The 124,992-nt window shown below is 35.5% G+C and overlaps 6 protein-coding genes and 1 non-coding gene across 7 annotated transcripts in view, besides 2 other annotated features; 5 read left to right on the forward strand and 2 right to left on the reverse strand.

The window, feature by feature from the left end:
* Smp_142900 (hypothetical protein) overlaps positions 1-15,455 on the reverse strand; it is a gene marked incomplete at both ends in the record, with an annotated part of 21,639 nt that extends 6,184 nt beyond the window's left edge. The window contains 6 exons of the mRNA XM_018799898.1: positions 374-784; positions 2,589-2,862; positions 6,452-6,594; positions 10,576-10,704; positions 12,292-12,498; positions 15,381-15,455. Of these exons, the coding sequence (XP_018653765.1) occupies positions 374-784; positions 2,589-2,862; positions 6,452-6,594; positions 10,576-10,704; positions 12,292-12,498; positions 15,381-15,455 (1,239 nt within the window). The remainder of the gene's footprint in view (positions 1-373; positions 785-2,588; positions 2,863-6,451; positions 6,595-10,575; positions 10,705-12,291; positions 12,499-15,380) is intronic.
* Positions 15,456-26,712: 11,257 nt separating this feature from the next.
* Smp_038210 (putative ww domain-binding protein 2 (WBP-2)) lies at positions 26,713-35,596 on the forward strand. Its single transcript, XM_018799899.1, has 7 exons — positions 26,713-26,734; positions 30,986-31,060; positions 31,109-31,202; positions 31,244-31,393; positions 32,696-32,945; positions 33,257-33,430; positions 35,118-35,596. Exons 2-7 carry the CDS (start codon positions 30,999-31,001, stop codon positions 35,342-35,344), a joined length of 957 nt encoding a protein of 318 aa, XP_018653766.1. The 5' UTR covers positions 26,713-26,734; positions 30,986-30,998; the 3' UTR covers positions 35,345-35,596.
* Positions 35,597-43,866: 8,270 nt separating this feature from the next.
* Smp_142910 (putative coatomer alpha subunit) lies at positions 43,867-56,765 on the forward strand (the record flags this gene model as incomplete). The annotated part of the gene is made up of 10 exons (XM_018799900.1): positions 43,867-43,912; positions 45,281-45,549; positions 47,043-47,276; positions 47,636-47,855; positions 49,653-50,022; positions 51,637-51,904; positions 53,889-54,056; positions 54,714-54,913; positions 55,740-55,902; positions 56,556-56,765. The coding sequence occupies 10 exons, from the start codon at positions 43,867-43,869 to the stop codon at positions 56,763-56,765; spliced, it is 2,148 nt and encodes a 715-aa protein (XP_018653767.1).
* Positions 56,766-56,798: 33 nt separating this feature from the next.
* On the forward strand, positions 56,799-69,321 carry Smp_142920 (putative coatomer alpha subunit; the record flags this gene model as incomplete). Its single annotated transcript, XM_018799901.1, has 10 exons — positions 56,799-56,893; positions 57,935-58,005; positions 59,135-59,420; positions 59,484-59,551; positions 62,361-62,653; positions 64,840-64,961; positions 65,942-66,224; positions 67,126-67,421; positions 68,066-68,147; positions 69,265-69,321. The coding sequence occupies 10 exons, from the start codon at positions 56,799-56,801 to the stop codon at positions 69,319-69,321; spliced, it is 1,653 nt and encodes a 550-aa protein (XP_018653768.1).
* A 3,430-nt stretch (positions 69,322-72,751) lies between these two features.
* Positions 72,752-97,638, reverse strand: Smp_038240 (putative alanyl-tRNA synthetase; the record flags this gene model as incomplete). The annotated part of the gene is made up of 14 exons (XM_018799902.1): positions 97,447-97,638; positions 97,080-97,414; positions 94,575-94,766; positions 93,542-93,686; positions 90,554-90,847; positions 86,801-87,007; positions 86,009-86,195; positions 83,174-83,346; positions 82,514-82,765; positions 80,449-80,702; positions 79,203-79,311; positions 77,111-77,374; positions 75,091-75,297; positions 72,752-72,931 (listed from the first exon to the last, which is right to left on the reverse strand). The coding sequence occupies exons 1-14, from the start codon at positions 97,588-97,590 to the stop codon at positions 72,752-72,754; spliced, it is 2,943 nt and encodes a 980-aa protein (XP_018653769.1). The 5' UTR covers positions 97,591-97,638.
* Positions 96,671-96,697: a sequence feature (Short protein (Smp_185570, CCD81173.1) was converted to a misc_feature.).
* Positions 96,703-96,735: a sequence feature (Short protein (Smp_185570, CCD81173.1) was converted to a misc_feature.).
* Positions 97,639-108,842: 11,204 nt separating the features above from the next.
* The window catches only part of Smp_142930 (mitochondrial carrier protein-related), a gene marked incomplete at both ends in the record, with an annotated part of 21,465 nt that continues 5,315 nt past the window's right edge, over positions 108,843-124,992 (forward strand). Inside the window, 4 exons of the mRNA XM_018799903.1 lie at positions 108,843-109,243; positions 111,981-112,103; positions 118,619-118,770; positions 119,404-119,556. Of these exons, the coding sequence (XP_018653770.1) occupies positions 108,843-109,243; positions 111,981-112,103; positions 118,619-118,770; positions 119,404-119,556 (829 nt within the window). The remainder of the gene's footprint in view (positions 109,244-111,980; positions 112,104-118,618; positions 118,771-119,403; positions 119,557-124,992) is intronic.
* On the forward strand, positions 123,436-123,502 carry Smp_tRNA_00981_Gln_TTG.1.1. Its single transcript has one exon. It is a non-coding gene (tRNA).

Raw genomic sequence — 124,992 nt, forward strand, 5'->3', positions numbered from 1 at the left:
AAGCGTGAGTCAATTGAAGCTAGACCACCATGGAGAACCTAGAAGCACTGGTCGGCCGTTTCGCCCTATTGTGGGACTCCTCAGCGAGAGACCGGTAGGTCCTCGATTCGAATCTCACGAGGCGAGGTCGTGGATGTTCACTTCCACTGAGCAATCCTACAATAGGACGAAACGGCCATTCAGTGCTTCCAGGTTTTTCCTGATGGTCTAGCTTCAATTGACTCACGCTTTCAACTATGATAATATTGAAAACTTCTCATTTGATAGTATATATTATTAAATTATAAAATGACACTCAAAATATAACTTCATCATGAACAAATAATATACAGTACATCAATAAACAAAAAGAAAAGAGCATTGAACTACTTACTTTTCCTATAAAATTATTATCAATATATACACTTGCTTGACCTTCTAATAATGCATATTCTGATAGATTATGCATTGTAGCACGTAGAAAAGCTTTTGGTGTTTGTTTCGGTATTGTAATATATTGTAATTTTGGTTTAAATTCTAATATACCAATAGTAACACGTTGTGGTTCACCATTACCTTTTATAGATTTTGGTGGTTTTGGTATTTCAAATGAAAGGGATGGAAAATAATTTTTTTTATTTTTTAATATTTTTGTTAAATTATTTAGAGTAGAAAATTTTCCCACTTTTATTGAATTATAATTTGAATCATTATCTTGTTTAAGTATAATACTGTCTAATGATGTAGAAGGGCAATGAATTAGTATACAATCTGTATCATTGGTTAAATGATTTTCATTTTTATTCTGGAAAAGAAAAGTTTACAAAATATTATCAAAAAGTTATGATGTCATTACATTCAGAAAGAATTCATCGTATCATAGGTTAGACATGACTTTGTGATATAGCTATGTTTTAAGAGATTATAAGATCACCTAAATCGGTGAATGAAACGAAGATTCAGCGACATTTCCCTCAATGACCAAACAAGCTAACTATTTGGATGAGTCTCAACCTTCCTAACTAGAGGGAGAAGTTTAAGTTCATAAGAGGGAAATGTATTCCACAAGGAGCCAGAAGTATGAATAACAACAAGCACACAACTTAAGCGGATATATACAGGATAGAATGTCTTTAGGAAACGTCGCAAAATAACATATTAGAAGAGACGACGAACCAATGACATGTAAGGTCCTCCTAAGTGGGAAATACGATGTGAATGTGAAAATGGGGGATTTTGGCATGAAAACAAGAAATACAAATTTCCAAAATAAAATTGATGTTCACTCTGAGACTCGAACCCAGTACCTTTCGCTTCAAACGCAATCCCGTTATCCACTCAGACACTGAGTCCTGATAGCCACTTGCTTGTGTAATGGGGTGAAGTTTAAATTCACTTAGTATTGTTTGTTTGAATCTTCCCATTGGTGTTTATGACTGCAATTTATCCTATGAGTTCTGAAGATCTAACATCCGCAGCAAATATATCTTCATTTTTATTTGAATACTTCGTATTTTACTATTCACAAACTTCAGTGTTAAGTCTAGGAAAACTTTCAACAATTAATAAACTTATATGGTTCAGATCATGAGTCAATTGAAGCTAGACCACCATGGGTTCAAATATCGCGAGGTGGGATCGTGGATGCGCACTGCCACTGAGGAAGCCTACAACAGGACAAAACACCCGTCCAGTGCTTCCAGGTTTTCCATGGTGTACTAGCTTCAATCGACTCATGAATTCAATCATAAAATTGCTAAGATCTCCACAAAACTCCCTTCTAATTATTAAACTTACAAGAAAGAGTTGTTGATCTTTTTCAATTTAAAATTAATTTTATTCATGGATAATTAATGTCGGATAACAAGTTTAAAAAATTATAAAGAATAAGACAAACATATCTGTTATGTCGATTGATTGCGTGCCCTCTTTAATATATGAACGTGCTGATTCCCGCCAATTAGAGAGAGGCGAATTCGTTGATCGCCCAATGATACACAAAAGCCGTATGAGCAGTCTTGGGTAGTTATCAGTCCTGCTTTCTATCTAGCCCAGTCAGTCAAGTTCAGAACATCAATAACTGCCTCTGCGATATGAATCATTATTCTCAAACATACTGGGTTTATACACTAATCAAACTGATCATATTGTACCGTAAAATAGAAAATGACATTTGTATAAGATTTGGCCAAATGTGGCTGTGAATAGGGAGAACAGTAATTAATGAACTAGGGATAACTCAAGAATAAAGCTTACAATAAGAGGAACACGAATACCAATAGTTTAGTTACTTAACAATTATACAATAGGAAATATACGTATCATATTGGTCCATAAACAGTCTTCAAAGTTACCATTCATAAATCTCCACGGGATATAACAATATCAACTTAAGTTGAAAATCTTCTGCCTGAAATCAAATCCAATATTTGCAGATATTTGACAAACACAAATCAGAATACATTGTCTTCTGCTCTTTACTTTTTTTTCACAGGGAAGCTTAAACTCTATACGATGCTTGTAATCTATCTAATCTAAATTTTACTTTTCGAGAGTTTGGTGGAAAAATCTTTACTTTCATATATCAAACAACTAACAATTTTACTTACTGTATAATAACGTTGACTTGATAATGATCTTTGATGATTTGCTCCATTTAATTGACTATGTTCTAGTCTACTTCTTGAATCATTTATTGTTTGATCAATTTGATTGTATGTTTCATTTTTGTATTCATTGTAATGATATTGTCCAGTAACTATTTCTTTTAAAGGAAATAATGATGATGATACTGTTTGATGATCATTTGAATCATCTAAGTGAAATGAACGTGCTTTTGAATTTCTTACAAATTTATCAATATGTTGACGTCTACGAACAACACTAAATTGCATAGGAAAATATAAAATATGAATGGATTGGTTTACATTCACAATGATTATTAAAACACTATGTTCAATCAAATAATTTTATTGTAAGAGTCGAAGATTGTAGATTGGAAGTCAAAAGGAATCAAACAATTGATTTATCCTAGTTGGGTACTTCCTAGGAAAGTAAACCTATAGCTATCTACAAATATCAAACACAATAACGCTTCATATGTTGTGGAGGAGGGCACAGAAACATAGAACCACCTAACTAGAATTCTGTTATGTATATTTTTAATTTCATCCAGCTATCAATATAGCCTGATGATTATTAAATAGCATCGGTGATGACAATCGTACTACCATAAAGAGGGATCTTATCAGTCACTACTTTTAGACGGAATTTAAGTAGTTCACTTTAGATTATTTTGCTAATTAGTATACAAGTATTGTTTAGTTCAATAGTTGCTGAGGATTAATTGTTTTTGAAGAAAATTTTGATCATGACAAAGTATTATTCAGTGAAAAAAAATTCTCGAAGTCAATCCATCACAAAAACTTTACTTAACTTGAATTAACCTCCCAAAATCTCTCATCTTGAGTTGTTATTGTCTGAAGTATTTTGTTTTTAGTAGTAAATATATTAACAGTAAGATAACTCAATAGCTAGATGGATAACGCGATGGCGTTTGAAGGGAATCGTACCTAGTTTTTTTATCTGACAAATGACCTACTGAACCGGTTGTCTACAATATCACGTGTATAAAATAAATTTAACTGACCAGATTCAGATAACCTGAGAACACTAACATCGATCGGTTCAAAGGGATTAGAGTTGAGTTCTAACCTAGGATAATGCATTAGTCATATCCTTTCAGCTAATGCTTGTTATTGTTAAAAGGAAACTGTTTTCAAGTAGTCGTATAGGTCATTACTCAAAGTTGTACATTCATATGGATAACTGATAAGATATTTTGATTTTATCAAAGTATAGATTTTCTCAGCATACTTACACTGACATCAAAACTACATAAAACTAAATAGACGTTCACTAATTTGACGCGTAGTTTAGGGGATATCTTTATTGTTGAGTAAAATTAATTGGCCAAATTAATCACTTGCCCTAGCAAGTTGTTTACTGATATTCATTTCAGGGTTGGTGAAATTATTCAATCTAAGAAGACGTGGTCAGTCGAATTTAGGCTCACTGGGTCCTAAACAGATATTCCCAATGCCAATAGACAACTGTCATTAATTATTGTTCAATGAATGATTTTAGAAATGTGAACTGCTAACTGCCTACTGAATGATCCAAAAGTAATGTAACCACTTGGGAAAAAGAAGCTTCTGTTTTCGATTCGTAGCAAGATTGTCAATTCTAGTTGACAATAGTACGAAACAATTATTCAATGCTATGTAGTTTCTAATGACTGTCCAGATAAGGTCAGTCCATAATGTAAAATATTCATAATTCATCTGAATCAGCTGTTTTCAGATACTACTCTGATATAGCAATATTTGATATTTCTTAAAGTCAGTTCAAAGATTATAAGCAGAGATGCATGGTGGCTAGCAGTCAACGAAACGCGTATCAAACTAAATTCCGCTGCTAACCATCATTCATCTCTGTTTATAGTACTTGTAACTTAAACCAATATCGAGGCAATCCGTTCAAGATGTATATATGTCAATAAGAGACTGATCAATTGGAGTCTTAAACATCAATCAGAAGATTCAAACAAACAATAGAAAAATTAATGAATTCAAAGATGAATTCACTTAGTATTGTTTGTTTGGATCTTCCCATTGATGTTTAGGAGTGTAACTGGTCAGTCTCTTATTAGCCATATGTGCATACTGTGCGTATTGCCTCGATATTGCCTTAATTCACAAGCATTGTAAGCAAAGGTGGATAGTGGCTAGCAGTAGAATGCAGTTTGACGCGCGTGTCGTCCTATTTGGGACTCGTTAGCAGGATGTATCTGCATCTGAGAGTTGACGTTCACTCTGGGACTCGAATCCAACTGAGTGGATAACGCGATGGTGTTTGAAGCGAAAGGTACTGGGTTCGAGTCTCAGAGTGAACATCAACTCTGAAATACAGGTACATCCAGCTGACGAGCCTCAAATAGGACGAAACGCGCATTCCATATTCCACTGCCAGACACTATCCATCTTTGCTTAAATTCAAAGATGTTTTAAGATGGTTCATCAAAAACATTACATTCTAATAATTATTACCTAATTCTTTTAGTTTCATGATTCTATATCTTTTAAAGGATTTAAACTTGACATAATCATCCTTCAAAGTTAAAATATTATGACTGTAATTAGTTTATCTGATGATCTTATCGTCCGTCATACAACTATCAAAACTTAAGCTAAGCTTTTTCATTATTCGATATAAACTTGAACAGTTCATACGTAAAACACTTTGACAGTATCTTCTTCTTTAATCATTTAATTAGTTTACCTTTAACGAAAGCTGTCGAACTATCCTACTACCACTTTCTTGTTTCCTCTTATTATTTTTTATTTCTCCTTTATTACAAAGCCTAAACTAAAAAGTGATATAAGGTGTAATGTTGTTGTTACTGAAGAAGAAAAGATAATTGGAAATGATAATAATAATTGAAAAATCTGAGAAATATGACAAACAATAGAATCTTTTGACATTTGGAGGTCCTATTCTCCATCATATATATATACATATATATATTGATGAGTCTGCTTTTTGAACGCTGGATATAATCCTCCCAGCCGCTTCCTAAATTTTGGAAATACTCCTAAATATGATCACCCAAATGCCGTGGTGCCATCGTGGGTGAGAAAAGTCAGCCTTCCAACTCGAAATGCTCTAACATGTCCCCGCATATTCAACCACCGTCAGGAAAGTCCTACTCACTACCTTCTCGTGGCGGGGGTGTTGTTTAGGAAATTGAAAGGATGACGGATGATCCACCTAGAGGAGTTGGAAAACCCTGATTCTATGTCAATGGTGTACATGGGTTCCATGATTCTGAGGGAAAAACTGGTGTATGAACCTATTGTTGGTCATCGGCTACCATGAGACTGCATCTCCTAACGTTGCTCCACTGCCTTGTGGATTTAACCTTCAGGTCAAAGGCTTGGAATGTGGCTCTCTGTGAGAATCACCTGCTTCGGTTTGTGCAGCCGGACAGTATCATATCCCACACACAAATCGAATGATATATGTGGCGCATATCTATTCGGTGCCCCTTTTTACCAATATTTATGTGTCCAAATAAATAAATACCTAAATCTGAGCTCCCAATAGTAATGAAAACAATAGAATTAAATACTGTATATGAAGGTTAATTTATGCACATAAGATTATGTGTGGTCCTAATATTTATAAAGACTTCCGAAAATACACCAAATGCAATAAGAAAAAGAGTAATTACTCAATCTAATTGCAATGCATGACCCTTCATCGTTCTACCTGTTTTTGGGACATTTCTATTCAATGTTTTCAGCTTCTGGAGATGATATCGTGGAATTCTCGAGGACTCCCACTATACGTTAGTTTTAATGTTGACAACAACAAAAATCAAATAAACAAGTAATTATAATATTAAACTAACTTTTCATTGTTTTTAAATGATAGCTGTTCTAATTTTAATTCTGGTACATCATTGAAATTATCTTGTTCAGCGGTTGATAAAGTTAATTTACCAAATTCCCAATCTTCACCAGTATTTTGACGTATAGTTCCATAGTAAATAATCTAAAAATTGAACAATAAGAGTTTGTTTTCAATACACCGTAAAAGATGTAATAACGGTATAGTTTGATCAGATATTTTATTTGAGCCCAGAATCAATAAATGAAATACTGAAGAATTAGAAAAAAACTGATTGGTACTTCTTCAACATTTTAATCGATTTTAACCCTAAGTTACCTATAGTCTTCAATAATTATCTACTAAATATATTCATTTAAACAAAACTTAATAAGATATTTATGCTGTCTTAATGGTGAACCGTTAATTTTTCTAAATGTGAACTTAGTAAACCATTAGTTATGTAATGATTACAAGTTTTAAAAGAAAATATCTATTTCTACTTCTCATAAATCCGATAATTGAACAATGATAACATGATAAAATGAATCACATTTTCATTGATATCATGAATGGATCAATGTTAGACCACCGTTGAAAATTTAGAAGTGGACGACTGTTTCTCCATAGTATGAAACCCATGAGCAGTGAGCATACACGATCCCTTACCAAGGGGAATCGAACCCAAGACCTTTGATCTCGCGCGAACAGATTTAATCTTTATATTGTAATTCAATCTTGTCTGTTGTGAGGCAGTTACCTACTAAAGACAATGGTGGACGCTCGCGCAATATTGTGAATTGGTTGAAGTTTAACATGAACAACATTGGATGCCGGTCCAGTGGTCTAGAGTTTAAGCTGCTGTGTGCGAGATCAAAGGTCTTGGGTTCGATTAACTTTGGTACAGGATTGTGAGTGTGCACTGCTGAGGAACGGAACAGCCATCCAGTACTTCAAGGCTCTCATTGGTGGTCTAACACTAATTCATTCATGATATCGATTTAAACTCAATAACCTCCACAACCGTATACTGAATCAATTTTTACCAAAATTCGATTAGATTCCCAATGCTATCTTTTTAGAAATAATTACTGAACTTATCAATTTTTCTGGTGAATTAAATTCTCTGCTGTTATTTCTGCGGTAATATTGAATTTTCCACTTAGTTACACTTCATTTATTGTAAAAATATGAGATTGAATATTGAACAAGTTTATACTGATTTTCAAATCATTTAAATCCTTATGTTTATTGATCATAAAATATTAATATAATCTATTGTATATCATGGAAGCATCATTGATGAACAAGGAGGATCTGATGCAGATGTAGAGGCGAGGATTGGCAAAGCAAGGGAAGCATTTCTACAATTGAAGAACATATAGAACTCAAAACAACTCTCAACCAATATCAAAGTCAGAATCTTCAATACGAACGTCAAGTCAGTCCTAATGTACGGAGCTGAAACGTGGAGAACTAATACATCCATCGTCAAGAAGGTACAAGTATTTATAAACAGTTGTCTACGCTAAATACTCAACATGCATTGGCCGGATACTATCAGCAACAGCCCACTTTGGGAGAGGACAAACCGGCTTCCAGCTGAAGAGGAAATTACGAAAAGACTTTGGATGTAGATAGGACATACATTAAGGAAATCACCAAACTTCATCACGAGGTAATCCTTAACTTGGAATCCTGAAGGGAAGCGGAAAAGAGGAAGGCCAAAGAACACATTACGCCGGGAAATAGAAGCAGATATGAAAAGGATGAATAACAACATGAAAGAACTGGAAAGGATAGCACAGGACAGAGTTGGATGGAGAATGTTGGTGTGTGGCCCATGCTCCTCCATGAGGGGTAACAGGCGTAAGTAAGTATTGTTTGTCATATTTTCACTTCATTACATTTTGTGTTGTTTTTTTTATTTTTCAACGGGTTTCTACTAAAATATCATCTTTATTATTACAATTTTGAGATGGTGGAGTAGATTTGTAGCTCAGGCGGATGATTTTGATTGAGTTCTGTTCTCTGAGGAGGATGATTTGGTCATGGAGCTTTTATCCTACTTCTTCCAACTCAGAGAACAAAACTCCATCAAAATTATGATATTTATTTAAAATAAACTGATTAAGTGACTTTTAATAGGAGAAGCTGAAGATTCTTTTTTCACATTGTTTGCTCATTCTATTATGGATCTCTAGGGGAAAATTTCTTGTTGTTTCTTTTCTTTTTCTACTTGACTTATTGTCAAAGTAATTACTTAAGAAACTTTGTTTGTCTTTTGATGAACTAGAAGTGATTTTTTTTCGTGCTTTCTCTCTATCGAATTCTTGTTTTTTTTTTCTTCTTTCTATTAGTAACCTGGACATTACTAGTTGTCTGATGATTGTTTTTTTTTTATATAAGGTGGTATAAATTTTGAATATTTACAGACTAATAACATTTTGTCCCCTCCCCCCTCCCTACCGTTTCTTGTTCTTTGTATATTCTTATTCACTACCTCCATCAACAGTATAACTACGTTATTGATCATTCTTATCATCAACATCATTAATGTAATTTATTATTATCTTTGAGTGAGCCCCCCTTTTTTTAGTTCAGTAACTGTTCAAAATCTAATATTCCCAAGGGAGTGTAAAACATTTTGAATTTTTTTCGAAGCCAATTCAGTGTAAAAAAAAAGAAAAAATTGTCCACCTGAAGGCAAACAAACCAGAACTCGTCTTATAAATTGTAGTTTGTCTATTTTTTTGATAAAGCTCATTCTTTCTATCCTTATTCCACTTTAATTCTTTCATTCAAAATGATTAAATGACTCATACATCTATCTATATACAGAAAATATTCATTTAAAGGAATTTATCCAGTTTATTTGATTATTGAATGTGGTTTTTTTCACCTTAACACTTGAACACTTGAATATTCAATGTTTCAATAGTTTATAGTTTACCATAATTAAATTGATGAAAATGGTTGTTTAACCTTAAATTTAAAAAAAACGTTTGCTTAGTGAAATTACTCAATATTATGATAAATTATCAGAAAGGGTTTTATAGAGATTTCAGTATTTTCAATAGTTGAAAGCTTGAGTCAATTGAAGCTAGATCACCATGGAAAACCTGGAAGCACTAGACGGCCGTTTCGTCCCATTATGGGACTCCGCAGTGGCAGTGCGCGTCCACGACCTCGTCTAGGGAGATTCGAATACAGAACCTACCAGTCTCGCGCCAGAGCACTCAACCGATAGACCACTGAGCCGACCGGCATCCAACGGTGTTAATGTCTAACTTCAATTAATCCACGAAATTGAGCAACCATTCACCAATGTCTTCAGTGGGGTTCAACTACGTCTGTTGTGAGATATCAACTCACTGAAGACAATTGGTGAACACTGTTGGATGCCTATCGGCTCAGTGGTCTATCGGTTAAGTGCTCTGGCGCGAGACTGGTAGGTTCTGTGTTCGAATCTCCCTAGGCGAGGTCGTGGATACGCACTGCCACTGAGGAGTCCCATAATGGGACGAAACGGCCGTCTAGTGCTTCCAGGTTTTCCTTTGTGATCTAGCTTCAATTGACTCATGCTTTCAATTATTGAAAAATTATGATAAATATTGAATAAGTGACAGAAATCTATGCTAAATTGCTTCAAATAATTTATCACTAAAAGACCTTGTTTCAAATATATTTTTTTGGGTTGAAGATGATTCTAAGTATTAGTCATTGATGAGAATAAGTTCTATTGAAGTTTAACATTATGTCTTGTCAGTATAGCGTTGTGGAGATTATTATTATTTTGATTGAGATCATGAATCAATTCATGTTAGACCATCACTAGAAACCTGGAAGCACTGGACGGCTATTCAGAAGTCTTACTTACTTAAATTTCAATAAAATCGATAACATTCAAATTTCATAATTAAGGACAGTTGAATGATAGGTCTACCAAATATCACTACGTAAAGACTAAACGTTTAACAGTTCAATTCATGAGTCGATCTAAGCTACATCACCATTAAAAACCTAAAAGTAATGGACAGTCATTTCGTCCTAGTATAGCATAATCTAGAGAAATAAACAAACTTATTTGAAAAAATTTAAAAACATCACGGAAGTAAAAATTCACGAAAAATAAGAATAACTTACTTTTAATGTTGCTGTCGAACTTGAAAGTCTTATATCATAGCTAGGAGTCCATGAAACATGATCTACTGTATACGTTATTTCTAAATCTGGATTTAAAGATGAATGTGCTTCTAAAAGTACATGAAGTTCTCTGATAAATATTACAGAAAGAAAAGTTAATGAATTGAAGAAAATAGTATGAACATCACATCATAAATGAGATAAAAATATTCACATTCATGTAATAAATAAGATATAGAATTGTAAGCAAAGATGGATAGTGGCTGGCAGTGGGATCCAGTTGGACGCGCGTTTCGTCCTATTTGAGACTCGTCAGTTGGATGTATCTGCATCTCGGAATTGATGTTCACTCTGAGACTCGAATCCACCAACGTTCGCTTCAAACGCCATCGCGTTATCCACTCAGCTACTGAGTCCTGATAGCCACTTGCCTGTGCAATGGGGTGAAGTTTAAATTCACTTAGTATTGTTTGTTTGAATCTTCCCATTAATGTTTAGGACTGCAATGCTTGTGAAATAAGGCTATATCGAGGCAATACGTACAGTATGCGCATATGCCAATTAAAGATTGATCAGTTTCAGTCCTAAACATCAATGGGAAGATTCATACAAACAATACTAAGTGAAGATATAGAATTGTTTATAAAGCATTCAGTATGACAATATTATTATTAACGGCTTTATTCATTATTATATTTTTAGTACAATATAAAGTTCTTAGTACAAAGTAATTCAATAAGTTTCCTTTCCTGATCTTTTGACCGATCCTGACAATAAATATTGAGTGATCGTCAGTTAGGTGTTAGCAATTCACGAATCAACATTTCAATTATGTTCATTCATTTCAATGCATGTTGTCAACCAACACAATGTCTTTGATTGTGTTCATTTGTAAGTTGTACAATGAAAGGTCTTACACTTTTCATAAACGCACCTGAACAACTTATGCGATTAATAAGCATAATGATGTGTTAAAATAAACGAACGAACAAACACAGATAACTTGTTGAAATATTTATGTGGTAGGAACAGGTCGCCTAGATATTCAATCAAACCGCCACTGGAAATAGATCAAATATTTTTCAATATTAACTGACCAATGTTTATAATACCTTCACTTCTCTCTTTGAATAAATTTAACGAATAGCTACGTTAAAGTGAATGTTGTAAACTTGAATTAAAAGTTTGTTTTATCCTTTCCTAGTTTCATCAGTAATGTTTCAATTAACAGTCTTTCAATAAATAGATGTAATTTCATTAAACCAGTTTAAATAGCTGATTTATAGTATCACTTCACATACATTAGTAACCGTTGGATGAAAATTGGCAATATTAATCATATACATATACATATTATTATTAATCATATACATTAATCGAAATAACTTAAATTACAATATTCTATAGTTAAGATCATGAGTCAATTGAAGCTAGACCACCATGAAAAACCTGGAAGTACTGGACGGCCATTCCGTTCTATTGTAGGACTCATAGGTAGCAGTGCGCATGCATGATCCCATCTCGTGAGATTCGAACCCAGAACCTATCAGTCTCTCACGCAAGCGCTTAACCTCTAGAACCACTAAGCCGGCATCCAACGGTGACTCATGATCTCAACTTTATAAATATTACTAAAATCTCCACGAAACCCCCTTCTCATAAATTACAATAATCTTTTCTTCAACCTTTTTTTTATTTATTAACTTACTTAGAAACTAAATGATTTTGACATAATTCAATTTCATCAAGTTGTTCAATTAATTGATTCATTGTAATTTTACATTGTTCTAATTCTTCACTAACATTAATTGTATCTTCATCTAATTGTTGTGATTGTACTGTATAAAGTGTAAAAAAATTACGCATTGCTTCTACTTGATTAAGTTGTATTATTTCATTTTGAATTATCATATTAGAATTGGACTAGAATATAACAAAAGAAAAATAAATAAACAATAATTTTCAATGTTCAATGGTTGTTGAATAGTAACCATTATTGAAAAAAAAAAGATCTTACTAAATAATTTATTTGCTACTAATTATAGAAGCTTAAGTGGTTTTAAAGAAACTTTATAATTTAGATAAGGATTCAGTAGCTGAATGGATAACGTGATAGCGATTGAAGCAAAAGGTACTAGGTTCGAGTCTCAGAGTGATCATCAATTTCGAGATGCAGGTACATTCAACTGATGAGTCTCAAATAGGACGAAACGCGCGTCAAACTGCATTCCACTACTAGCCACTATCCATCTTTGCTTATAATGCTTGTGAATTAAGTGATTATCGAAGCAATACTCACAGTACGTACATATGCCAATAAAGGACTGATCAGTTGTAGTGCTAAACATCAATAGGAAGATTCAAACAAACAATACCAAGTGAATTTAAAAAAGAAATCGTTTAACCATGTAGTTGCATAGATGTAAGATTATTAATAATTCAGTACTTTCGGATGATTTACTACTTTCAAAGTAATATGTACAAATTAATATTGTTGTTTAATGATTATCGGTTGTCTTGAACAATTTACATTGAATACTGTACTCAGAAATCCTAGCTAGTACTTGTTCACATATTTGTAATGAGAAGCAGCATGACTAAACAGAGTGAATAGAATTATTATACCACAATAAAATATAATTTTCAATAAAATGAATAAATCTCAGTCCTAAAGGAGGTCAGTCACTGCCAGTATAGCTCAGTGAGAACGTCTCTGACTGTGAAGCTGGGTGATACGGGATCGAATCCGTCAAGGAACATCAGTTCCCTCAAGAATACAGGTAAATCTTGCTGACGAGTGCCAAATATCACGAAACCTGTGGTCAGAGTTTCCTGTTGACTACCTTCAACCACTACCTCATCTCAATATAGTGCATGCAATGTTGAGACACCTAGACTAGTCACCACATTGCAGTTAGGTCGATAGGATTTGATGTGTACTAAGAAGGACCTGACATACACAACATTGATCATCATCCAGTGATCAATCAATTGTAAATAAATAAAAAATATTGAAAATGCACATAGATTATTACCAATGATCCAAGTTTAAAATATTTTACAACAATGCTAACACTATAAGCAAAGATGGATAGTGGCTAGTAGTGGAATCCAGTTTGACGCGCGTTTCGTCCTATTTGGGACTCGTCAGCTGGATGTACCTGCATCTCAGGGTTGATATTCACTGACTGACCATTTGCAGTCCTAAGCATCAATGGGAAAATTCAAACAAACCATACTAAGTGAATTCAATGTTAACACTGTTTACTTTAATAAGGAAGGTGATAAATCTTTTCACCAAGCTTCTTTTTCGTCGAGTCGGTGAGTATATGAATGTAGGACAAAAGTTTAAATTGAATTATTTAAAGCCCATTTTACATTTGATCATTCAAATTAAAAAACACAAAGGTCTTTTAAATGAACTGATATAAGATATTAAATTATATAAAAAACTAATCAGTGATACATAATTATTTCGTTTGGTTGTTTAGGTCTTTTCAACTGTATGTTTTGAATTATTTCTTCTGGTTAGCGTTTCTTTTTAGCGAGTTTGTTTTTCTACTGGATGGGGTCACTAACCCCATGCTCAACCCTCCTCCTTTACCCAGGCTTGGGACCGGCAGTAACTCTAGAATAGCTACAGGCGGAGTTTTTTTCAACTGTATACCATTCACAATTTCATACAGAGTTGAATCTAGAAATCTTAATTATTTCACACCAATCACAGTCTATTTGAATTACTTAATTGAAATCTATCATGTAAATTTTCAACGTCAATCAATTCTTGTTCAGAGTACTTCGTGAGCTAGAATCTGTCTCTATTTGTGATATTATCATAGTGATACTTTAAGAAACTGTGATGTTTGTATGAACTAACGATTCTTTTGTGATTGTTGTATGCCTGATTTCAAATTGCAAATTCAACGCATTCGTTTATCCTCACCTACTTCTGTTCCATCTAAATTGAGCTTTTTCGGGGATCTCTAATTCGTACAACAATTCAAATTCTTCTAATCGTAACAAAAACCCATTTAGAATCTAGTCGTTGATTATAATTGGTAATATTCATTTAATCGACTGTTTTGTGGGAGATATGTATACTTGGAAGATATTTTCATCCAGAACTGCCTAGTGTACTTTAGTTTCCGATTGTTCTTCAATTGACATTAATCCATAATGATAACTGATGTTAAAGTATGTAAAATATTCACAAAACATTTGAGTTAACAATAGATAGTAAAATGAATGTGATTTCCTTTCATGTTTTGTTTTGATTAAGAACAGTTGTAAATTGATGTATTATTGCTTAAAGAACTTAACTTTCAGTCATCTGATAGAATTTTTGAACTTTATTCAGTCTACTTCACTCTTATTAGTAATACTGAGCAAATAAACTTTACCGTTCCATTAAGATAGCTAATTGTAAATATCAGGGACAGCAAATAGTGAACATTATTCTATATGAATGACTATAAGAGCATCGTTTATGAACAACTAGAAAAAATAAATCCCTTTAATAAATTAATCATACGGATAAAAATGTATGATAAGATGATAAAACAAAAGACTCTTCAATTCATTGAATCCAATAACAAGATAATGACTAGGTCTACTTTACTCATTGATGTATACATTGATCGACAATACATCAATACGACCTAGAATTTGTGCATATTACCATAATTAATAGTAACTAATACAAACTGTATCTTCTTGATTCTACTTTTTGACCATCTTCATTATAATATCATTCGTAATATTAGCTTACTTGCAAATTAAAAGACTATTATAATGTAACAGCTTACATTTTTCTCTTTGACATTACAATCTTTAATCATATTTTTCATACGTGTTAATGAACGTGTACGATGTGATTTCATGGTACTATTCGATTTGTTTTGATGAAGTTGACGAATTTTGTGCTGTTGTTGTTGTTGTTGTTGATGTTGGTGGCGTCTTGACATTAGAAAATCACTATTATTATTAGACAACTTCATTCCATTCATACTACTTATAGTAGTCATATTATTATAAGTAGTATAATCATTGAAATAGTTAAGATAATCTAATTTATTAACATGATCATTATCATAATCATCATGATTATTATCATGATCCTTTATTTCATTACTTACATTCCATAGTAAATTATTTGAAAAATTTTCTAGAACATTCTGTTGTTTAAATAATCTTTGATAACGATTAATTAAATAATGATAACGTCGTTTCTCTTTACGTAATTGTATTAATAAACAATTATAACGTTCAAATAATTTATTATCATCTTCATTTAATTGATTAATATGAAATCGTACATCTTGTATATAAGCTAACTGGGATCCTTCATCAAGTAGGGAAGATGTCAGAGGTGTCGCCGTTGTTGTTGTTGTTGTTGTTGATTCAATTAAACAAATATTATTTGAATGTTCAATTGGTTTATATTGATTTTTGTGATTGTTAATTTCAACACTTTAAAAAGATAAGAATGATAATAATTGAAAAATGGGTTATTTTTATTACATATTTGGTTAATGAATGATGAGTTATATACATAAAAACAGAATGGAAATATGATAGAAGAGAAGAATATGGATTACTTTTTTAATATAGTTGAGATCATGAGTCAATTGAAGCTAGTCCGATTGTGGGACTCCTCAATGGCAGTGCGCATCCATGATCCCGCCTCGCGAGCGAGATTCAAAACCAGGACATACCAGTCTCGCTCCAGAGCACTTAACCAATAGACCACTGAGCCGGCCGGCATCCAACGGTGTTAATGTCTAACCTCAACCAATCCACGAAATTGCGTGACCAACTTCCATTGTACTGAGGTAGATACCTGATATTGATTACTTTGTCAGAAATATAGCTTGTCTCTAAATTCTTTATCAGAAGGGGTTTTTGTGGAGATTTTAGTAATTTTATATAGTTGAAATCATGAATCAATTGAAGCTAGACCATCATGGAAAACCTGGGATCACTGGACGGCCGTTTCATCCTATTATGAGAGGCAGGATCGTGGATGCGCACTGCTGATTTCAACTATATAAATTCTTTGTCTATGTTTTGATAAACAATACGGTTATAGTATTTAGTTCAGTAATTTGTTTATAAATAATAATTTTGTTTACTTCTCTAGTTTACACTACGAAATCACCTTAGTCAAATAAGCATTGAAGATCAATAAGTATTGGACGGCTTTCTCATCTCACTAAGGGACTAATTGACAGTGTATATTCACCAATCTGTCGAAGGTCGAATCTAGGACTTTCAGATCACACGTTAACAGCATGACTTTTCGAACATTGAGCTATCATCCATTGATTTGCTTGTCTTAATATGATTGATTCGCAATATTATACAACCACCTTTTAGTCTCAATGTTTAGTAACTCAGATGTATCATTATTGTACTCTATTGTTCATGACTTCTCGCTAAAAATGGTGTATTCAATTAATTAGCCAACAGTTCTACATATTGAAATCTATCTACTCAGAATTTGTGAGCCACTTAAACTATCAAATCATTAGTTTAATCACCATTATCACTTTAGTATTTTGATAAAGTGTCCCATTTGAGACAGAAAGTTTCATTTAAATCTATTATCTTGGATTAACTATAATATCAATAAGTTATCTGGATTTACTTCACACAAAATATGAAACAGGAATTGTTATACTTTTAGGTCTCAGAACATGAAGATTAAAGAAACGAGATCGTTTGACTTTTGAATAACCCCTTTTACTTCAGAAAATGATTCATGTGAGCTAAAATAGTAAATCATTATAACTGTTGCTGGGATTAGAGACCTATATAGTTTAGAAAGGTAACTGATAAAATTGAACAAATAAAGGTTTCTCTTTCCTTTTGTTCGATCTCACAAAAATACAAACAATTTTATTTTATTAACAGTTAAATCTACCAGTGTTTAGTATTTCTTTTTCATTTCACACTAGCCATTCAGGATTGTAAACATAGGCTCAACTTGACATAATGGCGAATATGATCTACTAGGTAGTTAGTAAGCATCATAGCTACGTTTGTTGTCATATTTTTGACATGTTTACATGAGATGTTGTAAATGAATTTTTTAGCGTATGAAATAAATTCAAAATATAAATAAATCTAAAATAATTGTTACTGTTTGATTTATTTATACTAACCTATATTGTTTAAATCAGAACACTGAGCTGGCACGCGAGACTGATAGGTCCTGGGTTCGAATCTCGTGAGGCGGGATCGTGGATGTGCACTGCCACTGAGGAGTCTCATAATAGGACGAAACGGCCATCTAGTGCCTCTAGGTTTTCCATGGTGGTCTAGCTACAATTACTAAAATCTTCACAAAACCCCTTCTGAATCAGAATACACAATTTTTTTATTTTTCATTGTTTCAAGTTATAGTTTGTTAAATAACAATTTTCTTCTTGTTAATAAACAATATATATAAATATTAATAAATATATGAAAGACTCAAGTGATTAATTGAACCAAAGTGTAATTGAATTTTGTTATGAACTACCTTATTAGTTAATAATTGATGGCATCATTAAGCTGAAAATAGTACTATTTCTCTCTCTCCTCCCCTTTCATTCCCTTTCCCTTTTTATTTCAGCTTATTTCTCCCTTTCATCATACATCTTTCTCATATAGTACTTCACTTAAGTGTATCTTTCAAGTGGAATAATCACTTCTTACATTGATTTCTGAGTATAATTTTCATTTCTATGCAGAAAAAAACTGACTTATATATTCATGAGTAATAATAATAAATAAAACTAACTGTCAGTATTACATAGTGAAGAGGGAAAAAACGATTACGTAATACATAAATACACAAAATAATGAATAAATAATCTTAATTGAATCCTTTTTTATGTTTGATGAAAGAAAATTAAGTTGACAATTGGTGTAAGCAAACATTATTCTTTTTTCTACCCTTAATATAATTTTGTATTAAGTTAAAGTACATCAATCTCCTTTTCTTTTTCATAACAGAAATCATGAGTTAATTGAAGCTAGATCACCATGGAAAACCTGGAAGAACTGGACGGCCCTTTTGTTCTATTATGGGACTTCTCAGCAGTGCGCATCCACGATCCCGCCTCGGTTCGCGAGATTCGAACCTAGGACCAACCAGTCTCGCGCCAGAGCACTTAACCGATAGACCAATGAGTCGGCCGGCATCCAACGGTGTTAATGTATAACTTCAACCAATCCACGAAGTCTGAGCAACCGTTCACCAAATTGTCTTCAGTGAGTTGATACCTCTACAACCAGACGTGGTTGTCGTTTTTGAATGTATACTTCATCAGTTATAAATAATTTAACCAAGTTTTTTTAAGATTTGACTATTTCAATTTGCTAGTTGTAGTGATTTGTAACATAAAAAGAAATTATCAGTAAAGGGTTATGAAGATCTGTGAGATTGGATTGATACTATGAATGGATCAATGTTAGATTACCATTGAAAATCTTGAAGCTCAAAAAATCTCCCCAAAACCTCTTACTGATAATTATCATTTTCTCACTAGTATCAAAATAGATATTCTGGAGTTTTAGTGAGAAATCGTGACCAGTGGAGTTCAACTATATCAGTTGTGAGACAGTTACTCACTAAAGACAATGGAGAACAGTCACGTAATATCGTGGATTGGTTGAAGTTAAACAATAACACTGCTCGATGCCGTCTCAGTGGTCTAGAGTTTAAGCGATCGCGCGCGAAACATAAGTTCATGAGTTCGGATCCTACGTGCGATGTCGTGCATACGCACTACTGAGAAGTTCTGTTACTAGGACGAAAGAAAATTTATCGAGTTTATGTGTACTCGACCAGTTATCTTGATTTATATATATATCATGATTAATAGTTTATGAATGGTTCAACTGAATCAACAAAATTAAATTAAACTGATCAAGCGTTATGAATATGACGTTTAGATATGAAAACACATCCATCAGATTGAATAGATAATGATGAATGTATGAAGATTTTTTTATCAAAACTATGACATCATCATGAAAAAGTTGTTCACTTAAATGATTTCTAAATATATGAAAAGAATTTTCTAAACCCAAAATGTAGGTAATAAAGAAATTATGTCTGGAATCTTTGCGGAAATCATGTTCTTCATAAGATTCAAGCTCATATTATTCAGTGTCACAGATAGACGGTTATCAGCGAACTATTGATATTTCACTGACAAAGTTGGAATTCCGATTGTTAATAAAACTGGTTGTCAATTAAAGAGGATAAATTTAGTTGTACATACTTATCTATTTATTTGAGCACATAAATATTGGTACGAGGAGGCATCGAATACATATGCGCCACACAAGTTACTTGATTTGTGTGTGGGCTGTAATACTGTCTGGGTGCTCAAACCGAAGCGTGTGGTTATCTAAGGGAACCACGCACGGAGCTTTCGACTTAAAGGTCTAACCCACAAGGCAGTGGAGCAGCGTCAGGGGATCCAGTTCCATAGTGGTCAGTGACCAACAATACGTTCATGTGACATTTGTTCCTTCAGGATCCTGGAGCCCATGTTCACCTTTGGTTTCAAATCAGGGTTTTCCAACTCCCTTAGGTGGAACCTTTATTGCCACCTACCCAGTTATGGCACTGGACATTCGCTTTTCGTCCTATTGATTTCGTAAGTAACAAGTTTTACTCACTGAGTATAGTTATATTCTATAATCCTTTCAAAAAATTAGTAGAGTATAGTAATGAAGAGTATGCATTTATTAAGTAACTAATGAGTTTTAACATTTTATGGATTAACTTCATATTTGTTCTTTGCATTCCATAAATTAATTTTACTAATGAAAGTTTATGTATCATATATGGTTCCATTTAACGTTTCTTCTGACTAATACATAATATCATATTCTGTTGAATCACCATACGCAAAACACTGAAACAGATGGCTTTTATTCTCCTCTGTTCTTTTTATTAGTCAACTAGCTTTCTGAAAGGTTTGCTGGCTTATTTATTTACCTATAGTTTGAATATTACCTAAACATATTTAACCTCTGGTAAATTTTAATATTTGAATCACTTTTTCCAGAAATTATTACAAAACATTAACTGATTTGTAATGATGAGTGAGCGAAATATGATAATGACGTCGCAGAGGAAACTAGTGGAATCGCCCTAGTTGATATGAGTCAGTTTGATGTAGTTGAATACAAATAGTGATGTTTACACTGAGACTCCAATCTCGTATTCTTTGTTACAAATTTCAGCACCTCGTCCATTAGACTACTTCATCACGATTGCCAACAATTTTAAATCAATTAGTCTGATATTCATTATGATTTATTTGTATCTGTATCTTAGCATCGTTTCCTTTCAGAACTGAACTTAATTGGTCTCTGATGGTATGAAATACAATACTAAATATATTAACTTTACATGTTAATACCGACATTACCAAAGAATCCATTCAGTAAACTCATTTTACCAGTACATACTGACTAAATACAGTTCTGCATTTCAATAATGCAGGCATCCAAACATTTAGATATAATCTTGAGTAGCCATACTACTGCTCATCAAAAAAGTACAAATATTTATAAACAGTTGTCTACACAAGATACTCAACGTCCGTTGACCGGATACCGTCATCAACAGCCTACTGTGGGAAAGAATAAACCAGCTTCCAGCTCAAAAGGAAATTAGGAAATCATCAAAATGTATAACGAGGCAAGCACTAACTTGGAATCCTGAAGGTAAACTGAAAAGAAGAAGGCCGAAAAGCACACTGGGTCGGAAATTAGAAGCAAACATGAAAAAGATGAATAGCAACTGGAAAGAACTGGAAACGATAGTCCAAGACAGAGTTGAATAGAAAATGCTAGTGGGCGGCCTATACTCTTCCACGAGGGGTAACAGTAATAAGTAAGTAAAATAAGTACTACCACTACTACTAATAATAATAATAAGCAATTTGCAATTTTTTATTACATAACTATTTATGGTGTAAAAATATTTGACAATTTCAATCTATCCTGAAAACGAGTCAGGTTTTACGATACTTTTTATGCGAAAAAAAAAAATGTCACCAGCGCACCAGAAACAATCTCATACTTCTACATTCAATGTAACTAAGGTCTACTATTATTGTTATTACTATTATTATCCCTTATTATTATCATTATTGTAATGACATAATTTAATCTTGTCAAAAATGTAAAAAGTGTTTGTTTTTTTAAAAATTGAACAAACAAAACGTAAACCTAAATAGATACAAAAATTTTTTTTAAAGTAGTATGTCAAACTTTCCCAGAAATTTCAACTACGATTATTTAATACAATCGAGTTTATGAAACTAATACAAGTTGTCAGGAGTTTCTATTCTTATAATAGTAAACTATGTAGTAGCGTGAGTAGTAGTGGTAGTAATGTAATGAAGTAGAACATAGGTGAGAGACAATTAAAAGTGTTTTAATACAAATTATTAGAGTATTTTGATAAAATATATGAACCATACATAAAATACTACATTCTGCAAATAATCCATCACTCGTCTTAAACTTCATCGTTCCATTGTTGACACAACAATTACTCTGTTTTTCCGTTCCCTTAGACTCGATCTTCCAAACCTTCTGATACTAGGCGTTCCCCTTCTAACTAGTGTTATATACTACTTATGTTGACGTAAGTAATATACACCACAGTAATAATAAAAATAATGTTCAACTCAATTGGGATAAATATTATCCAGACCTAACTACTTATAATCTTAAAACTCACTATTGGCCTAACATAAGAGTAGGGTAAGTAAAAAGATAAAACTAAATAAAATTGGAATGTAACATGAATCTGTGAACTCGCTAAATATTCGAGTGAACTGAGTCCATGGAGTTGGAAACTGTCTAATAGTGTTCTATTCAACAGTTTAAATATGTTATTAGAATTAACTCTTAACAGTCGTTAGAAATTCTGGGTTTCAGGATACAGAGTCACATGTAGTTTGACAAGTAATTTAATTTCGCTACATCCCCTTAGATACATAATTATAATATTACTCCATACTTTTATTACACGGATTCGCTCCATTTTTTAAACTATATTCTCAATGTTTCGTCCTTCTTACTATTATTACCGACGTCATTATTTTGAATCCGTTGTTATTCATCCTGTCAATTTTGTTTTGATAAGCTATTTCAGTTTGATAACGTGGGCCTACGCATATTTGTTCTATGTTTGGAGTTAATTCTGAATTGTATACTGTTACGTCTGGCCGATTGTGAATGCTATATTCGCTTCCCTAAGCTAGTTCCGTACCCCCGAGCTAGAACTATACACCGACTTGAAGACCAGAGAAAAGGCACAAAGTGTGAGGGAAACACCTTACTGCAAGGTTCCTTTATGTACAGAAAATATGGGGATTTTATAGTAATTTAAGAGTTCTTGAGTTTTACCGAAAATTCTAGAATACTGCTAAACATAGTAGCAGTGTGTTAATCAGCCAATCAGGATCTCGTTATTTTAGTAACATAACTTCACACAACTTCTAATTAATCGCTGATTGGTTGAAATGCTCCTTGATGACTCACGAGCTTGTCATGTCGCTTGCGAGAAAAATGCAGGGTCATCCCAACATATACCGACTTGACTGAAGACATTTTGTGACACAATCCGAAATTAGTAACAGCTATTTAGGTACCTCTAATACTCTTTTATCTTCTCTTAAATCTTCAGCTTATCACTATCCAATACTTTTCATTCATTTATTTCACTTGAACTTTTTGTATCATACACCTTTTGCTTAATTTCATAATACAAGCAATAGTGTTATTCTTCCTAGTCACTTATGACTAGCTGAATGACTAAATAATAGTAACGGTTGTACTTAATATTCCTTCAAAAATATCACTTTGTATAAGTATTTTAAAAATATTCATATTTAGGATGATATATAGTTTAGTTTAGAAACATTTGTCACCCATAGAGTCAAACTGTACAAAACTGTTTAATCCTAGTTACGTTTTTAAATCTATCTGTCAAATATTTATTCGACTTATATTAGTATGTGTAACGTATGAATTCGAATACCGGCAACACTGTATAATTTAATTCTGAATGAATAAATGAAATAGAGCTGGATGCCGGTTCAGTGGTCTATCGGTTAAGTGCTCTGGCGCGAGACTGGTAGGTCCTGGATTCGAATCTCACGAGGCGGGATCGTGAATGCGCACTGCTCAGGAGTCCCATAATAGGACGAAACGTCCGTTCAGTGCTTCCATGTTTTCCATGGTGGTCTAGCTTCAATTGACTCATGATCTTAACTATATAAAATTAAAAAAGCTATTTAATTCTGTAGTAATACCATGAAGAATTGAAATGCGGAGGATATTTGTAGTATTGGGACTAATACTAGTTCACTAGTGTTCATAAATGATGATCTACTTGGTGAAAATTATGCAAACTACATTTGTTAATTATTGATAAAAATGATGTACATTGTATAATTAATCATAATTGATAACAGGTAGTGTGGTGTGTGCTACCGGTGTCCATAGATATAAGTAGTATGTATCTTCAGTCGAAAGTGGGATACCTGGAGGCAGAATGTTAAGAAAATCGAAGAGAAGAGAACGAGAACAGAGAGTTAGCGGTGTGGAAAAGAAGGAACAGTCAAGTTTGAGACAATTGATTGATATTTTACAAATGAAAAATTTACTGTATGTTTCTCTGATTTTACTAAGAGATTCTGTAATTTTGTGTTTCAATACATTCGATCGTCCCCCTTGTGTTCTCATCCACTACAGTAGTAATTAATGCCAAGACAATATGAGCACATTTCCAAAGCTGTAAATAGTCCAAACTTGAAAGAATAAACGGTAAGACTATAATTTATGGACAATCTTTGAGCAGAGCTAAAATGACCTTGGAAAGTCCGCCTACTAACCAGAGTCAGAGAGGGTTATATATTAGTGTAAGGAATTAGGATTATGATTTACAGCTGAATGTTAGGGTCAGGAATTAGATTTAATGTTTTCATTACGAACTGACATCAGTTATAATGCCAAAATAGTATTTAGCCAAATGAGTGAGTGAATTTCTAACCAAAATCCAAGATCTACTATCTTAAATGTGATTAGTTCGTCAATAGATTATAGCCTAGCCAAATAAACTTCTTAAAGAAAATAAATAAAATCACTAAAACAAGAGTGGTATAAAAATTTATAGAACCATCTCTCATGTCTTTTTCTGTCAAGTCAAAGATATAATAAATGTCTTTTAAATACCGTGATTACTATTGTTAGTTCGAATCGAGACGAGTTTGAATCTTATTCATAAAATAAAAGGGGTACTAGAGATGAATGTTTTACTTTTTTTCTATCTGTAGTGTTTGCATGAACTAATGATTCCTTCGTACTTGATGACTGCCTGATTTCGAATTCCAAATACAATACGTTCGTTCGTGCTCATATAGTTCTTCTTGGTTAATCTGCATTATTTCTGGGAATCCTAGTTTGTACTATAATTCAAATACTTCAAACTATCACACTAACACATCACAACTGTTGATCATATATCGTCAAAACAAAAGTGAATATTTAGGTTATTAGACCCCTTTTAAAATCATGAAAATGGCTAGTCACTCATCTGATGTTTTAAATAACTCAGATGTAAAGTTAGTAATCAACATAATCAACATTAAAAGTAAAATCTAGTTCCTAAGTTTCAACTAAATCATTAAAATGAAAGGCATAAATACTAACCTCCTTTAAGATATGTTCTCGTCAGGGGATTATATAATTCTAAAAAGTACTGAAACTGTCATCAGTGATAAACAACCTTAATTTCATCTAGTTCATCTCGTCTATTTCGTCAGGTCAATACAAGATAAAATATGAGGTCATAGTATAATTCAGTGTGAAATTTATGCAGTATAATATTATTTAGTATTTGTTCAGCAAAATCTTCATTCAACATTGCATTCAGTATTTATTATTAAGACTATAATTTATTTTATATAGTTGAGATCATAAGTCAATTGAAGCTAGACCACCATGACAAACCTGGACGCACTAGACGGCCGTTTCATCTCCCTATTTATAATTTTTTTATGATGAAAAACATGAACTATTTTCGAACTCACGTATAACATTATCTAGGAATATTTATTTATCCATAACTACAATAAAAGACAAACTGGTAGATCTGAATAGTCAGCATGAAACGAATTATTGTATAATGACAAATATAAATATTTTTCTCATCCTCAAATTATGAGTAATTTTAAGTGAAAACAGATACATGTTCTTAATCGTACATTTCTTATACAAACTAAACTCAAGAAGTAAACGTGGTGACTAAAAATGGTTATCAGGAGTTTTTCCTATACACAGTTTTCATTCAGTTAGTATTTAATCACTTTGACAATATTAAAATAAATTGTGCGCTTGCTAAGATTTAGCTGATCAACTACTGACATAATTTGCAGTAATATCCTTTAAATTCTAGCTTAAATTAGTCTTATGATATATTTTCACAGTACAGTCACTCACATAAATTTTCTGAAGATATAAGAACTAAATTAGTAACACAATATCTTTCGTGAATACACCATTTATTTTAGTAAGTAAACAAGTAGGTGCATAGTAAACTATCAACTTACCGGAAGGAATCGTGGTCTACGTTTGAAGGTAGACGTTTGAAAACAAGGAGTGAAGATGTGCCCTTTATGACTTGAGGCTTCGTTGATCGACATATCACCGCATTCCTCAAATTAACAAGAACGCTTTTAAGTTCACAATCGCATGTGTAAAATATATTTAGAGGTCCATCATAATCCACAGAATGTCTTTCAGAAAGTTCCGGTGATGCAAGTGCTGCATTTTCCGACATAGACAACTGCTCTTCAATGGTTTTAAGGCAATTCATAATCACTATGTATAGCAGGCAAACGAATCTAGTGAAAATAACTTCACACTAACAGAATCGTTATATGAGTGGTCAATATATAATTCTAAATTAACACAAAAACATGCGGTTTGCTGAAGTGAACTGTTTGGTAGATATTGTTCTATGAATTTTGGATCTAATTTATATAAATCATTTTTTCAGTGTCGTTTTAATTTCTCCACGACGTCGCGGTCGATTTATTTTATTCCAGAGGCGGTCTTTCCGGCGTATTCAAACCGGGTTTGTCCGTTTATCAACGTTATATGCTTACTCCTTATTATATAAACATTCCACACTACTGTTTTAGGGCAGTAAGATGAATTAAAGCATGAGCTTTTGATGTGATTAGCTCTTCTGGCTGAACACTGTAAGGACGTCCCTTCTCAATCAGAACAAACTCATATGCATTCTGTTAAACGAAGTTCTGAGTCATATTTCACCATAGCTTCAAACCACCAGTCCTCTTCGAATTCATCAGTATGTACTGCTTTTACCTATCACTGGTGAATTCGCCTTATGAGGGTTCCTCGAAGTTGTAAACACTGAAGAAATTCATGAAACCATGTATCTCTTGTTTGTTGGCAATCTAATAATAGTTTAGAGCAGCTTCCTGCACTCCGTCTTAGACACTATTCACTAGTTAGTATTATGCACTCTTAACCAGTACATTAAGGTGGGTACCAGCCACTTACCCAAACTAAAATTAGTAGACTGATGTTGAGACCTGCTGCTCACAGATCAAAAGTTGTTTGTTTTAGATACTAAGATGCTACTCTACATTCGAATCTATTATTGTCTTCAAAAAGTTGGAACAATTGACCCGTATTGCATAACACTTGCACTTATGGACAATCAATAGCAGTACTAAAGCACTAAAATGAAGTCTACTTTAAAGTACTCAGACTTCTGACAAATTTCGGCCGCTCGCTCCACATGGTACATTCGAGCAATGCTCAGAAGGGAAATCAAATACGTTCAGCCTATACATCTCAATGACTATGCTTCACGGCGTAATCGCTTTTCGACAAGGTAGTAGTTTAATCATCTGCCTAATCTATAGTTTGTCAATAGACAAATGGGGTTTTATCTGTACGGAGGTGTGGTCACTCGCCAACCTACAGCAGTTCATATGACATCAAAAATCAATACCCTCGGCTACTCTCCATAGATTCAAACTAAACATTGACGGACCGAATCCAAAACAACATCTCGTACTCTGAATAGGTTAAGCGTACATCGGACATTCTTGCGATGCCACCCAGAGTCTTCAGGAGACATCTTTAACTTCCAATCCGAGGTATTCTTCACATAGGATGTCAACTGATGGAAAGCCAGATAGGAAACGCTTGGCTCCCTAGAGCATATCTGAAGTGAAACCCAAATAAAACCATTGAACAATACATTTGAAATCATGCACCCTATGAGTTAGGACTCTTCTGAAGCTACTGCCTCCCTGTAACTGACTGGTACGTACATTCTGTAAGATGAGCTCTAAATGGGATGTGAATTACAGCTCCATGTGACTTCTTTCTTCTTGTACTTTGTCCTTATATACAATGTTTTTTTATATGTTACCACCATTAAATTAACTACTTCTATGAATTCGGTGTTGATCTTTTTTGTGCTAATGAGGTATGGCAACTAGGGTCGATGCATATGTGCCTGGTCCTACGTTATAGCTGACTGACTGGCTTAAATTATACTAAATTAAATTCTGTTTAGATTCAACTTTGTAGCCGATTATTCAGTAGTAACCAGCATAAGATCAAGACCCAAATGCCCTGGTACGGTCGAGGTGAGGAAAGTCAGCTCTCCCTTTCGAAATGCTCCCACACGGCCACGCGTATACAGTTACTACCAGAGAAGTCCTATTCACTGTCTTCTTGCAGCATCGTTGTTGTTTACGAAATTGAGAGGAAGTAAAGCGAATGTACGGTTCTTAAATCGGTTTGGTGAGTACGAAGGATCCATCTAGGGAAGTTGGAAAACCCTGATTCCACACCAATAGTACACATGGGCTCCACGATCCTGAGGGAACAAATGGTGTATGAACCTATTGTTGGTAACCGGCTACAGTAGGACTGCATCCCCTAACGTTGCTCTAGTGTTTTGTGGATTAGATCTCTAGGCCAAAGGCTCGCAGAGTGGCTCCCTAAGAAAACCACCTGCCTCAGTTTAGACACTTGGGTAGTATTCTAGCCCTCAGGGTTTTCCAACTTCCCTAGATGGATCCTTCGTACTCACCAAACCGATTTAAGAACCGTACATTCGCTTTACTTCCTCTCAATTTCGTAAACAACAACGATGCTGCAAGAAGACAGTGAATAGGACTTCTCTGGTAGTAACTGTATACGCGTGGCCGTGTGGGAGCATTTCGAAAGGGAGAGCTGACTTTCCTCACCTCGACCGTACCAGGGCAATCGAGGACAACGTAAGTTAGATAAGTATGGTTGTTACTTTAGAGATGTCAGTTTACCTTGTCGATAGACCTACAGAATTCGAGAGGTCTGTAACAAACCTAAAGCGAATACAGAACACCGAAACATAGCACGCTGATTCTAGAAGTCCTTAAAGACAGTAATTAAAAACTAAACGGTGATTATTAAAGGAGTAGGTTACGTAATGGCTAGAGGCAACCAAACCAACGCGTAACATCGGTCCATTAAACTGTTAACTAACTGGCTTGATGTGTTAGGTGACAAAGTTCAAGGCTGATTCTAACGACTCAGGTTTACTGATTATTTACTTTACTCTAAGTTTCCAGCGTAATGTTTTCTCAAGCTTTGCACTCTTCTGTTTCCTTCACTCCTTTTGAAATATGTTTTTTAGGTTAATTTACTTGAAATTGATGTCGTTATTCCCCTTCCCCTGCCTTTCCTCGTTTTTTTGATTGCCTTTCATCGCTAATCTGACATGTGGGAACTTAGTTGAATACATCTTTCTACCAGATTCTATGTTGTCTGTGGCTGACTAACTTGTTGATTGACATGGAATTCCTTAATTGTTTGTTTTTTATTTTGCTACACGTCCAAATGTCTGTTTCAATCGATTTCTTATGATATTTGATAGTTTCGTCTCGCGATGTTTTAAGTTATGCTTACATATCTGATAATTACTATCAGTTGTTTTGTTAAAAATTCACTTACACTGGGGTTACTTTTCGAAATTATCAGAGCATAAAGCCGTCAATTGTTATTACCACATCTCTGGGGCTAGTGTGTGCTTATCGTTGTCTGTACTAAAAGATGCAACCCAATAATCACATCTTTCACGGTGTGGGCAACCGGGAAGTGATATTAGCCCTCATACCCGTAACAGCACACGAGACCAATTTGGTCACATTCAAATTCTTCCTGCACCTCCTAATAACTCTCTTGTCTCCACGACTAACCCTTCTCACGTCCCTTTATCACCTCACACCGCTAGGGCAAACGATTCGAGTAGGCGAATCGTTACTCCTGGTCTGGTATGTGACGAAATCTCAGCACGGATACAGAAGGCTCAACTAGCTTTTGCCAACTTGTATCATTTATGGCGTAGGCGAGATATCCGTCTACCAACCAAAGGACGGGTTTAATGTGCAGCAGTGAAACATAGCCGGTAAGAGTAGAGGGTATTCGTAAGTTATTACTATTCGATCATAGGTGTCTGCGAAGCATTTCTCGTATATCCTGGGATCGCCGAATAAGTAATGCAGTTGTTAGGAAACAGGTACTATGGAAGGATAGCAAGTCGATTGATGATGTAGTGAAACTTCATCAGTTGAGATGTCTGGGACACGTGTTACGTATACCCAACCACCGAATGCCCCGATGTGCGACGTTTTGTGGTGTAGGAGTAGGTTGGAAGAAAGCTATGGGCGGCCAGACCAAAGCGTGGCACAAATCCATCAAGTCACTGACAAGTGGTCTGAGCCATGTTGGTAGGTGTAGACTACCTGTTTACAATCCGCGAGATGATAGCAATCGATGGTTAGACACCTTGAATGACATGGCTCAAAATCGTTTGCAATGGCGAAGATGCGTCCACTCTTTGTGTTCTCCCAAATTCTAATCTTCTGGATTCTTCATGTCCCTATCCTTTTTCTCTTTCCAAATTTACTTCACCGGATTATACTCCTTGAATAACATCTTCAAACCCTGATCTTTCCGATTACTGTTTATACTCTTACTACCTCTACCACTATGGGATTTCAATCGACAATTGTATTTCTGTGCTAATGTGGTATGGCAACTAGAACTGATGTACGTACGTACGTACGAAGTTCTACGTTGTGACTGATTGACTGAATAATCACATGGATTTGTGCTCTAGACCGTAGCCGATATATATTATAATGTTTAATATTATATTACTATCCTAGCTGCGGTGGTTCAAATCCCCAATCTGATAGCGAAAAGAAAATCACCTAGTCCAATAATTTACAATTTCGAATCTATACATATAAACAAACTATTATAGCGATTCATTTTCTCCCGATTTCGCCCATAGGTACCATATCGGAATGTCTATGAATCAAAGTCACTCCGCGAACGGCAATGGTGTTGTTCTATTTTATGGAGAAAGGTAAATGCTCAAATCACGGTTTTAAGTAAATCAATTGTCGTGTTTCAGGATGTTAATTTATTACGATGGATGTCATGTAGAACTCGATGGTCAGTTTCTCAAGTTTTCACATATGGGACGTTTGTACCTGACTTCACACAGAGTAACTAATTTCACATAGTTATCTTCTCTAAATTTTAACAGGTAATTTTTATCAACAAAAAAGCATCATCAGGCGTACTGTCATTCAGTATGCCATTTGTTAATATGAAAGAGGTTGATATTAAACAACCTGTGTTTGGTGCGAATCGTGTAGAAGGTATAATTACGGCTGAACCGAACGGTGGCTGGCAGGTAAGTTAATTACTATCTTTGACTTGTTCTCTTACCTTCTTAAAATACTAGTTTTTGATCTCACGTTAATCCTACATATGTACCTTAGTATCATGTGCTTTCACAAGCCATTGGTTGTTTGAGTTACAAAGTAGATTCACTATACGTAACACATCGCTAGACTAGCCTGTCTGTTATTAGTTTTACTTGGAACATCCTCTTGCCTAATACATGTTTTTAATGGCCACAGATTTCTTAAGTAATCATGAACCTGTGTAATTGATTTATCAAATACAGGTTAATACGCATTAAGTTTTTATTTCTTGGATGATGTGATCACTTGTTCCTATACTAAATAATTCAATGTATCAACCGTCGTAATACTTTCACCAGTGAAACATTATTTGTTTACATTTTGACTATAGAATTTAAATATACCTTTAGCAATGCATAAATTCTCGTAAAGCTAATTTTACTCAGCTTCCTGTCAATTGTTTCCAACCATTCAATTATAAAACATTGTGCATTACTGTGCGAAGTCATCAGACTTAGTAGATAGATGTATAACACAAGTTATCAATCTTATAAAATCATCACAAAGATATGAATACCATCCAATAATCAGTAAACCTAGTTAATGATACCTCATACTTCTCAATTAATATTAGTTGAACTAAAAATACATATACAGTACAGAAACTCATACATAAGAATCGTGATCAATTTTCTCCTGGTCTATGAATAACTTTTTTATGTTTTCACATGCTTTTCACTTTTACTCATGCGTACATTCATCAACAGATCAACAAAACCATTCGTATGTCATAAGAGTATCCCTCTATTCCTTGTGCATTACTCATAACATGATTAGTCTGAGAATTAATTTACAGTGTAAACATCAGCACCAGAACAAATGTATCCATATTCCGTCGGTTGTCTTTTTTTCTGGTCAATTGAACAAGTTGTAAACATCCCATAATCTTGTTTGAAATGTGGTTAAGATAGTCAGTAACACTGTATGAATCGTTACAATAAGACTTAATATCCACTTCCACAAATCTTATCGTCTTAGCAGTTTATTATAGTTTTATTTAATTATTCAATACACCTCAATAAACACATGTATAAGTTTGTGTTCTAGGCTTTTAGCAAGAGATAGTATCCTGCTGCGCAAGCATCAAAGTAAATAAATTGTAGTTTCAACTTCCAACCCAATCGAATATCACCAAGTCTTAATTCTAATTATTGTATTCTGATTTACTATTTGTTATATTTCTCAGATTGTCATTATACATTCAAAGTGTCTCGTTCATTTTTTCCAAGGGCGAAGCAAAATTCTCACTAACATTCAAAAAGGGTGGTGCAATTGAATTTGGCACAACATTAATCGAACTAGGCAGACGTGCATGTTCTGCAAAACAACATTTCAAACCGCCAAATGCATATTTATCTGTAGCAGATATGAATGGTGCAGGCCAGTATTATGCTTGTCCACCACCAGCTTATTCTGCGCCTTACAATGATCCATACTATGGATTTGTACGACCACATGAAGCATTCACTGTACCTCAAGGTAAGTAGTATCTTCTCACTCGCGCATCTTATCAACTCGTTCTTCATATTTACTGATTAATGAAAACAAGTAAATACAATTGTTTTGCTTATCTAAGCTTATATTATCATTGTTATTATACTAATTAATTGTTGGTTAAAGACCTTGAGTGACTCGGCTCAGAATCGTCCTCAGTGACGTAGATGCGCTTATGTTTTGTCTTCCTTTAGAAACTGAATCCCAAAATCTTATTGTTTTCTACTACTTCTGACTATTATGTTATATATATATATATAATATCCCACTTTTTCGTAAATCATTATTTTTTACAGCAGAAACACTCTACCAAGTCAGAGCACCACCTCCATATCCTGGTGCAACACCTACTACAATGGCTAATGATTTTGGATCTGCTGCTACTAGTCAGTACACAACACCTTATCCTACTAACTCAACAACTGTAGGTGAGAATGCACCATATCCAGTTACCAACTCAACACAAGGATGTAAGAGCTTTTGTGTTTCAAATTATTTTTTTATTTTAAAGGTTTATCACTTATCAAGTTCACAATTTTGTGGAAAAATCCGATTTTGTAGTCTGAAAAGAGTTGGTGCTATCAAATTACTCTTAATGAGTATACCATCCGACTATATTAATAGGTTTATCCGTAATATCTTATGTTTTAGACACTAACTACATCCATCTAGAACGATTCAAAGTGCAAATGGATAAAATATAGCAACAATATGCATAGCCACGTCAAACCTATCAGGTGATTCTATAAGTAAACCCTCAAGGTAGAAGTTTGTGCTGATGATTTTGTTCAGAAGAACAATGACGGCTCCACGACCAAACTATCCACATCAGAGAGTAAAACTCCAACTAAATCATCTACCTGAGCTATAAATATTCACCATCTTCATTTATATTACATAACCTTTATCTTTTAAATGTTATCAGTCTTCCATATTAAAACATTACTGTGATAATCGTTTGGAAATAAACTTGCTTAGAAAATATCTATCTTAAAGCATTTAAATAGAAAGTGGATGCTAGTAGGTTACTATAAGTTGTTCACTATTCTAAAACTAAGGTTTGTTACTCGAACAGACCTTATACTCGTATCTGGCAAGTTTCTTGTACGTCTCAAATTATTTATTTTATTTATTTAAACACATAAATATTGGTACAAGGAAGCACCAGATACATATGCGCCATATAAATCTCATTCGATTTGCTTGAGGGCTGTGATACTGCCCAGGTGCCCGAACTGAAGCAGGTGGTTTTCTTAGGGTCCCACACCCGGAGCCTTTGACCTAAAGATCTGATCCACAAGGCAGTGGAGCATCGTGAGGAGATGCAGTCCCATGGTAGCCGGTGATCAACGATTGATTCGTACGCCATTTGTTTCCTCGGGATACTGGAGCTCATGTGCACCATTGGTTTGGAATCAGGGTTTTCCAACTCCCCTAGGTGGACTCGCCTTGTCCACCAATCCGGTTAAAGCGCCGGACGTTCGCTTTTCGTTCTCTCACTTTTGTGAACAACACCCCCGCCACGAGAAGGCAGTGAGTAGGCCTTCCCTGGCAGAGGCTATATATTCGCTGGCCATGTGAGAGCATTTGGAGAGGGAGAGCGGACTCTCCCCACTCTCGGCCAAACCAGGGCATTTGGGGGCACGTCTCAAATTAATGTTACTAGAACTCGCAACTATTTTCAGCCTGGAAAATGGCTACGGATTCTACATTAGCTACTACGCCAAAATATTTTACGGTTAATGAATTGCGTTTATCGAAATTATTCGTAGCAATTGTAATTTTGTTTATAGTTATGCTCGTAATTATTCATAAACATACTTATCAGAGTGACTTACTTTAGGAGTAATGCTGTCTTAATAAATTTCATACCTCTCTGGTCATAATGATTTAGATGATGTTCACGTGGTGTAGTTCATAGCTCCCACATAATAATGGTCTTTTTGCAAAAGTATTACTTGATAATTAAAATAACTCATAGTGTCATTGAATAAGAGAAAGAGAATTCAGTGGAGAAAATTTTCTTCGCTGAGTTCCCTTTTTCGTATTACTTGATCTTTAGCCTACTTTGTCAACGCTTGTTTATTTCTAGCATAATATTTATTTGTTGATTGGGTTAGACCCTAATTGTTATGTTTTTAACTTGTATCATTTTAGCTAAATCGAATGAAGCTGCTGCTTCTAATGGTCCTGCCAATGTTGTAAGTGGAGGTTACTACTTTCCAGAAGATCCTTTTAGTGTATACGTACAACCTAATGCGCCAAATTATCCAGGCAATCCCCCATCTTATCCGGGTAATACTCAAGATAATCATGATCAAACAGCTCCCTATCCAACTGAAAACTACGGTTCACAACAAAACGCTTCTAAGAAAAATCAGTAATTAAACTTGATTTTATTTGCCTCATCTTTTTATATTGAGGAAAATGACATCATTTGGTCATTATTGAGAAATGGTGCGAATATGTCTGTCATATTTTTCAACAATTTTTTGATTCATACCGACAATTCAACATAATGTGATGGTTACTTTCTTCTCATTTCTTGTTTGAACTCAATTATTTTTTGATTCACATAAAAACATCGTTTTGGTTGTTTTTTCCCACCTAAATAAATTATCTGATACCTTGAATTTATCTTTGAGTTTTAACTGTGTCTTTCCATAATTATTGGTAAGGGTTCTCCAGAATTATAAGTGCCATAGCCGACAGGTGGCTGTTTAATTTCCCAAGTAATCGAAGGCAGAATAAGCACAGACCGACAGACTTGCCAAACATACAGATCTCTTTCTTATGTACAGGATATTTGATGGAAAAAAAACAGAAAACTAAGCAGAGATAGGATATTTGAATTGGTCAAAGTTTTGTACTAAATGATGAGAATAAAAAGTCTCTTCCGGGAGACAAATATTTCTGTAGGTACGAATATGGTCTCTGGTAATTCAAGTGCGTGCTGTTTACAGTGGAAGTGTTACTTCAAATCCCGACAACAAGCTAATATTCAAGCTCTCAAAAAGTTGCACCCCTTGTTCGATCGTCCAGTTTAATTTCCTGGCTGGCGATTTTTGCTTTGTTTCACATAACTGAGATTACTGGTTACATCGCTAGACCTAACAGCTGAATTAATCAAAAATATACCTAGCGAGCGGTTCGGATGTGCTTGACGTAGTTATGATCTGTTCGATATGAAAGGCGGAAGGTTGAAATGCAATGCCTAGTTTAAAAAACTAGTCAACCAAAATATTATGTGTTAGCTCCAAAGAATATCAACCAGGTTGACTATACGACAAGCTACCCTCAAAAATGCCTTAGTTTTTCACAGTCTGAAATCCCCACTAAAGTTAATTTCAGCCCCCTGTGAGTGTTTAGAGGGAAGCTGATGACTTGCCTATCACCAGTATCTTAGACTATCTGCATGAATGAACTCATTCGTTCGAGGGCGCACCTGTCAATCCTGATGTGACCTTACTAATCTCTCACCAATAACGAGGAATATCCAATTTCCACTGAAATTGGAATATTCAGCAAATTGCGTCCCGTTTCACTAACAGGCAATAAATTTGACAACAGTTGTCATACCGCGGTTGAACCACCGTGCGCTAGGTCTAGCTGTCCTAGTCAAGTACTCTCATTCTGTTCGCTTCAACTGAAGCATACATTGATTCATCTGCAAACGGGACTTACAAAAGAGTTACTGGATCCGCTCCAAGTTGCTTTCTAGGACAATCAAAGGCAACAGTGCAACGTTAAGTGTAAGATTCTATTCTTGTATGGCATATATGCACTTATTTCTATCATCTTCCTCCGAAACTTACATCTCGCCTCCAATTGTCGCATGTTCTCCATGCACAGTGACGGTGTTCCCACCAAGACTAACTATACAGACAACTAGTAGAGGCCTTATTCAGGGGTGGGTAATGAGTCGAAAACCCCTGTATCTAGCAACTTGATTATAAGGAAGCGCAAAACGACACCAAAAGCCAAACCTCAGAGCGATGTTTACAAATCGATTCATTCCACTTAGACACCGGATTCGAGCCCCCAACTAAGTGATAGGGTCCACAATCCTACCCAGACTCATACTCCTAGTAAGGCAAGTAAGCAAAAAGAAGTAGAAGAAAAGGACTTCCTTAACTCCCATTCCATCAGCCCACCTGAGAGAAAAGGCACAGCAAAAGCGTTTTTATGGCACGTTTTTGCTAGATAAGACCCTAGACTCCGAATTTGAATGCGATTTCCGTGGTAGATTGGTCTACTCCCGCTGTGATACTACAGGTTTATAATCATAGTTCGTATGCTAAAGGTGTAGAAAAAATATATTAACTCAGTTAACAATAAGAAGACATGTTACAGAAAAATCTGGGAGCATTTGACTGGTAAATAACTGTTAGATTGAATATCGTTAAATCCACTATTTTGGACACATTTGTCTTACATTTGAACTTTTTCATCTGTAATTTTGACCTCGGACACTTTCTATTTGAAATTGTGGAGGTCTCAACTCGGAAATCTAAAAATTAAGGGCTTCTTATGTAATTGTTATTAGAACAATGTATTTGGGTTGATTTCTTGTAATTTACAAATAAACTTTGATATCTAAAGGGGAATTCGGTTTTCTTGTTATTTGCACTGTAAATCACGAGTGCACCAATCAGTCGTATTTCTACCACAGATTAGAACAAAATTTACTTTTAACGCATAAGACCACGCTGGACATTATCATACATGTTAGGGCAGCTTTTACGTAGCACGACAAAGCCTTCAGAGGCTATAAGGGACCCGGAGAGTTTCCATCCAATGAGAACATCATTGATCTTCCAAGAATATTGACGTGGCATGCTACGATTGGACGGTAACATAATTATGCTATAACTAGTGCTAATATCTATAAACACCCATGTTTTTCTGTACATTCTTGATTCTTCCTCAATAATCACTTCTTCTGTTTCTCCTGTCTTCTGAATTGCGACCATGAGGTTCTAGACATTCGAGTATCGTTTTTTGTGCATCGTAATTCGACCGTAATCACGTAGAGGACAAAACAGTATGAATCCCCGCCAGTATACACAATTCATCCGATACAAGCACGCGACCATATGAGTAACGATACAAGATCACTCACCAAGGAAACTACCAACTGCTGCATATCTCTGTTTCAGTTAACAATAAGAAGCCGTGTATCAATGATAGGAATGAAAATGGAAGCAGGGTAAATAACAGTTTATTCGTGTAGATATTTTGGAGCGTTAATGATCAGGTCTATGCTTTAGTATGATATGATGTCTGAAGTTTCTAAAGAACACATTTAGGCTAAAGATAGAATAATATATCTAACGTGAGTAAAGACAAGGTATACAGAATGATTATGTCTGCAATGCCGAGCCATGCCATCTCTCTGAGTGCATGAATACTTCTGCATTCACCATTGTTGGCCTTCTCTTCGTGTTAAATGTTCAGCTTTGAGGATTATGTGGTTAGGACTAATACCACTACAGGCTCTCCCCTTCATTATGTATAATGTAACGTTGGACGGGACAAACATAAAATTATCGGAAGTGCTCTTGGGAAAGATTGACGAGTTTGGATTTATACAGAGTATTTGAATGACTTTTATCAGAAGTAACATTTTTAATATAAGTAGTCTTGCATTCGTTATGAAGTATTTCTGCTCATATCTTTTACAGACAGAATGATACATAAAAACATGAGACGCTAAAACTAATAACTTCGTATTTACAGTTCTAGCGATTCGACATATCATAGAAAACTACCAATAAATGAACCCTGAAAACCAGATCAAGCAGAATTCAGCGTGGATTAAAACCTAGAAATCCAAAAGCAAGTTCAACTACCTTCTCGAAAAGAAAAATAATCTCTCTTCCTACAGTTTTCTGTACACAAATTCTTCAGCCTTCGTGATTGACAAATTAAAAACGATTGTAACCTACTAGAATTTCTGTAAGCATTAAAAGGTTTCCATTTCCACTATAGGTGTATGCAAGCTCTATCTTTTCTACCTTCTTCAAATAAAGAAACAACACAATGAAAGGGGTATTAGGTATTCTGGATATCAGCAGCTATTAGTTCAACAGGTAGGAGATTGGTTATTTGGGATATGAAAAATAATTAGAAGAAAATTAGGATCCTGAAAGAGAAGATTGTTCCAAGAACTAATCGGCTAAACAAAAAAGTTAACTAATCGGTAATGAAAAGTGTGATAAGACAGGAGTGAAAGAATTAAAGGGGAACCGGAGACAGTGATAAGGGATATATGAGTAATTTAGCGGTTAGTAATAATGATATCAGCAGGTAGGTTGTGTGACATAGATAAGGGACAACTGGTTAAATCGGGGGAGAGTAATCCATGGGTATGTAGGCGTCTCTCAAATCTCCTTTGAGGGCACTGTGGTCGTTTCACCTGGCAGAGTATTCCAAATGGATACGACTGTTCCTGAATAAGTGAAAGCGTTTTGCTCTTTGATTTTTGATCTTTAAGGAGTTGCCCCGAATAATGATGACGTCCTTGCAGTATGCTCTTGTTTGGATGACTTAACGTACTCAATATGTCGTATAGCATTATCAGATCAATATTATTCTTCAATAGCTCATCGAGAATAACGCCAGGTGCTGGAGTCTTTTTTCTTAAGGTTTATTTCTTAGTCCCTTAACCTACTTGCTTGGCAGTCTCTGTAACCGATCTGGAGGATTTACATCGCTTTTGAAGTCATGTGGAGCAACAACTCAGACAGACATTGAAAATGTGAAGCTAGAAATCGAAATAAAACGGGGAAGGCAAGCATGCTTGTTTGTTCTTGGTTTTATTGGTCATTAGAGTTGGTTTTAAATACTTCTTCCATCTCTAGGTCGGCAAAATCCTCACCATCAAGCCCTGGTCTGTAGGTAACCACTTGGTCGTAAACCTAAAGGGATATGCTAGGTTAGCTTATATTTAATTATCAGAAGGGGTTTTGTGGAGATTTAGTATTTTTCATAGTTGAAAGCGTGAGTCAATTGAAGCTTATATTTGACTGCTACCTTGATCTGGAATTACCTTCTATCTCTTCGAACTTCGGCATTGCATCTGTTTCTCAATACCAAGTGAGAGATGCGGTCAGAATCATTTACGAACACTTTCCACTTGTATGGAGCTCTCTTTTTTCCTTGCAGCCTCGTTCTACCAGGAATATTCTCCTTAAGTGTGCATTATGTTTGAGCTACATTGTGCAAGACATTATCCGTGTTTATCTTTACTGTTAGCCTTCAACAATCTGGTGTCCATGTTGCCCTTTGAAGATACTCTGTCATGACCATGTATTCTGCCTTAATGTACCAAACGTAGGAAGCATCCTCTTTTCTCCAAAGTATAGCTTTTGCGACCAGATTGAAAATAACTGCAACACTGTTACTTTGATGGAGTTTTGTTCTCTGAGCTGGATGGTTTGGTCGTGAGGCTTTTATCGTCCTTCTGAACGACATCATTAGCACAAATGTCGGGTAGAAGTGAAGTGTTTGAATTTCTCCATATGTGGTTCACAGCTTGTCTTATACACCTGGTTGTTGATTGGTTCTTGTCGACCTTAAACCTGTCATTGTTTATTTCTTTGGTAGTATCTCCTATCGGTTTGATTTTTGTTCCTATGTTTCTGCATAGTCTTCTTGATTAGTTGATAAATTGGATTGATTTCAATGTGCTTGTTTATTGCCGATTGACCTGAGTGCCAAGCTTCTAGAAATTCTCTGGTGTTTTTGAAATTGCCTCTATCCAAAATCTCCAGACCTTCGGAGTAGGTGTTACTCACAAACCAACAAAATCTCTTCATTCAATCTTATGCAAACCAAAGGATGAAATGACAAAAGAAGACAAACCAAAAATCATCTACAAAATAAAATGTGCCAACTGCGACAAACACTACATCGGACAAAGCGGATGCCCCCTTCATTTTAGCCTTCATGAACATCAATTAACAGTCAAACGCCTCAACATGTCTCCACTCATATCAATGCACGTGAACAACTGCGGACACATATTCGACTGGAAAAATGTGTAGATTTCGGATAGTTTTTAAGGATTATACATCCTTACCTAATCTCGAGGTGTTCAGTCAGTCCCGAACCTCTGTTGGCTGTGAGGAGCCGCTTCTGAAACCATCCTGTTTGGTTGGTAACATGCGAAGTGAATTTAAGGTTGGAGTGTTAAGATCTCGAAATGAGAGTATTTGGTCCAAGTTTAGGTGTAATAGTTGTGATGTAACGAACGAACACTCAGGTAGAAACAACCAAATGTATGTTAATACGAAATTGCAGAGCGTCTCGGCAAAATATGAGAACCACACATTAAATACTTCATTTTCGAATTTCCATAATTCGTTTTCATATTCGGTATGATTCTTCCGACTCATAATTCCTTTCTAATCCCATGTCTATCTTCACAGACATCTGCTACCAGGTTTTCTACTTCCGATTAGTGTAGCATACTACTTATATCTGTCGACATAAGTAACATACGCCAAAGTAATACTATAAGACTGATCTTATCTTTCTGGGCTTTAGTACGTGAGAATACCCTACATATTCTTTCTTTCATCTACTTCATGCTGTTTACGTTTAAACAAAACCAGTGCAATTCTGTTGTTCCTATTAGTTCGGTATTGTATGGTATTACGGCTTTAGAAGGGGTTTAAATTGTATTGCCGCTTCACCTCCAGCTTTGATTGCCCTATCTCATCAGACAAGTGTTATGCCTTGAATGCTCAATTCGTCATTCTTCATTTGAGTGGAGAACCATTTTGATTAGAACCATGATCTTCAGATTTGACTAAAATCACATACTTCTGATCTTTATTCACCATTTAGGTTTCTTAAGTTGATATATAGGCAGTTGATGGTTTGTCCCATCATCAGATACTCCTCTATGGCAGCATCCATTTTCAGGGTCTTTAAAAAACCGTAGTTTAAGGTGGGTTAGGAAGTTCAATGGGAAATGACCACTTCATGTTTTTAGCCTGTGCAGCGATTTTAGTGAAATGTTAATAAGATTTATTCCGTAAAGTATATTGAAACTAAAGTTACACTCAATGGACGTGTAGTAGTATTTATCCTAACCATATAATCCTCAAGGCTAAACACGATATAACTGGGAAAATAGATACTCAATATTTAACACGGAGAGAAGGCCAACAATGGTGAATGCAGAAGTATTCATGCACTCAGAGAGATGGCATGGCTCGGCATTGCAGATATAATCATTCTGTATACCTTGTCTTTACTCACGTTAGATATATTATTCTATCTTTAGCCTAAATGTGTTCTTTAGAAACTTCAGACATCATATCATACTAAAGCATAGACCTGATCATTAACGCTCCAAAATATCTGCACAATTGAAATGTTATTTGCTTTTATTGATTATATTTATTTAACGACCCAACTTGGGAAACATACTGTGAGCCAATAAATGTTGTAATTTATGGATCATGCCCGTAAAAATGACGTGTACCTGCCCTAGCAGAAATATATATTCATTATTGTTACGATACGATGAGTTAGTATAGACGATGATGTGACCTCCACGTAAGATCTTATAGATTAGACATTCACATCATGACGCATCTACAATTTCGGGATCAGGTCTATTATTATAATAGTACTAATAACTAAGTAGACCATAATCTTACAAGCCATCAGCAAAATAACTTTGTCAGTATTTCCGTGTGAATATCATCTATGATGATCTGGATAGGTCAATCAGGCTTACTCTTATCAATTACTTACCACATATTATTGGAATTGATGTACTGACACCCAACAGTTATCTCTTGAAATATTATACGTGAACTTAACTCCGAAATAGCGGAGACTGTTTTCAACGAAAGGTGTGCTAGGATATATTTTTATGGTTACGTTAGCGTGTCGTACTGATCTCACATAATAAGGACTGTCTTTAGAAAACAAACCACCCAAATCTCTATGCTTGTGACAATAGTAAAAAGCAACGCTGCTTCCAAATGACATGATCATAGTTAAATATATCGATGATATAGATTCTATAATTTCCGACTTTGTGAGAACTCATTTACAAATTACACGTAAGTTTAAGAGAAACACGACATTTACAAGGAACTGTGTCACCAAGTAGGAGCACAGACATAAAATTGAATTTGCTTAAGATGAAACACCACGACTAAACAAAAGACATATGAAGGAATTTGACAGTTGAATAGAGATCTTAGAACATTCTCAGACAGCCCTGGTACATAAAAGCAAGCCAAGAACGTACGTCTCAAGTCTTAAAAACAAGTTTGGTAGCATGAAACTGCAGGATTATGCGTTGACACTATCACCTAACCCAACCGTGACATAAGTATATACCAATCAACATGACACAGAGAGAATTGGTTCAGCCAAAAAAGGTTGTGTAAGCTACAGAAACGGGAATTCCGACATCAGCAAATAGATGTCCATTGTTTTTTTAACGCTCCGAATTCATTGGAACACGTATTCTCATCAGTGACACCGAAAAAATAGCCAATTGAGCTGCTCATAAGTGCCGGGTATAGTATATTTGCTAGAACTCGCCCACGGGTCCTTATCTAAAATTTATAAGCTGCTCATCTTTCGAAAGCCAAGTTGAAATTTCTAGAAGTCGTATTCCATTGGTAATAAGATACTGTAGTTGCCTTTAATCTTCATGATTCGAAGGTAATTACAGTAACTGAAGAAACTACCTTATATTCACAAATAAGTCATAATAATAAGATCCAAATCGATAATTTCATATATTTGCTAAGAACCTCACTTACAGTCCTGTAATCCAAGAAAAATGTAGTTCATAATTGTTAGAACATTCGCATCTTGTTTATGTGCTCTGAAACTTGAGGCAGTATTTTAACGTCTTCCAACCTGGCGAATGTCGTACCTATCAAAATTTGATTGCAAATCAGCTAGAGTTAAAGGTAATGTTTTTTAGTCTCGTGTTAAATGACTAACTCAGCTTTGTCAACGCAAAGTGAATTTTCGGTTAATTTGTAGTCCTTTCATGGAAAATGTGTATCTGTGATTGTAAGCGTGAATATACGTTAGTACGAGTTTGCATAATAGGGCATGCAGTCGTCTGCCCACCTATTTCTACTCTAATACTATAAGCTTGTCCTCTTCATTTAATTATTTTATGACGCATAGCGAGACTGCACACTATTATTATTTATATTTGATTAGTATTGCAATGTTAATCAAAGTAATTTGGTCAATGGCTTTATCTATTTAAATATTTAAACACAAACATTGGCACAAGGAGCCACCGTATTATATATGTGCCATACTTCATCAATCTATTTGTCAGTTAGTTCAAACGTATTTCGGAAATGACCTCATGTTCATATTCGACCCACTAATACTGAGTAGACCATACTCACAAACTGGATAAATTAACACAAGGAAACATTCAAATGCTTGTAAAAAACCGCATCGTTTTAGTTGTGCGACATGCTACGACTAGTTCATATCAGATGTTTTCACTATAATTTCAATATGGATTTAGAATATAAACTATTGCTTTGGTTATAATGAATGCAAAATCGCACCATGTTCAGAAGTTACTCATTTCGTAATGCCCCTAGACAGGCTATTGCTGATAAACTGCTCACAACGGGACTCCAGAAAGTCTTATTTAAAAATAATCTTGTTAACTAAAGAGATAGACCTTAGTTTGATATTATTGGAAATGTGCCATATATAAAAATCTCGGTCTAGTTGTGGTGATTCCTAAATTGCTAATGCAGGTTCAATTTTTAGTAATCCTTTTCTGGTATGCTATAACACCTGTAGTTATTTTGCTATTCCCATCACTATAATAGTGTCAATTTAATATTGGTTCCGTTCAGTATCTAGAAGGTAAAATCAAAAGATAACAGCTCAACTAAGTATTATTTTACTCAGTACCTTCACTGACATTCTAGGGTGAGTGTAGAACTTAATTTTCATTGTATTTGCGGGGGGTGGTTTTACCAGCTAACAATTCAACAGTACGAAGCGGGTGCCTTGTAATATTTAGACTAAACCGGGGTGATTCTCAATTATCTTTCAAGTTGTTCTAACCTGTTTGTTTCAGTTATTTAAAGTGATGGTCCCATTATTATTTTCCATCCTTATGTACAAGTATGCACTTAACTTTTTCTACTTTCCTGAACGTACAGTTAGTTGCGACATCTGTTTGGTATTTTTGTCATTACCAAAATAATTTGCTACATGCTTTTCCAGTGGTATATGCCATTTGTTTCGCTTTTTTCATACTAAAATGAATTTGTAAATGCTTCTCCTTATAGGATTAGCTTTTCATCCTAAAAGACCATGGATTCTTAGCAGTTTGCATACAGGAATTATACAGTTATGGGATTATCGAAGTTGTACGCTTATTGAAAAGTTTGAAGGGCATGAGGGTCCTGTTCGAGGCATCGACTTCCATGCCAACCAGCCTTTGTTTGTTTCAGGCGGAGATGATTATAAAATCAAGGTGTGGAATTACAAACAGCGAAAGTGTTTGTTCAATCTGATTGGTCACTTGGACTACATAAGAACGACATTCTTTCATAAAGTAAGTTGCCTTGTAGTTTTCTAGTGACATGCTTTATTTTTTCATGTAAAGTACTAAATTGTGTAAATTCATTTCCCTATTTCACACATGGTTAGTTCATTGGACTAATTGGATATTAATAAATGGTCTAAAACATCTTACTCTTTCTCCCGAACTGTAATCAATAGGTGCATTAAAAACAAATTAACATAACCGCTATCATACAACCTATGTATTTTTTTCATCCCTCATAAAGCCTTTCCAGTGAACGGAATACGAATTCTTTTTTGTTCGAGATTTAATCTAATTCCTCCACTATGAAGTATCAGGAAAACATTTACTTAGATCTCCGATACTAGATTAGTGAATCGTACCGATTCACTGTACTAGCCAAGTTAAATCAATGGAGTGACTGGGTTATATATATGTATATCTTCGAAAGGTAGTATCATCCGTCATCTGAAATATCAAGGTTTTAACCAAAAAAAACTTTTGGCAACATAACGTTTGGACGTTAATAACTAATATTTTCTTAAATGCATTAACCATGTATAGGTTTATATATTCATCTTTAAAATAAAGTTTTCGCAGAATTAGTGATATCACTTGGCTCCTTAAATTATAGTAGACCGAATAATTCTTGAAATCACTAATCAAGGCTCCACAATCGACTTTTTTGACCATTGAACGCTGTCCTAGTAAGCAATCTTCGTAAGAAGTTTTAGGAAAAAATGGTTGTTCCGTAGATTCTAATCAATCACAGAAACAATAATTTGTATAAACTGTAAGATCGACAATGATATGAGGGAAATGGCAGGACGGATACAAAGAGGTCTGCTCATGAACAGGACCTCAATAACAAGGCTGATTTTGCAGTAGAATGCAAAAGTCGATTTTAGTTAGTGCACAACTTCCCTCATAAAAAGCCATTTCGCTTTCCAGCACTGAATTAGATAATTCTCATTTCAGGTAAGCTGAATGGTGATTCTCGATGCAGTGGTAACTGTCCTTTCTTTGTGACTAGACAATAATCCTGGGTTGTTGCCGTTGTCTCATGGAATTCCTGTGGACTGCCAGGTACCTTAGAACATAAGCCACTATCATAAGAATCATTCTAACATCATTTGATATTAACTTCAAGAGATTTTGTGTTGTGTGATTTTCCGTTTGGTTATCGACATCATAAAAACAATGGTGAAAACATTAAGGTGAGGTGGCCAATACAACAGGGTGACGTGTATAATGATCATGATACTAACTTGTGTCTGTTAATGTTGACGTTTGTTGTCACTTTATCTTAACATTAGAAAATTTACTATCAATGTTAGTTTTGTCTAGGTAATCGTGAGCTCTATCAACGAGTCATGCTATTCTGTTTTACCAGTGTATGCTCATTATTGAATAGACAAAGTTATATACATGTTTGTAGAGGCAGAGGTTATGAGTATCCTTTTAAACATTTAATCAAATCTAAAGGAAATTTCTATTTTCTCACAATTTATTGTGTAAATTAGGAATATCCGTGGATCCTAAGCTCTTCAGATGATCAGACAATTCGTATTTGGAATTGGCAGTCACGAGCTATAGTATCTATTTTAACTGGACATAGCCATTATGTTATGTGTGCTCAATTCCATCCAAGAGAAGATCTTATTGTATCAGCATCTTTAGATCAAACTGTGCGCGTTTGGGATATGTCAGGTCTGCGGAAGAAAAGTGTAGCTCCGTCGTCATTGTCAAGTATTGAGGTAATTAATTTTGGGTTAATTTCGTTAAATCATGTACCTAAACATTTAAAAATTTTTACTTTACACCATTTTGAGTTACTGAAAATTATGAAGCACTCACTTCTTCATAATTAAGTTAAACTGACAGCACATTTGCATTGTGTTTTCTCATACTTAACCTTCAAGTAATCATAAGCTAACTTTATAAGGGCGAGTGTGTTCAGTTAGCCTTATCGTTGTAAGATATGTGAATCTAAAAATTAATTATTTCATGAACAATCCTCAGGAAACTCCGATTTCTAAAGTTAATGATCAGTCTTTTAAATAATTAAAAATATCTACCAACTTCAATCTATTTGTTTGTTTTCTTACAATTTCAGGACCACTCGCGACATTTCACAGGGTCTTCTGGTTCTGGTGTTTCTGGTTCAAATCTATTTGGTCCAAGTCATACAGAGTTGTTTGGAACAACTGAAGTAATTGTTCGTCATGTGCTTGAAGGTCACGACCGTGGGGTGAATTGGGTAGCTTTTCATCCAACTTTACCAATAGTTGTATCTGCAGCAGATGATCGACTTATTAAAATTTGGAGAATGACTGGTAAGTTCACCTTTAATGAATTTTGCAAATGTATCGTAACACTGTGTATATTACTATTTGACTTAAGAATATATAAATCAGAATTGATATGGTCAAATATTATATATATATATATATATATATATGTAACATTTAATAATATTTTAATTTATATGTAAGCACTCAGATAAGTTTGGGTTCCAGTATATTAACTAAAAGTCGGCTAACGACAATTAATTTAAACAAGTGGACCGATGTTATCGATAAAAAATATGTATAATAGCACTAGGTAGTCTAAATGATTTGTTTATCTATGATGGTACTAAATTTTTAGACAAGCATGTTGTTTAAGTAAATTAAAAGCTGATTCTCCAGTCTCTATCGAGAAAGTCTCTGTACAAACTTGGACTTTTCACTACACTTACCAGTCAAAGAAGAAAAGGGTAACAGTAGTCTCAGCCATTGTTTCATAGTGGGAGTTGCGAATAATTAGCTTAGTACACAAGCATATTAAATTATGATTAGTGTATGCAGTATAACACATCACATTTTCAGTGAATAAAAAGTATCAGTTCTTTTTTTATAGGTTGTTATTTCACTTGTTGGAACGCATTTCTAGCTAGTTGTCTATATGCATCGTTAAGCTTAGGCGTATGATTTTAAACGACAACCTTTTATTAATCTATTTAGTTCTAAATTTGCATCAACATGTGTTATATTGTCATAATATATCACTTACTTTAGTGCCCAAAGTTGATGACAAGGGACCATGAGAAGCCTTAAAGTTGTAGAGCTAAAAAGTGTTACTAATTTGTCGAGTTTCTGGTTGAGTTCAGCGAGATATTAAAAGTCAGGCGTGAGAGATCAAAAATATAGAAAATCAGTTCTAATAAGATGGTTCGGTAAATCTTATTGTTATATAGATACCTATCCGTACTTTCTATTTATATCAACGTTTCCTTATTTAGTGTTTGCTTGTTAACTAGCTAGGAGCAACCAAAATAAAACATGCCATTAGTCCGTGAAGTTATCGAATATCGGTCTGCGCCATGTTGATAGATGCGAACTACCTGATTGGGGTCTGCTCGATAATCCTCATTGTTAGGATGACCCTGTAATTTTCTCGCAAGTGACATGACAAGCTCATGGGTCATCAAGGAGCATTTCAACCAATCAGCGATTAATTAGAAGTTATGTTACTAAAATAACGAAAATGGAAAAGTCACATGTGGGGATCCTGATTGGCTGATTTATACACTGCTACTATGTTTAACAGTATTCTAGAACTTTCAGTGAAACTCAAGGTTTATTAAATTACTATAAAATCCCTATATTTTCTGTACATAAATGAACCCTGTAGTAAAGTGCTTCCCACACACTTTGTGCCTTTTCTCTGGTCTTCAAGTCGGTGTATAGTTCTAGCTCGGGGGTACGGAACTAGCTTAGGGAAGCAAATATAGCATTCAAAATCGGCCAGACGTAACACTCATCGATGGTTGAAAATGTTGGGTGAAGTGGCCCATTTGTATTCATACTTTAACATTTTTGAGATTTTGAACTCTAGTATTTTTTCACTTATATCTTCACTTTATCTGTTCCAACCACATTTTCAATGCTTAGTCTTTTTTTATCATCGCTACCACATTATTTCGACTCCTTTGTTATTCATCTCATCGTAATAAAGTGACATGTCCAGCGTACTTTGTCCGAGGCTGTATATTGATTATGATTGACTAATTCCGAAAGAGTTATGTTATCTTATTGCCGATATCCATTTAAATGTTTCTGATCCCAACAATGAAATTTTTCTTATTACAGAATCAAAAGCTTGGGAATTGGATACACTTCGTGGTCATTTTAACAATGTTAGCTGTGTTGTGTTTCATCCCAGACAAGACTTGTTACTTTCTGATTCTGAGGATAAATCTATCAGAATATGGGATTTAGCCAAACGAACTTGTGTGTCAACTATTCGTCGAGATTCAGATAGATTTTGGGTTTTAAACGCTCATCCGAAACTAAATTTATTTGCTGCTGGTCATGATACAGGATTTGTTGTTTTCAAGTTGGAACGTGAGAGACCTGCATTTACAGTATATAAAGATTATATGTTCTATGTGAAGCTTCCTCATTTAAGACGAGTTGACTTTGCTGTTACGAAAGATGTTCCCGTTATTCAATTACGAGAGTAAGTTTTTTTCATGTATATATTTTCACATTCTAACAATGTCATCAAATTATATTTAATTTTATTAAACATATCATTCCTCACAATACAGGTGTATAGGATCAGCGCTCAATTTAACGATGAGAATTTCTCGTTTGAGTACTGACATAAATTCATGGGTTTTTATTTTAGACAATTTTCATGGTGAAGTAATATGATCAACAAGAATGTGAATTATTCATGACTGATGACTGTGATGAAATATTCTACGGTTTGACGACCTACGTTCATCAACTTGTACATAAGAAATATTTCAGGGTCTCATGCCAACCAATTAACATGTCAACACAGTCCACGCAATATCTAGTCAATTAAAGCCATGCCCATATTGCAACTTGATAGAATTTGATCAGTACTAGAAAGACTACATAAACATGACATGAGTCACTGCCAAGTGGTCATTCAGTGATTGTAAATTATGTACTTATTTTCTTAGAAAGTATGAACGTAGATTTTAGAATCTGGCCACTTCCATTTATATTTTCATTGAAGATTTATCTACGTTTTCGGTGTTATATGACATGAAATCACTAAATGATATGTGTTCAAGTCATCAATCGAAATTATAACTACAGTTCTCTTCTGTTCCGCGTTTGCTATTTCTTTTATACCCTAGTGTATTAGGTTTTACCAATTACACGTCTAACCTGTAACATTCACCTTGAGTCGACCCAAGCTAAGCTCCTTCTGGTTCACTATCCGTAAACCTGTCTTTATTCCAAAGAGAAGTCAGCAGCTAACCTCTATTGTATTACATTTTCAAGTACACATGGGTTTATATAAACATACTGAACCACATTACACCAGAAAATGAGAAATCACAATTGTACATTAGCAACCCAAAGTAGCTGCAAACAAGGCAAGTTCAGAATAACTGATTAATAATAAAATAGGAATAAGTAATATAATAATAGTGATTTAAATGGAAACTTATGATAAACGGAATATATAAACGTCGCAATTCAGTTACTTAGTTATTTTACAATAAAAATATCTTTAATAATAACCTTAAACTAGTTCTAGAAACTACTATTTCTTCAATATTTATTGTGATGTATAAGTTGGTCTTATGTTCGATAAAATAGTACTGTTTTGATAACTACCTTAATACAATACTCATTTACAGTGTTCCGTTTTTATCGTATACAGATTGTTGACGTACAGTTTTGTTATAATTTCTCTTATTATGACCCAGCTATTCCTATTGCTTAGTATTCTTGGACACCAATACACTCGAAAAGTCCCCAAATCAAAATGCGGTTGAATAAGGAAGAAATTATATTTCGAATAACAAGGATAAATGGAAATAAGAAGCACAATAAGAAATACGTTAGTATATTTATAGTTTTCACATGAGAAGATCCTAGATTCTTTTCCAGGTATCAACTAGCGCTGATTGGATAAGAATTAGCCAATCAGCGTGCACCAACACAATCGTGCATGGAACATGCTTTGATCCAATCTATGTACCACTAACAAATTTTATAAATGAGAATAATTTGAACCTGTCTAACCTAACAATAGTAATATAAAAATGAGAAGTTATCGGTTTCGTCTTTTTTACTCTATTAATAGAGGTCGTGGTCAAGCTGTAAGTGTTGGTTACAATCCAATTGAGAATGCCATGTTAGTCTTAAGTCGGCCACGTCAAAGTGAACTAAACGCATCAGCTAATATGTCCATAACAAGTGGAACTAGTATGGTCTATGATTTGTATATGTTACCTAAAACAATGGGTAGTAGTAATAGTCAACCTGAACATGTTGAAAGTCGGTCAGGTAGCGGAATCGCTGTCGCTTGGATTGGTCGTAATAGATTCGCAGTTTTGGAAAGTTCTGGATCAGTAAGTAGTATTTATTTCCTTGAATCTGTTTATTTTTTATGTACTATGATATTTTTTCCAGTAACTACTTTAAAAATATGATGTTTTCTACAAAGTAACACGAATGTAGTGCGTATTATGTGCTGTTAATTGGTACCAGTCCAATTTGTCGTTCTTCGCACCAATACAAGGAAAAAGAAAGTTTACAAGATCCATAGCAATAAAATCGAAATAATACTGACAATACGAAGATGTCATATGTATAGAGTATCGTTAGTCGGAAAATGAATGATAAAGTCTCGTTGTGCATGATGTATCAAATTAATATTAATTCAAGATCTAAGGGAAGAATGTTTATAGTTGCATTATTACTGTATTCTCCTATACTAGGCGTCACACTTACCGTACAGTAACAAGTGTCAACAACTATCAACAAATATTTGAGTACTATTCAGTGTTTAATATATGTACTTTGTATTGTAACACAGAATAATTCGTTTGTTTATGGGCTAAGTGATAACATCATTACAATACGGAGTTATATAACAATATCTAGTCTCAGATCACATACTTTTCATCGAATGGTGACAACAAGAATATAACTGGGCGAACTTTCACACTCTGATTCATTAGTAAACTTCTGTTAATACTCAGGAATAATTTTAGGTCTGAGTGAGTTATTTATTGTTTAAAGTGAGTTCTTGATCTTCATCAATTAAATTATTTGCTCCTATTGTCAAATTGAAAACCATGTTTTAAATAATTTCCCATTGGTAAAATCGTTTCCCAAAGAACTAGAAATTTTTGTCTTCAGCTTACTTCGTCATTGTCTGTAATGCCAATTGTTATTTCATATTGAGTCGGAAGTTATTACCTTTGATTTATCTTATATTTGCCAGTCAGTAATAATCATCAACATAAGACACGAGATGAAATTGGAACGCTGAATATCAACGGAGTCGAGATAATAATGTAGCAGCACTGACAATGAAAAAGATTTGACATTTACAAGTGTTTAGAAAGTCAGAATGAAGAAGTATTTATGAAGGAATACTGGGACTTAATATTTAGAAGCAGAGTGAATGCTTGTGAACCATTTCATCCAACAACACTGATGACAATTATCCCTCGGGTCTTAACCTAGTAGTCTGCATTTGCCGAGATGAATCAGAGTAGCAGTCAGTAACTTCATGAACTAACGTCACGTTTATATATGGATTCTCTTAGCTTTCTTTCATCATACTCTTACACTGACTAACATTGCCATTCGACATAGGGACTGTATATGTAGACAGAACATATGTCAAATCGTTTCAAAATCTTTTCTTGAGTGACTTTATCATATATGTTATGACTTACCTAGCCGTTGCCAATTTGTTATGTTTTTGACCTAGGCGGTAGCCAATTGTTATGACTTGATCAAGGTCGTCGCTGATTCGTTATGACCTTACGAACTTAACAAGGACGTAATTCGCGTAAATTGCCCACCAATAGAATACGCCTTCTACGACCTTCTCACTGTGACAATGACGTTCGATTGGTATGAGTAATCTAGCGCCCTTATTGGTCCTTATCCGCCCAACCCGTCCACTTGAGTCCAAAAACACCAATATCAGCCTCGGCAATACGAATCATTTATTTCAAGCATACTTTGTTTATATATCAGACAGGCAGGCAGGCCACATCATACCATAAAATAGAAAATAATATTTGTACAAAACCAAGCCAAATGAGGCTGTAAGCGTGGGAGACAATAATCAATAAAACTGAGTATAACATCGGGACAGTAAATCATATAGTAATAATCAATAGGTCAAAATGAAGCTTACAATAAGATGAATATAGATATAGATAATCTAGTTACCGAATAGTTATACAATAAGAATGATAGTCCAATAGTAGGTCCTGCAAGTTACCCGTACTTATGTCTTCGCTACTACATAACAATATATGACCTTAGTTTCCCATATTTTAAGTGATTTTGTTTATCTTCTTTCTTCGTCAGATTGTTATAAAAAATCTTTCAAATGAAAATGTTAAAAAAGTATCTTATTCTGGTGTTGATCAATTTTTTTATGCTGGAACTGGTAATTTATTAATTCGTGATTCTAATGGGATCAGTCTATGTGATGTTGCAAATAAACGTACTTTATCAACATTGAAACATATCAAGGTAAATGTTTTCTGTTGATATAACACTTTGGATTTACTTAAACATAATGTTAATTTATGTAAATAAGTAATTTAATCCTTAAGAGTTTGAATTTAGCTAATGAGTTTTTAGTTAAGACGAGATGCACTTCCTGAATCCCATTCCTAGTTACAATTCATTTCTTTTTTGGATACATTAGTGATAAATTGTTTTACCCTAAGACTAATTATATTCTGGTAATATAAAAAGAGAATCAAAACAAGACATAGGAAAAAAGAAATAGGTCTCAAATGTTCAACAACTTTGTTTCTATCGGACTAATCTTAGATAGACGACTAATAAAAATCAGGAATCATTGAACAGCTGTTTAATCCTAGTGCCTGACTCTTCATCAGTGCACATCAGCAATATCACTAAGAATTGAACACGAACCGGCGGTCGCTTAACGTGAGCAGTCTTCCTACATAGTTCAGTTAAGCAGTCGTGCTTCCTAAGGTTAAAGTGTAATCGTATACTATGATGAAGCCTCACATTTCCAATGTTTGTACGTAAGTTATCCATATAGGTACGAGAATAACCGATATATTTTCATCTTATCAACTTCTGTGGTAACAAGACAAACTGTGGTTGTACTATAAACTAAGTTATTTGCTTTTCATATATTTTGGTTCATTTTAGTACATTCGTCATGTTATTTGGTCACCTGATGGTCAATATGTTGCTATGTTCACTAAACTATACCTTTATTTATGTGATCGACATCTGGAAGTCAAAGCTACTGTACATGAAACTGTTAGAATTAAAAGTGGGGCTTGGGAAGAACATGGTGTTTTCGTCTATACAACAAGTAATCATATTAAATATTGCCTCTTAAATGGGTAAGTCACAATCACTAAAATAAACTATTTTTCTAATCTCTGTAACCTCTGCCCCTAAATTTTTTTTGTGTGTGTACGCTATGCTCGAGGTATTAGAATATCACCTGGGACCGGCGAACAGAACGAAATTCAACAACACGACAGGACAAGCTAAGCTATTACACTTCGCCACAGCCCTACTAGCTAAAGGGAGAAGACCCTATTCAGCCGGGAAATATATATATATATATATATATATATATATATATATATATATATATATGAGAAATTCAAATCTCCATAATAAAATACAGAAATGAGTTTACGAATCCATTTCTGGAGATCTAACATCCTTCAGCAGTGTTTGGTATTAGCTTGATTTTTTTCTTTCTGGAAACCTTTATTCTCATCCCGAGATAAATACGTAATTAGATCTAATAACATTAAACTTTGTCATTCTAAGGTAATTGTATTAGTGGAGACCGTATCTTACACTTTGCACTTCCATAGACTGATGTACATAAGCACATCTAGACTTTCAGAAGTGTTTCAGTGGGCTTAAAAGTCAATTCAACCTCTTTATCAGTTAAAAATTCCATTTGTCTTAGCAAATTTATGGAACTTCCAACTTTGTTTGAAATGGTTCTCACAAACTTAGTAGTAAGTTTAGAATAACTGTCATCTAATGGTAATATTGTTATTATTCTAACTAAAAATGGTTGTTTTATTTTCCAAGACATTTCTATATTTTTACTAAATTGGAAGGTAGCAATCGTTAAACTATATCATTTAATATTGCATTAGAATAATTGAACTCACATTATTATTATTTTTATTTTTAACATAGCGATTATGGAATAATTCGAACACTTGAATTACCTGTTTACATTACACGAGTTCGTGGCAATTCAGTATATTGTATAGATAGAGATTGTTCACCACTTGTATTCACCATAGATCCTACAGAGTTTCGTTTCAAATTAGCTCTAATTAATCGTCGATATGAAGAAGTGAGTAATCATGTGTTAAGTCATATCTATTTAATATTTTTTATTTGAGTTAACCAGAGAAACCATTTAAAAATTGATATATCAATTAATGTGATTCACTTTATACCAATCCTTCAGAATCTGTAAGTAAACAGAATCCTGCTTTTAGGCGTAAATTATATATTCTCAGAATAGTATATCTACCGCTTATAGACGAAGATGAATGTCTATGACTCTCTCTCGTTCTTTATAGTTGTCTAGCTAATACTAACTTTTAACTCAAACTATCAAGCAATAACTTTTTGTATCTTATTACGCTTTTTATAAATTGGACATTTCACGAAGGTTTAGATAATATACTCTGAAATGCTTCCTTTATCTAACTATTGGACCATTGTTCATCCAGTTTTACAGCATTCATTAAGTAGGCAACAAAACTTCCTATCTACTACCTCAGAAATTACCTAGTTTCACCATCGTGAACCATAATGAGTAATTCAACGAAAGATGTCATCTTGCCGCTGTTTTGTTCTATCTACATGCCATAGTTACAAGTCTCTGTTTATTATAAATCTTGTCATGTATTCAATTTATTCAAGTACGTCAATATGGCAGTTTATCCAATAAATTCTATGTTTCATTATTTAATTATTGAGAAAATTTCCTATTCATAGGTTCTTCATATGGTTCGTAATTCAAATCTTGTCGGGCAAGCTATAATTGGTTACTTAGAAAAGAAAGGTTATCCAGAAGTCGCACTACATTTTGTCAAGGATACACGAACAAGATTTTCATTAGCTATGGATTGTGGTCAATTAGATGTTGGCTTAGAAGCTGCTCAAGCATTAGATGATAAAGCTTGCTGGGAAAGACTTGGTGAATAAGCTTTGAAACAAGGTAAACTACAATTAGTGGAAATGACTTATCAACGAGTTAAAAATTTTGATAAACTCACATTCCTATATTTGATTACTGGAAATTTGGAAGAAATTAAAAAAAATGATGAAAATTGGTAAGTGGGATTTTTTTGTATTCTTGGTTCGCACATAATCACTAATGAATACTAAGTTTTAATAATAATCTTAAATTTTCAATGGTTGCATTCTACAGTTAACTGTTTTAACAAAACATTCGTAGGTAGATAGGCAGTGTAAATGAGAAAATTAATTTTGAATTATCTAATTATTACTGCTCTATACATAAAATGCCTATTAAAAATAACTTTAATTCATAGATTGCTTTCCTGTTTGGTTACAATTTGATTGGTACTTTTATTTTTCCTACACTCATCCATCCATGGTAGCGATGATATGAAATATCAAGGTTAGGGGTGTCAGATGGATTAGAGTTTTTTTTTTTCAACTGCTTTATTCCTAAACTTTAATTGTTAAATGAATGTATTTTCCCTGTTGTTATCAGTTAACTATATTTAATAATGAGTAAATGATCAGTTGAATGTACAGTACTTTTTATGGTAGTTTATCGTCTGCTTATTTTTTTCTGGTTTTCCTTCATCCTTTTATGATAAACACTGCTTACAATAACCACTAATTTATTTTTTTTACTCTTGGGGGGAGCTCATTTCATAATATTAATATTGTGGTAAGGCTAAACCTACTCTATCCAGTCGAGCGCTATTGGTTGATATTACTTGCCTTTAAACTTGTTTGTTTTATCAGTATGATTATTATTTAAACACATAAGCTTTGAGGCCCATATGCACTATTGGTTTACACTCAGGGTTCTCCAACTCCCCTAGGTGGATCCTCCGTACCTACCAAGCTAGTTTAAGCGTCGATACTCTCTTTTCATCCTCTCAATTTCGTAGGCAACACCCCAGCATCGAGAAAGAAGTCAGTAGGACTTCCCTGGCAGTGGCTAAATACATGCAGCTATATGTGGGAGCATTCCAAGAGGGAGAGTGGTTTCTCCTCACCCTTGGTCATACCAGGGCATTTAAAGACATTTCATCCGTAGAATGAATAAAAAACTTTTTTGTAACAAATCCTTTTCTTTTTTCTTTTGTAGCTGAAATCCGAAAGGACACATCAAGTCATTATCATATTGCATTACTTTTGGGTGATGTTGCTGAACGTGTAAAACTACTACGTAATTGTGGACAGAGTAAGTAATAAATTCTAGAAAACTTTCCAATATTTTTTTCAATGAAAGCAATAAACTAAACTAATAGTATGTGTCATGCTACAAAACGTCAGAAGACCACATCTTATTCACAGTATTCACCAGTGAACTACTCAAAATATACATTGAAAAACTGAAATAAACACACTTGTTGATTTTCAAAGTATAAAGGATTTGATGTTAAAGTTGTGATCTATAGGCTCAGGGTGCGTGACCGAAGATTTTGGGCTCAATTTCAGCATGTGGCATCTCGGATGCTTGCTACTGAAACGTCCCATACTAGGACGGAGTGTCCGTCCAGTACCATCCACGTTTTAATGGTGGTTTAAGTTAGATCAGTTCATGACTTTAATGAAATATCCAAATTGTTTTTATTTACTCATTCGACTTTAATTAATCATGGAGCGTAGGAATTTTGGCAAGTCATGAATTAATATTCTTTTCTTATAAATGATTCCTTATTGTTTGATTTGGTCGTGTATATATAGCACTAACTAAACCTCTCTGCTTCACAGTCAATGAACCTTCTTAACACTTTTATTTAATGCACATATATTTTGATATAACTGTGTACTAAAAAGAGTATGCACTATACAAAATAACAATCGAAGAAATCAAACTGAGAAGAGTACAGTCAAAAAAAATAAGTGAAGAAGAATGATACTTAATTGTATATACAATTCTGGAAAAAATTCTTTCAGTTGAGGCAGTTACTTTCTTTTTTTATGATAGCATGGTCGTCATTAGCTTCTATTTTAAACCACGTCTGGTTGCATCTCAAGTCACCGAGTTGCACCATTTCTAGAACCTCAACCAGAGAGTTGTGACGAACAGATGGATAGCTGTCCTGTACGACATCTATCATATCATAGCCTCGTGTCACAATATGCTCTAAACTTAATGACTTCTTTCTAATCAACCTTTTAAAAACTAATGTAATACCTCACTCACGATTTGGTTAACTGTACAGGTCATGTATTAAGTTGGTGAATATGTAGATGTAACATGTGTACGTGTAAGAGAAAAGAAAAAAGAAAGTGGGCACATGTGTTCTATTAGTTTTATACGCAATGTTATTCAGTTAATGAAAATATTTGTTGTCTTTCTATAGAACCACTTGCCTATCTTACCTCTGCTACACACGGTCTTCAACAGGAAACTAAAGAGTTGGAGGAGCAGCTCACTGCATTATCGTTACAATCTGTACCAGGTGATTCAAATGTTTCTTTTGTACCGGAAATCGATTCAAATGCCAGCTTAATAATGCCATCACCGCCTATTCTTCGAGCTGATAAAATTACTGATGGAAAACCTTCAGAAACTGATTGGCCTCTTCTAAGTATACAATTAGATTTCTTTGAAACAGCAATAGCTCAACGTCGAAATGCTGCATTAAAGTCAAATAATAAAAATGATGAACAAGATAGCAAACTAATTGGTACTTCTGTGGCATCAGCCAGTTTACTTTTAGATACAGAAGATGTACCTGAAGGCGCTTGGGGAAAAGATGCAAATCTTGAACTTGATGGTAAATTTAATTTATCATGTTAGTTTTGTGTTTTTTTTGGTAATTTTATTGAGTTCACTAGTCTTTCTTTACTCTAGACTACATCAAACCAATAGTTTTCTGTTTATTGAATTGTCATGTAATCAAGACAAGAAGTGTTCTGAAAGTTACTCAACTTACATTGTGCTATATACTGAAATTCCGCCTGGTTGTGGCGAAGATGAAACTGGAGCTAGAGAAACACTGGACAACTAGGGGAACACCATTACAAAGGTTCAATACAGCCTTCCTTTGAGATACTAACAAACTCAACCAATTCAAGATAACTCTCAACAACAGGTTCTAAACTCTACAGGATCCACTGAAAGAAGAAACTACTATGGAGGACAACTAGAAAGGGATCAAAGAAGCATTAACTTCAACGTGTCAGGAGGTTCTGGGTCTCAAAAAGCATCATAAGGAATGGATCTGTATGGGAACCCTGGAGAAATTGAAAAAAAAGGAAGAACAAGAAGACAGCAGTTAACAACAGTCGAACATGAGCAGGGAAAGTCAGGACACAAACAGATTGCGAAGAAGCAAACAAACAAGCGAAAAAGAACATGAAAGCCGACAAGCAGAAATACATGGGAGAACTAGCAACAACGGCGGAAAAAGCTGCTAGAGAAGGGGACACGAAACAACTATATGATACAACGAAGAAACTACCAGGGAGACATAGTAAACCGGAAAGACCTGTCAAGGATAAAGAAGGAAAGACAATCACGGAGATTCAAGAACATAGGCGTACTGTGTCTCAGATTGATTACAGCCACGATTACATTATTTGCTCCATATGAGAAAGAGGGTCTCTTATTAAAATCGATATACATGAAAAATTTCAGTATATTACTTACTTACGCCTGTCACCCCTCTTGGTGGAGCATAGACCGCCCACCAGCACTCCCCATCCAACCCTGTCCTGGGCAATCCTTTCCAGTTGCTATCCATCCTTTTTATATCTGCTTTTATTTCCTGGCGTAATGTGTTCTTTGCCCGTCCTCTTTTCCGCTTCCCTTCAGGATTCCAGGTTGGGGCTTGTTTCGTGATGCAGTTTGGTGATTTCCTTAATGTATGTCTGATCCACTTCCAACGTCTTTTCCTAATTTCCTCTTCAGCTGGAAGCTGGTTTGTCCTCTCCCATAAAACTCTGTTGCTGATAGTATCCGGCCAGAGAATGTTGAGTAGTTTGCGTAAACAACTGTTTATAAATACTTGTACTTTCTTGACGATGTATGTATTTGTTCTCCATGTTTCAACTCCGTACAGTAGGACTGTTTTGACGTTCGTATTGAAGATTCTGACTTTGATATTGAATGACAGTTGTTTTTAGTTCAAGTTGTTCTTTAATTGTAGGAATGTGGTCCTTGCCTTGCCAATCCTCGCCTTTACATTTGCATCAGATCCTCCTTGTTCATCAATGATGCATCCCAGATACGCGAATGTTTCCACATCTTCCAGAGTTTCGCCATCAAGTGTAATTGGCTTGGCGTTCTCCGTGTTGTATTTGAGAATCTTGTTTTTTCCTTTGTGTATGTTGAGGCCTATTGATTCAGAGGCTGCTACATTAGTTGTCTTCGTCTGTATTTGTTCGCGTGTATATGATAGGAGGGCTAGGTCATCTGCGAAGTCCAAATCATCTAATTGATTCTGAGATGTCCATTGTATTGTGTGCTTCCCCTCAGATGTCGAGGCTTTCATAATCCAGTCAATCACCAGAAGAAAGAGAGTAGACAGCCTTGTCTGACTCCGGTCCTTACTTGCAATGCATCTGTCAGCTGTACTCCATGCACGACTTTGCACTGTAGTCCGTCGTACGAGTTATGGATAATAGTGACAATCTTCTCAGGATTTCCATAGTGTCGAAGAAGTTTCTATAAATTCCTCCTATACACGTTGTAGATGTTACTATTTCTCTAAAGATTTTATGTTTTTCTGTTGTCCACGTTTAGAAATGATTTTTTCAGTCTCTGTTACCATATGGGTTACTTAAACATGTTGGTGACCATTGTAAATCTGTATCTTATTGGAAGCATAAATGTGCCTGGTCCCACGTTGTAGCTGACTGACTGATCTTACTGGATAATGTATTAGTATTTGAAGCGGTAATTATTTAGTTCGAGTCCTATTATGAATATCAAACCACCAAACTAGTTTCAACTGCACTAAAATACACATCGTGAATTCTGCTATTAGCTGCTATCCAATAAATTTTATGAAGCTTTCGAATGACTTTGTCAATATAAAACAGAAAAATATTTGTTAGCTTCGAATCGTCTCTACTAAGTTAGAATTATTATTAGCTTTATTCCTAATTCATTTTCATAGTTTCTAAGTCACGAAGTGGTCTTGACTAGACCATCACCAGTAAGCAGTGGGCTAGCTTCAGAGTAAAACTCCTAGAGTACTAGTAATCTGTGACAAGTAAAGTTCAGCTATGTCAGGTGTCAGACAGTTATCCAACTCAGGTAGTGGTAGATGGTCGCAAAATATCGTGGGTTCGTCAAAGCTCGACATCTCCACCAGTGAATACCGGCTTAGGGGTTTATAATTTAGGACTCAATACCATATAGTGGGTTCGTGGATGCTCACTGCTGAGGTGTGCATACTAAGACAAAATAGCTGTTGATCGCTTCTAGGTTTTCAATCTTAGTCTAATCAAGATCACTTCTCGTGACTTAGGAACTATGAAAATTCTGTAATCTATACAAAACCCCATAGTGGTTATTATTCGTGGTCAATAGTTTCGTCACAACGATCAATATCTAAAAATCCTTATTTTCATTATTAGAACCAAATGAACTCGAAGATGAATTAGATATTGGTGGTGATACAGTAAATACAAATGAAACTGGTGATAAAAATCCAGAGGATGGTGGTTGGGATATTAATGATGCTGATTTAGAGTTACCATCTGATCTTCAAAATTCCAGTACAGTTTTAACAAATAAAAATGAGAATGCATACGTTGCTCCATCACCTGGTCGACCTAATAGTTATTTGTGGAGTGAAAATTCTAATTTACCAGCTGACCAAATTATGGCTGGAAATTGGATGAATGCAATGCGTCTACTCAGTGCTCAGGTAAATTTTATTGTTTTCCTCTTTATGTTTTGTTAAATTATATTCCTTTGTATTTAGAGTTTGTTCTTCAAAAAAACGATATCCTTGATGCTTTTTTTGTTTACAAACACTCAAAAACTTGAATATTTCAACTGTCTAGTTGAACATAATGTGCTTTTTCTAGGTCAATAACTATTAGGTCTTTCGTTAACCGACTCAACTACTCTTATCGATAAGCATTCTTCGGACACTACTTCACTCGGCTAGTCCTCTAAACAGAACACGAACTTGGGTGAAGGTACGTATTTATATTTCAAGTAAACCAAGTTAAATGACAGTGAATCACAGAAAGACAAACGTTAGTATGTTTATAACTTTACACAAGAAGATTATAGAACCCTCTCCAATTATCCGCTAGCGCTGATTGGTTACGGACGGGTTAATCAGTATCCTCCAACATAATCTTGTAATCTAATCTATATCCTACCAACGTTGTAGTGAACAAACACTGAGGTGCGGGTACAATTAATTTATTCTTCCATGAAATGTGAAAGCTACACATTAAATACTTCATTTGCACGTCTTCCATCTATTGTCTCTTAAAAACTTCATCGTTCCTTCATTTCTGTTGTTATTTCAATTACTCTCTGTTTACATTCCTGTTCTCTTCTATTCCACCTTCTCAAACGTCTGCTACCAGGTATTCCACTTTTGATTTGTGTTACATACTACTTATGTCGACAGACATAAGTAGCATACACCACAACACTAACAAATAAAAGATAATTATTGATTCCAGAATAAATAAGAAGACTGTAGAGCCATCTGAAATATCTTATGTGTTTATAGAGAGTGACCATTTATTCAACGATTTTTGAAGCAGGCTAGTTTAAAAGTTTCTTACTGAACTAAGCAGAAGATGATTATTACTTCATTTAGTCGAATAACTGAAGTAGTTTAAGGAATATGTATCAATAAACGTCAATTGAATAGGCTTTGTGGAATAATAAAAGCTAGTAATTCAAATTTTGCGATATTACCGATGTTATTTATGGCAATATATCGACTGTTTATATCACGCTAATTATTAAGCACAGTATCATATATATTACTGCTATTTCCTGACTTCCAATTGTTTTCCATTATGGTATTAATCTTATCCGTGATATATACTTCATAATGAAGACAGTATGACTAAGTTATGATACTGATATGAGAATAAATCTACCTCATTTATTTTATATCGAAAAATTACTACTCACAAATAAGAAAAGATTAATCTTTACAATCAAACACTACAAACGAAACAAAATTTAAGGAGTGTATTTGATTTTCAGTCATGAGGCTTTGTTGACACGAAAGTTAACAGCCTAATTAATAATCTGGTTTTGGGGGACTAATCCTAACAGCTCCGCATAGCTTATGTTTCTTCTTGAATTGTGATAACTTAAATGGTCATTTTATTCATTTTCATTCTTATAGTCGTAGGAGAAACGTTCTTTGGAAAGCTCAATCCATGGATACTTGTTACCATATCATGTTTGTATAAAAATTTTCTTATGCAACTAACCCTGTAGAAAGTGAACATGTAACCGTTTGACCATCGATTCACATCTCACACAGAATAGCTGTAACTTATTACATAAATTTTTAACTAGTTAGTGAATGAAAAAATTATTAAATGGAACTTTTTGATTAGTTTTTCGTGAAGTTTCGTTCTCTAAGCTGGATAATTGATTGTCAAGCTTTCACTATTCCTCTGAACAATATCTGCACAGACTTCCGGTAGAAGCAAACTGTTCTACACGGATGACTGACAGTTTGTCCTGTTTATCCTGATCTTGATTGATTATTGTTAACGTTCATCCTATCAGTATCTGCATATTGATTTGAATTGTCTCTCCTTTTGACTTGATTTTCAATTGTATGTTTGTCCATGATTTTTCTAATTTGCTGATAGATTTAATCGATTTCGATGTGTCTATTGATTTCTGATTGACCTGAATTCCAAACCTCTAAAAATTCTTCAGTCTTCTTTATATTCCCACTGTCCAAAATCTCAACATTTTCTTAATTGAATATGTGTCCACAAATGTCCATGTTAGCTTGATACAGGCGAAGATATTTCATGGCATTTTCTTTTGTTATTTCATCTTTTTTTTCACATAATAAAATAAGAATAATTAAAGTAACTTGTCAATTTTCAGGTTGGAGTGGTCAACTTTGAACCGTATAAAACAATTTTTATGAATTTGTTCAGTGCATCTCGTATAATGTGTATGGCTTTACCATTGGTACCATCACAGTTTGCATATCCTCAACGCAACTGGTAAATTTATTCATTCCACTCATTGATTAACTTTTTTATTTTGTATATGTTTGTTTTATTTCTCTACAGTCTTCAATATTCATCGTTGAGTATCCAAACATTTCAGTGAATTAGTATAGATAATTGTTTTCCATAGCCAGTGTGAAAACCTTTTATCATATTCACAATATATTAAATGGAATGTATAAAAATAAGCTTTGTGAATGACTTCTGTTCAAATACAAATTCTTACATATGTATACATGTATCAAATACTAAGGCTTTATTTACATTTATCATTCACGAGTCGATTTAAGCTAGACCACCATTGAAAACCTGGAAGCACTGAACGGCCGTTTCGTCCTAGCATGGGACTCCTCAGAAGTGTGTATCTACAAACCTCACGTGGGACTCAAACTCAGAACTTTCGGTTCCCCACGCGGCCGCTTAACCTGTAGACCATTGAGCCGACATCATTAATTTGCCTAATTAATGCATTTATTAATAGAAAATAGCTTCTATCGTCATTTGAAATTTTATAAGAATATTCCTAATCTGTATGTATTATGTAACCGTAATAGTTTATCACTATAATTCAAACTTGTATTCTTTAATTCATCTTTGTATTGGTTTTTTGCACATATGCCAATAAGACACTGATCATTTGCAATCCTAAACGTCAATAAGAAGATTCAAATAACTAATGCAAAAATGAATTAAAGCTTCACCCGGTCGCTTAAGATAGCAGCTATCTGGACTCAGTAGCTGTGGTGTTTGAAACGAACGATACTGGGTCCAAGAGTTAACATTGACTCTTATGTAGGTACTTCCGCCTGACGAGTCCTAAGTAGGACGAAACGCGCGTCCTTGATTTCACTGATAACTATCATCATCTTTGCTTATAATGTTTGTATTCTTTAAGTTTATAGCTTTCATTTTAATCATATTACTTTAATTCTTTTTATAATTTTAAAATATATTTATATCAATGTCTTTACTAGGAAAAAGGTTTCATCGACATCTGCTTTACCAGCTCCTGTAATAAGTTTAAATGATTTAATAACTCGTCTACAAACAGCATATCAATTAACAACTAAAGGGAAATTTCAAGATGCTATCAATCGTTTTCGAATGATTTTATTATCTATTCCATTATTGGTAGTTGATTCACCATCGGAAGAATCAGAAGCTCGTAGTTTAATCAATATTTGTAGAGAATATATTGTGGGTTTATCCATGGAAATGACACGTAAATCTATGCCAAAGGATACAATAGCTGAACAGGTAAGTCGGAATACATTTTACAGTATAAGGTTGTTGTTTTTTTGTAAACTATGTATTTTATACACTTTTGAATAGTTATGCTTAGTGTGTTTACAATGTTCAAATTATATAAGTATTTGAGCTAGATTTTCATTCAGCTCACAAAATGAAACATTTCTCAAGTTATTCAAGGAGTTTTTATTTATTTAAACACATAAATATTGGTACAAGGAACCACCAGATATATATGCCCCCGCCGCACAAATCTCATTTGATTTGTGTGAGGGCTATGATACTGTCCAGCTGCTCAAACTGAAACAGGTAGTTTTCTTAGGGGGCAACACCCGGAACCTTTGGCCTGAAGGTCTGATCCACAAGGCAGTGTAGCGTCGTGAGGAGATGCAGTTTCATGGTAGTCGGTGACCAACGATTGATTCATACGCCATTTGTTCCCTAAGGATCATGGAGCCTATGTGCACCATTGGTTTGGAATCAGGGTTTTCTAACTCCTCTAGGTGGACTTTCCGTATCCACTAACCCGGTTAAAGCCTCGGACATTCGCTTTTTGTCCTCTCACTTTCGTGAACAACACCCCCGCTACGAGATGGCAGTGAGTAGGACTTCCCTGTCAGAGGCTATATACGCGTGGGCATGTAAAAGCATTTCGAGAGGGAGAGCGGACTCTCCTCACTCTCGGCCGTACCAGGGCATTTGGGGGCATTCAAGTAGTTTGTTAGTGGTAAATATTTAAACTGATTTTATTATCGGTTAGTGTTTCTAATGTCTTCAGAAAAGAAAACTGTCTTTACTTTAAATCATTTAAACATAAATTAACACCTAATGGTAATTCTATTAATAAAAATTATCACATAGCCTAATACATTATTATTTATCATAAATATTTATTCATTTATTTGATTAGATTCGTAATGCTGAATTAGCATGTTATTTTACACATTGTCGTTTGGAAACACCACATCTTATATTAACTCTTAGAACAGCATTGAATTTATTGTATAAACTGAAAAATTATCGATCCGCTGCAACTATGGCAAGACGTTTATTAGATTTGGCACCATCCATAGAAGTTGCTCAACAAACACGTAAAATTCTACAAGCATGTGAATCAGTAACACCAAATGAAGATTCGCATACATTAAGTTATGATCCTTTAAATCCTTTCGATATATGCGCTGCTACTTATACTCCTATCTATCGGTTAGTGAAAAATTTTCATTTTTCTCTTTAGATAATTCTTGATTGTAAACGTTTTTTCTACTTCTTCTTCGTTGGTTATTAATCATCAGTTATGAGTATCATAAATCCCTATGGTATAAATGTCTACCAGCATAGTGAAGAAAAGAATCTATCACCGAGTTGAGATGCAAAAAGACTAAGGAATTAATATAAAGTGTAATGAAAATCCAAACGTAAGGACTGCAGTGTTAACGAAACAAAAGCTATCCAAGTAGACGTCGAGGAATAATGTTAGAAGAAGATAGAAGACAAATATTAATTCCATGTCATCAGATGTATCTTTAATCATTGATGACCACTATCATATGGAATGCAAATAGGAACTTAAATATTATTGTAGTTTTTCCAGAAATAGTTGTCATCTTATACTTTTATTGTGGTGTATCTAATGTTAAAAACGTACTTTCTTGTGAAATGAATCAGCAGACTATATCCAAACATTGGACGATTCAATAGACAATATCTTAGTTCATTAAATAAATAATGTGTGCTGATTCATCTATTTACTGATCTCTAAAAATGAAAATTTAATTCTTTCTCTGAATTATCACTATTTATTGCTACAAGTTATCTGTAGTTTTGTTTTTCATGTATATTTTTTTCAGTGGTAAGGATTCCGTACGTGATCCTCTAAGTGGAGCATACTATGTACCAACGATGAAGGGTCAACTATGCCGTGTAACTGGGGTATGCAAATATGAAATTCAGATTACTTTCTCTCTCTCTCTCTCTGTATATATATATATATATATATATATATATATATATATAACTCAAAGGGGGGGGGTTAAGGAGCTCAGAAAGAGTCGGAGGTATTCCCTTCTAATCATCTTTTGGAAGGACGTTCCAGAATCTTAACGTGTAGCTTCCCAATTGGACGAGCGCTAAATACAACTGCATACAGATTGGATGACTGTAATGATGATTTCGTTTTTACTAAAAACTATGAATTCCTGAGTGCTTTGTACCATACTTGACACTGTTTGGAATAAGATTCCTCCCCCACTGGACTTCTGACTTGCAACTTGGAGGATTCTAGCGTTCGGGTGCTCAAGTTGTACGCGTTATAGGAAGAAAAATATATTATATATATGTCTTAATAAGAATTCATTTCTAACTGAGCTTTTCAGCTACCAGCCTGATCATTTATTAAATATCAATAAAGAACTTATAAAAATGGATGATAAAAAACTTCCATCACTTTTTAAATTCCAGTATAGGCAAAATTGTTACACTTTTATGGTAATGAAATAAATCCCCTTTTACTTATCATCATATGGATTAACCTCATATTCATAGTTTTCTGAATTAGAATAAGTGGAGCTGAGACATGCCAGTTAATTATAATTTTTATGAACTATCAAGTTAAGCAGCAAATCATCCATTTTATTTATTCAATCTGTAAGTAATGCTTTAGATATTTGTTTTGTGGTTCCATTACCTATTCACTATGTATTTTAGTGAACATTAACATCACTTCAACTATCACTGTGAACTGTTAGGTAGTTTCTCACATCTCTCAATCCTCCTCTCCGACAAGTTATTCGTAGGTTCGAAACACGGCTTCACTTGCATCAGGTTACGTAACTGAGTAGTATCAATAGTACTCAAACAACAAGGTATGACTTAAATTCCAGTACATTAATTTGTAGATGACAAATAAGTCTTCTTGTATATAACTTAACACTAACTTCTTTAAAAATCGTTTTCCAAAATCCGAAATCATGTTGCTTCACAATTTTATCGTATGATTTCAATTACACATTTTTTAAAAATCCATCATTATGTTATTCATCTTTTACAGGTTACAGAAATAGGTATTGAACACCAAGGGTTAGTAATTCGATCAAATCGTTCTTAACAATTTGATGGTCTTTGATCATTTACATGTTAGTTTATAATGATGAATGAAATCAGCCTGTATGTTTAAATAATTTGATAACCCCTCATTTGTACTCTGTGATCACTTCTTTTCTCACCTATCACCTCCTTTTGTTTTGCTCTTTAATATAATAAACTGTGTAATTCATTTTTGGTTTGGTCTGTATTTGCAAAATAAAAGTTTTTTTCTAATATTGTGTACTACTTTTTGTTATGCAATACGAAAGCTGTAGTTTATAGCAAAATTTAACGCTTTCTCTGTCCATTGAATTAACCATGTTGAATGGTGCCCAAACCATAAGATGTGATTGTATCGAAGATATTAGGTTCTTACTTCCTGTTTGCTTCAAATAATCAATTGTAAAAGACATACTGATCAAGAAATAAAACGTCATAGTCAGCGCTTAGCCTGAGACGAATGTGCTTTGCCTAAGTTGCCATATTCTAACTAGATATCACCCCATTTTCGATACGAGTATACAATGAATGTGAAAGCTATGACCATAAAATGGTAGTGCTCTCCCTATCTGTCCCTATCATAACCAACCCATACAAAAATCCACTCTATAGAGATTATAAACATTTTGACTGAGATCTCATGAATATTATGGTAAGATACTGATTGAAGTAACCTATTAAGTATTAGTCCTGTGGATGCAACTGACGCATTCTATCAGGTCACAAACTCGTGTTTAGATTCCTGTGCACCTCTCAAAACGTAGAGGATTATGAAGCATAACGAATCATTTATATCCGTTAATTATCGTAATTGATTAGGAAGCTTGACGACAGTAGCAAAATCAACTATGAATTTTGATTAAATTGAAGAAAAACATAAGTTAGGAACCATTGATGAGGAGTACGAAACTTAATCCTCCTTTTCGATAAAAGCGATCGCGCATCTCAAAACAAAGATATACCATGCGTCCTGTATAGTACATAAACAACCTTAAAGCCTTTTCAATTATATTTCTGCGAACAATCAGAAATCCCTAAATAACACTGGTTCGAAAGTCATATACATGATTACTATCCGAAAATTAGTAATGCTATAAAATCTCTTAAGGTCTTAAACAGGCGGGTAGAACATTTTGAACTCTTAATTAGACTAGACAACGAAACAACACACACAGACACCCCCATAGATGTCACCCCACCAACAATCGAAGAAATCAGGGCTATAGGCGCAGTTGCATACATACGACGTTACAAATATGGAAATCAGCAACTACTGGCTAATAAATATTACTCCAGCTGTCTCTAGGATGATAGGAAAAACTGTTGGTGACGGATTCTCCAACTATTTGTTCACTGAAAAACTTGTCACTGGTTCCCAACATGGTTACCCTAAAACTCAATTCTGTATGATCTGCCACCCTAACTTTACCAAACTAGTCTTTACGCGACATAACCAAAGATTCCTAGCTTTAGCGTTGTAAACAAAAACAGATGAGGACAACCAATATATTTTTTATTACAAATTGTAGTGTCTTGGTCACATAAGAACCATACATAAAGTACTTCATTTGCAAATAATCTGTCAATTATTCTTTACACTCCATATGATTCTATTAATTCACAACTCCTTCCTATTTCACTTTTCAACACGACCTTCTTAGTTTTCTGCTTCCATATATTTCACTTCTGATTGGTGTTACATACTCCTTATATCGACAGACGTATGTAGCATACATCACATTAGTGCTATACTTTGACATTTCTAAAGCTTTCGACATGGTCTATCATTAGTGTTTTACAAACAGACTCACATCTTTCAAGATCAGTAACCATCTACATGTTTGATTCAATTTTTCCCTCAGTCACCGACACCAAATATTCAACACAAACTGATAGTTGGATTCCGTGCCTGTCAAAAGTGATATTGTTCGTAAGGTTGTTCGTTTTTTAGCTTATATAAGAAATATTTACGATCCCTTCTGTATTGGTAAGCTTTTATATGCAGATGATTCTAAAATAGTGTATTCATATCCCCCTGAGGACCTGAACAATATGCAAAATTGCATCAGTACGGAGCTCAACAAGGTAATGGTGCTCGAAATGGAATTTAGAGCTGAACATGGCTAAATGTGGATGAACATGTTTAGTAATACTTTACTCAACCTAGACCTAACCATAAACAGTAAGTCGTCAACCAACTAACACACAATAATGAACTTGGGAGTCAGGTATTCCTACAATTTGTCCTTTTCAGAACAGCTCTCCAAGCAGACCCCCAAGTCTTAACGCCCTCTGATTTGCAGAATTTCGTAACCACCATAACAAACCCATAGCATCATGACTGTAAGACGAACATTGTAATGATCATTCAATCGGTCCTCGACAATACAACGGAATGTCATTATTTTGTAAGTGTTACACTCTGAAGAAAATGTCATCTGAAAAATGCTCAAATCTCCATATTTCTCAAGTTTTATTTAACTTCTTCATATAGATCTGTTTAAAAATAAAATACTTTCTATGTTTGAATTTTAAAGATTAGTATAAATGAAATGGCATGACTATCTCATCTCAAATGTACTATGCATTATATTTATACATATTTTGACAGTAGGGTAGAAATTGTTCGTATAGATTTAAGTGTTTTTAGAACCTCATCACAATTCGAATCAACAAATTTTTAAGCGATATATATGTATATAAATTGTGAGGCATCCATGTTATTTTGTTCGGTCTGTTTGAAAGAACAGTTATTAGTTATATAAAATATACCCTTGTGGGCCAGGGTAATTTTGCATTGGTTTTCAGGAGAGCCAGACACCATCCAGACTTTCACTTGACAACCCAAACAGTACAACTCAATCCCGTTTAACAAACGAGCTAGACACTGCCCAATGACAATAGCCCTTGAGAACACTGAAAAGCAACCACCAGTATGAATGAAATCCGTTAAACAGCAAACCAACTTTTCACATGAACAGCCAGCATAACTTGCCAAAGCAATGCCGAACCATCCACAATGTCAATGACGAACCTCCAGTCTCACATATACTGTATACAACACATATATAGGGTAGTAAGCGAAACAGCCCAGCCTGAAGCGTTAGGGCATAAAGAACGCTTAAAACCCATTTTCTGGTGTCGGAATACTAATACAAGACCACCAAGATCATTTTCTTCGCATTTGCGAAATTTCCTTTTTTTTTCCGACTTTCCAGACCCTGAGTTACGGGTAGTATCCCTTGAAAGAAAAGAACCAAGTCAAATTAATCATATATATATGATAACAAACTATTTACGCTAGTTCACTTTGTCACTAATTCACTGGTACATCTTTTTATAAAACAAATTTGTTTACTTTTCCATCATATAAATACATTTATATATTCCTATATTTTATAAATGTAGATATGTGTATACAAATAACAATAATAACTACAATATAAACAGTGTTAATTGTTAGTTAACTTTGTATTAGCAAATATATCAGCTAGATGAATTACTTCATCTAAAGTATCAATACGACTGCCAACAGCTTGAGCTGAATTTTCTTTACCACCTCCTTTACCATCCATTGTTTTACTAATATGTGTAACCCATTCATTAGCTTTTAAACCACGTGAAATAAGTACCTATGAGTAATGAGAGCAGAAAAATAAAGATATGAAAAATTAAGTGTATTATCTAAGTTTTCTGACTATATAATTATGTTAACTATAATTTTTGGGGATGTCAAATCCCCAGAACTTACTTGGTAAATGGCTTAATTTTGTAATTTTATTTTGAAAATTTGAATTTCCTTGTTTTCGCGCCAGAGGCGCTCTTTTTACCTTCAAGTCGTATTTCCCACTTGTGGAATATCTTAAATGCTATCGATCCGTTGTATCTTTGAGTGTGCTATTTTATAATGCTGCCCAAGGACAAATTATCGCTGTATATATATGTTTTAGTTTTTTTCCCTTATGACTTGCTTGTACTCGGCTGCTTACGGAATATATATTCCCTACTTCGCCTTGGACTTCTTCCTCTAGTTAGCGGGATCTGGGAAACGGATTAGATTAACCTCTCGTGTAATTGTGTCATTGGCCTTCGTTCGTTACCGAGAAAATTGATTTAGCTCAAGCATATCAATAATCATTATACATATATAGATAAATGTTTCAGTTTTCTCGTTATTGGTATCAGGAACTGGATTGTATCAGTCTCGATGAGCACATATGTATTGCCCTTAGCGGATTACCTTGACACTATACTTTTAAGTACATGTTTTTGGTAAGTTAGGTTATGAATAGAAGTGGAAACCAGGAAGCATTTTGTTTCTATATTTTCGACTTGTTAACACTGAGGTGCACATACACCCAGATAACAAATACCAGTTAGGATAAAACACCTATCGTGGATTTAACTACCAACTACAATCCAACTTCACTGTTGTCATTAAACATAAGAAAATATTGAATAAATGTTATGGCTTATTTCACAGGTTTCTATTAATATTACAAACATTAGCTTGGTGTCATTCTATCAAGCCAGAATGTCCGTAATAAGATGAGCATTGATGTGAGAAGAGATTAATGACTTAAATGATTCCCCCTGGAAACTGAAGTGAAGTAAATATATTTCATGTTCGTCAGGAATCCCGATATTTTTCGAGTTTTATTTAACTCTTTCATACAGATCCGTTTAGAAATATAATGCTTTCTATGCTTGGATTTTAGAGATTGGTCTTCTACTATGAGATTGACTTATTCACTTAGAATAAGCAAATGACAGTTCTGTTTGGTGAAGGCCCTGATAAAGTTCAGTTTTCTTCAACTACTCCCAATTCGTGAGCTTTAATATTATTTCGTATTTCTTTATTCATCAAATTCATCCATTCTTTTCTAAATGTACTCTTCAATGATCAGTCTTTCTTATTATCATTGATACTACAATTATTTCGATTCTTTCTTAGGGCAGTAAATTCATTTTCACTAAAACTGGTGTTTTTCTCCACTTATGTGTGCAGTACCATCTTCTTGCGGTTGAAATGTTACTGACTCTACTTTAGTCTAATCTTCACGTTTTATCTATTCAGTCAGTCAATAACATCATTACTTAAGAGCACAATAAGCTATCAAGATTTGACCTACACGGTGATGGAACAGATAATTTTTCAATGTTAACAACAACAGAATGAAACTACTGGTGGTCTATCTGGTATGAGAATTCTTTTCTTTTCAATACATAAGGCTGAGTCTAGTTACATATCATCTCAGAGTCAAACTATGGATAAGACACGCTATTGGAGGAAGCCAATTATACTCCTAATAGAGATTTCAGCCTACATATCATTGTCTGAGTCAAAAAGACAAATAATAATATACTGTTGATTTATTTACCAGTTTATTCTGTTCCCCGACTTAAGTTTTCCAGTCATTTGTCAGTAACTTCACTTACATAGGTAGATGGGTAAGCGTATAAGAAAAGTGATAATCTGAATTGTATGAGGCAGAACATAACAATTTTTTGTAATCTAATCCTTATTAACGTATAGGTTTAGGCTTTTAACAAAGAATTTATGTTAAAATTTCTAAACACAATAACAACAGAAACAAAAATACTACAATATTTTGCCCTTAAATTTAAAATGTCAACTCCGCCTGTAGCTCCTCCGAGATCTACTGCCGGTCTCGAGCCCGTATAAAGGAGGAGGGTTGGGCATGGGGTTAGTGACCCCATCCTTTAGAAAACCAACTCGCTAAAAAAACGCTTACCAAAAAAAATTATTAAAATTTAAAATGTCACTTACTTTTGGGACTTGACAAAGAACAGTCAATTTCTTTGAAGTAAGGTCTGAAGAAATTACCATTACAGCTTTATTCGGGCATATTCGTTCTATTTCTTTTATAGCAGAATTCATAATTTTTGTATTCGATTGAGCATCGAAAACATGAATGATATAATTACTAGGAGAGTTAGCAAGACTTTCACCTAATAATCGAGCCTCTTCTAAAACCTAAAATGATGTAGATGATAAAGATTAGGTGAGTAATTTTAAGTTTCAACATTACAAAGATAGTTGAATAGCACAACAACTGAGTCAAATCACATGCCACAAATGAAATGTACAAAAAGACCGATGATGACTGTTTTATTCTTTTGTTGCTTAAGCACTGATTATTACAAATATAAATAATCTCATAAATGGAGTACTTCACTCATACGGATCTTCCTTCCATATATATTGTTTATTCCAAACGAAATGAACAGCGTTAATTTCGGAAAATAATACAAGATGAAGAAAGTATAACACGTTCTCCTCTCAAATCTTTGAATGTCTGTTTTATTCGTATTTACAGTTGTAAAAGAGAACAGGCTAGAGTATCAAAGCTACGAATATCAATTTGAATGCTCATAGCAAACTGTGTTGTTTAGTTTTAAACCAGCAGCTTTCTGTCTATTACTTTCATTTATTTTATTACACACAACATTGAGAAATATTTCAAGTGAGAATTAGTAACTTACTGATGCCATTGAATGACAGTCGTGGTGTAACAAAAATTTGGAGTTTCACATGGAATCACTTTGGTAGGACAACCAATGAAAACCAAGAAGGATGGACAACCGTTTCGTTTTAGTTTAGGACTCCGCAGTAATGTGCAAGTACAACTCACATTACGCACTGACCTTTAAGAGTCGCAGTAGGCGATTTACCTTTAAACTAAAGATCGTCTGTAATGTCAAGTTCCAAGTTCAACAATCTTCACAACACTATTGAAATTCGACGAAATAACGCTAGGTTCACTGTGTGTTAGGATGCTAAATCCCCAGAAATTACTTGGAAAACTTTTCATTCTTGTAATTTTATTTTGGAAATTTGAATTTCTCACTTTTTCGCCAAAAGCACTTACTTTTACCTTCAGTTTGTATTTCCCACTCGGAATGACCTTAAACGTTGTTGGTTCGTTCCCTCTTTTAGTACGCTAGTTTGTGACGTTTTCGAAGGAAATTTTTGTATTTTATATATACGCATGAGTTATACGCTGGTTCGTTCGTGCTTCTAACTGGTTGTGTAATATACTTTTCCTTCGGTTGAATCTGGTCTTCTCCTTCCAATTAGCAGGGCTGAGAGCAGTGCAATAGTTTAGCTTGTCCTGTAGTTGTGTTGTTGATATCATTCTGTTCACAGGTTCTAAGTGATATCATAAACTCTTCGAATATAGCACTGTGAGAAATGAAAGTGAATTCTACGCAATACTGTAGTTTCAATCTAAAATGAAATAGTTGTTCCCTGTGCTTCATATCAAAAGTAATATTATGTTTATTGATGTTAGATTGTAATGAACATTGTCATTGTTGGGATGATCCTGCAAATTTCTCACAATAGACATGACAAGCTCAGGAAACATTAAGGAGCATTTTATCCTATCAGCGTTTGATTAGAAGTTTTGCTAGAAACATCACGAAAATGAAAAGTCGCATGTAGATGTTCTGATTGACTGATTACTACAGTGCTATGTTTAGTAGTATTCTAGAATTTTCAGGAAAACCCAAGGACTTCTAAAATACTATAAAAACATCAATATTTTCTGTACATAAATGAACCTTTGGAGTAAATTGCTTCCTGCATATTTTTTTGTGCCTTTTCTCTCGTGTTCAAGTCTCTGTGTAGTTCTAGCTTAGGATCCGAGTATAGCGTTCAATCAACAAGACGTATCAGTCATTAAAAAAAAATAAACAAAACCTTCCATAAAACTGTACTTGAACACTTTCAAATAAATAAACAAAAACAATAAGGAGGGGATTCTTCAAAAGAAGGAAACTTTCACCTTAGAAGTAATAGCTGTCTTTGATGCTTTATCACGTGCATCTAATAATTTTTTGGCTTTAAATAATTTTTCACGTAAATTTTCTCGATGATGTTGACTAATAACAGCACGTGAAACATGTTCAGATAAATTGGACATTTGTCGATTTATATTGAAATCATCAGTTATATTATTATTATGGTTTTGATGAAGAGAAATTGATTGATTCACTAATTTAATGAATTCATTAACTTCATTATCAAGTCGTAAAGCTTCTTTTTGTGCCTTTAAAAATGAAGAATTGGATTTAGTAGAGAGAAAAAAAAAGATATGAGACAATTTTATAAAACGATATGTTGTAAACATTATAAAAATGAATTGGTTACAAAGAGTCTTTAAGTAGGATATCTCCTTTGATTTAACAAACCTTAGGTAATATAACAAGGAAGCAAAATGGACTAACATATAATTGCCCCCGAATGCCCTGGTACGGTCGAGAGTTGGGAGATTTCGCTCTCCCTCTCGAAATGCTCTCACATCACCACGTGTATATAGCCTCTGTCAGGGAAGTCCTACTCACTGCCTTCTCGCACCACGGGTGTTGTTTACGAAATTGAGAGGACAAAAAGCGAATGTCCGGAGCTTTAACCGGGTCGGTGGGTACGGAGGCTCCATCTAGGGGAGTTGGGAAACCCTCATACCAAACCAATATTGCACATGGGTTCCACGATCCTGAAGGAACAAGTGGCGCATGAATCAATCGTTCGTCAACGGCTACCATGGGACTGCATCTCCTCACGATGCTACACTGCCTTGTGGATCAGACCTTTAGGTCAAAGGCTCCGGGTGTGGCCCCCTAAGAAGACCACCTGCTTCAGTTTGGGCACCTGGACAGTATCACAGCCCCAACATAAATCAAGTGAAATTTGTGCGGCGCATAAATATCTGGTGCCCCTTTTTACCAATATTTATATGTTTAAATAAATAAATAAACATATAATTTCTCAAAATTCTGAGTATTGGTTAAAATATGCGTTTTTTAACCTAAAGGTTGCCAGTTGTGATACTATTCCATTCATTTATGCATAGAAATACAGTTAGTAATACGAGCCATAGTGTTAAGTAGTTAGAGGTAATTAGCAAAAAGGCATGGATTTAGGTTTATTATTAGGTTGAAACATTACCAATAAGTCATTCAAACCGCGAATGACAACCTGTAGGGCTGAAATATTTGCACTGATTGATCGCTGAGCATTGACTGATATCAATTTTATCTAGTTTTTAGCAATGATTGGACCCTATCGATCAAGTTTCAGTAACATCACCGTCAATCATTTAGTGAGACGACGAAGAGGCAACGACGAGTGTCCCTATCTTTCCCAGTCTTTACTGTTTCGTTTAGTCGGAAAGCGCACAGACGACTGTCTTCTTGGATCCAGTCTAAAAGAGCTAGTTCTGCCCTAGGACTTAATGCTATACCCACACCAGCGAGGTCACGGGAAGCAGCATCAAAGCTTCCAGATACACGAAGCGTGAGTCGAGTTGCTTCTTTATTTTGGCATGGTGAAGTCAAACGAATGACGTTACTCAGATCCTGTATGAACGTTTCGGACACGCAGCACACATCGATGGTGCGAGATTCTAAAGTCCTAGCTAAGGAAGCCTGTTGTCCTATTTGGCACAATATTCGGGAGTTAAAAGCTCCTACATGTAGTTTAGAGAGTGCTTTCAGGAGAGCAGGAATAACGTTCCGCGTACTCGAATCCTTTGCCCTACTAGTGAGAGGTGATAAAGGGACGTGAGAAGGGTTAGTTGATAGATTTACCAACAGTTTTCGCATTGTCGTTGTTACTTTCATTCAACTTTTTTATTTGGACTATAATTTAGTTCCTATTCAACCGTGTTCTGTTTTGGAGTCTAATCAAGTAAGGTAGTTCAGTAGTATATAGGGAGATACTGACACATCTCTACGTTATGACCCATTACCTACCACTGATTAATTGCTTAAATAGCGTCGTATTTAAAGCAAATATCCACACAAAAAAACACAACAATGAAAACACTAATTTTAGGCGATAGTAATAACAATAAGCGACTTCATGTGAATACTTACACGTTCAGCTTCGTGGCCAGTGAGAGCTATAATACGTCGAACACCTTTAGATATGGCCTCTTCACTAACAATCACTAAAACTCCAATATGTTTAGTATTAAGAACATGACTGTAGAGAAAGAAAAATCCCAGATGAAGAAAGTGATTTGTTAATAATTTGCTGTTTTCCTTCACAAACAAATTTAACACTTAGCTCATAAAAAGTATTTAAATGAATTTCCATAGTCATTGGCTTATATTAGTTGGCAGACCATGAGTCAAAGTGAATGATGGTAATTGGTTGTTCCGATTAGAATCGAGCGAATGGGATACTGGACATTGAATTTTACTATGTTACAGTGCAATGTTTAAGCATCAAGACATAGCTCGACACAACGTAGTTCGATAATTGAAGTATTATAACTAACCGGTTACAAGTGTAAACTCTGTCCTACAGACTTCAGTCTAGGAGACCCGGTAACTTCATTAGTCATTACACACAAACGGATTCAGTTGTAAACAACGTAGAGCCTGGTAGAAATGTATGTTAGTCCAAATTGCCACTACTAGATTAACACGATAAGACAAAATTGACATGATCAATAATAAAGGAGTCTAGATAACTATGATAGAAATTATGAGAAAGAGTGAACGTTAAGAATATAGTTAGAAATGGCTGAATGTGAACGTACATATCAAGAAATATTGGAGCTTAAAATTTAAGGAAAGATTAAGAATTGATTTTATGTTATGATACACGGCATGGTGGTAGTCAGTTGTTGAAGACTTCGGTCATAATCTCACAGATGCATTCCATGTTTTATCCTACTCTAGTTCTTCAGTGGTAAAAAATATTGCAAACTTCCTAATTCTAAACATCATTGGTTCTTTCCGAACTTTATTTTCTGTGTCCTTATATGCATATTTGTATGTATATAAAGGATACTTCTATTATCTCTTTTCCTATGGATCTTATATACAACCTTACTTTTACTTATTACCACCACCAAATTAACTACTTCTATGAATTCGGTATTCATCTTGTTGTGCTAATGATGTATGGCAACTTGGACCGATGCATATGTGTACCTGGTCCTACGTTGTAGCTGACTGATCTGTGGATCTTGTTCACCAATTCTGTCTATACTGATCCACTAAGTTGTTTATTCAATTGTATTCACAACAGTTAATTTCTAAAACGAAAATCAATTTCGTCAGTCTAATTAGCACAAATTTACGACAAATTATAAACAAGAACATTACATACGTTCCACCACAGAATTCAACTGAGGTAGTTTTACCATATCCCGTTTCTGGATCAGCCACTAAACTTGTCACAGGGACTCCAATGGAAACAACTCGAACAGGATCAGGATACGCTTCACCGAATACTGCACGCACTCCTTGAATAGTTTTAGCATATGACAGTGAAACATTTGATGAATAGACATTTAAACGTTTGCTTATCATTGTATCACAGATTTCTTCAGCTTTAGCTAATTCATCACGAGTCATACCCCGCTTATAAATAAAAAAGAGAAAATTATTGGATTAAAACACATATCTATTTGTAAATTCAAAGAAAAATATGGATAGCAAAGTTTGAAGCAAGGGATTTCCTTGATACTTATACTAATATGTCTCAAAGGATTCCTTATATGGCAATTGATAAATGAGATAATAACGGGTATATGTTATTGTTCAAGGTTCTATTTCATTTTATAAAGAAGAACATATACGTTATTGATTGAAAATGTAGTTTTATTACTAAATAAGAAAATAAAGATGATCCCATTAGCCGATGAAAAAACAGTAATGTTATAACTTGTGGCCGAGTGGATGCCTTGCTAACGTATGACGAGATAAGACCGCCAATCAGAGAGCAGCGAATTATCGATTGAAACAGTGACACACGAAAACCATACGAGCAGTCTTGAGTACGTATCGGTCCTGCTTCTGCCTAACCCAGCTAGTTAAGTACAGAACACCAATAACAGCCTCTGCGGTATGAATCATTGTATTTCAAACATACTGAGTTTATATACTAAACAAACTGACCACATAGTACCAGTAAAATAGAAAATAACATTTGTACAAGATTTAGCCAAATGTGGCTGTGAATGTGGGAGGCAGCAATTAATAGATTAGGGATAACTCAAGAATAGTAAATCGTATAATAATAGTCTATAGGTCAAAATAAAGCTTATAATAAGGGGAACATGAATATGAATAGTTTAGCTATTTAGCAATTATACGACAAAAAATATATGCATAATATTGGTCCATAAATGGATCCCAAAGTTACCATTCACTATTGTTATCGGGACATAACAAGGAATTTAACTTGTTCCGATAAAACTTTGTAGAATAACTAATCAAATCTGTGGTAAAAATTTTTGAATACTATAACATATCTCAACTTATTCTCAAAAAGGCAATAAAATCAGTACCACTAAATGAAATCCTATAATTATCATAGAGACAAAGAGTTGATATCTATTACATAACACTTTCATGAAATTCCTAGGCATAAAAACTAATAAACATTAAACAATTCTAAGTGTAGATTGAATCAAAACACAAATAATTAGCGCTAGTCCATTACTTCAAGATTAGATTGAGTCTCAAAATAAAAATATGGTTCCAGTACTAATATCAATCAATACTTTTAAATCATGAAATCTGTATCACATCTAGTTGCCGAGCAAAATCAAACTTTAGATTGACAGTAAGTTTATAACCTAACTATTGAGTAGGTATCATTACCAAATCTTGATTTGATAATTTTGAATAAATTGAGCATTGGGTAGATTGTTATAAATAAGTCAATATATTTGTAATATCCCAATGAGTAGAAAAACTAAATCTTCTGACGTTTCGTGACTCAGTGTAAGCCACTTCTTCAGAGAATCAATGACCAAATCAACATTAATCCAAGTTTAAATAGTTCAACGGAACAACACGAATATTAGATGCGATCAATCAAAAAACAGGTCTGGATTTATTCCGTTGTAATATTTAAACTTGGATTAATGTTAAATTGGCTGCTAACTATTGAGTATTAGGAACAGATTAGCCGTTCAATGTTAAAATTCAGTTCCCGAGTGAAACACGCGAATTCAATGAAGATTTATGTCTTGATTTAGCTTTAATGATTATTCTCATCCAACAGAATGACTTATTAAATTTATCCTATCTATTAAGATTACTCTAATGGTAAATAACTATTATGCATTTAATAATGAATCATTGAAAGCAATAATTCAGTCATAGAATAAATCTTTATAATAAATGTTCAGAAAAAGTATCTTACAAATATTTTATATTTTTACCTTGGCAGTAAAATCAAATCGTAAACGGTCTGGTGCAACTAAACTACCCTTTTGTTCTGATTCATCTACTAATTCACGAAGAGCAAAATTTAATACATGAGTTCCAGTATGATTACGCATTAAAGCTGTACGTCGTACAGTATCTAATGAAAGAAGTACTCTGTTGCCAACAATCAATTTGCCATGTAAATTTCCAATATGCAAAATATAACCACCACGGCATTGTACATCTGAAACGCTAAATTCAGTAACCTAAAACAATAAATTGTACACAAAGTATAATTCATTAAAAATAGCTATAGAATTGACACTAATGTTTATTTTAAAATATCCAACCAATAGTACATGATCGATCAGTCAATTAATCAGTTGCTAATGATTAGAAACCAATGATCCTGTCTTTCCTACTTATCACGAAACAAACCCTATTATCAGGTAAATTTATCTTAATCATAAGAAGAACACCTAGAAAATAAATTAATTTATCCGCCAGGTACTTGGGTGTAAACCACATGCTAAGTTCGAGGGCTAACCACACTGCCCCGTTGCACGAAGCGGAACACATGGAGAGGAGTTCAGACCTGAGACTTAATGGTTGATGGTCGATCTAACCAATAAAACACCATTTCGTGAAAGAAAAAGATAATTCTGATTAGTTACCTCATCTGTTAAACTTGTTATAAAACCATGATCATATAACTGTCCTCCAGATTCTGCATAAAATATAGTTTTGTTTAAAATAATCCCACACATTTGACTGCTTAAATCGACACTTTCGACAAATTTATTTTCATAAAGAATAGCTAAAACTGTAGCTTCAGAATCTGGGAAAACTAAATTGACAGAATAAAAGTAGAAAAATATTGATTACGAAGATAAGATAACAATTTTGCGCGAAATTAATCACAAATGAAAAACGATTCCATATAAATATGGAAATATAAGTTTTAATAATGAACATTATGAGAATCTACCAGTTTACTAAACAAAGATGGATAGTGGTTAGCAGTGGAATCCAGGACGCGCGTTTCGTCCTATTTGGGACTCGTCAGTTGGATGTACCTGCATCTCAGTGTTGATGTTCACTCTGGGACTCGAACTCAGTACCTAGCCACTATCTATCTTTGCTTACAATGCTTGTGAATTAAGGCTATATCGAGGCAATACGCACAGTATGCACATATGCCAATTAGAGACTGACCAGTTGCAGTCCTAAACATCAATGGGAAGATTCGAACAAACAATACTAATTGAATTTAAACTACAGTTTCTTGTTTACAAATATGCTGAATAACAAACTTGAACATTACTTTTTTTAAGATATAAATATACTTTCAAAACATATATACAGTCACTTTCGAGTCAAACTATTTGTAGGAAGGCTATTAGTGATACTGTATGACTAACCAAACCAAGGTTAACAAAAAAGTATACAAACCTGTAAGTATATTCATAATAATAATAATAAATTTTTTGTCATATACCAGTAAGTAGAAAAATTTTATTTCTGACGTTTCGTGACTTCATGTAACCCACTTCTTCAGAGTAAATAAATAACCGGATTTACTCTGAAGAAGTGGGTTACATGAAGTCACAAAAAGTCAGAAATACAATTTTTCTACTCATTGGGATATAACAAGAAAATATATATTTATTATTAACCATCTACCAAGTACTCAATTTATTTGAAACTATCAAGTCCAACCTTGAAATTGATGCCTATATTATTGATAGCTGAATTCATGTAATCATTCACTAAGAGTGTATTATCATTGTGGTTTTAGACTAAACATAAATAATCATAAGTATTATTTCAGTTTTATTCTCTTTCACAAACTATTATGTAACGAAACCAACTTAATAGCCACAAGTTTATTATTATACACAAAGTCATAAACGAAATAAATGTTATCTAAAGGATGAGCATACTTTGTCCAGTCGACAAGACTAAAATAGCTTATTATTGTCATACAACTGAGCAATTTTATTTTATTTATTTATTTATACACATAAATATTGGTACAAACGAGTACCAGATATATATATGCGTCGCACAAATCAAATGAGAATTGTGTGAGGGCTGTGATACTGCCCAGGTGCCCAAACTGAAGCAGGTGGTTTTCTTAGGGGGCCACATCCGGAGCCTTTGACCTAGAGATCTAGTCCACAAGGCAGTGGGGCATCGTGAGGAGATGCAGTACCATGGTAGCCGGTGACAAACAATTGGTTGATACGCCATTCGTTCCTTCAAGATACTGGAGCCCATGTGCACCATTGGTTTGGAATCAAGGTTTTCCAACTCCCCTAGGTGGACTTTCCGTGTTCACCAACCCGGTTAAAGTGCCGGACATTTGCTTTTCGTCCTTTCAATTTCGTAAACAACACCCCCGCCACCAGAAGGCAGTGAGTAGGCCTTCCCTGGCAGAGGCTATATTACGCATGGCCATGTGAGAGTATTTCGAGAGGGAGAGCGGACTCTCCCCACTCTCGGCCATACCAGGGCAATACACATAGACGAACTTAAACAACTAATACACAGCAAGGACAGGGGAAAACTGATACTCTATGCTTGACGGTTGGGTTCAGTACTAACTATCTCCGAACGAAGAGGAAGAACAAAAGATCAAAGATCACTAGTCCAAGATCGTTGTTATATTTCAAATATTCATTTATACACATACGAGACAAGACTACCCACGCAGTGGACCAATTGAGTAGTAACAATGTTAACACGGAACAACAACATATAATGATGAGAAAAACAGAGCACTGACTACACAAACAATCGGCTCTAGTTTGTGAGTGGAAAATGCTATAGCAACAATTTACAGTTCAAACAAAAGCTTGGAGCCAAGGGTAATACGTAAATTATAAGACCGAAAAAATAATCGTAGAAAAATAGCTTCCAAAGTTGTTGTCTTTTTTATCGCATAGTTAAATTATCTCTCAAATTATTGGTAGAAATGAATTAACCTTTCAGTTGTGAACAAAATCATATTACTTAAGAATATTAAGTACCGATTTCGACGAGACTATAATTTATTGACGAACCAATTAGATTTAAGATAACAGGTCTTGGATTTTGGCGCGAAATTCACTCGTCCATTTGGCTAAATAGCGTTTTGGCATTTTAGCTGATGTCAGTTCGTGATGAAAACAATAAACCTAATTCCTAACCCTAACCATCAACTGTAAATCATAATATTTATTATTTGCACCTCTTTATAGCCCTCATTTAGCCCTGGTAAGTAGGTGGACATTCTCAAAGTCATTAAAGCGTCTCTTGAAGGTCGGGCATAAATTATAGTTTCACCACAATTTCATATAATTCTTATGCATGACAGAGATTTTTCAACTATCCTAATCATGAATAATAATAAATAAATTATATTCCTAAAAATAAATGTTAAAATCATATCAATACTACTAACTAATGTAGAAAGTCAAATCTACCGGGAAAAAGAAAAACGTTTCATAGAAAGTAGAAGAAATTACCATAATTTCCATTAAGATCCGATGTATAAACAAATTTTTCTGAATCATCTGTTACTGATATATTTTTACTTTTTAGTTCAGCTAATGCATGTACAGTAAGATCAATAATTGAACCACCTGTACATTTTCTGCTTTGACTACGAATTTGAGCTTCTTCTTTAGCTTTTTCATATCCATTTAAATCAATCTGAAACAAACAAAACAAGGGATTGATGAAACATTAATAATACAGTTTATTAATTTTGAATAAACAGTATTAAGTTTTTGTACTCCGCTGACCTGACTCCGATTTGGATGGACGTATGATGGATATGCTGTGAGCATAAATATTCCATTTAACTCCATTTATTGCCTAGGCTAACCCCATTTGTGTGACGGCAGTAATAAGAAGCCAAAAAACGGTTTGAGTTGGGTGAACTTATTTCAAGCACTCATTTATTCAGACAGAAATTTAAAGTAATCACCCGGAAAGCGAAGCGGCGAGTAAGCGAAGTGGATTTGGTTAAGCGTCACTCAATATTGACAGACAGACAAAAATAAACTTAAGATATAAGATAAATAGAGTAGGCGATACATACACACATGCATATAAAAATTAGTCAACGTTAATAATAATAGTCTCAAAAAAATACTTCCCGCTTCTCTAAACCAAAGAAAGAGTAGAAGAGTTCGAACATGAATTTTACTGGATGCAAGTCTAACGCTTTAATTACACAGCCACATGTGCGTAATGAGCTTGTAAAAATAGTTAAAATTCAAGCAAAACAATCGAATTGTGATAGAACAAAGTACCTTTAAATGGTGTTCTTCAGCCAGTATTTGTGTTAAATCCAAAGGAAAACCGTAAGTTTCGTATAAACCCCATGCAACTTCACCGGACAAGGTAGTGTTGTTACTCCCTGATGCTTTTAAATCTTTGATTACACGATCAAAGAAACGTCGGCCACGCTTTAAAGTAACTAAAAACTGTTCTTCTTCCTCATTAATAAGTTCTTTTATCTAAAAAGAATATGAATAGAATATAAATATAATTAAATTAAACCGGATAAAACGATAAAATGAAACATAATTCAACAATCACATACACATTTATGAAATCGGCTTACTGTCATACTTCCTCTGAATGATACGAAAACTAATCAGCGTTTGGACTTTTAGCCTTATGGTTAAAATTCGAGTGATCTGACTTTGATCCATTTGAGCTCATTCTTCGCCGATTCTTACTCCACACACAGTTATGTACTTACACCCGTTACCCCTCGTGGAGTATAGGCCGCTCACCAAGATTCTCCATCGAACTCTGTTCTGAGCGATCCTTTCCAATTGCTATTCATCCTTTTCATGTCTTTTCAATACCCGACACAGTAGGTTCTGTAGTTTTCCTCTTTTCCGTTTCCCTTAAGGATTTAAATTTACAGCTTGCCTTGTGATGCAGTTTGTTGACTTCCGTAATGTATATCCTATCCACTTCCAAAGTCTTTTCCTAATTTCCTCTTGAGCTGGAAGTATGTTTGTTCTCTCCCACTGTAGCTCGCTGCTGATGATATCCGCCCGAACGGAAATTCAGTATCTTGCGTGGACAAATGTTTATAAATACTTGTACTTTTTGATGATGGTTGCAGTAGTTCTCTACGTTTCAGCTCCATACAATAGAACTGTCTTGGCATTCGTATTGAAGATTCTGATTTTGATGTTGATTGACAGTTGTTTTTAGTTCAAAATGTTCTTTAATTGTAGGAATGCTGGTCTTGTTTTGCCAATCTGTGCCTTCACATCTGCATCAGGTCCCTCTTATTTATTAATGATACTGCTCAGGTACGTGAAACTTTCCACCTTTTTGGCTTCTCCATAAGATATGATTTGGTTAGTGCACGTGTCATAGTATTTAAGGATCTTGTTTCTTGCCTTTTGTATGTTGAGACCTACTGCTCCAGAGGTTTCTGCTACACTGGTTGTCTTCACTGCGTTTGATGCTGTGTATAGGTTCATAATACTTCCTGCTAGTTTCTTTGTTGTGTAATATAGTTCTCTTCTGTTCTCTTCTCTTACATCTCTCTTCGCTGTCGTTGCTAGGTCTTCCACATATTTCTGCTTGTCGGCTCTAATGCTCCCCTCCACTCTCTTGTTTGCTTCTCTGTGCACTCGATCTATCCCTTGAATTTCTCCACTCTTGTTCGATTATTGTTAATTGCTGTCTTCTTTTTCTCCATTCCTTATGATGATACTTCTTGCTGTCCATCACCTACCGGGACGTGGAAGTTAGTGCTTTTTTGACCCCTTTCCAGCTGTGCTGCATAGTGGTTTCCTCTTCTCTGAGTATACCTTGTAAGGCTTGGAACCTACTGCTGAGAACTACCTTGAATTCGTTGAGTTTATCAGTATCTTGATGGAAGGCTATATTAAACATTCATAATGCAGTTTTTCAGGTTGTCCATTGCTTCTTTAGTTTAAGTTTCATCTTGACAACCACCAAATGGTGATATGAAGCTATGTCAGTTCTTCTTCTGGTCCTCACTTCTATTGACCTTCTGAATTTTCTAGTGATAAAAATATGATCGACCTGGTTCTCCGTAGTGTGATCCGGTGAGACCCGTGAAGCTTTGTGTATGCGTTTATGAGGGAATATGGTGCCACCTAGAACCACTTTGTTGAAAGCACATAGATTTGTAGATATCTCTCCGTCCTCGTTTCTTTCTTCCAGTCAGTCCACGTCGTCCATTGATATATTCATCCTTAGTATTGTCTATTCGGCATTTGACGTCTAGGTCTCCCATCACGATCGTCAGGTCCTTACCTAGGCACTTCTCTATGACCGACTGCAGCCTCTCGTAAAACTGGTCTCTAAAGTCGTCATTGCTTTTAATGATGAAAGCATAACACTGGATAACATTCATTGTTATCCCATACTTCTTTGTTTTGAAGGACGCTTAGATGATCCTGGATCCATGAGATTACCATCCTATAAGTGTTTTGCGCGCCTCTCTGAACGGCATCAGTGCAACTCCTTGTGTATGTGAGGCAGTTCCTTCTTCGTGACCAGAGTACAACAGCATCTCTCACGATTCTTGCTTTTTCTGTCCGATCTGTGTCCAATGGGCTTCCCCTATTCCGAGCACCACCAAGTTGTATCTTTTCATCTCTGTAGCTATTTGATTGGTCCTCTTGGGCCTCCACATTGTCCAGACATTCCATGTACCTTTATTAATTGTTGCTTTGGCTGTTAGAAGAGGTATCGGTCTTGTGACTTCCGAAGAATTCCGACTTTCATTATGAGATCCTTCAACTTCCAGGGCAGAATTTAAATGGTTCGAAACGTTTATTCTGGTTAGCGTTTCCTGAGTGGATTTGTTTTCTACGGGGTAGGATTGTTGACCCCATGCCCAAGACTCCTCTTTTACCCGAACTTCATTTTAAAGAGGTATGTACCACGCGCTAAATAAAATCAAGTTGCAACAGTCACCACACTTAAATCATATCAAGTGAATTCTAATGTGCCCAAGAGATAAACTAGAAGATCGACAGTAATGCATTTATAGCGGTTCGCCTGTTTTCGATGGCTATTTGACAGCCGAAATCAAGTTTTTGAGATGTAGAGGTAATCTTTGAGGTTTCAAAAAGAAGGTTATCAGTATTTGTGGTAATATTTCACTGATCATATAAAAAGCTAATGTTTTGAAATGGATTGTATGATCATCGCACGGCATTTGCAGAACGTTATATCAAAGTAAAAGATAATAAGTTAGGAATTTTGAATCAGCTAAAACGGTTATTACGTGATGGATATTTGATATGTGCACATCATAAGAATTTAAATCAATCAACACAAAGTATGGACCTTAAAAAGGGATTAACATCAATTATGCTATAAAACATTTCTTTAATTAGGTAAAGTAAGTGCTAACTAGATAATCCTTTTCTCATAAAAACAGGCGTGAAAAGGTTATCCTACACATGTAATACCCTGATACGGTAGAGGGTGGAGAGAATCAACTATGCCTCTCCAAATGCTCACACATCGCCACGTGCATACAACCACTACCAGGGAAGTCCTACTCACTGCCTTCTCGCAGCAGGGTGTTTTTATGAAATTGAAAGGACGAAAAGAGAATGTTCGGCACCTTAACCGAGTTGGTGGATATGGAAGATCCATCTAGAGAAGTTGGAAAACCTTGATTCCAAACCAATATTGCACATGGACTCCACGATCCTGAGCAGAACAAATGGCATATGAACCTATTGTTGGTAACCGACTACCATGGGACTGCATCCCCTAATATTGCTCCACTGTCTTGTGGATTAGACCTTCAGGTCGGAGGCTCGTGGTGTCCCCCCCTAAGAAAACCATGTGCTTCGGTTCGGGTACCTGAGCAGTATCCCAGTCCTCACACAAATCGAATGATTTATGTGGCGCATTTCTATTTGGTGCCGCCTTGTACCAATATTTGTTTAAATAAATAAATAAATATGCAAAATAGAGATGTTTACAATTCACAAACGCCCTTTCAGTATCATTGAGAAATTCAAAAGGTAAACCAGTAAACGTACTGTATCTGGATCTCGGGTTATTTCTGGGAAAGCATCTCCCAACGTCTCAATCACAATGTCAACTAAAGTAGCTAAAAATCCAGGCTTCGCGTTTAAAACCTCGACAGCAAATCTAACAGCACGTCTTAAAATACGACGAATCACATATCCTCGACCAGTATTCTGAGCACGTCCACCGTCACCTAAAGCAATGGTCAGAACTCGAGCGTGATCAGCTAGTACACGATAAGCCATATCAATTTTATCAGTATCTTCAACTCCCACTTTGCCCGTATATGGTCTTGTATTAGTGCCCTGAAAGATAAGGAGCGAAAGTAAATATATAAAAGTTAAGTATTTGTAAAAAGTATACAACCCGAACATGGCCATTAGACAAATCAAGAGTGGCAAAGCAGCGGGACCAGACAACATCCCAGCAGAGGCACTGAAAGCAAATGTAACAGCAACTGCCAAGATACTCCACATCCTCTTCAGTAAGATTTGGGACGAAGAACATGTACCAACAGACTGGAAAGAAGGACTTCTCATCAAGATACCAAAGAAAGGCGATCTGAGCAAGTGCGACAACTACAGGGGCATCACTCTCCTCTCAATACCAGGAAAAGTCTTCAACAGAGTATTGTTAAACAGGATGAAGGATTCCGTGGACGCTCAACTTCGAGATCAACAAGCTGGATTTCGTAAGGATAGATCGTGCACAGATCAAATCGCAACTCTACGTATCATTGTGGAACAATCAATCGAATGGAATTCATCACTGTACATCAACTTCATCGACTACGAGAAGGCATTTGGTAGCGTGGACAGGACGACACTATGGAAGCTTCTTCGACACTACGGCGTGCCTGAGAAGATAGTCAACATCATACGGAACTCCTATGATGGACTAAACTGCCAAATCATCCACGGAGGACAACTCACCGACTCGTTCGAGGTAAAGACCGGTGTTAGGCAAGGTTGCCTACTCTCACCCTTTCTCTTTCTCCTGGTGATCGACTGGATTATGAAGACGTCAACATCTGGAGGAATGCACGGGATACAGTGGACAGGCAGGATGCAGCTTGACGATTTAGACTTCGCGGATGATCTGGCTCTTCTATCACAAACGCAACAACAAATGCAGGAGAAAACGACCAGTGTAGCAGCAGCCTCAGCAGCAGTAGGTCTCAATATAAACAAAGGGAAAAGCAAGACTCTCCGATACAATACAATATGCACCAATCCAATTACACTTGACGGAGAAGCTTTGGAGGATGTGGAAATCTTTACATATCTGGGCAGCATCATTGATGAACACGGTGGATCAGATGCAGATGTGAGGGCGCGGATCGGCAAAGCAAGAGCAGCATACCTACAACTGAAAAACATCTGGAGCTCAAAACAATTGTCAACCAACACCAAGGTTAGAATTTTCAATACAAATGTCAAGACAGTTCTTCTGTATGGGGCAGAGACGTGGAGAACTACGAAAGCCATTATCCAGAAGATACAAGTGTTTATTAACAGCTGTCTACGCAAGATACTTCGGATCCGATGGCCAGACACTATCAGCAACAAGTTACTATGGGAGACAACAAATCAGATTCCAGCGGAGGAAGAAATCAGGAAGAAGCGCTGGAAGTGGATAGGACACACTTTGAGGAAATCACCCAATTGTGTCACAAGACAAGCCCTCACATGGAATCCTGAAGGTCAAAGGAGAAGAGGAAGACCAAAGAACACATTACGCCGAGAAATAGAGACAGACATGAGAAGAATGAACAAGAACTGGAAAGAACTAGAAAAGAAGGCCCAGGACAGAGTGGGTTGGAGAAAGCTGGTCGGCGGCCTATGCTCCATTGGGAGTAACAGGCGTAAGTAAGTAAGTAATACAACCCGAAAACCGACAATAAGGAATACTAATAAGTGGTATGAAAAAAGTGATTAAGACATTAACACCGTTCGATGCCGACTCAGTGGTTTAGAAGTCAAGTGTTTACGTGTGAGACCGAAGGTCTTGGGTTCGACTCCTGATTGCCGAGTCGTAAACGCGCACTGCTGAGGAGTACCACACTACGACGAAACGATTGTCCGGTGCTTCCAGGTTTTTAATGGTAGTTTAAACCTAGGTCGATTCATGATTACAAGGAAAAAAGTCTGTAAAGAAAGTCTATAATAGAGAACATCACCAAAGTATTACTCTGAATAAGCTTACAATTATTTTATGACCTAAAAAACAATATTGCGAGATGATTGACTGATATACTATATAAAATCTAGCATACAAATGTAAAGACCTGGATACATCTGTATAAGGCTCCAAATTAAAGAAAAACCTATGAGAACATAGCTAAACTTCAGATTTTATGACTAGAGAAAACGTTAGGTGTATTTTGCTTGAAGAAATTAGTTTGTCTGTAAAGAGATGACTCATAAACTCCCATAAACATTACGTATACAAGGTTAAAGCAATATTAAACCAATTGGTGTAATAGATAGCATACAATAAAACATTTCTCGATTCCGTAAAGCTCATGATCTGTCATCTGAATATTTTCTTATCCATCAGTATTTTAAGGATTGCGATATCATTGTTCCAATAATGGTGTGGATAGTCAGTTAGTTAAGTGAGCTGACAAAATAGATGTAGCTTACAGCCTAATATATGAACATACATGTGGCTTCTGAACCAAGTTATCGGCCCACAAAACCTATTTAGCAAAAACTTAATTAAGTGCTTCTAAACAACTTTAGTAATGAATAAAAATTTGAGACGAAGTGTAAAATATTTTTACTGAATCATAGGACAAAATCTACTTAGCGAAAGTTATATTACTTTTAAGAACTTACTAATATACATACTTTGGAGTGGGGTGAATATCCTCGGCATGTATTGTTGATTAAAGAAATAAGAAATTCTCTATACCCGTGAAGTTTACAATTTATAAGCGTTAAAGTAATTACTAAACTCATAACTAACAAATTTCTAATATTCAAAACAAAACTTACAGCTTCGATCGTCTTGAATAAAGGTACGAATAAGTCTGTGTCATAATTAGATCGTTTGTTCTGAAGGACTGACAAGACCCGCTCAAATCCCATACCCGTATCAATATGTTTTGCCGGTAGAGGTTTTAAAGATCCGCCCTCTTCCCTTAAACAGAAGTTATGGAAATATAAATATCAGGTTGTCTTGTAAATGTTAAAAAGATGGATTAGTAAACACAAACAACGCCTTATTCATAATTCAGATTTTTGCCAAAACCTATCGTACATTGTGGTCATCAAGTATATACAAGTACTTATGCTACATGACACAACATTGTGTACAGAAGAATGATAAGATCTAAGGGAAAATGAGAAAAGAATTAAAACTACCGAAATAAATATCATCACTAGGGTGTATTTTCAAGACATGAAATAGAAGTTACATATGTAGTTAGGTTTCGTAACTCAATCAGTAGAGCCTTATATTGTTCACTTTAAAGTATTTCGTGTTCTCTTATGAAACAGATTTTTTCCAGCTTTAGCAAACATCCCCAAAATACTGGATATGTGTGGTGTGGAAGCACATTCGATTTAATTTCGACTTTATAACTTATTAATTAAATAAGAATTCGTATACCAAAATATGAGTCATAAAAATTGTATATAGCCCAATCTAAAACTCTAAAACCCTGTCATATTACGTAACCAAGTTATCCTAATATTCTGCGATAACCACTCTAGACAATTATAAAAATAACCCTTTTTAAGAAACTTTGATTCTTAACTTCTTTCACATTGCAAAAATTGTTTTATTGACTGAAAATTAGTTTTTCGAAATTATGTTAATAATTAGAATTAAACATATTATTTTCTATGTGGCTGAGGAGGAAGCAACCAAATACAGTAAATTTATCGTGTTTCACACAACAAATGCACCCTACAGAAGTTAAGTAATTTTTCACGTAGTTGTATTTAGTACGATCTATTATCGCATCCTCAATTTTAAAGGACAAAAACATAAATATACATACACTTAAAAGTTATGTTAGAGTACCGGTTAAACTGTATAAACACAAGGTTCCATATCTCCAGTACATCTGGATCATCTTGATTAACCAAATGAGCAGCATCACGATCTCCCATACGATCATAGTGTATCTCAGAGCAAGGGCCACAAGGACCTGTTTCACCCATCTCCCAAAAGTTCTCTTTCATACCAAACGGAAGCACGTGATCCTTAGGTAAGCTTGAAATCAGAAAAGTTAAGAATATCGAAGTTAAGTTTAAATACTTTCTCAAGGATAATACACAGAAAGATCAGTACAATGTAGTGTGTGTAATTTTATGTGACAGAATTAAACACTGAAGATAGAAATATCAATGATACCCGACCTAGTTGACTTATTTGAGAGCTTGAACGAGTAACTATACGACTAACCGGTATTACACAGTATCACTATTCAAGAACAAGTTATGTTTAAACCATGAGAATGCACTAGTTAAAATGCTATCTAATGAAATCTAGGAAACAATCATGAAAAATATATGAGAAGTCATACTTTTGTACCAACAACTGCTTAGACTATTGTTAATTCCAAGGTTTATTAGGTGGTACGGTGATCAAACTTATGTCTAAGTTTTTGGCACTGCTAAAATTGCGTCTTAATCTCAAAGTTCAAGATCACAGAACAAAAGGTTCCCATTTCAGAACTTTAACGACTTGTTGTCTTTTTTTGAAAGTGAACAGAACTTATGAAAAACCTACAAGGCAATGCCCCCAAATGCCCTGGTACGGCCGAGAGTGGGGAGAGTCCACTCTCCCTCTCGAAATACTCTCACATGGCCAGCGAATATATAGTCTCTGCCACGGAAGTCCTACTCGCTGCCTTCTCGTGGCATTACTGTTGGTTACGAAAGTGAGAGGACGAAAAGCGAATGTCCGGCGCTTTAACCGGGTTGGTGGACACAGAGCATCCACCTAGGGGAGTTGGAAAACCCTGATTCCAAACCAATGGTGCACATGGGCTCCAGTATCCTGAGGGAACAAATGGCGTACGAATCAATCGTTGATCACCGGCTACCATGGGACTGCATCTCCTCACGATGCTCCACTGCCTTGTGGATCAGATCTTTAGGTCAAAGGCTCCGGATGTGGGCCCCTAAGAAAACCACCTGCTTCAGTTTGGGCACCTGGGCAGTATCACAGTCCTCACAAAAATCGAATGAGATTTGTATGGCGCATATGTATCTGGTGCTTCCTTGTACCAATATTTATGTTTAAATAAATAAATAAATAAATAAATACAATGCAATAAAAAACCTGTTACAAAAGTTATATTTTTGATTATCATACTTTCCACAGAATAACATAAGAAAATTCACAGAAATAGAAAGATATAGGAGCAAATAAAACGTGGCCATTAGTATTATTATTATCATTGTTGTCAATGACTACAAAGTACAGATTCGCCTACTTGACTTTGAGTCACACTTATATTATGAAGGTTAATGATACAACCAGATGGTCAAAACTAAAGAGGGTGAAGCAGCAATCGAACTTGAATTTCGGTAGAAGAAAAATACCTGTACTCGAATGCCCTGTTATGGTCGAGGGTGGGGAGAATCAACTATGCCTCTCAAAATGCTCACACATTGCCACGTGCATACAACCACTACCAGGGAAGTCCTACTCACTGCTTTCTCGCGGCAGGGTGTTTTTATGAAATTGAAAGGACGAAAAGAGAATGTTCGGCACCTTAACCGAGTTGGTGGATATGGAAGATCCATCTAGAGAAGTTGGAAAACCTTGATTCCAAACCAATATTGCACATGGACTCCACGATCCTGAGCAGAACAAATGGCATATGAACCTATTGTTGGTAACCGACTACCATGGGACTGCATCCCCTAATATTGCTCCACTGTCTTGTGGATTAGACCTTCAGATCGGAGGCTCGTGGTGTCCCCCCCTAAGAAAACCATGTGCTTCGGTTCGGGTACCTGAGCAGTATCGCAGTCCTTTCTTTAATTATCTCCTTGTATCTGACTATAATTCCCTATCAAACGTACGGTTCTGCGAAACGTTGAATATCGAGTATAAAAAGGAACTGTTGGTAAAGATTTTGAACTACAACACTCAAGTAGAAAGCTTCATGTTGTAGCGACTTCAGAGACTGGTGTTAACTCCTTCCTGAATAAACTACCTCAGACATCATCACCCAAATAAAATAGTCCGAAGACCTGTGGCTGCTAGTTTTCGTCACTATACAATTAGATGGACTATACTTGTGGAAGCAAAGATGACACTATCTGCTCCGGTGTCAGTGGGAGGTGAATTTAACTCAGTCATTATTAGGATGCCAAATAACTAAAAACTGATACTTCTTTACAATACCTACGGGATTTGTAAAAGATCTAGACGGTACACAGTTTAAGTTGGTTATCACGCGATAAATTTGTATAATTTATAGTCATACATTAATACCGAAGACTTGCAGGTATATAAGGTTTCATGTGGGATGCTTTAAAAACGAAAGAATGTTTAACGCAAAAACAGTACCCGATTGAAATCCAGATGTCACGCGCTTCTTCATCTGCAGGTAGACCATTTGATATATCACCACCAAAGTATGTAACATACAAACGTTCACTCGGTATTTTCCATACTTCCGTCAACAATTCCCAAGCCCACTCACAAGCTTCTTTTTTGAAGTAATCTCCAAACGACCAATTTCCGAGCATTTCAAAGAACGTATGGTGGTAAACATCACGTCCGACATCATCCAAATCATTATGTTTTCCTCCAGCTCTGATACATTTTTGGGAGTTGTATGATCTTTTGAGTCGGCCAAGTTCGCTATTTGGGTCCACAGTCCCTTGGAAGATCGGTTTATACTGAGAAAAATTACGATTAAATAATAAGTTACTTGATTCATTCCAGCATTTGCAAACAAGAGTGTGGGGTCATTATGAGGGATAGTAGAAGAAGAATGAACATAAACATGTCCCTTTGATTCAAAAAATTCGAAGAACTGTTTTCGTAGCTCCTTTGCAGTGATTTTGTTATTCATTGTGAGGACTATTTGAGTAGAAAATACACGTGGTACGCAGGCGTGAGTCTTTAGGCGGATGAAGGTCGGTTGCAAACGACCTTCGGCGACCAAATGTCCCTCGGTTCCAATATCCAATATCCTTGTGACGTATTGAATAAACTAACTTATTTCTTTGCGCATGCTTCTCAACGTTACAGTAGGGTACATGTCTTTAACAGTGTATAAAACAGTAACTATAACTTAAACAACTTCATTTGATTGCATATTTTGAACTTGCTTCAAATGATTTTGACGCTTATAGAAGTACATAAAAGGAATTTAGAGCTGAAGAAATGTCTACTTCACACAGACAGTTACCTCACAACTTTCACAAATTGGTTGGTTCTGGATATTTCAGATAGGTAGTTCATAATTTTCAACTTTCTGACTTAGTCGTGACCCTCATTTCGCCTAACCAAGGTCTCGATCTCTCTGTATTAAGATGTTGCATAAGATTCCTCCCAGAACCGACTTCCGTAGGAATCTCGGCTCGTTCAAATTATTAACTATAACCATGTCAATTCGGTTTCTGCAGCCTAACGGAAAATTATCAAGACGTCACAGGTATAGTAGTTTGACAACACTTTAACCAGCAACACCTATAATTAAATCGTGTCCACCCAGTGAAATCAAAATTCAGAAGCGGGGAGGTTCGAAGATATATTTGATAGATTGTCAATATATCGAAAAGTGACTGATGTAAACTGGCTAGCGATGACAGGTTAAGTTGATTACAGCGTTCCCACTCCTGATCTGGTGCAGATGCATGACCAAGCGCCTTCAGCTAAATGAGTCCATTAAAGCTAATGTGATCAGAATCCAATGTCAAACGCTTACAGAGCTATTGATTATGGGGATTTATTTACCGCTACAACTACTAACTCTCTCAGTGCTCCGCTTGCTTGCCTATACAATCAATGATGACCACCGCTCAACCAATACTCAGAGACATTCTGTAGATGTCATAGATCTCACATCATTTGGATTTACCTTCCCTTCACAAATTATCGCACAGGACTTGTTTTAAATGGCCTCTGCATGGGAATCAGCTCTAGTGAGAACATGAAAGATAAGAAAGTGAGATAAAGATATCTAGGGAAACCCCATGAGCAGCAGCATCATTGATGAACACGGTGGACCAGATGCAGATGTGAGGGCGCGGATCGGCAAAGCAAGAGCAGCACACCTACAACTGAAAAACATCTGGAGCTCAAAACAATTGTCAACCAACACCAAGGTTAGAATTTTCAATACAAATATGAAGACAGTTCTACTGTATGGGGCGGAGACGTGGAGAACTACGAAAGCCATTATCCAGAAGATACAAGTGTTTATTAACAGCTGTCTACGCAAGATACTTCGGATCAGATGGCCAGACACTATCAGCAACAAGTTACTGTGGGAGACCTCAAACCAGATTCCAGCGGAGGAAGAAATCAGGAAGAAGCGCTGGAAGTGGATTGAGCACACCTTGAGGAAATCACCCAATTGTGTCACACGACAAGCCCTCATATGGAATCCTGAAGGTCAAAGGAGAAGAGGAAGACCAAAGAACACATTACGCCGAGAAATAGAGACAGATATGAGAAGAATGAACAAGAACTGGATAGAACTAGAAAAGAAGGCCCAGGACAGAGTGGGTTGGAGAAAGCTGGTCGGCGGCCAATGCTCCATTGGGAGTAACAGGCGTAAGTTTTTTTTAAGTTTTACCCATGAGCAGGCCATCTAACACCATGGTGACGAGGTACGATTTCCCCATGTTCAGCCCGCTATCATATGTTTATTCACCTGCTTTCTTGGCCATCCTTAATTAAGAAATAAAGAAGAGACCGTTTTCAAAATAAAGAAACAATTAACGTTATACCCGAAGAATCGGCCCATTGATCGTACAAAAAGAAATGTACAGTAGTAAGTGACAAATCCTTGACTCCATATAAATGTTTAACGTCGTAGAAAGTACCGTTTGACTTGGAGGAAATAGGAGTGATGTAGACATCTTGGGCACGAATATGTTTTAAAGAAGGAAGCTTTCCTTGAAAAACATCTATGCGAACGTGCCAGAAGTTTGATTCATCACCTAACTCAATTAAAGTCATAAAGGTGAGTCATGTAACATCAGATATAGCAAGCATCCGCTAATCAGAACTGACCAAAAGATAAGCCAAAAAATTAATAAAATACTCAAAGTTTTGTACCGGAGCCGAATATTCTTCTTAGGTCCAGTGACATTGTAAGAGTCATATAAACTAACCATTTGATTAGTTTGATGTCAAAATAGCCATATTTCTCAAAGTGGCTTAGGAACTGTGTTGTTTTCCGCCTCACGATTGTGCGTGTCCTTCCAATCATAGGTATCGCTTATAACCAACCAATGTAAGAAAATGTTACAGTTAAGTTCGGTACAGGTGTGTATGGTTCATTGGTTAGGTTTGTGACATAAGACTCAGGAGGACGATGGTTTGAGTGCTTGCGAAGGTCGTAATTTTGTACACGAAATCCCCATTCATACACAACTTTCTCTGACTAATTCACTCAGTATTTGGAGAAGAAAGGTATAAAAATAAATTTAGTCTGAATAATCGTTGGATTCCCAAACGAAAGTGGCTTCTACCGTTTGTATATACCACTGGCCATTTTTGTGCCCAGCCTAGGATAAATTCACACAGCCAAAATGACCGCCATCAATTTCGTAAATTCATGGCGGAAACTAAGTCGTTACGATTCTTGAAATCAATAAGTAATAGTAATAACGGCGACTATAATGATTAGGAAATCTGACCAATTAACATGATAGCTTTTATCCTTTTGTTGAATTTATATGCATTATGCCCTGGCTTTACATTCTCTAGAATTTTTAATGTGCTCTCAACACTCATAAAGAAGGCTTTAACCTACGGATTATTTGAAGGCAAAAGGAAGTGACATTATGACGATTAAAGTAAGGGGAAAGAGTTAATACACTCAAGTGTCTTGGCAAGCTCTGCTGAAATGCGCAGAAATAATCGGAAATCGACCGTTAAATGTATGAAAAGCATCAGAATTTTGTGCCCCTATCATTATTAATCGAATAGAATAGCCACGTGTGTTTTGGGATTCAGTTATACTACAAAAATATATAAACTGTTATGTAAGTAAACAAAGGTTATGTCACGTGACAATAGTGATAATTATGTATGAACAGTTGACAGTGACTGGTTTAACACGAATGTAACCTTGAGAGAATACCCTTGATGTCACGATTGGATTGCGAACTAGTTATCCATATTATTGCTTATAGATGGACGGTTTGAAATTGCTGAACATGTTGGTTTTCAGTGATACGCCAAGCAGTAGTTATAAATCAATCCGTTTGAAATTGAGTGCCTGAAACCAAAATATCTTACTAAAAGTAAAGGTAATGTACTGTACAATATTTTCAGTTAGTAAATACTCTTAAGTCGACAAGGTAAGTGATGGTTATGTGAATATCAGGGAAAGCACAAGTTGTAACTATGAATAGTATAACTATCAACGCACTGCTCTGATAATGTTGTGAAAATTTGCCACGTGTTTGTATAAATGCGACAATGATGCTTTTAGTTCAAAGGAAATTTGCTCGACCGTTTACATCAACGACTTGCACTGACGATTAAACCAGTGACCATTGCTAAACCTCTGATCAAACCGATTGGACAATTCACGAAAATCATCTATGTTAGATAAGGATAACTGAGAAATAACAACGCTTTATTTATGGGAATAATTACCTGCAGATTTACTGACTGATTTTGCTTTTATTTTTCATCGCTTATATCAAACATCAAACATGTTACACGATTGCGAATTCATAACAATGCTTTACGGCAGTGTTCAGAAACCATTATAAATAATTATTTACAGTTTTGAATGGGCTTCAACTACTTGGAAATAGATAGTGATGTTTGAGATGCCAAAGGCTTTTGATGGTTCGGAATACGTTCATGTATGACAGCAATTAAAAATGGTTCGAATAACGTCAATGCGTCTGAGTTACTGATTGGATTGCACATCATGCATCAGAAAATTTCGTTAACGTAGTGTATAGCTTTCATAAGTGTGTAACAATGAATATCATAACAACTAATAAGTGTTTGTGAGTCTAAAACGTCATGTCTAAAAACAATATGCTTTTTCATAGTGGTATGTTGCTATACGAAGCCACCGAATATATATTATTTGAAAAACGAGTTTGCGGGTTATGATTCTATGAAGCAACATATTTACCAGTCTATATGAATATAAAATGTTGAATGTTCTAAAGTACCGTAAGTATAGTAAAGCAACTGTGAACTACTGAAAATCTCCTGGATTGTTTTCAGAATTCGTCGTTGTTTAATATTCGGGGTTGTATAGTAAATGTTTACATGGACTTTATTCAATGTCTCCATCCACTTTTCTGGCTATTTTCTTTTATTTGGGGCATTGTTTAGAAGAATATGTAATTCTACAGGCCACGCTCGAACACATCACTCACCTGAGCGGAAACATTTTCGTTTCTTTATGATTTATCACTGTTTTCGTGTTGTTTTCGACTCATAGTTCTCACTGAATTGTTTTTGGGTAAATCTCTTACTTACTTAGCATAAAAGCACAAGTAACCCTCATACACACAAGGTACGAGATCTGAAGAGGGACTGGAAAGATAATGCCTAAGGCTGCAACTGCTTTGATGCTATTTATTTTGTCAAAAAAGGTGGAAGTGCAGTGAACGATTTCTGTTTTGTTTTTATTGTTTAAATACACCCAAATGAATCATGCAAACCAAATTTTTAGTACGTATAAAGTGAAATTTCAGGATTGGTCCAAAACTATGGATATCCTCGGCTAAATAATCGGTTGTTCTCATTTTATCTTCTTGGTAACAAGTGGAGAACTGTCGTTGACATTTATCGATTCCGTAAACGGTCAGATAACACATATGGTGGCCCATTATCTTGATAAGCCGTTTTCAACCTATCAATACTTACTTGATCTGTGTCTCCATGTTCTGTGCAACAAAATGTTCTGGTTTTCTCTATACAACATGCACCCGGCTGTAGTAAAACTCTGATAGGTGAACTTGTATGACGGTTAATATCCGATCGTTGACGCGCCGAACGCTCTCTGCCACACTTGTGTTCATCTTTTTAAGAATCCGGTCATATAAATCTCGCATTAATTAGTCTGGTAGTATCTTTCACACCATGATGAGACAAAGTATGAACATGAAGAAACGTTATTCATTGCATATTTTTGAGGACATTCCCCTGGTCACGTCACAGTAAACTACATTCAATATGTGATGGTAGTTGTTCCACTCTGAGACTAGATATTTTGCTGCAAGTAGATTTTGGTGACTCATGACCCCTTTTATGACTGTCTCTCAACGCCTAGAAATTTATGGTCTGTTGTCGAATTACGTTCACTTCTAGTCAAGATAATGCATCTACCGTCCAAGTGTCCCAACATTTAACACATCGGATATCAATGGTGAGCTTCTGTATAGGGTCAAGGTGCTGAATCGCTGGAAGAAAATACTTATCAGCTTTAGCTTTCAATGCATTAGTCAGTGGTTTGGGATCTGTGAAAACTAATAATTTCTTGTCTTTCAGTATGTGTCGGAAATGCTCAATGGTTAAGTAGATTGCGAGTTCTCGTTCAAAGGTAGATTATCTGGTCTGTTCTGCAGCTAGTCTTTCAGAGGAGAACTCACTAGATTCCCAAGAGAATGAAGAGTTAAAATTCGGGTGCGTTAATGTTTGAGCTACTTCATTCAAGCCCTAATTTCTGTCTCTAACATAAGCTAACCGACTGTTTAGGCGCCCATTATCAGTCTTCGCGACCTGTGGAAAAGTCATTCGTCTCCCATATTCTTGGGAGTCTGTTTAGGTCAGCCACATGGTTGACTGCACCTGGTTGATATTGCATGAAACTCCCAGTGGTACCGAGAAAATTTTTCAGATCGTCTGTACGTTTGTGACCTGCTCTATGACCATGAGATCGATCGTTGTGGTGAGATTTACACTGAATATGTGACGACAAGATACGGTCAACAGTGGTGAACGTGGTAACATCGAAATGGCATGGTTCGGACATAAAGGTGTCGTCACTCTATATGACCTATTACTTTGAATATATTACTCTCCACCCAGCCTAAATTTGTTCTTCAGAAGTACTAGACGTCATGTTGCTGGTTGTCGCAATAGGATGAGTCAATGTAGACCATGATGTGACTTCCATGTAACATCTTAAAGGTTAGGAAGTAATATCATAACTAATCTACACTTTTGGGATTAAGTCTATTATCATAGGAGTACTAATACTGAGCTAGACCACAATCCTACAATCTCTTTGACTTCTGCAGAGTCTTTGTGAGATTTTTGACACTTCCAATAAGTCCAGGTATAACTTCACCCTCATATAATTCTTTTTTTTGCATGGTATTTCGTACATGATCCAGTTGTAGGACCTCTCTCTTTTATTCTCCTTGTAATGCGTGATAAGTAAAGTGAAGAGGTGTCCGGGTTACGGCAATGCAAACGGTGTTAGACGTAGTATGGAAGAGCTTGTCTCCAGTCTTGTTTTTGGGCTGTTTTATCCACAGCGCTGCCACCAACAAGGACCGGGAGTGACGTAAAAACTGTTGTGATGATTTATCGCCTTATGATTTTCCTTGGAAAAGCCTTTGTATTCGTTGACCGCCTGATAAAGATATACGGTTCACTATCTCTCGTCTTGAAATGTTATATGTTTGTGACGTTGGTGGACTCAAAGTTAACTCGCAGACTTCTTGGGCGACTGAAGGAGGGTAGACAGAGTATGGATCTCGGTAGCGCACTCCACCAGACTTGATGTTGTCTCGTGAAAAAAATAAGTTAGTTGGACAAACCAAAACTCAGGGTCACTACGCCCAAGTTTTGATAGTCGGGTTTCCGTGAAAAATTTCACCTATCTTACGGGCTTTCACTCTATATAGAGTCTAGGATGTGGTTAATGACAAATGTACTAATACAATATAAAGAGGGTAAAATACTATTCCAACACGAATTCTGTGAGATAAAAAAACTGCATTTAAAAAATATATATGTGAAACTTACGATCAAGATAATCTTGCTCATCTAGCAGGAGGTTTATCATTACGACAAAACCAAACAAATAAGTGAAACAGAAATTATTTGTTTTCATGTTCAAAAGTGAGCTGGTAGTTAGTCGTCGTCTTGTGAGAAGCCAGACTGTTGATTATTGTGTGTTTTACTCGGATCATGGGACAGAAGGGTTGGAGTACGAGATGCGAATTTCATATGAAGCCCTCAACACTCAATGTGCCATGATAAGAAATATAATGCACATCAAAAATAAATAAGTAAATAAATACTCGAGCTAAAGCGTTCTCGTATTAACGAGATGTTTGATCAACTTTCAGCCGCCTAGTTCAAGTAATTACACTGGTGCTAAGACATTATAAATCCTCCAACCCTTTCTTAATAATTAACAAAAACGAGCTGCACCACGATATAAAAGATATGTATCCAGTGTTGAATCGACGGTATCAGACCACTAGTATTTGCAAAAATAATTCTAAAGACTTCGATTCCAAATTATATCTCTCCGAGTTAAAATCAACACCAGTTCTCGAGAAGTAACAGCTTTCTTGCAGACAGACAATGGCTACTGAACGAATGGAATCAACTGTAGTCAAATGTACATGATCAACAATCCTGTCAGTGGCGAATAAGCTTCGACAAAGACACAATATATCTTCATTCTGTACTTCTGATGTAAAAGTGGGTGTCGTGCGTCCTTCTTAGGAATTCAAAAGTATGGTAGTATGGAAATAGAATAAGCTTTGTGCGGTAAACGTTTTGATATTACTCAGCAACTAGTCTAAACTCACTAAATGTCAGGAAGAAAATTGATGCTGCTTACTTTTATAACTGTTAGGCTGAAGTTATACAATCCATCAACCACTTGCCTGGCACTGTATTCTGTTAGCCAGGCTTCACTACTCTTTCGAGGAATTCTAAAGGATAAACAAAGTGCAAAGATCAAACTTCTAGTACTTGGTCTGAGTGCAAAGCTCCCAAACCAAAGTTGAATTCGATAAGACAAAATTACGTTCCTATGTATGGTGTACAAAGCCTTTTCGAGTCACTCGTATTAATTTATATCAAAACATAACCTTTGTAAAATCCAAACTGCGTTTGGGTGAATAATAACTGTCCGTGGATGTTAAGATACTCGTGCACCGCAATGGAAAACAGAACAAGATGACTGGGGTAACAACGGTTCTAAATTTCATCATAAATACGAATGTACAATTTTACCTAAACAAATATTACCACTCAGTTATTCAACCAACAATTGTTCCCACAATAATCGATCTAAATTACAATAAATAGACAATTGATAAGAAATATAAGAGAATTACCGAACACACCAAAAAATAAGTGTTATTCTATCCTTTCTGGATAGATCAAGTAAAAAATGCGCTCAATATGTTGCTTTATAACACAAAGTGTTTCCAATTCTGGGAAAGTGCTCCAACTCACTACCAAAATGCACGATCCCAGTCAAATCAAGCAACGCAATCAAAGAGGGAACAATCAATATGGCTGCCGCCAGGACAAATATCAATTAAAACAACATAGATACAGTTCAAGAAGAAACATAGAAACCCAGTGAAAGCAACAGTAAGACTGAGAAAACTATTATGAAACATTACAATCTCGAAAGCATCAAAAAGATTTTAAATAATGTACAAGTAAAGAAACCATTAAGAACAAGTTGCAACAGATGCATAAAGGGATTTTCACACACGAAGCCTTTAAAATGGATCTTACAACCTTATCCATTCATTTAACCCATTCTAACTTAAATTAAAAAGCAAATTATATCAAAGGTACTAAATACCTTAAACGGTGAAGTATGTGGTATACAGTCTCATGTTTTTGTAGCACAAAATGGCGTGATAAATAGCAAAAGGAGTGGTCAAATTATAAGTGTTTAGCACTTGAGAATCAGTAAGGATAACCCCAACTAGATTAGATCAAATCCTCAAGAATTCAAGTCACTGTTTTCAACAGGTAGTACAAAGTTGGAAATTATCAGTCAAATCACATTGTCCCCTTGAGTTTAACCGAACACGACTTTATTGTTATTGGCCAGGCAACATGAGACAGCAAAATCATATAAAAAAGGTAAATCTAAACCAAAGCCAAATAACACAAGTCCAGAAGAAGAAGACTCGAGAACAGTAGAAATGGTGACGAGAGACCTTTGTATAAGTCAAAATATAAGACAAGACGAAAGGACAGAGAAAAAGAACAACCGTTCGATAAACACTCTGAGAGGGTTTTTCGCATATTCTTTCTGTCGTAAAGTTTTGCCAGGTAGTTGTATCTGGGTGGGAGCGGAGATAAATCATGACGTATACAAGGTAATATAGAACTACCGCACATACATATCCCCCTATATTAGTCCATTTCTTTGCAATTAACATTAATGACATAGACCGTAAGTTAACCGTTGACCATACACTGGTCACCTTCAAGATAATATGGAGAATGACACCATAATCGGGACGGAATTCAGAACTGTTCCCATAACAATATATCAGTACTATGTTATATATTTTGTAACAGAAAACCTTGTTGCTTCAAAGGATTTCCGACCTCCTTTTGCCAGACCTTTCAAATTTCAATACCTTCTAAGTGGGAATGGCAATCCCTCTATTTTATAGGATCAATGAAGGCAACTTTTACAAAAGTTGAGTTTGAACCCTTGGAATTAATCTTTGGTTTAAGCAGACCAGTGAGTGACAGAGTCTATTCTTAGTCAATAGAACTGGATTTCAAGTTGACGTTCAGTATCCTTTTGACGGGATATGAAACTGTTGACGTTATTATATGAGGCAAAGCTTAACTACAGAGCCGACACATGCTCACCAAACGTAAGTTAACAAACGTATTTGTTCATACAGCAAAACGTTTTGTACCCACGTGGTGCCTTCACAGGAAGATGTACGTTGAAGCGTAAACATATAAGTTTTTATGCTATTCATACTTAGTTCCGAAAGCCCAAAAAGTTTGCTATTTCTAGACAAAAAGGTTTGAATACTGGTATCGATGTAACTTGTTGAAATATAGATAATTATGACGAGGTCGTACATTATGGCTATACAGCACTAATTATTTCTCAATACAAAAATCCCATGCTAAGTGCATCCGAGACAATAAGATTTCCACAGTGTATTGTTTTTCTCTAGATACGTAGGCGTGGTATCTCAGTTTATCAGGGAGTTCTAACGTCTTTATTTTAGAAGAGTTTTTAGTGGTTCAAGCAGACTAAGTAATGTTGAAGATGTAAAAAAAGGTTAGCATATGCCTCATTGACTAAATACCCCCAGCAGACGCAATGCATGCGACTTGTGGTAAGGTTATCCAGCGATTCCATCGGTTATGTACCGCGAGTATATCAAAAGACGATAGCGGCCGATTGTTTTCGTAATAAAGACTTGAAAAGGTGTAAAATCTGATAACTAAGCAATACTGTCAAAGTAAATATAAGCATAGATACTGTAACCAACAGTGATTAAATCTGGTAAAACCAAGCCGTACAGCATTAAACAATCAAAGTGCAAAGAATTGGAACCGATTACAAGTAAGATATAATAAATTTCTCTACCGAACGAAGAACGACTTTCTACTGACAAAAAGAGTAGATCGATCCAATTTGCTTGATAACTACTTAACTTTGCACTATGACACTTGTATACCGACGTTGTATATATTGTGTCCCAAAATAATGGGTGTCACTGTCACGGTTAACGTTTACTGAATATCTTTGTGAAGTTATGAAGAATCTCTGGTATTTTGAGTTATCACCTGCGTGAGGACAAGATAATCATATGTTTCTTCCTTAAATAAGGATCCCAAAAGACTGGATATCTGCCTTAGTCCTGTTTTAAATCCTGTTAGCAGAAAGCGCGTAATTATTCTCCTACCTGTCATTTCGACAGGAAACTGAAACATGTGTTATCAGTAACAGTTACCAGCTCCTTCAATAATAACCTGGTTATTAACCGTGAAACAAACTGCAAATATTATCGAAGGTTAACTGAAACATTCATCATTGTAAGCCTAGTCAATATTTGAAACTGAAGGTCATGATGTTTGGTTGACTATTCCTCTTTAAATTGTTACGTCTCGTATAGGAAGCTTACAACAAACATATTAATGCATCCTGCTACTAAACCTGAGGATGTAAGTTGTAATCTTTCCTTTTTATTTACGAATAACATAAAGTCAAGTCATCGAGTCTCAATCGGCATAAATATTTTGACAGGTGGTTTAGCAGGATGTGTTGCAAAGACAGCAATTGCTCCACTCGACAGAGCTAAAATAAATTTTCAATGTGAGGCTCTCGACTTTATTTTGATCTTTTTAGCTACTCGAATGCCGTTTAATGTACGGAGTCTTATTCAGTTTCTCAAAAACACTTGCCAAGAGCAAGGTTTTATGCGTCTATGGCGTGGTCACACTGCAACTCTTGCCAGAATTTTTCCTTACTCTGCTATTCAGTACTCTGCTCATGATCATTACAAACATTTACTTGGGATTAGTTCAACTAGGCATTCGTGAGTTTTCTGTTGTCTTTTACATCATAGTACTTCTGAATGTCTCATAAATAAATAAAGTTTGCCTTCCTTCGACTGCTAATTTCTATATAAATGTTATTCAAGTGTTTATTTACCCGATAGGATGCGTTAAGTAGACACACGTGAACTGATGTTTGTCAAATTTAATCAATTCTTTAGATATAGGACCATTTGCCTTTCATCTATTTGCAGGTAGTTTCAGCTTCAGTCAAACACAATACACTAATCCTCATGATACTATCCTCATATTTGAGACCGAGTGTTTCTCTTTTCCCCAATTGTTGATGAGGTCCTCATTGGAGAACTACATTAGTAATATCTACGACTGAAAATTAGTTTTCTGGTCCTCCACAGATGTCATTGTGACATAAACTTCATGGAAATAAGAAGGGCATCTGTCTGAGGTTTCAGAAAAAGCAATTTCAAACCAGTTCGGTACAATATTTTGACTCTGTATTTACTTCAAAGGGTCTACAAAAGAACGACGGATAGCTTGTTGACTTTAAACCATCCAATCTCTCAAAATTTTCTGCGACTCTTATCACAGTTCGCGCAATGTTTAACTTCACTTTATAACCATCATGGATATGCTTCTGAAGCTAGTCGTTCTATCTATTTTCTTCCAGCAATTTCTATTGTGTCTGGAGATTTTTCTCATCTTGATGTATTTCTAGGAGTAACGGGTACTTCGTTCAACTTCTCAAACATTAGCAAATTACACAATAATTCTCCTATGGACTTGGAGTAAACAAATGACAATGTTTTGATTAAGACACTAGTGAAATATAGGATCATTTAAATGCATTACTCTATAATCAAGGAATTATTAGGATCCGTTTCTCTGGATCTGAGTGCAAAATATTGTTTCACGACTGCTTTGTGTCACTGCCTGGTTTAATTATGAGAAGAAAGTAGGTTAGGTCGATTGTTTGTATTCTCTCTTTACTCTAATGAACTCTGATAGCTTGGTAGCTGATGAAATGTGAGCATTAATACTCAGAACCACTTGTTTCTCGCCAGTTAACGTCTTTTGTTGCTCCAGTCTACCTGTTATGAGTTAATATGCTCAAAAACAACCTGCTTCATATTCACTGTTGTGAAGTGTGACTTTTGAACGTATAAGGCATGCGTTCGCTAACATAAATCCTCATCGTTACTTTCCAGCTTTGGCATATATGTCCCAAGTCCGTTGATCATACTACGAATATACATTAACTTGTCAATTAGAATTTGAAATACACATCCTCAACATTCGGTTACCCCGATACACTATACTGGCTAATATGTAAATTGGTAGGAGAAAAGATTTGGAACAAAATATCACAATAATTCGTGGATTTATTAAATGTTTGTGTGAGATATGTCGAGAGATACAGATGCTATTGTTAGAATCTGTTAGATAATCATTTGTATTTAGAGAAATTGGATGATATGGCTTAAAATTGATTGCAGTGCTGCATATATATATATATATATATATATATATAATTAATGATTTTCTGTGAATGTCATCTTATGTTTTCCCTCGGCTGGGCCCCGAATGCCGTGGTACGGCCAGGAGTGGGGAGAATCAACTATCCCTCTCCAAATGCTCTCACATCGCCACGTGCATACAACCACTACCAGGGAAGTCCTACTCACTGCTTTCTCGCGGCAGGGTGTTTTTATGAAATTGAAAGGACGAAAATAGAATGTTCGGCACCTTAACCGAGTTGGTGGATATGGAAGATCCATCTAGAGAAGTTGGAAAACCTTGATTCCAAACCAATATTGCACATGGACTCCACGATCCTGAGCAGAACAAATGGCATATGAACCTATTGTTGGTAACCGACTACCATGGGACTGCATCCCCTAATATTGCTCCACTGTCTTGTGGATTAGACCTTCAGATCGGAGGCTCGTGGTGTCCCCCCCTAAGAAAACCATGTGTTTCGGTTCGGGTACCTGAGCAGTACCCCAGCCCTCACACAAATCGAATGAATTACGTGGTGCATATTTATTTGGTGCCTTCTTGTACCAGTGTTTGTGTTGAAGTAAATAAATATACTCCCTCATTCCTTCCCTTTTGAATAATGTTTCCTGTTATTAATTCACCGTAGCAATTAATATGATCATTTTCACTGTTCAAATCTTAATTTTCGTGATCTTCTTTCATGAATTTTTTGGTGTGAAGTGTGGTAACTTGACTTTATATGTATTTGTACCAGGTTCTACAGTGATTTTGAGTGACCAAAGTAATCTTATTTCATAGTTTTCTTGTTTATATTTCAGTTCATGCTTACCCAGTCACTTTAGACGAAATAGGCTATTATAGTCAAGTGAATTTCCCTCATTTGCTTTATTCAAATTACCACGCCACAAGATGTAACTCTTATCTTTTTCATCGTAAATCACACTGGTTAATATTCCTACAGGACATTAAATAATAGTTGATCACATTTAGTTATATTAGCTTGAGAAATCTACGAATGAGTTAATTCAAAATAATTTCAATCCTAAATACTTGCATTTACTCAAATAACAGTAGAAATATATAGTATCAATCAAACCACTTATTTGCAACCCCTTTTTCCTGACATTAATAAAGGTCGTTCAAGGTTACATGTAGACGAGTTTATGTATTTTAATTCCTGATATAATTTTCACCTAGTTCCATACACTTTTAGTTTAGCTATATTTATTCATGGGCTTTTATTTTTCTTTTGATATATAGGGAAATTTCGTATATACGTGTACGACGATTTCTTGCTGGTGTTGGAGCTGGGACTACATCAGTTACCTGTACATATCCACTTGATGTCGCCAGAGCACGTATGGCAGTTACAACTGCTTCCAAGTTAGTTGATCGACATTATGTTAAAATTGAAATCATTCGTGTTTACAGACCCTTTTTTTCCAAGCTCCTGTGCTTTAATGTTATTGGCCTTCTTTGTAATATACTATCACATTTTATAGAAAGAGAAATCACTATTTCCCAGTCTGTTTATTTCAAAGTTTCTTTAAGAACCATTGTTAGGTGGGAAGTTATTAAAAAAAGAGGGAGCGTTGGATAACTATTTTGTTCTAGTTTGAGCTTCTTCAACAATACCCAGTGTTATGAAATACTTTTCTAAACATTTAATTTGCCAAGTACAGGTTTGTATAATTGACTTTCAATTATACCTTAAATCCGAAATTCGGTAATACAATCTGGACGCTAAAGCAAATGGAACGGGGTTCATAACTACAGGTCTTTGTTTCAAAACGAAGCGCCTTAATTAACCACTGGAACACCGCGACACAGCATTAATTATCATATCTTGTGAATTCATCTGGTCACCCACTCTATGAAGTAGCTTCATTTTTCATCATAAACGTAACACTTCTTCACCTTGCAATGAATATTAACTCTCTTCTTTTCGAATGATGTTCCTAATGTCTAGCTTGAATACTAATACTACTATTACATTAATTCAACCCCTTTGCTATTAATCTTATTATTCTCATCTCATCGCACTATTGTGGTACGGCAACTTAGGTCAATTCGCATCTGTGCCAGGCTGTGCTAATGATATCTCCATATCTATGTTATACTCATCATTTATCTACCTATAATCAAGACCTAAATTTAGTATAATACAGATGAATATTCTGTTTTTGAACAAAGTGTTTTTTTAAACGAGTTCAGCCGATAAGTATCCCACAAATGGTTAAAAGTTCCCACCTTGTGATAGAATGTTTTTTCTTTGCCAGTATTTGAATGTGGAGATTGTTGAGTTTCACTAAAAACCTGGGGGCACCGGAAGTCCGTTTTGTTCTAGTATGGAGCTCCTCAGCCGTGCCCACTCTCAATCACATACGTGACGATCGAATCCAAGACCTCCGATCTCGCGCACACTCGCTTATAACCTCCAGATGCCGGCTTCGTGGTTCGGGGGTTGAGCGTTCGAGCGCGACACCGACGTCCTCGGGTACTTTGTGGTGGGTTCGTGGATGCTGACTCCTAAAGAATCACATGCTAGGACGAAACAGCCGTCCAGTGCTGCCAGGTTTTTAGTGGTGGTTTGACCTTTTTTATTCGTAAATATTCGATAAATATGTTTTCTTGAGTAATTTAAGTCGAATTTATTTATTTATTTAAACAAATATTGGTACAAGGGGGCACCAAGTAGATATGCGCCACGTAATTCATTCGATTTGTGTGAGGGCTGGGGTACTGCTCAGGTATCCAAACCGAAGCACATGGTTTTCTTAGGGGGGGACACCACGAGCCTCCGATCTGAAGGTCTAATCCACAAGACAGTGGAGCAATATTAGGGGATGCAGTCCCATGGTAGTCGGTTACCAACAATAGGTTCATATGCCATTTGTTCTGCTCAGTATCGTGGAGTCCATGTGCAATATTGGTTTGGAATCAAGGTTTTCCAACTTCTCTAGATGGATCTTCCACCTTCCACACTGTTGAATCCCGACCTAGTAGTGCAATAATTATATTGTGGTCTCAGCAAGACATGAAGATCTTGAGTTTGATACTTATACTTGGGTTTGTTAGGGCACGTTAAATCTTCAGATGTAACGTATTATGAAGTCAATCTTAATATACATAAATTTATTTAAAGTAACTTTTGTTTATGTGATAATTTTTTAACGTGACAAATTTTTTAAATAATAATCACTGAATGTGATGGGTATATGATGGGATAAATTCAAATGTAAATTATTATTCGATAGTATTTACGAAACTAATTTTCCCTATAAGACTTGTGTTTTGGAGTAGTCGAGGCTTTGAGAGAGCTTAATAGTTGTATTCTGGTATCGAAGAGTTGTGATAACATATCAGAATTGCTAGTGTTAACAATTCTCGAAAATTCTCAACCTAGAATCAAAAAGTTATTCAGTAATCTTTGGTGATTATCTAAAAACCAAGCCATTTTTGTATTTTCATGCTGACAACCTATTTCGGAATCACTTAATCTAGTATGATAAAGTTTTCAATGTATTAATTGATCTACCTCTAGTCACCATCGTAAGTATATTTACAACAGATTATCCTTTTCTTTATCTTTATTGGTAAGCTATTTTAATATATATTAGTGATCATATAATCACATGATAAACACGTGATATATATATATATATATATATATATTAAGTCACGAGAAAACTTGGTAGTACTTTCTATCTGAACTCGAACATGTAGTGATTTATTGGTAAAGGTTTTACAGGATCAGTTATGATACTTGATTAACATGAGACGCAACAACTTAATGGTTTAATCACTCAATCGGATTATAGATTCGTTCAGAAGGACGATGAAAGCTACACAACCAAACCATCCAGCTCAGAGAACAAAACTCCATCAAAAACTCCGCTTTTACTACCTTAGGGAGTTGGTCATAAAACTGAGAACCTAGTACAAATTCATGTTGACTCAAGTTGCCATACAATATAAACATAATCAGATAAAATTACCATGCAGGTAATGATAGTAACAGTAATTATGATAAAGACTGAACATTACGAATACAGTCTAAACGCAGGTATGTATGGAAAAGTATTAAAACTCAGGATCTAGAGAAGGGTAAATGGTGAACCCATCCGTGTTCTGTTTTCTAAATTATCCAGTTATTTTATGGAGATAAATTGATTTTTGCGCATGATTGTCTATCAATTCATTTATCAAGTACAAATGCATTTAACTTTGACCTACAATGTTTGTACGGGACCTAAAAATACTACTTAACTGTCCAAACTAATACTAATCGGGAGGTTGATATGCGGAATTCATTGGTTGAAAGTCAAATGTTTTAATTATAACCAATATCACTTACTTATCTTAGGTTACTTAGGTCACAAAGACCACCCCTAACCCAATTTCATTTTCAGGTACCTCTCGAAGAACCCTTCCACAGTGTGGGCAACCGAGAAGTGATAACCGCCCTCATACCTTCAACAGCAATCAAGATCAATGTATTCATAATCAATCTTCCTCTTCAATTCCTACATTGTAGCTGACTGACTAACCTAACTAATTCTATACACAATAAGATATATCTGACATATTTACAACCTGTTATGCAGATTATAATGTTCCTAAATTTCTCAAAGCATTTGAAATTTTACCGACCCTATGTTTATGTTCATTATTGTTTACAAAAAGTTTTAATCAACCTTTTGTCCTTTGATTACTGCTTTTAGTTATCTCCTTTTTCCTAACTGATAATCATTCGGAAGTTATTCTACATATACTATACAAAACTCAGAGGTCCTAGCTTTTTTTAAAACCCTGACGAAACAGTGAATAATATACACTTCTGAGTAGCCTCAATGACCTAGTGTTCCTTAGTTTTTAAATGGTATTCCAACTGAAGTTGGTTCATGATCAGTACCAACTATAAATTAACTTAATTTGCAAGACATCTCCACAAATAAAACAACCATATTTATTGAAGTTTATTAGTATACTGATTTTCATTTGTATATATTCATTGTAACTTATTTTAAATTAGTAAAAAGTTGTCCTAATACGGTCATCACTCATTGCAGGCCATAAAAGCATATATATATATATATATATATATATATATATATATAATCAAGCATGACGAGTACATAGTTTGTGAAACAAAACGGATGAAATCGAGGCGAAAGAGGTATAAAATAACAATAGTAATATTAAACTCAATCAACTCCCAAACGCCCTGGTACGTCCGAGAGTGACTAGAGTCCGCTCACCTTCTCGAAATGCTCTCACATGGCCACGCGTATATATAGCCTCTGCCACGGAGGTCCTACTCACTGCCTTCTCGTGGCGGGGGTGTTATTTACGAAATTGAGAGGACGAAAAGCGAATGTCCGGCGCTTTAACCGGGTTGGTGGACACGGCGAGTCCACCTAGGGGAGTTGGCAAACCCTGATTCCAAACCAATAGTGCACATGGGCTCCAGTATTCTGAGGGAACAAATGGCGTATGAACCTATTGTTGGTCACCGGCTACCATGGTACTGCATCTCCTCACGATGCTCCACTGCCTTGTGGATCATACCCTCAGGTCAAAGGCTCCGGGTGTGGCCCCCTAGGAAAACCACCTGCTTCAGTCTGGGCACCTGAGCAGTATCACAGCCCTCACACAAATCAAATGAAATTTGTGCGGCGCATATGTATCTGGTGCCCCTTTGTACCAATATTTATGTGTTTAAATAAATAAATAAACAGAAAAATGAATAGACCCACACTACTGCGATTGATTTCAATCCACTATCACCTAAGGTCTCTAAATATAGATTATGACTATCTAACAGATTTTAACATGATAGTCTGTATCTCTCGACACACCTCATACCAATATTCAATGAATTTGTGAATTATTGTAGTATTTTGTTCCAAATCTTTTCTCCTACCAATTTACATATTAGCCAGTATAGTGTGTCGAGATAGCCGAATGTTGAGGATGTGTACTACAAATTCTAATTGACAAGTTGATATAAATTCACAGTCTGATCAACAGACTTTAATGTCTCAATCTATAATATCTTACAAACAACTTCAAAGCACGATCAGAACGGTTGTATTGTTAAGTTATTTACAATTAATTAATAAAACTTTGGCACCACCAGTGAAAAATAAATATTATTAGTGCTAGGTAGACTAATGGACTCTACTACTTATTGTTTTTTTAACAAAATACTTCACTCGACTAGTCTCAAATCATCATGAAACTTGTAGGTAGATAGAGGTGTATTTGAGAATCCAAACAAGAGTATATTGTATAGTAAAAATGTTGAGTATAACTTACATAGGAATCTTCTATCATTTTAATCCATCCAGTAATACCTGACTGGTTGAAAATAAAACGGTTAACATGATCCGATTTGATCTTGACTCAAGCATACACTAACCAATGCTTGATCCTGTTAACATGGAGATTTACTCATAAAACTTAGCTTTTGATCACAATTGAATAAGCATAAATTTATAGGATCTACTTACATTTTTGTCAACGGCATAAAACTATGAATTATTTTGATTCTTTCTGCGAATCTGTACTTAACAGTATACTCCTTTTAGTAGATGTACTTGTGATCGTTGGCTGAGTTAATTCTACAATTAAATTATTCTATTTATTATTAAAACTAGTTATTTATACAATTATTACTGTTGTTATAATTATTGTTTGGGTGTTGTTGAGACGTTTGCTGAAACAACCGTTTAAAGCCAGAAAGCAGTGAATAGCTATTTCGTCCTTGTGTGGATCTCATCAGTCCCACCTGTGATCGAATACAGAACCGCTAAGTTGATATCCACTGGTTTATGTTTCTAACGTTAAACAATTCACGGTCTTACGCAACTATCATACACTGCCTTTGCTGATATCTGTCTCACTAATAACAAGGTTGAACACTACTGCTTTCCACTAAAACTTCAGGAATTACCTTGAGGTTAGTCACCAGTAATCACATGATGACTGTTATTGTAGGGACGTGTGAAGATTTTTGAATACGAAGTTTCCTATTACTGACTGACTATGTTTAGGCAGTAGATGATATTTGCCTTATATCACGAAACAATCGAAGTTAGAAATGTAAACCGTTGGGCTACCGACGTAGTATTGTGAAGGTTAGGCATGTGTTCCTAAGCCTAAAGGCCCTGTGTTCGACCTCAGTTAGGGTTGTAGATGCTTACTGTTGCTGAGACAAAATAGCTGTGTCAGTACCCTTTTGTTTTTGCCGACTGTCTAAGCAAAGGCTGGTTAGCCCCCAAATGCCCTGGTACGGCCGAGAGTGGTGGGAGTCCGCTCTCCCTCTCGAAATGCTCTCACATGGCCACGCGTATATATAGCCTCTGCCAGGGAAGTCCTACTCACTGCCTTCTCGTGGCATTACTGTTGTTTACGAAATTGAGAGGACGAAAAGCGAATGTCCGGCGCTTTAACCGGGTTGGTGGACACGGAAAGTCCACCTAGGGGAGTTGGAAAACCTTGATTCCAAACCAATGGTGCACATGGGCTCCAGTATCTTGAAGGAACGAATGGCGTATCAACCAATTGTTGATCACCGGCTACCATGAGACTGCATCTCCTCACGATGCTACACTGCCTTGTGGATCATACCCTCAGGTCAAAGGCTCCGGGTGTGGCCCCCTAAGAAAACCACCTGCTTCAGTCTGGGCACCTGGACAGTATCACAGCCCTCACACAAATCAAATGAAATTTGTGAGGCGCATATTTATCTGGTGCTTCCTTGTACCAATATTTATGTGTTTAAATAAATAAATAAAGCAAAGGCTATCCGTAGTTTGGTACTTCAGTTCATTATTATGGATCTGTATTTCGTTACTTCCGCCATATATGATTTCTTTTGTTCATTTACTCAGATATTCTAGTCTTTTTCATGCCATACGAGCTCTTTATACAGAAGAAGGATTAAGTGCATTGTATCGTGGTTTTACTCCTGCTCTCCTCGGTATTATCCCATATGCTGGGACAGCTTTCTTTACATTTGAAACACTGAAAGAAACTTGTTTAGGTAAGAAGTCCTTTTTATATCATTTCTTTGCCTATTTACGGTTAATCGTCCTTTTTTATTCTTCTCTATCAGGTGCTTTATTTTAACTCTTATTCTTCTAAAACTATTGTTTTAAAGTTATTTTACGTGTATGTATGTAATGGTTCACTGTTTGTTGATATTGTCCACCACACTGTAGGTAACTCCAAATCAATTAATCACTCGGTTTCCGACCAAGTTTTGTCTTCTATTTACGTCTAAATTTATTTTTTTATGATTTAGCTAACCATAATGTATTGTTTTCTCTCACACACAATATCAAGAAAATGAGTCCTTTATAATTTAAAGATGTCTACCATTATGGTATGACTTCAGTTTGTAAAGGGTAAGGACGCCCATAACATAATCATCTTACATTACGTCATCACTACTAATAACACCATTGTTTTTCTCTTTCTGTTTGTGTTATTCAGTGTCGTGTTTATTTCTAAATGAAATATTTAGGTTTGACTAATGCAAGTCAATCGTTCAGAGGTTAAGTTATGATTTCCATGGGTGGTAATTATTATAAATTGATCATAATAATCTGTATTGTCTATATAACTATTTTAATGAATATTTACATAAATAATGTTTATTTACCTTTCTATACAGATAGAAATAAAGATCCCATCACTGGTAAAGGACCTAAAAAATTGTATCCATTTGAAAATTTATGTTGTGGTGCAGTGGCTGGAATATTAGGACAAACTGCTTCTTATCCACTAGATATTGTTAGACGAAGAATGCAAACTGCTAATATTACAGGTATGCCATTTAACTTGTTTTCGGTGCTGTGTATACCTTCATTTCCTTTTTTTTTTCATTTTTTTCCGCTATTGATAAATCTACTCACCGACTTACATCTAGTGAAGTATGAACTTGTTAAACATATGGTTGTTCTTCATGACTAATTCGTAGTTTTTGAATCATGAACTGATCTTAGCCAGACTATCATTAAAAACTGGCAGGGACTGAACGGCGATTTCGTCCTAGTATGAGACTCCTCAGTAATATGCATTCACAAACTCGCGCATCCTGGAATCAGACCGAGGACTATCGGTCTCGCCTGCGAACACTTAACCTGTAGACTATTGAGCTGGCAACCGACAATGTTAATGTTTAACTTTAATCAACTCATGATATTGAGCAACCTTTCATCTATTCCCTACGGTGGATAACTGTACCATAGCTGATATATGTGAATGTTTGTTTTAGTAATCAAAGTAATCTTGTTCTTTTTTGTTCCCAAAATGACAAAAAGTTAGTTGAGGTTATAGAATTTTTTCAGTTAGAAATATTCCATAATGAGGAAAAAGTATCATTCTGGAATCTATCGTATAATGTTTATTTTCTTTAGAAGTCATTGCGAATATTGATGCATTTTGACTAATTATACATTTTTTTTATTATTCTAATCATTAGATTACATTATAAACTGAAATAATAATATAAGTTAAGCCTGGGCCATGTCTGGCTCTCCTGTTAAACGGGATTAAGCTGTACTCCGGGTGACCGTGAGTTTGACCACAAACGAAGGCTGTTACGTAGTGAAATCGGGCAAAGCTTGCGTAAGGACCGAGAAGCCTGGTGGTCGGAGCGTGCTGATGAGATGGAAGCAGCAGCTGCATCTGGTAACTGCCGGAAGCTCTTCCAACTCATCCGAGCCACTGGCAGCAAGAAGTCTGGTGTGAGTGAAACAATCTACGAGGATGACGGGATGCCAATCACTAACATCTCTCGACGTCTTGGACGATGGACGGAATTTTTCGAAGGGCAGTTCAACTGGCCTGCTGCTCCGGCAACATCAACCAGTTTGTCCTGCCCCCCATGGCCGGTGACGACTGATCCACCAAACGAGGCGGAAGTCCGCAAGGAACTCCAACTCTTGAAACGTTACAAATCACCGGGCCCAAATGACTTACCTCCAGCTCTTTTTAAAGATGGTAGTGACTTTCTGGCTAAGGAACTGACTATGTTGTTTGAAAAGGTTTGGGAGCTAGAAAGTATTCCAACATCATGGAATGAATCGATAGTCGTCCCTATCTTTAAAAAGGGTTCACATTGTTCCTGTAACAACTATCGGGGGATAAGTCTACTTCCGACTGCGTCCAAACTATTGGCTTCTATCATTCTTCGTAGGTTGTTTAAAACCCGAGAACGATTGACTCGCGAGGAGCAGGCTGGTTTTCGTTCTGGTCGAGGATGCATTGATCACATCTTCACCCTCCGCCAAATGTTAGAACACCGTCATACTTATCGCAGGCCAACAATCGTAGTGTTTCTTGATATCAGGGCGGCCTTCGATTCGTTGGACAGGACTGTTCCCTGGGATTGTCTATTGAAGAAGGGTGTGCCTGAGAAGTTCATTAACATCTTCAAGGCCCTGTATACGAACACCTCAGGCAGAGTGAGGGCATACAACCACCTTTCTCCCTTGTTCCATTCGAGCAGTGGGGTTAGGCAGGGTTGCCCGATCTCACCATTCCTCTTCAACTTTGCTATCGACGACATCCTGGAAACAGCTCTGATGGATGTAAGTAATGGCGGTGTGGATCTGCTGCCTGGAGAACGACTTCTCGACCTCGAGTATGCGGATGATATTGTCTTACTGTGCGATAATGCCCAAGGCATGCAATCCGCACTTAATCAGTTGGCAATCAGTGTCCGCAGGTACGGCTTGTGCTTTGCACCCTCCAAGTGCAAAGTACTCCTACAAGACTTGCAGGATCCCCATCCTGTACTCACCCTAGATGGTGAGCAGATTGAAGTAGTTGAGAAGTTCGTGTATCTAGGTAGCTACATAAGTGCTGGTGGTGGCGTGAGTGATGAGATTGATGCACGTATAATGAAAGCCAGAGCGGCTTATGCCAATCTGGGCCATCTTTGGCGCCTTCGTGATGTTAGTCTGGCTGTAAAAGGTCGGATCTACAACGCGTCGGTGAGAGCAGTTTTGCTCTATGCTTGTGAAACCTGGCCTCTCCGAGTTGAGGATGTTAGACGACTATCTGTGTTCGATCATCGTTGTCTCCGAAGGATTGCTGACATCCAGTGGCAACACCATGTTAGTAATGCACAGGTTCGGCATCGTGTGTTCGGACGCAGAGACGATAATTCAATTGGTGTCACCATCTTGAAACACCGACTTCGGTGGCTTGGACATGTTTTACGAATGTCGTCCCAGAGACTTCCACGTCGTGCATTATTTGCCGACTCTGGGACTGGTTGGAAAAAGCGGAGAGGAGGTCAGTGTATGACATGGTGTCGTGGTATGAAAGAAAACTGCAAAGGGATGGCTTTTGTTGGTCATTATCGACTCTCTGGCTGGGGTCCGAGAGATGGTGCAACACAGTGGCTAGAGACGTTATCAGATATGGCTCAGAATAGAAGCCAGTGGCGATCCTGCTGTAACCTTCTTTTACTTTCTTCGTAAAGAGTGGTTCTAACTTTTTTAACTGAAAGAGTCTTCCGGTTGTACATTTCAGTCCGCCTTATCTTTTCATCCCTTCTCTTCCTACTTTCATTATTTTGTGTGGCGCATATGTATCTGGCGCCCTTCTCTACCAATATATATGTGTTTAAATAAATAAAAATATAAGTACTGTTTGGGTTGTCGCGTGAAAGTCTAGATGGTGTCTGGTTCTCCTGAAAACCAGTGTAAGATTACCCTAGCCCATAAGGGTATATTGTATAAGTTAGATATTTCAATAGTTTAGTTGTTTAGCTCAGTTTTACTTTTAAGTGGAGGTTTTTTTTAATTTTTCGGGTGTTTTTCTCTCATTGCTTATTTATTTACGCTTGTTATCCCTCGTTGAGCATTGATCACTCACCAAGAATTCCGAACTAACTCTGTCCTTGGTTCTCTGTTCCATTTATTTTCCTGTTATACTTAACGCTTATGACTAGTCGGTTTTAAATATTTATTCCATAAAACATAAATCTACACATTTCTGGTTGTGTTTTTTAATATATCAGGCTTCACATTGATAATTCTTGACTGACTTTTCTTAATCACATGTAGTTCTCTGGTTTATGACATTCGTTTAATTAACTTAAGCATATTAAACAATTTTCTCTCGACTAGCTCTTCTTTCAATAACTAAGTACAGATTCGTGCATATTTGTAGGTATTTGATTTAAGAGTTGTTAATACCAACACATAAGTGCTTTAAACTGAACTCAGTGCTATCTGCGAGATTTAACTGAAGAGTTAATTGTTGAAAGTTGAATACACTTTAACCACTAATATACTCTGTCTATTCTCAATCATAAATAAGTTTGTTTGAACTAGTTAAAACTACACTCTTTTTATGTATCAGAGTTAATATAAAAACAGTGGGATTGTATTGTGTGTGCTACTGATGTCAACAGATATAAGTAGTATGTATGACCAGTCGAAAGTGGAATGCCTGGCGGCAGAAGGTTGAGAGAAATCGTAGAGGACGAAAATATAGAGTGATTGATATGGTAATGAAGGAACAACGAAGTCTGTGACAATTGATAAATATTTTGCTAATGAAGTATTTACTGTATGGTTTTCAGATTTTACCAAGATATTTTATAACGTATTAAAATACCTGGAAGCACTGGACGGCCGTTTCGTCCTATTATGGGACTCCTCAGCAGTGCGCACCCACGATCCCGCACTCGCGAGATTCGAACCCAGGACCTACCAGTTACGAGCCAGAGCCCTTAACCGATAGTCCCATAATAGGACGAAACGGCCGTCCAGTGTTTCCAGGTTTTCGATGGTGGTCTAGCTTCAATTGACTCATGATTTCAACTTTGAATTATACTGAAATCTCCACAAATCCCCTTCTGAGTATTAAAATACATTTAATTGTCCCCACTGGCGTTCTCGTTCACAACAGTATTATGAAAAAATCATGATGATAATTATTGTATTATGATCAGAATGAGGTTTGTGGAGCTTGTAGTAATCTTAATAGTGGTATTCATGAGTCGATGTAAGTTAGATAGTCGTTCAAAACCTGGAAGCATTGAACTGCCCTTTCATCCTAGCATGGGATTCCTCAGCGGTGCGTGGTTCGAACCCAAGACCTTCGGTCTGTTAAAGTTATCGTATTGTTATAATATTTCATAATATGAATTCCAAAACTAAAGCAAAAATTTGATTTGTGATACTGAAAGTCAAATATAATTGGTCACTGAGTGTAAACTAATATACACTTAACTTACAGACTATCAAGTATGTATAATTTCTCTTCCCTTCATTGGTTTTCTCCTCTGAACCCATTGAAACACTGACTACTTCTAGCTTTGTTGAATCAAGGATTATCTAAACTATACTTAGGTTCTCTATTCTGGTTTATAAATCCTGGATCTGATATAACATCGTGACACTAGTCTTATCGTAATATATATGTGAAAGTGAGAAAAATATTTAAAACCATCAGTTGTACATAAAAAAGAATAACATTTCTGTCACGTGATCTCTTAATTAAGTGCTTTCAATGTGTTTAAAATTAGTTCAAAAAAACAAACGACACGCATATAATTAAAGGTATGATAATGTACGGTTGTACATTATCATATATATATTTCACCTTGTTAAAACAAATCTTGAAGATTCCAACAAAGTTGATGGTTAACTTGTATAACGAACTTAGTGAATCTAATCATTTGATATCTTTACTCTACACAATAAGTTCTGAATGATTTTCGAGTAAAATTAAAAATCTTCATTGACCAGGAAAGACTACATGGTTATATTCATTTAGTATTGTTTGTTTGAATCTTCCCATCGATTTGTTAGTACTGCAACTGGTCAGTCTCTAATTGGCATATGTGCATACTGGTGTCTTCGAAGCATTTCTCGTATATCCTGGGATCACCGAATAAGTAATGCAGTTGTTAGGAAACGGGTACTAGGTAAGAATGGCAAATCGATTGATAAAGTAGTGAAACTTCATCAGTTGAGATGTCTGGGACATGTGTTACGTATACCCAACCACCGAATGCCCAGATGTGCGGTGTTTTATAGTGTAGGAGTAGGTTGGAAGAAAGCTAGGGGCGGCCAGACCAAAACTTGGCACAAATCCATCAAGTCACTGACAAGTGGACTGGGCCATGTTGGTAGGTGTAGACTACCTGGTTGGGATCCGCAAGATGATAGCAACTGATGGTTAGACACCTTGAATGACATGGCTCAAAACCGTTTGCAATGGCCAAGGTGCATCCACT

The sequence above is a fragment of the Schistosoma mansoni genome, chromosome W, assembly GCF_000237925.1.
Source record: "Schistosoma mansoni strain Puerto Rico chromosome W, complete genome".
In the NCBI taxonomy this organism is placed as follows: domain Eukaryota; kingdom Metazoa; phylum Platyhelminthes; class Trematoda; order Strigeidida; family Schistosomatidae; genus Schistosoma; species Schistosoma mansoni.

Coding starts and splice junctions, on each gene's coding strand:
- Smp_038210 (XM_018799899.1), top strand. CDS start 30,999: ATGTCTATGAATCAAAGTCACTCCGCGAACGGCAATGGTGTTGTTCTA. Junction 31,061..31,108: donor GTTCTATTTTATGGAGAAAG/GTAAATGCTCAA, acceptor GTCGTGTTTCAG/GATGTTAATTTATTACGATG. Junction 31,394..32,695: donor AACCGAACGGTGGCTGGCAG/GTAAGTTAATTA, acceptor ATTTTTTCCAAG/GGCGAAGCAAAATTCTCACT.